General features: G+C 40.3%; 1 protein-coding gene and 1 pseudogene across 3 annotated transcripts; one reads left to right on the top strand and one right to left on the bottom strand.

Moving 5' to 3' along the window:
* Positions 1-24,530: 24,530 nt before the first annotated feature.
* Positions 24,531-25,595, top strand: LOC132822071 (glutathione peroxidase 2-like; annotated as a pseudogene).
* A 4,957-nt stretch (positions 25,596-30,552) lies between these two features.
* usp4 (ubiquitin specific peptidase 4 (proto-oncogene)) lies at positions 30,553-124,887 on the bottom strand. Of its 3 annotated transcripts, none has more exons than XR_009645428.1 (23): positions 124,701-124,887; positions 108,494-108,621; positions 101,716-101,846; positions 95,617-95,743; positions 91,002-91,147; positions 82,218-82,279; positions 71,799-71,960; positions 68,897-69,023; positions 68,591-68,764; positions 66,433-66,591; positions 63,848-64,069; positions 62,466-62,549; positions 60,070-60,164; positions 59,316-59,516; positions 54,572-54,675; positions 52,290-52,541; positions 51,369-51,439; positions 43,307-43,422; positions 39,682-39,831; positions 36,417-36,520; positions 36,244-36,332; positions 31,219-31,443; positions 30,553-30,744 (listed from the first exon to the last, which is right to left on the bottom strand). XR_009645428.1 is itself a non-coding variant. In XM_060835372.1 (23 exons), the coding sequence occupies exons 1-23, from the start codon at positions 124,787-124,789 to the stop codon at positions 30,701-30,703; spliced, it is 2,931 nt and encodes a 976-aa protein (XP_060691355.1). In that variant the 5' UTR covers positions 124,790-124,887; the 3' UTR covers positions 30,553-30,700. The 3 variants fall into 3 exon arrangements, 2 of the variants coding, with proteins under 2 accessions (XP_060691355.1, XP_060691356.1); XM_060835372.1 differs by having other exon boundaries at positions 31,350-31,443; XM_060835373.1 differs by lacking the exon at positions 71,799-71,960 and having other exon boundaries at positions 30,553-31,443; positions 124,701-124,886.
* Between the last annotated feature and the right edge of the window lie 3,603 nt (positions 124,888-128,490).

Here is a 128,490-nt window from a genome sequence, read left to right as displayed (position 1 = left end):
GACAGGATTTGTGAAGGGTAAGATGACCATAAGAAGGAATGAAATTAAGGTAGAAATTTCATCATTGGTTATAAGATGAAAGTGATAATAAGATAAAGAAACAGAATGATGTGAATTGGATACACTGAAGTAAATCTTGTTTCATATTCCTCTGCCTGAATGCTCTTGAAATTGTTCCAAGTTACTTGTTTTCTCTTATCCAGGAACCAGATGTCTTGGAACTATGTTAGTGAGGATACGATTGTTGGGCATGTGGAAGATAGATGAATGGTTGAGGATCTTATTTTGAATAATACCACCTTTCAAACTGTGAGACCCATTATTCTTGTGTACACTCCTGACAAAAAGATATTCAAATAATGTCAGTCTTTAAGAATATGTAATGACTGATAGTTGCAACTATTGACTCTACAGTTCTCATTTTTGGGAACATTGCAGAAGCTTACATTTTCGGGAAACAGTACAACTATTTGCAATATCTCCTCATTCTGGAAGTGGCCAAAAATTAGACAACAACTCTTCCTGTGCAGGAAAGAGAATAGATTGCACTTTCAAACTTTGAAATAATGGAGGCCAATATGATGGACAATGTTTCTCAGAACTTTATAGCTGTCGTATTGTAATAAAATATTGTAACATAATAAATTATGAGAAGACATCATTTTGTTTAAATGGGTGAGAATGTTTCCCTAATAAACTGAGTGAAAATGTTTCTTGCAGCTGCCACTGAGGAGCCCTCCGATTTACATTCCTCCAGAAGTACTATATCACACTGATCTGTGTTTTTAACATAGGCAGGGGCACTTTCCCAAGATTTTCAGTGCTTCGGCATTTTTGGATTGCAAGGTTGTGTAGGCCATAACCAGCTATGATTTGAAGCATAGTTCAATGGTCTTCCTTGAAAACTAACGCATGAAAAACATCTTAAGGACAAAGTGTCTTCTCAAAGATCATTCTGTCACTATATAGTGAACGCAGATACAGCGATTATGACTCTTCAAAAGACTTTATCAGTCAAGGCAGAATTATGCTTTGTCATTTGTAAATGTTCTTTCATTTTGCAATCTTCCTTGGAAAGCTTATGGAGTGTAGAATTCCTGCGGGTTAATGCATCATGATAACTACCAAGAAGAGAGCATTTACATGAAGGTTTCTATAAATCTGATCACACAGTTTGGGTATTCAGCAAATTATGCAGAACTAATTTGGTGAAGAAAAATGAAAGGGATAATGGTAGATTATATAGATGTCCTTTACTACACTGTGCACTACGGCTCATCAAATAAATGATAAAACTGAATGGTCCCATTATACTACTAGGAGAAGGTGAGGACTGCAGATACGGGAGCTCAGAGTCGAGAGGGTAGTGTTGGAAAAGCACAGCAGGTCAGGCAGCATCCGAGGAGTAGGAGAATCAAGGTTTTGGGCATAAGCCCTTCATCAGGAATAAGCCCTTCCTGATGAAGGGGTTATGCCTGAAATGTTGATTCTCCTGCTCCTCGGTTCCAGCACTACACTCTCGACCCATCATGAAAAGCAAGATAGTAGTATGATAGGTTGAGAATGTAGTGCTGGAAAAGCATAGCAGGTCTGACAGCATCCAAGCAGCAGGAGAATTGCTGCTCCTCGGATACTGTCTGACCTGCTATGCTTTTCCAGCACTACACTCTCCATCTATCATCCTACTATCTTGCTTTTCATTCATTCAAACTGAATGGATTTCCCAGCTCCTTTAAAAAGGGTGTCAGTTACCTGATTGCAGGCACCATGGGTGATATTGCATAGATGCCCTGTGGCTGCTTGAGATGAGCCTCTGGCAGTATCTTCCCCAGCAGGTCCATGGTCTGCTCCTTGTTGGGAATGCATTATGTGGGGATGTTCCCTCTTGTGTCCTGCCACTCATGAGCACCCTGCACAAGTTTCTCCTGCAACAAGGTTAAGTGAATTAGGTAAAAGCTAAAATGAGGATAATCCTCTAGATAACATCAGGCAGATACTATGAGATCTAGTTATATTACCAGGTTAATGTGAAAAATGATAAGGCTCTGCATGCAAGTAATTGCTGGTCAGAGAGGTGACAAATGTCGTGTGAAGCATTAGTTTTAGAAGATAAAGAGCATGCTGGCATCCAAGGAAGAAACAGAGAGTGACCAATATGCTGCCTTTCCAATGCTACCCACATAATTATATAACACAGAATGTCTATGGGCATATTGTTCCTATATGTGCTCTTTGAAAGAGCACATTCCCTAATAGATCCACTTTCCTGCTCTTTCCCCACATCTGAGAGTTATTTTCTTTTGAAACTATATAATCCAAGTCCTTTTGAAAGTTACTATTGTGACAGCTTCTCCTACCCTATCAAGCATTGCATACCAGATCAAGTAGATATGCTTTTAAAAAAAATCCTCCTAATCTCCCAAAGGTTCAATTGTTTTAAATTTATGTCCTCTTGTTGCTTCATTTCCTGCCCGCAAAAACTATTTTTTACCCAATTGTAACATTATTAATTTTGTTTGCATTAATCTGCAGTTATAGGGGCTGATACTAAAATACAGTTCTTCCCATGGAGATACAACAGTCTTTCTCTGCAAAATCTCTTCTCAAGAAGTGATTGAAAGTGACTGAATAAAATTGTTTGCTCCTCTTCCAGTATCCTTACTCCTTCTTTGATTGCTGGATCTTCCATTAGAAGGCATTCTTGAAAAAAATGAGAAATCACAGGTGTCATTGAGCACAGTGACCTAAAGTGGATTTAGTGGCTGAAATGTTTACCTATTCATTTAACCTCCACCCAATCTATTTACACCTCCTACTATCTTGAGCCAGATTTTGGATTTGAACGAAAGCAAAGTACTTCAGGTGCTGGAGATCTAGTAAAAACATTAAGTGCTGAAAATGGCCATCAGGTCTGGCAGGATCTAAGGAGAGAGAAACAAAGTCAATGTTTTCAAAAATGTTAACTTTGTTTCTCTCTTTATCGATGTTTCTCCAGCTCTTCCTGTTTTTGTTTGGCATTTAAATGGGTGCTGCTAGTTTCTAAACAATAATACAACCATCTTGCATTGAATATGGCAGAGTGCATATTTTTGGCGAATACATTGTAGAGGTGTTCTTCTTCCTCTCTTTGCAGTTCTGGTGTGCTGCAATGTGTTGTGGCCCTTTTGAACAGTGTCTTGATGCAACTTCTTTTGTGTGTGTTGGGGTGGTTGCTTTCGTAGTTTAGGACTTGGTCAGTGTGTGTGGTTTTCCTGTATACCTTTGTGGTGAATTCTCTGTTCGGTGTTCTCTGTACCATCACGTCTAGGAATGGGAGTTGGTTGTCCTTTTCTTCCTCTCTAGTGAATCTGATTCCTGTGAGTGTGGCATTGATGATCCGGTGTGTGTTTTCTATTTGTGTTTTTAATAATTACAAATATGTCATCTACATATCTGACCCAGAGTTTGGGTTGAATTTGCGGTAAGACTGTTTGTTCTAATCTTTGCATTACAGCTTCTGCTATGAGTCCAGAGATGGGTGAGCCCATGGGTGTGCTGTTGATTTGTTCATATATTTGGTTGTTGAATGTGAAGTGTGTGAGGAACAGGTCCAGTAGTTTGAGTATGCAGTCTTTGTTGATAGGTTCCCTGTCTTGTTGTCTGTTCTGTATGTCCAGCAGGTTGGCTATTGTTTCTTTGGCTAGGGTTTTGTTGATAGAGGTGAACAGTCCTGAACTACGAAAGCAACCACCCCAACACACACAAAAGAAGTTGCATCAAGACACTGTTCAAAAGGGCCACAACACACTACAGCACACCAGAACTGCAAAGAGGGGAAAAGAACACCTCTACAATGTCTTCACCAAAAATGGATACCCCCGCAATTTCACCAACAGATGCCTAAGGGACAGACAACGGAATGAGGACATGCCACAACCCAAAGGACTAGCCACGTTACCATACATTAAGAACATTTCTGAACTGACAGCCAGACTACTACGACCACTAGGACTCATAACAGCACACAAACCAACAGCCACTCTCAGACAACAACTCACCAGGACAAAGGACCTGATACCCAGCATGAGCAAAACCAATGTAGTGTACAAAATCCCATGTAAGGACTGCACAAAACACTACATAGGACAAACAGGAAGACAGCTAACGATCCGCATCCATGAACACCAACTAGCCACGAAACGACACGACCAGTTATCCTTAGTAGCCACACACGCGGATGACAAGCAACCTGAGTTCGACTGGGACAACATTACTATTATAAGACAAGCCAAACAGAGAACAGCCAGGGAATTCCTAGAGGCATGGCACTCATCCACAGATTCAATCAATAAGCACATTGACCTGGACCCAATATACTGACCACTGCAGCGGACAGCCGGAACTGACAATCGGCAGAGACAAACCACTATAAATGCCGGAGGAAACATCACAGAAGCGCTTTACGGGAGGTTCCCAAGCACTGAGGATGTCACCTAGACAGGGCACGAAATGTCTGTACCACAAATTCCCAGCTCGGCGAACAGAACCACAACAACGAGCACCCGAGCTACAAATCTTCTCATAAACTTTGAATTCATGAATATGAATTGTAATAGACAGTTGAACCACCAAACTGTCTTCAAAGTATTCACACAGAAGACTTCCAGTCTTAGAGGTGTAAGAGGATGGTTAAAACATTATGCGAGCACAATATTAGAAATGCTTGCACTTACATATTGAAGTCCTTTCAGTTCCTCAGGACCTCGCAGAACAGCTTTACAGCCAATGAGCTACTCCTGGCATACTGTCAGTACTGCAGTGTAGGAAAAGGAGCAACCAATTTGCGAACAGCAAGTTCCCAGAAATGCGATATACCCAGATCACCTACGAGCTATAAATGTAATCTAATGAGCTGACACTACAAGGTATGAAGGTTCGACTTTTCGAAGAGCAAAAGTGACTATTCTGGGTTGAAGTAAAATAACTATATTAAAAAGGAGGACGATTTAATACGGACGGTAGGGGTTGGTTGGTTGGTACTCTCTCGGGGAGGAGACCAGTTACTCGCCGGCCCCTTGCTGAGACGAATTCGCTCGAGCATTTGAAGCTACCGCGCGCTCACTCGCTCGCGGGGGAAGGGGTAAGGATAACGGCCACCAGCTCGCGCCACCCGCACCACGGCGTGGGGGGGTGGGGGAGAATAACGGTCACCAGCTCGCGCCCGCCCGCACCACGGGAGGGATAAGGATAACGGTCACCAGCTCGCGCCCGCCCGCACCACGCGGGGGAGGATAACGGTCACCGGCTCGAGCAGGCGGGAGACCCATCCGCATAATAGTCAGCCTCCACCTCATTGCCGCCCTACCCCTCGTCATCATCACCGATTTTAACGGTTCAACAGGTAAATCATTTTACTGGGGTGGCATCAGAGGAGTAATCGTAAGGGATGGGTGAGTGAGTGAGTGCATATAATCATCATTCTTCTGAAAATAACATAGTCGGAAGGTCAAAAACTCACATGCCGAGGAGAATAGATAACACAAGTCAATGGTTGTCCAGTTCTGTCATCACAGTTGCTGACTGAGTAATTTTCCAATATTTCATGTTCTGGTCATATCAACAAGGTTAAGGAGACGATCTTCCAAGTCAATGGTCACTGAATCTAAACACCAGTTCTCTCTCCACAGAGGCTGCTTGAAAATTTCGAACACTTTGGGGGCTTTACTTTTTCCAGCTTGTGCTTTGGAAGTTTATCATTTGTTGGAGGGAGGGGAGTTTGAAGGGTTTTAATGTCCTACGGAAGGATGAGTGAGATTAGGAGACTGCCACAGACTCCACTTCAACATCAATAGGGAGGCTGGGAGAAACAGAAGAGTATTAGGAGAGTGATGCAAGGAGAGTTTATTGTAGCACGGGTAAAAGAAAGAAGAAAACCAAGACTGGTATGATGAAACAAACTCCTGATAACCTGAAAAAGGTACTGCAGCTGCTGGGAATCTGAAACAACCTAAAAAGGTTGGACTGAGCAAGACATATGGGCAAAGTCCAAGGAAATCTTTGTTATGAGTTTTCTGTTCTTGTGAAAGAGAAAACTGGGTGAATAGAACTGGAAAAAATGAGCATCAGTTGGAGGAAAGTATTTTTCTATGTCTTGTCTGGAGTTTTAGAGAAATGTGAGAAGAAAATCTCACTTGTAATATTCAGTTTTTGCAATGGAAAAGATGTGAATGTTCAATTTGTTGACTCAGAAGCAACATGGGCAAGAAACTACCAGAGGTACTAACACTATGGTAAACAGCCAGGAATGAATGGCTTCCTTAACTGATTTTGCATTGCATGAAGTCATGTGGCAACAGGCCAAACAAAAGCAAAAGACCTGCCACTTATTGCCGCGTCTTGCTTTCCTTCAGGTGGTGAATCAGTACTCCTCCTGGTTGAACATCACTTCCAAGAGGCACTGAGGGATTTAAGTGTTTTTCACTAAGGGTGGCTATGTGGCATCAAAGCTGATCAGATCTTAAAGGGCATATGTACCATACTCTGCTTGTTTCAGGGAACCAACATGAGTGAAAACCTACATAGAGATCTACAGCATGGAAATAGACCCTAAGGTCCAACTTGTCCATGCCAACCGGATATTCTAAATTGGTCTAGTCCCATTTGCAAGCACTTGGCTCATATCCCTCTAAACCCTTTCTATTCATATACCCATTTAGATGTCTCTTAAATGTTTCGATTGTACCAGTCTCCACCACTTCCTCTGGCAACTCATTCCATATATGCACCTCACTCTGCGTGAAAAACTTGCCCCTTGGGTCCTTTTAAAATCATTATCCTCTCACCTTAAATCTGTGCCCTCTAGTTTTGGAATCCCTCACCCAAAGAAAAGACCTTGTCTATTTATCCTATCCATGCCCCTCAGGATTTAATAAACCTCTATAAGGTCACCCTTCAGCCTCTGAACACTCCAGGGACGACAGCCTCAGCCTATTCAGCCTCTCCCTGTAGCTCAAACCCTAGCAACATCGTTATAAATCACTTCTGAACCCTTTCAAGTTTCATAACATCTTTCCTAGAGCAGTGAGACCAGAATCGCACACAGTACTCAAAAAGTGGCCTAACCAGTGTCCTGTACAGCTGCAACATGACCTCCCAACTTGTACACTCAATGCATTGACCAATAAAAGAAAGCATACAAAATGCCTTTTTCACTATCCTATCTACCAGTGGCTCCACTTTCAAGGAACTATGAATCTGCACTCCAAGATCTCGTTGTTCAGCAGCACTACCCATTAAGTGTATAAGTCCTACCCTGATTAGCCTTTCCAAAATTAAATTCCATCTGCCACTCCTCAACCCACTGGCCCTTTGTACTCTGAGAGTCTGTTACAGTCTTTGCAGTCTAGCAGTCTTTGCAGTCTGCTACACCTCAAATTTTTGTATAATTTGCAAACTTATTAATCATACCTCCTATGTTCAAATCCAAATCATTAATATAAATGACGAAAAGCACTGGACCCAACTCCAAACCTTGTGGCACATCACTGGTCACAGGTCTCCAGCCTGAAAAGCAATCCTCACTACCTCTATCACATTCCTGATGAAGGACATATACTCGAACAGTCAACTCTCCTGCTGTTCAGATGCTGCCTGACCTGCTGTGTTTTTCCAGTGTCACACGTTTCACCTCTGACTCTCCAGCATTTGCAGTCCTCACTTTCTCCATCGCCACCCTCTGTCTTTTACCTTTGAGCCTGTTCTGTATCTAAGTGGCTAGTTGTCCCTGTATTCCATGTGATCCAACTTTGCTAACTGGTCTACCATGAGAAATCGGTCTACCATGAGGAACCTTCTCGAACGCCTTACTGAAATCCATATTGTTCACATCTACCACTCTGCCCTCATCAATCCTCCTTGTTATTTCTTCCAAAAAACTCAATCAAGTTAGTGTAGCACGATTTCACATGCACAAAGCCATGTTGATTATCTCTAATCAGTCCTTGCTTTTCCAAATACATGTAAATCCTGTCCCTCAGGATTCCCTCCAACAACATGCCCCCCACTGATGTTGGGCTTGCCGGTCTATAGTCCCCTGGCTTTTCAAAGAAAGATTACAGCGCAGGAACAGGGCCTTAGGCCTTCCAAACCTGCATTGAGCTAGATCCTCTATCTAAACCTGTCACCTATTTTCTAAGGATCTGTAACACTCTGTTCCCTGTCCATTCACGTGACTGTCTAGATCCATCTTAAATGACGTTATCATGCCCACCTCTACCATCTCCACTGGCAACACATTCTAGGCACCCACGCCCTCTGCGTAAAGAATGTTTCAAGCATATCTCCTTTAAACATTTCCCCTCTCACCTTGAACTCGTGATCCCCTAGTAATTGAGTCCCCCACCCTGGGAAAACGCTTCTTACTATCCACCCTGTCTATACCTTTCAGGATTTTGTAGACCTCAATCAGGTCCTCCTTCAACCTCCATCTTTCTAATAAAAATAATCCCAATCCACTCAACCAGTCTTCATAGCTAGCATCCTCCACACCAGACAACATCTTCATGAACCTCCTCTGCACCCTCTCTAAAGCATCCACATCCTTTTGGTAATGTGGCAACCAGAACTGTATTCCAAATGTGGCTGACCAAAATCCGATAGAACTGTCACATGATGTGCCAAATCTTGTATTCAATACCCCGTCCGATGAAGGAAAGCATGCTGTATGCCTTCTTGACCACTTTATTGACCTATGCTGCTATCTTCAGGGTACAATGGACCTGAACACTCAGATCTCTCTTTACATTTATTTTCCCAAGGCTTTTCCATTTACTGTTTAGTTCACTTTTGAATTGGATCTTTCAAAATGCATCACCTCGCATTTGACTGGTTTGAACTCCATCTGCCATTTCTCTGCTCAACTCTCCAATCTATCTATGTTCTGCTGCATTCCCTGATAAACCCCTTCACTATCTGCTACTCCAACAATTTTAGTGTCTCCTGCAAACTTGCTAATCAGACCACCTATACCTTCCTCCAGATCACAAACAAGAGTGGTCCCAACACAGATCCCTGTGGAACACCACTGGTCATAGTTCTCCATTTTGAGAAACTCTCTTCCACTATTTACTCTCTGTTTCCTGCTGCCCAGCTAGTTCTTTATCCATCTAGTTAGTACACCCTGGACTCCATGCGACTTCACTTTCTCCATCAGCCTACCATGGGGAATCTTATCAAATGACTTACTGAAATACATGTATGTGACATCTGCAGCCCTTCCCTCATCAATCAACTTTTAGGAAGTGATAAAGAATTCTATTAAGTTAGTAGGACATGACCTTCCCTGCAACATGCATTAAACCATGTTGCCTATCATTGATAAGCCCATCTTCTTCCAAATGTAAATAGATCCTATCCCTCAGTAGCTTCTCCAGCAGATTCCCTACCACTGACATCAGGCTCACCAGTCTATAATTACCTACATTATTCCTTCTACCCTTAAAGGGGACAACATTAGCAAATCACCAGTCCCCCGGGACCTCACCTGAGTTCAAGGATGCTGTAAAGATATCTGTTAAGGCCCCAGCTATTTCCTCTCTTACTTCCCTCAGTAACCTGGGATAGATTCCATCCGGACCTGGGGACTTGTCTCCCTTAATGTCTTTTAGAATACCCAACACTTTCTCCCTCCGTATGCCGACTTGACCTAGAGTATTCAAACATCTATCCCTAACCCCAACATCCATCATGTCCCTCATGCAAAGTACTCATTACAAACCTCACCCATTTTCTCTGACTCCACACATAACTTTCCTCCTTTCTTCTTGAGTGGGCCAACCCTTTCTCTAGTTATCCTCCTGTTAGGTTCTTTTTCTTGAGACTTTTACAAACTTGATGCAGCTGTAATATGCCAATTTCTATGAATATCCAAAATTTATTGAGCAAGTACAAGCTTTGGAGGATCACTTAACACTCTTTGCAATGCTTGCGAAGCCGTGTCAAGAGATCTTTCTGAACAAACGGACCAGTTCTTTCTTTTATACAAGATTTTACATCACGGTCAGCAATGCCCACAAGACAACCCCCAGCCACTCCTCCATAGTCACATGCTACTCAAGACACAATGTAGTGATTTGATTATTTCGAGAAACTGTGATGTAGATCATTCCTTAATGACAAAATCTGGTGTGAATTTTTTTTTAACTGTAAGGTGTGGTCAGAATTTTAACTGCAATGTTCTTATTGATTTTGAATAGCAGGAAATGATGAAGTAAATTTACTCTGAAAAGCAGGAGGTGGCAATGTAAATTTTTTTAGATTATACTTGCAACACCGAGAAACATACCAACCCCACCCCCAGGACATCCAATTTCTTGAAGGTCAGCAGAACAAATTAACCATTTAACATCTCATTCCCTCCTTTTATCATTCCATGATAACCAACTAAAAGGCACTACCAGTTTATTCATAAGAATCTGACAGCCAGTATTGACACACAATATACAATTATTATAACAACAAGAATTACTAGTCCATGTATAGATAGGATCCTCCCAGGTGGAAATAAAAGAGTTCACCAGTGAAGTTCTTAAATCCACAGTCCTTAGTGACCAGTCCACCCCCTCCAAGTTGAGTGAAAATGAGCCAGTTATCCAAAATCTCCTTCATTAAACTCCAACCTGAAAACAAAATCCAATCTGTACTTGCACACCATTCCATGGAGAAATCTGAGTTCTTGGATGAGGACAATTAAATACTTAACAAAACTGACGATACGTCTATTCTTGCGGAGATGTTTCAGATGGAGAATACCAGTGCATCTGAGCACGTAGTGTGGCAGGTGAACGTAGCATTCTTTGCTGCCTCTGCTCCTGCTCTGCTGTCACATATAACAAAGCCAACTGGCTGTTTTGGTGTTAGCTTGATCAGTGAACCTTCATATCCCTTAAATGATCGAAAGAGAAGGTAAAGCTCACGTAGTTTAATATCCATAGGGCGGCCACTGACAAAAAGAGTATCAACTTTTACCTCTTCACCATTGTTAGCTTCTTCACTTTTCATGCTCATGACTAGGCAGTTGATTGAATCCATTGGACCAGGTTGTGGAGAGGTGGGCAGTGGTCCGAAGGTGTGCTTTACCTGTGAATGGAGAAACTCTAGAAATGATATTAGCTGCTGAAAGTATCTTTGCATTTCCTCTCTCATTCCTTCCTTGCCAAGGTGGGTATGAAGAGTCACATATTTAAGTATACTAAATTGTCTTCCTATTTCAAAGTTCTTTGAATTCTTGAAGTCAGTTACTCTGTTCACTATTTATGACATTATCAAGTTTTATACAATGCATAAACTTTTAAACTGTACTGCCTTAACAATTCAGTCATTTATAAACAACAATCAATTGTCCTAAAATCAAACCCTCTGGGACCCCATTCAGGTTATTCAAAAAGTATTTTCCTTTAACAAATTAATACTTGGCTAATGTGAATATAATTTCTGATGAAAGGCTTTTGCCTGAAACATCGACTTTCCTACTCCTCGGATGCTGCCTGACCTATTGTGCTTTTCCAGCACCTCACCCTTGACGCTAATCTCCAGCATCTGCAGTACGCACTTTTGCCTAATGTGAAAGCTGTCAGGAAAAGTATTTCACAGTTCCTGATTTCTAACTACATTTTCAAACTTCTGTTACTTTTGACTTTATGCTTAGTTGTAATAAAATTTAATTTCAAATCTTCTACGTTCCTGATCACCTGAGCAAGGCTTTACCAGCAGTATTCACTTGTAGATTTTTCCTTGAAGTTTAATTTTTTTTTGCTGCTATATCTAGTCAATCTTTAAACAGTCCTGCCAGCTGAGAATCATTCAAAAGGAACTGATAGTCATTGCACTTGTCCCGTCTGAAATTACAGTAAGCTAATTACAGTATTTTTTTTTGTAGATATTTTTATTGAAATTTAACATTTTTGCAAATTTACAAAAATAAACAAAACTCTCAAATACAAACATTGATGTACAATTAAATCATATATACAATAGTCATAATTTAACAAAGAAAAGAGAAAGAAAGAAAACAAAAAAAAAACGAAAAAAGAAAGAAAAAAAAACTCAACTTTCTACTAATCTAACCTATAACTAACCAGAGTGTATACCTAAGTCTCTTACATGCTCGGAATGTATAAACATCAAATATAATAAAACCCGTATTCGCGCAGGATTCCTCTCCCAAGGGGCCCCGGAGCAGCCCGGTCTGAAATCTTCACTAAATAAAAGCCCTTGTTAGGATAGCCGAAATATCTGCATTTATATAATTCAAAAAGGGCTGCCATATTTTATAAAATAATTCAGTCTTTTGGTGCACCATATTTGTGAGGAAGTCAAGGGGGATATATTCCATAATTAATCTGTGCCAATTTGAAAGTCCAGGGGGGCCCTCAGCCACCCAGTTCACCAAAATATTTTTCCTTGCACAGAAAGAGAGAATAGAAAATAGTCTCTTCCCATGCATATCCAGAGATGAGAGGTTCGAAAAGCCCAAAAGGAGAGATACAGGGTCCACCCTAATTTCCATTCCTAAAATTTCTGTCAGGGTATTTGCCACTTTAGTCCAGTATCTGCGGATTTTCTGACAAGTCCACAGACAATGTACAAGAGTACCCACCTCTATTTTGCATTTAGGACACATTGGAGATGCTCCTGCCTTAAATTTTGCCAGTCGAGCCGGAGCTATATGGGCCCTATGAAGTATCTTTAGTTGGATAGCCTGAGTTCTGTTACAGATAGCAATTCTTCTAGCATTTTCCCAAATGTCATTCCACATATCCTCAGAGATTTCTAGCCCCAAGTCCTGCTCCCATGTTTTAAGCAGGTCATCCATGTCTCCTGAGACTCCATCATGTAGCAAATGGTATATAGTACTAACGGAGGATGCCCCTGCTGGTCGTAAGACATTACGTTCTCTGTCTGATTTATAAAGACTATCTATTAATGTAGTCTTCCTCTGTATATAATCTCGAACTTGGAAGTATCGAAAGAGATCCCCATTAGGTATTCCGAATTTCAGACGCAGCTGCTCAAAGGACATCAGGATCCCATCTTTAAATAGGTCCCCTAAGCATGAGATGCCCCTGGATCTCCAGAGTTTAAAGGTGGCATCTGTAATCCCCGGTTGGAATCCCCATGCGCCTACTATTGGTGCATGGGGGGATGTTTTATGTGAGTTACCCTCATTTTGCCGCATTGTATTCCAGGCCTTAATTGTGTTTAATATTATGGGATTTTTACAGTGGTCTGTAATGATTTTCCTCTTATCTGAAAATAAAAGGTTAATAAGTGGGTATTTTACTTGGGAGGCTTCGATATCCAGCCAAATTGATTGTGGATCAGATGAAACCCAATCAGCTATGTAACTTAGTAGGGAGCTTAACTGATATTTCCTAAAGTCTGGGAAGTCCAGTCCTCCCCTTGCCTGTGGAAGCTGTAGCTTCTTCAGCTTAATAAGGGGCCGTCTATGGTTCCAAATAAAGGAGCCCAACCAGCCATATAATTTACGTAGGGCTAGTCTTGGCAGCATCAGCGGGAGCATTCTCATAGGATATAAGAGACGGGGCAGAACATTCATTTTAATTAATGCTATTCTCCCTAGCCAGGAAATCGGAAGGTCTCTCCATCGCTGGAGGTCCTGCCTTATCCTTTCCATTAATTGTACAAAATTAGCCCTATACAGCTGATCAAATACTGGCATGATAAAAATACCTAAATATAAGAAGCCCTCCAGGGACCAACGGAAGGGAAAAGGGGATCCGTCCATTAAGTGGGGTATCATAGCCAGACCACCCATTGGCATGGCTTCCGATTTTGAAAAATTAATTTTATAGCCTGAGAATGCACTAAATGTATTAATAACTTGAATTAGACGAGGCACTGACATTAAAGGATTACTGAGGAATAAGAGAACGTCATCTGCATAGAGGGTAATTTTGTGTTTACCTGTACCAATCCTCGGGGCCGTTATATTAGGATCAGTCCGGATGGCTTCTGCTAATGGTTCGATTATCAGTGTAAACAACAATGGTGAGAGAGGACATCCTTGACGGCAGCCCCTACCCACACTGAAGCCATCCGATCTTAACCCATTAGTAATAACAGCTGCTTTGGGGTCATTATACAATGTTGAAACCCATTTGGTAAACACCTGTCCAACGCCAAACCTTTCCAATGTGTAAAATAAATATGACCATTCAACCCTATCAAATGCCTTTTCCGCATCCAATGAAATTACTACTCCTGGTATCTTTCCCTGATGACAGGCTTGGATCATATTCAAGACCCTTCTGATATTATTGGATGATCTGCGGCCCTTAATAAATCCCGTCTGGTCCTCCTTTATAATATATGGCAGTACCCTTTCTAGTCTTAGTGCTAACATTTTTGAGAGAATTTTAAAGTCTACATTTAGTAAGGATATTGGTCTGTAAGATGCACAATCTTCTGGGTCTTTTCCTTTTTTTGAGGATAAGAGAAATATTTGCTTCTTTCAGCGTGGGCGGGAGACAGACCTGACTATGCGCAAAATTATACATATCCATAAGTGGGTCAACCAATATTCCTGTAAATTCTTTATAGAATTCAGCTTGAAAACCATCCGGGCCCGGTGCTTTTCCGCTCTGAAGTTGCCTAATTGCCTCAAGTATTTCTTGGACTGTTAAAGGGGTATTTAGGGCCGACACCTGTTCCGGAGTCAGGCCCGGGAAGGTCAAATTTTTAAAAAATGACTGCATCCTCCTAATCCTATCTTCACAATCCTGCGATCTATATAGTTCAGAATAAAATTCTTTAAAGGTCGCATTGATCTTTTTATGATCATGAGTCAGGGTACCTGTACTTTCCTTGATGGTCGGAATAGTTTGAGGGGCTTTCTTTTTCTTTGCAAGAAATGCTAAGTATCTACCCGGTTTGTCGCCATATTCATATAATCTTTGTTTCGCAAATAATATTTCCCTTTTAGCCGTTTGAGTAAGCGCGGTGTTTAAAGCTGTCCTAAGAGCTGTAATCCTCTGCAATTTTGTGATAGAAGGTCTATCAGCGTATGCTGTTTCGGCTGCTTTTAGGCGAGCTTCGAGCAGACGCTGTTGCTCTCCCTTCATTTTCCTCTGGGTCGCTGAATAGGAGATGATCAAACCTCGTGCATAAGCTTTGAAGGTCTCCCACATCATTGACGGATTGCTAGCCGTACCAGTATTAATTTCTAAAAAAGTTTTAAGTTCTTGGGAGAAGTACTTTAAAAATTTGCTATCTTTTATCAGGAAGGGGTCCATACGCCAATGCCGAGCAGATGTCCCATTGTTCTTTACCTTAGTTTCCATGTATACAGCGACATGGTCAGAGATTGCTATAGTACCTATTTTACAGGTTGCTATAGAGTTTAGAAAAATCGATGGGGCAAAAAACATATCAATTCTTGTGTGACATTTATGTGGATTAGAGTAGAAAGAAAAATCTCTACCTTGTGGATGGAGACATCTCCATACATCTACCAATCCTAATTCTTTATTCAGGTCCGCCAGTTGTCTAGATCTGGGAGATACTCCAGCGGCACTCTTGGGAATCCTGTCTATTTCCGGATCCATAATACAATTAAAGTCTCCCCCTATAATTGTATGACGGGCACCAAAGGCCATCAGTTTTGAAAAAGCTTCCGTTATGAATTTAAAGGGGTGTGCCGGGGGGCAGTACACATTTAAGATCCCATATTCCTCTCCATTTATGAGGGCTTTAATCAAAATATATCGTCCAGATTCGTCTTTTATCTGATTTAGAATTTTCAAAGGGAAGTTCTTCCGGACAAGGATAACGACTCCCCTGCTTTTTGAATTAAAAGAGGAAAAAAAGGCCTGATCAAATCCGCCCTGTCGTAATTTTAAGTGTTCTTTATCCGACAGGTGTGTCTCCTGTAGGAGAGCTATATCAACTCTCTCCTTCTTAAGATTTGATAATATTTTCTTCCTTTTAACTGGCGAATTACTCCCCCTGACATTCCAGGTGCACCACTTAACCGACTGTTCAGCCATAATCATCTGGACAGATCCGAGACCCCTCGGGAGGGGAAACCCTATCTAGAACATCCCGAGCATGGAGCATACAAGATTTACAAAAGTAAAGACTCTCTGATACACTCAAAACAATATAACAAAAAACTCTTTCTAAGTATAAAAAATATAAAACATTCCGAATTGGAGATTTTCTCCCTTGTTCCCAGGGAGCGTCACTTCCTCTCCCACAGTCCATCTTACCCTCTTCCAACCAGTGCCCCACCCTTGACCCAGGTGTTCCTCAATAAAATGAGGAGAATTCAAATATAATATAAAGCTAGAGTTAACAGTGAACCCCCCACCCCCACCCACAACCACAACCACATCTAAATATATTTGGGAATATTAATACCATATATAACTATAATATTACAATCTCAACATGTAATACTTAAATATAATACCACAAAATAACAGGGGAAAGAAAAACAACCCCGCTCCTAAAAACAGAAGTAAAATAGAATAAGGTAACCACCTCTCCCCATCAACATTAACCAAACGCCCCAACATACATACATACATATATATATATATATATATATATACATACACACATAGGGGGAAAGATAAGAAAAGATGAAGGGATGTAAACCAAAATAATGGGAAAGGCAGACCAGCGTCCACAATCTCTTACAGTTTATTTAAGAGAGTCCAAGAATTCCTTAGCCTTCTCCGGTGATCCGAAGTCATATATGGATCCTTCGTGGCTAAGGCGTAGCGTCGCTGGATATCGTAAGGAGTACTGGATATTTAAGTCCCTTAAATGCTTCTTCGCCTCATCGAATGCCTTCCTCTTTCGGACCAAAGCTGGGGAGAAGTCCTGGAACAGCATGATCCTGGATCCTTTGTGGGTCATAGCTTGGGGATCTTTTCCCAGATTTCTTGAGGCTTCCAGGAGCATCTGCCTCTCCCTATAGCTCTGCAGCTGGAACAGGACCGGGCGTGGCCGCTGGGTTGAGCCGGGCCCACGTACTGCGACCCGGTAGGCCCATTCCACCCTTACCTGGCCTGATCCAGCCTGCAGATTTAACAGCTGTGGCAGCCAATGCTCTAAGAATGCTGTCAGCTGACCTCCCTCTTCCTGCTCGGGCAGGCCCAACAACCGAATATTTTTTCTACGACATCGATTTTCGAGGTCATCAATGTGGTTTTCTAGGTTCTGGACTCGATTCTCGAGAAAACGGATGTGGTCGGCTGTTGATTTTATCCCAGTCTCTGAGGCTGCGGCCTTCGACTCCACCTCTCTGACTCGGCACTCCAATTCCTGAATGTCTCTGCCCTGCTTCTGCAGCTCGGCTGATAGTGCTTCTCTGCTCTGCCGAGACTCATGGATAAAAGCATCAATCTTCGCCTCCCACCTGGCAAACATCTCCTCAAAACTCATCTTCATTGGTAAATCTCCTGAAGCAGCTGAAGACACCTTTGTTGCAGCTGAAGAGGGAGAGGGTGGGGGAGGGGTCACTGCTTTCTTAGAGCCGCCTGTTCCCTTCCCTTTACTCATTTTCCAGCTAGTATTAGACTATTTAAATGTACTAATAGGTAACTATTTAAGGTTAACAACTATTATAAATGGTTTAGTGAGTGTGGTGGGGGTGGATAGCCCACTTTCCCCAAGTTTTGGGTAGAGCACTGTGGACTCAGTCTTGCTGGGTCGCCGCCATCTTGGATCCCCCTTCCTAATTACAGTATATTAATTAAGTTCTTGTGTCATCTCACACACCAAGATCTCTAATTCTAAAATGTTGTAAATAATTGATAAAAATAATGTTTTACATTGAATATAACATCAATACACAAGTACTTCAATTTTTTTGTTAACAAGTACTAATTGCTAATAGTTTTGTGTAAACTTGTAGAAAATGGAAATGAGTAATCACTTAACAAAAAGCAACACATGGATATTTTCTAAATAGCTGCAATTTAAATTGACATTGATGAACTGAAACGTAAAATGACAGTAAAAATGGAATAAAATATTCCAGGTATTATTAGCATTGGTAACAAGCATTAAGTACACATACTTTTGACACAGTGCGATCACCCATGCGTCTTCCATATTTGTTTTTCTGGGTCAGGGGCATCTCCCTGTAAATGCTGCACAGTGACAATGTCTGGTATGCTTGTTGTTGTTGAGGTTGGTGATCTATTTAGTGCCTGCCAGTTCACAGAGGGCAGCAGATTTGATTATGGTCAATTGCTTGGGAAGGAGGATGACTTTGGACATATGGTGAGTTCTGAATAGGTGCCCCTGAAACATTATTGGCAGACCAAACATGTCAGGAGGTAGCTTCATTTTATTTCTATTTGATAGTCCAGCTTGGTGTTTTGACTCTAATTCCTTATTTTGTCTTTGCTTTCTCAATTTTTCCTGTTTTCCTTCACTCATATCATAATCCTTACACAGACTCTTCAGCACTTCCCAAGACTTCGGTTTTCCCTCATTATCACAAATTCTAATCCCTCTTTGACACACATAATTCTCCCAACTGGCCTGTTTAGATTTGTTTATTTCCTCAGCAGTCTTTCATCATGGATGTAGGTTTGCTCACTGAGCTGGAAGGTTTATTTCCAGACGTTGTGTTACCCTACTAGGTAACATCTTCAGTGGGCCTCAGGTGAAGTAATGCTGAAAATTCCTGCTTTTTTCCCTCATGTGGATATGAAAGTTTTCCATTTAGTCCCCATATTACGTTTCCAAATTGCCTCTTCTGCTTTTAAACATTTATCTATGTCCCAAGTTCATCCTATCAGCCAAATTTCATTTCCCAATTTTTAAAAATATAAAAACATCCTGACAGGCACCTGAACCATTCCTCATTTTGGGGTCATCCTAGCATAACCGAAGCAAAGGGGTTCTGACACCCGAGTTATCCAATGTCTGTACCATTTTTAAAGTCTCAACTTCCTAACTTATCTATATTCTAGTCCAGTGTCTTCAGTCTTCACACACAGTTCAGGTTCCTGACCTTCATGTGGGGGATTTTTCCCTCTTAACAACTGGTCTAAGGCAGGGTGATTGTGACAGACACATTAGTTATCCTTTATCTTATGTACTATGCTCCAGAGCCTCAAACCTCACTATTAGAGGACCCTAACCTCCGAATTCCAAGGGGACTCTAACTTCCCTTTCTAGTAACTTGTGGTTCCGAGCACTCAAACCTGTGAATTCAGGGACGGACTCTAACCTCCCTTCCAGTGAACTTATGGTTCTGAGGACTCAAATCTACAAATTCCAGGATTGTGAAAGCAAACTCGTTGGCTTACAAGTGCATAAGTTATCTCAGAGATTCCGTCACTACAGACTCCTAGGGGACGAGGGGTTGATTGAGTGATTGGTTAGTGAGAAAGACCAAAGTAATCTTACCAAGTGGACCCATCTGTCTCATGTTACTGTCATGCAGGTAATCACTCAGTCCATCTGGAAGCTGTTGGAATCCCACTACTGCCACCAAATGTTAGGTTCTTTTTCTTGAGATTCTTAGAAACTTGATGCAACTGCAATATGCGAACTTCTGTGAACAGCCAAAATTCATTAAGCAAATTCAAGGTTTAGAGTATCACTTGACACAACTTTGCAAGCATTGCGAAGAGTGTTAAGAGATCTCTCTGAACAAACAGAGCAATCTTTCCTTTATATAAAGACTTTACATCACAGTCAGTAATGCTCACAAGATAACCCCTACCCACTCCTAATTTCTTTTACATTCTACCTGCAAGACAGAGACAGAGACATACTACCCTACTTCCTGGGACATCCAATTTCTTCAAGGGCAGCAGAACAAATTAACCCTTTAACATCTCACTCTTGCTCTTTATATACAAATAAATGGCTTTGGGATTTTCCTTAACCCTGTTTGCTAAAGATATTTCATGACCTCTTTTAGCCCTCTTAATTCCTAGTTTCAGATTGGACCTACTTCCCTAATATTCTTCCAAAACTTCACCTGTTTTCAGTCACCTAGACCCTATGTACACTTCCTTTTTTTGCTTTGTTAGTATCACAATTTCACATGTCATCCATGGTTCCCCAATCTTGCATTTTTATCCCTCATTTTCATAGGGACATGTCTGTCCTGCACCCTAATCAACCTCTGTCTAAAAGCCTCCCACATATCAAATGTAGATTTACCTTAAAATAACTGCTCCCAATCCACATTTCCCAGCTCTTGCTGAATTTTGCTATTGTTGGCCTTCTCCCAAGTTAGTACTCTTCCTTTAGGACCACTCTTATCTTTGTCCATGAGTATTCTAAAACTTGTGGAATTGTGAGCACTATTCCCAAAGTAGTCCCCTACTGAAACATTAACCACCTGACCGGACTTATTCCCTAACACCAGGTCCAGTATGGACTCTTCCCAAGTTGGAATACTGACATACTGCTCTATAAAACCCTCCTGGATGCTGCTTACAAATTCTGCTCCATCTAGACCTCTAATACAAAGTGAATCCCAGTCAATATTAGGAAAATAAAAATCTATCACCACCACCCTGTTGTTCCTATATCTTTCCATAATCTGTTTACATATTTGTACCTCTATCTCATGCTCGCTGTTGGGAAGCCTGTAGTATATCCCCAACATTGTTTCCCTTCCTATTTGAGCTCTGTCCATAATGCCTCACTGCTCGAGTCCTCCAATAGTGCCCTCCTTCAGCACAGCTGTGATATCCTTTCTGACCAGAAATGCAACTTGCCATCTTTTTAAAATAGTGGCACATTAGCCAACCTTTAGTCGCTCGGCACCTCACCTGTGGCTATTGATGATACAATTATCTCAGAAATCCCAAGGGGCTCAGTAATCACTTCCCTAGTTTTCCAGAGTTCTATGGTATATCTGATCAGGTCCCAGGGTTTTATACAGTTTCATGCATTTTAAGCTAGGAGAGGAAATCCAAGCCGGCAAATTGTCTAAAGCTCAATTGTCTGTAGTGTCCTATTTGCAGTATGGCTTTCTGGATACAAATGATCTGTTATAATAACCTGCATACTCCACAAAGTTCTATCAAATTGGCTAGATGATTAACATGGCCATTTTTGCCTTGAAGGATGCACATGCAATAATAAAGAACTACATACATGTTAAGCAGTCAAGAGACATTTCTGCAGTCCTGCCAATATGGTTGTATAATTATACAACTAACCAAAGGAGAAGCCTAAATGATGGGGGAAGCTAGACATCAGTATAAAATGAAAACTGAGGCAATGAACTATAGTCTTCAGTCTAACTCATCTGCGCCTAACAAGAAGTCCCAAACTGATCTAGTCCCAGTTGCCAGCATTTGGCCCACATCTCTCTAAACCCTTACTACTCATGTACCCATCAGATGCCTTTTAAGTGTTGTAAATGTACCTGCCTCAACCACTTCCTTTAGCATACACCAAGTACCACTTTGCATGAAAATGTTGTTCCTCAGGTCCCTTGTAAATCTTTCCTCTCTCACCTTAAAACTATGCTTTCTAGTTTTGGACTCCCCAAACTGAAGAAAAAGACCTTGTTCACCCTTTCTGTGCCCCTCATGATTTTATATACCACTGTAAGGTCCCCCCTCAGCCTCCAATGCTCCAAGGAAACAAAAGCCCCAGCTTATTCAGCCTTTTCCTCTAGTTCAAACCCTCCAATCCAGGCAACATCCTTGTAAATCTTTTCTGAACCTTTTCAAGTTTAACATCCTGTAGCAGGGACATCAGAATTAACTTGCATGTGATAATGTTCTCATGCATGTGGTATAGTTGTAAATGGTTATGTTGTAGTTCAAAGTTTGTGAGATTTGTAGCTCGGGTACTCATTGTTGTGGTTCTGCTCACCGAGCTGGGAATTTGTGTTTCATCCCCTGTCGATGTTGTAGATTGGTAGTGCTGTTGAAACTTTTTTTAAAAAAGAATAAAATAGTTTGAATAGCAATATATCGTTTACCAGCACAGCTATATCCTGGAAAATTGCCCAGGTATATCCTGTGCACAAAAGCAGAACAAATCCAACCTGGCCAATTACCACACCATTAATCTACTCTTATTACTCAGAAAAGTGATGCAAGGTGTCATCAGTAGTGTATCAACCAGCACTTGCTTCATAATAACCTGCTCACTAATACTCAGTTTGGATTCCACCACAGCCACTCAACTCCTGACGTCATTGTAGCCTTGGTTCATAAATGAACTAAAGAGCTGAATTCCAGAGATGAGGTGAGAGTTACTAACATTTGACATCAAGGCAGCATTTGACTCAATCTAGCATCAAGAAAACTTAGCAAAACAACAGAAATCAGGGGACAAAGTCTCTGCTGGTTGGAATCATAACTGGGGAAAGGAATATGGTTGTTATTGCTGGAGGTCAGTCACCTCAGTTCAAAGATAAATGCAGAGTTTCCTCAGAGTATTGTCCTCGGCCTAACCATCTTTTGCTGCTTCATTAACAATCTTTGCTCCATCGAAAGATCAGAATTGGGATGTACGCTGATGATTGCACAATGTTCAGCACCAATTACAACTCCTGAGATACTAAAGCAGTGCATGTCTAAATGCAGCAAGACCTGGATATAATTCAGTTTGGGGTAGGCACTTGACAAGTAACATTTGCAACACCAATATCTAACAAGAAAGATATCTAACCATTGCTTCCTGACATTCAAAGGTATCACTATTACTGAATCCTTTATTATCTATATCCTGAGGGTTACTATGACTAGAAACTGAATTGGACAAGCCATATAAATACTGTAGCCTCCAAAGCAGATCAGAGGCCAGAAATCCTGCATGAACTCACCTCCTGACTCCCCAAAGTCTGCCGATGAAAACTACCACTTGCTTGGATGAGTGCAGCTCCAACAACATTCAAGAAACATGACAACGTCCAGGATAAGAAAACCTGTTTGATTTGCATATTAAAAACATTCAATCCTTCCATCAATGCTCAGTTGCAGCAGCATGTACCATCTACAAGGCACACTGCAGAAATTCACAGACACTTAGATGGTATCTTCCAAAGCTACATTACTACATTTGAGAAGGATAAGGACAGCAATACATAGAAACAGCAGTTCTTGCAAGTTCTCCTCCAAGTCACTTCTCATCTGGACTTGGAAATAGATTGCTGTTCCTTCAGTTATTTGTCAAAATCTTGGTACCTCTTCTCAACTAATATTGTGGGTCTACCTACATCAAATTGACCTGAATGTTCAACAGGAAGCTTTTGATACCTTCCCCACCTAGTCACACCCAAATTCCATGAATGAATTAGAAAAAAAAAACTGGGCTGATTTTATGATGCATAATCCAACGTTGTTAAACTTGGTTAGAGTAAATTAGTGTTATTCAGTTGGGAATGAAACCCATGGGTTTAAATGTCTGTCTATAATCTGCTCAATTTGATGTTGTTTTCAAAAGAACGTATTACAGAGTATAACCTGGATGTCAAAATTGAATCAACCTCATCACTACTGGGCAAGCTAGGTTTGAAAATCATGACTGAGCACAGTCTTGATGCTAATACAATTGAATTTTATGAATATTCTGTTTCAGTTCAACTTTGCTAGAAAAAACTTTTTGGTCCTAGTTCCATTTTATATGGGGACTTGACATCACATGCCGATCTTAGGTGAAGTGAGGTTAGACAGTATGACATAATAGACTAACATTCCAGGCAAAATTTAAAAGAATGAAGAAGACTGAATTGTTTACTGTTTATATTTATTTTTTATTGAAAACAGGCAGCATTGAAACTTCTGCACATACTTCCTTATTTAAGTCAACATTTTTAAGCAGACCTTGAAAGAAAGCCACAAAGGGACTGGATGCTTTTGAATATGTGAAGGGAGTCTTACACTTGTTGTAAGATTTCAGTTGAAAATTCCAAGAGGTCCATCTGTCTGACCGGAGAAAGTAGAAATTGAGTTGACTGGAGCAAAGGAATTTCTGCATAATCCAGATGGGCGAGCTTGGAACTGTAAAATTGAGAGTTGACAAGTGTAGCACTGGAAAAGTACAGCCCTTCAATCATGAATGTGAAGAGCTTATGCCCGAAATGTCCAGTCTGCTGCTCCTCAGATGCTGCCTGATCTGCTGTACTTTTCCAGCACCACACTTTTTGAATCTTGACTCTCCAGCATCTGGAGTCCCTCACTTTCTCTTAACTGCAAAATTGAGTTACGACAGCGTCACTTCTATAAAAAAAACATGTAAACTTGGTTGTTCTGTAATTACATATATATTTAAAATGGAATATGTCTATGATGGGAAAAAGTTGATATAAATATCATAGGTAGTTTTGCAGACAAGAGTGCATGCAGATGTAATTTACTTATTGTCTTTTTTTTCTTAGAGTGGTGATGCTCTTTCTTGGATCAAAGTATCAAAAATTTCAAAAGATTGTTACTGACTTGATATCTTGAGCACATTTCCAATTATTCAAAAGTACGAACACTTCTGTATCTAAGTGGGTTGCAGAAAAGTGCTAAACACTAGCAAGGAAGATGGCAGATAATGGAATGACATTTTATGAATTATCTATGGAACTACTCAATGGTGAGATCTTCAGTTTCTCCAACCTCATAGGAAAGGTGGTTTTGATCGAAAATGTTGCATCCTTATGAGGCACAACTATCAGGGATTACCAACAGATGAATGAGCTCCAGAGTTGCTATGGCAACCAGGGGTTTGTAATTCTGGGTTTTCCTTGCAACCAATTTGGCTACCAGGTAAACTGAACACTTTTCAGGATAAAGTACATTCCTTTCTTACAAAACATTTTACCACTTGTTTTAATTGACTTTTTTTTAGTGTAAATCTTATTCTAGATAGTGATTTATGTTATTGCAGACCCAGAATACATTTCTGATCAAAATTAAAATGTTATCAAAGCTTATATAGCTATTTAAATGCAAATTTGAAATTCAGACTTTACAGCAATAATTTTACTTTTAAGGAGTTTTTTTCAGTCTCCTCATTCACTTAAAGTTTGTGATGACAATTGTCAATCTTTGATTAATTCGGACTTTCATTTGGTTATTGTTTAAGTAAAAATGTGCTATGTAGGAACATAGAATCACTCATCATTTTAATCCCAGTAATACTATGCAAAATAGTTTCAACAATGTTTCCATAGTGGTCCCAAGACTTAACCTGAAAGAAAAAATCTGCAATTTAGAAATCCACAACTTTAATGTACTTTTACATTGATTTTCTAGGAAAATATCTACAATGAGGAGATCCTTAATTCCTTGAAATATGTCCGTCCGGGCAATGGCTTTGAACCAAATTTCTATTTGTCCAAAAAGATTGAAGTAAATGGAGAAGATGAGAATCCAGTCTTCACTTTTCTGAAGAAGAAGTTGCCTGAAGCTTATGATGATCCTGACATCTTAATGCGTGATCCAAAGTTTATAGATTGGAAGCCAGTCCGTCGCTCTGATATTGGCTGGAATTTTGAGAAATTCCTTATTGGGCCAAATGGTGAGCCATATAGACGATATAGCAAAAACTTTCTCACCATTGAGATTGAAGATGACATCAAATTTCTTCTTCCAAAGAATGAATGACTTGGTGATGATACAGATAAATAAGTTCAAATTTAGTGTATTACACGTTGAATCCTAAGTGTTATATTATATGTTGGCAGCTTTTCTTTTAAAGTGAAGTTTGCCATGAGTATGCAATGAGTTGTAAATTTTAAAAGATACAGCAACAGGTATGCAATTACATTTACTGCATTGGCTTTAGTGATTTTCTAATTTGTCTGTTCACTCTTTAGAATGTAACTTGTTGTAAATGAAAAATGCATACAATGTGCCCTTGCCCAAAAAGTTCTCCCAAAGAAAGGGGAAGGGCAGAGAGATTCTCATTTCTGTACTGAGTGAGTCAAACTAGTTTCTGATGTTAGGCATTTACTGTATGATGGTACTTTTCTTAAGGTCTACTGAGAAGTACTTAATGTAGCCTGTAAATGTCGAACTGGACATAGAAACTAATCTGTTACAATCTAATATAAAAGGAGGCTGTTCCAATAAATGTTTTTTCAGTCAAAATACTATTTCATTTCAGCTTCATTACAGAAACAAACTATGCAAACTTAGAGGTAGATTTTCATGAGATATTCCACCAAATATTCTCTCGCATTATATGTCCATTGCAACTGCATATATGAAATCATCCTACAAAATTTGTCTAATAAAAGGTATTAATTCTAAAACAACTTCACATAAATGCTCAAATATTGAACCAATTCAAATCTAAATGAAATTATTCAACATTCTCTATTTCCCAGCTTGTATTTGACCAATCTATATTACATTTTCAAATGAATCTTATGGTTGCAAAGTAAACAATACTCAATTTTTTGTTCTTGAAGCAGGAAAAATATGCTGTCATTACTTAAGTTGAAAACTACTCTTTTCACATCATGATCTGTCTTACATACAGAATTGATATTTCAGAATTTTGTTTAAAATATAGCTGAAGTAATTGAAATTTCCTTAAAATTTAGTTGGTACATTTCTGCCTATTGTATCTTGGACATAATTATCTACATTTATGGTAGCATGTGCTGTGCTGAACACAAATGTGATGTAGCACTGCTCTGGATCTGGTTTTTCAGCAGAAAAAGAAAGCTGTTCTGTGTTTTTAGTGGATCTGGATTTTCTTTTTGATATAGTTACTGAAATGTAAAGTAATAGTCCTAATAGCATGGAAGACATTGTTTACTAAATTCAAACTCCAACTATTAGCCCTCATGATCTTAACATGAATTATCCAATTATTGATACACAACTGATTGTGATAGCTTGATGTGTATAAATAAGCTGCTTCCCCAATAGCTACATGTCAAAAATTATTTCATAGGATGTTTCAAAGTTCTTACAGCCAATGGTCATTGAGACAGGATATAAATCAACTCTTTCTCACTGAATCCCTTTCAAATAGAGATGAATTGTCTCCTTTGGTGCTCTAGGTATGCTTGTTACCTGGGTGAACCTGCTTGAATATTTGAAGCTTGCCATTGTGTTTAAATGGATTCCAAAATTGGAACAGTAGTAATAAGTAGGTATAATGACCACAAGTTGAACTGTACAAGGGTGTAACATTTGCTCGGAACAGAGCATGCTACTTGCTTAAATGAGAGCCACTAAGAGGCATGAGCAGTCAGGGAAGCCAATCCTTTACTAAACATTTAACAGGTAAATAAGAAAGAGAGGTTAATCTTTCCTACAATGCTAGTGTATCAATGGTTACCTGTTGTATAGGGGAAGATAATGAAGGGATGGATGAGTTTATCATTCCTTTAAAAACTGTTCAAACAGAAAGCATTGCCCAATATGCTAGCAAGACTGAAAAGAATACTTCGCATCATTGTCAAGCTTTGGAAGCCTTTAGATTCACCATAGACTTGTGTAGACTGGCAGGAATCAAGGTACTGGATGCCTAATTTGATGGAGCCTAACCAACAGACCATACACAGCGCAGCAACACCAGTTAACCTCCTGCTGCTTACCCAGTTCAAGTTACAAATGTCAGGTACTATATTTCCTAATGCCTCAGAACTTTTCAGACTATGCATACTAGTATAAATCTGGATTGTCTTAACTTTGCAAAGCAATTTACCTGCATAACTTTTAGTTTAGTTTTAAGATTATGCTTTTTCTTGGTATATGCATCTTTTTAACATTGGATTACCTTTTATCCATGGTTGAAAAGCATTTTCCTCAATCCAGCAATATACATGCTATTCTAATCATACTACAGGTAGTCCTTGTAGAAAGCACATTTTGTCAACGCGAATTGGCTGTAATATGACTGACAAGTTCTGGATGATATTTGGGTAAGGCAAACTTTTTACCAAATTGGTATAGCAATTTTCTGTACAGATCTTCAACACTGCGATTTTCTATAGCAGTTTTCCATAACATGGGGTTGAAGAAGAACGCAACTGCTGCATTACAGCAGAACGACCTGTAACCCTTGTGCATTAATTTTTGGCCTGAGTTTTATTGGCCGTAGAGTACAATGCATTGCAAAAGATTAAATCTTTGACTCCATGACGCTGTAGTCCACTCAACACTAGACTCCCCTCCCATGTCATGTGATCTCAAAATGTTTGACATTCTTTGATCAGTTTTCATACACATCGTAACAATCTGTGTTTCACCTCTATTGCTCTTTACCTGTGCCATGTTTTAATGTTTTCTTTTGATTCAAAGCATAAGCTCGTGTATTTATTTCTGGTTACCTTAGGAGTTTTTCTGGGGAGGCAGAGAAAGTAAACAAGGTTTACTATCAGCCGAGGACTGTCTAATGCTAGTCTCAGCAGTCATGAATCAACTTTAAATATTCAACATAGTCTACTTAGTGTCAGGATGAGCTAGCACAAAGTTACTGACAGTTGCATTTCACTTCAAATTGTGAAATACGTGGTTCACTATCCAATTGAAATGTTGCATCAGTCAACCGTTAAAAATAGACTTTGATCAGTATTATTGAAGAATGCTGATGTGTGTAATATTGCAGGTGGAGAACTTAAATCCAGTCCCATGACCTCCATTTTCAACATGTACAAGAATGTACATTTCTGATTTTATAAATAATACCTTAAGACATAGGAGAAGAAATGAGGCTATTTGGCCCATTAAGTCTTCTCTGCTATTCAATCATGGCTGATAAGTTTCTCAACCCCATTCTCCCTCTTTCTCCTTGTAAACTTTGATTCCCCTCGACAATCAAGGACCTATCTACCTCTTCTTAAATATACTCAATGATCTGGCCTCCAAAGTCTTCTGTGACAATGAACTCCATAGATTCACTGCTCCTGCTAAAGTAGTTTCTTCAAGTGAGCTCTCTGGTAAGCACTGCATTTCACTTTGGAAAGCTAGTTTCAAAAAGCTCAATTTGCTTCCTCAAAGGGGTTTCAGTATTTTTACGGTCGCATTATGAGGAAATGAGTGACTTTTCAGAATTGACGTGATTGTACTAATATAGCTTGTCAGGAAAAACCTCGCACCAGAAGAATGCTTCTTAAATTCACCTCAAGCTGATGTACTTCATACCCCTCCCTCCGCTAGTTTTCTAATGTTCTCTCTTCAGGAGAACAATATAGAGTCTGATAAAATGATGGATTCTCCTACTGAATGATGATCAGCAAAGAATCAAAACATTCAGCCTCTAGGTTGATGGTGTTCCATATGTGTTGTTAATCCAAATTGTGATCTGCAGATTCCACCATATATATATATATATATATAGATATAGTGCCTGTTGAAAAAGGGGGAAAGTACTATTGTTGTGGCACGCTCGCTTGTTTTGGAGGGGACTCTTGATCCTTCACTAATCACTTTCACAATACCACAAATGGCCCAATGTACAAAAACAACTTTCACCAGGTATTAAGTCGGAAAGCCAATTCTGTTCACAAGAAGGTCAAGATTAAACACAGGCTGGAAAAAGGGCAAGGTTGAAGTAATGAATGAAATTACAAATGGCATGTAAAATATTGCTGTTATCTACATTCAACAGGGAAATATGAGAGCTTTACATTTTAAATTATTTTAGTAGTCAACATTTGTGGTTTTGCACATCAGAAAGAACTGTGTAGTAGGCAGGGTTAGAGATGAAGGGATAAGTAGTAAAAGGGATAGATTTGTGAGGAAGTACAGCAGGCCTTTGCTATTTAAATTCACTCATTGTTCTAGATAATTTCGGAAGGATTAGATGTTTAAGGATGAGGGGAAAGGATAGATTTGGACAGGTATAGGGAGGCAGAAATAAGCTGTCATATTCTAGGAACATTTCAGCTCCAAGGCAACAACAATGATGCAGTATGGCCTCAGAAAGGGGAATAAGTGAGGTCTGCAGATGCTGGAGATCAGAGCTGAAAATGTGTTGCTGGAAAAGCGCAGCAGGTCAGGCAGCATCTAAGGAACAGGAAATTCGACGTTTCGGGCATAAGCCCTTCATCAGGATGAAGGGCTTATGCCCGAAACATCGAATTTCCTGTTCCTTAGATGCTGCCTGACCTGCTGCGTTTTTCCAGCAACACATTTTCAGCTCAGAAAGGGGAATACCTTGTTACAAGTGACTTCAATAAATTAAAATACCGTGGCTCAGCCAGAATTCAGGAAAGAGTAGGGGAAGCCATAGACATTGGTGCAAAAAGTAATTACAGCACTACCTACAGGCAAATATTCATATTTATAACTGATTTTGCTGGAGATCATGGTTGCCAAGTGTTTTAAGCACATATAAATTTGGATCCACTCAGTACAAAATTAATATATTGAGATCCTGAGTATTTCTCTATTATAATAGTGGTCATACAAGACTGTAAAATCATTATTTTCTGTCGAGATTCTAGATTGAATTAAGATTTATTACTATTTCACAACTACTTGCCAATTTTTGTTCGAAACCAAGAGTCCATATAATAACAGCTAATTCATTGTCCTCAATACTTGGTGTTCAGATAACGACACTATTTCCACTCGTTAGTAAGCCCACATGACAGACAAGTCACAGCTCCAATCAGCAGTCTTTATTTATGTAGAGATATGTATTAAAACCAGCCACTTACAAAGTGCCAGTTTGAGCAAAAAGACTAGAAGAAACTGATGTGAAATTTACATTACAATACATACCAGCAAGGTTATGCTGGTTTGGATCAGTATCGCACCTGGGGTTTGGAAACCTCTGTTCCTGTGCCGCCTATAATACAATATAATATTACAAATTTTATTATTTGAGTCACAGTAGCCAAACCACAAATAAACCAGTGCTCTGCTACAAATTCATAATGCAACATTTCCAGGTTAAGATGTAAGGTGTCACTCATGCAAAGAAATACCATTTTACCAATAAGAGGAAACAATACAGGCAATGCAAGGTTTGTGACATAACTTAAAATTTCAAATTGGACAGAAAATTAATCTGGGAAGGAGAGAAACTGCAACCCTTTTCAAAAATAAACCGAACCAAAATCCTTATCTTAAATAGCTGATGAGAAAAAAACTCACTTAAAAATTTCCAAAGCAGTTTATTTTACAGTGACATCCATTAATTGCCATCAGAAATCAGTAGATTCTGAAACAGAGCATGTTATTTTTGCTCACCCATTCATTCAGATCTGATCAATTTTGTTTTTAAAAAGTTGCTGTTATCAAGAGGGTTCTTGTCCCCTACCCTGAAGGCAGCTGGTGCTGATGGTAGAGCAACACAATCCAAAAATAGTAGATCTAATTTCTTGTTGCCAAATCATGCAGTTTCATCTTAGTTGGTATCCATTCTATCTTCTTCATTTTTTCTATTCTCACCATTCTCTTCAGGAGAACTCAAAGAAGCAGGTGAACTGTTGTGATGGTTATTGGAGTCTCTACGCTGGTAGAAAAGAACATAAGCTGCTTTTGTCTAGAAAAAATAAAAAGTCCCAGTTAATGACCAAGTTTTGGTGGTGGGTGCAATGCAATTTACCATACGTAATGGAAAATCTTGCATTTGTTGCTGCTTCTTCAAAATCCTTTTATAATCCATTTCTTGTCCTGCGTCAGGTTACTCAAGATCAAAGTGAGTAGGCAACAAGGTGGCAGATGGAAGTTAAGAAATTTAAAAACAAATTTAAAAATTGTGAAATTTCTAAATGCTGATGTTCAAAGGAAACTTCAGCTTACTCACATATATACTCATTCATTCATATATAAGCAACAAGAGGGTAACTAGAGAAAGAGGAGACAGTGAGGTCTGTGGATGCTGGATATCAGAGTTGAGAGCGTGTTGCTGAAAAAGCACAGCAGGTCAGGCAGCATCCGAGCAGGAAAATCGACATTTCGAGCTGGAGCCCTTCAACAGCAGTCATTTCTGATGAAGGGCTCTGGCCTATAAGGTCAATTTTCCCGCTCTTCGGATGCTGCCTAACTAGAGAAAGAGTTGGTCCCCTGAAGGATAAGGAAGGCTGTGTCAAACCTGAGAAAATGGGTGAGATTGTCAATGATTACTTTGCATCAGCGTTCACTGATGAGAGGGATATGATGAATGTTGAGATTAGAGATCGAAGTTTGTTTACTCTGGATCATGTTGGCAATTAGGAGGGAAAATATGTTGGGTAGGCTAGAGGTTATTAAGGTGGACAAATCCCAGGACCGGATGGGATCTATCCCAGGTTGCTGAGGGAGGGGAGAGAGGAAATAGCTAGGGCCTTGACATATCTTTGTAACATCCTTAAACGCAGGTAAAGTGCCAGAGGACTGCCCCGTGTACAAGGAAGATAGTAAGCTAATTCCAGGTAACTGACAGCAGTGGTGGAAAAGTTGCTGGAGAATGTACTGAATGCTAAAATCAATTTATATTTGAAAAAGAATTGGCTTTTCAGTGATAGGCAACATGATTTTGTGCAGTGGGCGGGGGGAGAATTGTGCCGTACCAACTTAGAGCTCTTTGAGGAAATGACCAAGTTGACAGACGAAGGAAGGGCTGTAGATGTTATATACATGGACTTTCATCAGGCATTTGATAAGGGTCTCCATGGTAAACTAATGGAGAAAGTGAAGTAACATGCTGTGTAGGGTGTTCTACCTAGGTGGATAAAGAACTGACTGAGCAACTGGAGAGAGAGTAGTAATTGAAGGGAGTTCCTCTAAATGGAGAAAGTGATCAACAGTGTTCCAAAGGAATCAGTGCTGGGGCCACTGTTGTTTCTGATATACATAAATGATCGCAAGGTTTGTGAAGGTTTGTAGCTCAGGTTGAGGTTTAGGGGGTAGGTTTGCTCGCTGAGCTGTAGGTTTGATATCCAGACATTTCATTACCTGGCTAGGTAACATCATCAGTGGCGACCTCCAAGTGAAGCGAAGCGGTTGTCTCCTGCTTTCTATTTATATCGTTCTCCTGGATGGGGTTCCTGGGGTTTGTGGTGATGTCATTTCCTGCTCGTTTTCTGAGGGGCTGATAGATGGCATCTCGATCTATGTGCTTGTTTATGGCGTTGTGGTTGGAGTGCCAGACCTCGTGGAATTCTGTGGCATGTTTTTGCTTAGCCTGTCCCAGGATGGATGTGTTTTCCCAGTTGAAATGGCGGTTTTTTTCATCTGTGTGTAGGGCTATGAGGGAGAGGGGATTGTGTCTTTTCATGGCTAGCTGGTGTTCATATATCCTGATGGCTAACTTTCTTCCTGTTTGTCCTACGTAGTGTTTGTGGCAGTCTTTGCATGGAATTTTATAGATGACGTTGGTTTTGTCCATGGGTTGTACTGGGTCTTCTAAGTTTTTTAGTTTTTGTTTGAGAGTGTTGGTGGGTTTGTGTGCTACTAGGATTCCGAGGGGTCTCAGTAGTCTGGCACTCATTTCTGAAACTTCTTTGATGTATGGTAAGGTGGTTAGGGTTTCTGGTTGTGTTTTGTCTGCTTGTCGTGGTTTGCTCTAGAGGAATCTGCGCATTGGGACAACACATCTATCCTGGGACAGGCTAAGCAAAGACAAGCCAGAGAATTCCTAGAGGCCTGGCACTCCAACCACAACGCCATAAACAAGCACATAGATCGAGATGCCATCTATCAACCCCTCAGAAAACGAACAGGAAATGACATCACCACAAACCCCAGAAACCCCATCCAGGAGAACGATATAAATAGAAAGCAGGAGACAACAGCTTCGCTTCACTTGGAGGTCACCACTGATGATGTTACCTAGCCAGGTAATGAAACGTCTGGATATCAAACCTACAGCTCAGCGAGCAAACCTACATCCTGTACATAAATGATCAGGAAGAGGGCATCGTTGGCCTGATTAGTAAGTTTGCAGATGACACGAAGATTGATGGGATAGCAGAAAGCATAGGGGACTCTCGGATAATATAGATAGACTGGAGAACTGGGGGGAGAAGTGGCAGACGGAGTTCAATCCAGGCAAATGTGAGGTGATGCATTTTGGCAAGTCTAATTCTAGAGCAAATTATTCTGTAAATGGAAGAGCCTTGGGAAAAGTTGATGAGCAGAGAGACCCACAAGTTCCTGAAGGTGGCTGCTCAGGTGGACAGAGTGGTCAAGAAGGCATACAGTATGCTTGCCTTCACTGGACGGGGTTTTAAGGTTTATTTTATTTTAAGGTATGTCTGGACAGATGCGTAAGTAGAGGGATACAGATGCTTAGGAATTGGGTGATAGGTTTAGACAGTGGATTGAATCGGCTCAGGCTTGGAGGGCCAAAGGGCCTGTTCCTGGGCTGTAAATTTTCTTTGCACTCACACAGGGAACTCAAACAATACAGGAAGCAATCAAGGTAAAGAAAAGGTATACTACATTGGTTGATACAATGAGAAAGGGTTGTCCTATGATGAGAAGTAGACCTATGTTCACTGAAGTTTAGAAGAATAAGAGTCAATCTCATTGAAACATAGAAGATGAAGGGATCTTGATAAAATAGACAGTAAGTTTTTTTCTACTTGCTAGGAGAACAGCCTTAAGAGACTGATGATTTGAAACTGAGATAAAGAGATTTTTCTTTCCCCTACTGAAATTATCCACTTCAAATGATTGTGATATTCATGCTGATTTTATGGAAAGACAGACACATTTCTGGTTTCTTGATTCATGGGAGGGGACTAAGCAAGAAAAAATATGTGCAAGTGGCGCAGATGGTTAAGTAAGGGGTGGCATGGTGGCTCAGTGGTTAGCACTACAGCCTCACAGCACCAGGGACCCGGGTCCGATTCCAGCTTTGGGCGACTGTCTGTGTGGAGTTTGCACATTCTCCCCATGTCTGCGTGGGTTTCCCCCACAATCCAAAGAGATGTGCTTCAAGTGGATTGGCTGTGCTAAATTGCCCATAGTGTTAGGTGTATTAGTCAGAGGCAAATGGGTCTGGGGTGGGTTACTTTTCAGAGGGCCAGTGTGGACCTGTTGGGAATCTAATCATGATTATCCTAAATGGTAACGCATGCTTGAGGGCCAAATGGTGTACTCCTGATGTTTTAACATTCCATCTTCCGTCTGGAAACATGCCAAGATGAAACCAGTCTGTTGGCAACTTTGATATCACATTTTATCCTGAGATTCTCTTCTGATCTCAATTGTACGACTATTAAAACACTTAAAAATCAAAGGAATCTACGTTGGACTTGTTCGGGGAGTTAAAGGTCAATTCAAGTTAAACAAGGCTTGAACATAGGGCATCACTGAGAGGACACAAAGACATAGCAGAAATAGGCCGTTTAATCCATCAAGGCTGCTCCACCAAGGAGATCAGGGTTGATCTGATAATCCTCAACTCCATTTCAATCTTGACATTGTTTAATTCACGGTATTGATGTGGTGCACAACATATGATGAGATACAGTTGAAATATTGTCAACATAAACATGGCGAGTCTGGAATGCACTGCCAGGAGTGGAGGCAATGGCAGATATAATAAGGACATTTCGGGGACTTTTAGATAAAGACATGAATATGCAAGGAATGGAGGGATATGGACCAAGGGCAGGCAGAAGGGATCAGTTTAATTTGGTGTCATGTTCAGCACAACATGTTGGACTGTAGGGCTCATCCTTGTGCTGTACAGTTCTATGTAGACAAAGTTAGAAAATCGCAAATTTGCTACAGTAGCAATCACCAACATAGTGATTTCCACAAGAATGATTTAGGTTTTCAGTTTGAGACATAGAAATTGAAGCGTTGACGGGAAGCAAAAAGAGACTGATGGTAGAAATGCAAGATTAGAAAAAAAGATGCAGGACTATGACAAACAACTGATTGATTTCCGATTGCTGAAATTTAGGAATAAAATCCTTTACAGAGAAAAGGTCTCTTGATACTGACAGCTTTATATATGGAACTTTTCTATAGGAAACCTTAGCAGCAATGATGAGGTGAATTGTGTCTTAAACATATCAACTTGTGGAAAATAATAAGGAACACCCAGAGAATAATTTTTAAAAAAGCTAAACAATCTAAGGCATTTCACAGACGCCAATTAAGAGGCTGATGTGAACTAGGGCAAAGGTAATTTGAATATGGTTGAACATAAAGGGGTTAATGAAAAAAAAATCAGATATACGGTAATCTCAATTGCAAAAGTCAAACTCTTCACATTTATCAGATTAATCTGCCCCCTTATGGAGTCAGTTATAAAATTGTGTTCAAGCATGCAACTAATACTTTTCACTTACGATAAAATATTGTCGTATTTGGGAAGTTATGCGCTGTAGTTAGTGCAACTTACCACAATCTGATCTTCAGATGCCCCTGATACACTACTGTCATCAAAGTAATACCACTGTCCATCAATTTTATTTTTAGCATATGCAGTATCTGTTGGCAAGGCAAAGAAAATTATACTTCTACTTCAACAAGTAATGAATGTCAATTTTCCATGAAAAGAACTAGGTAACTTACAATGGCCTCCTCCCATTCCTCCATAGTGGTTAGTGACTGCAACCAGGTCATAGATGCAAGGACCAGCTTTGGGATTGTAGACAAACTCAGACATGTTCAAATCCCTAAGAATCCATTAGAAGAACAAACATTAACATTTCGCAGAATATAGAATATGTACTGACAAGGACTAACAATGCATTTAAGGAGTGGGCCAAGGCCACTGCTACAACTAGAGGGCCGTACTAAGGATAACTGAAGCAAGCCTATTGGTAACTTTATTCATACTTCAAATAACTTCATTTTACTTCAGTGACATAAAGGGTCTAGCAAAAACTAAACAGGCAGCAATGTTAGCAAACAGGATAGCAGAACAACAATGGTGGACTTTGAAACAACATCACATTGCAAATGAAGCCAAAACCTTGAAGTTTCATTTTTATGTTTAAAGTTCAAAAGAGTTGGCATAACCATAGAATAAAGATATTTTTCATGCTATCACTTAACTCAGTCAATTCAAAAATGAACTGTGGTTATGAATAAGGACCACAGACTGAAGACTTCTTCTGTGCCATGATGTTATCTTTTCTGACAGTTTACAAGTGGTATAGGATTGAACAGAATACAAAGATCTTAATTTTAGACTTTATCAAAGTCAACTATGCAGGAATAATAGTTTGAATAACATTGTACATTTAGTTACCATCTTTAACATTACAGGGCTAAATTAGACAAAAATGAATGCTAAGTTCAAGATTAGACAAAGCACAGACAAAACAATTTTTGCAGATAATCTTAAAAGGAGAAGCTTAGTGAAAGACTTCCAGAACCTTCCCTTAGATGGCTGAAGGTACAGGTGCCAACTGTGAAATGAAAGGAGTAGGGAGTATAGAAATACAGGTGGAAGAGTTTTTATTTTATTCATTTGTGGGACGTGAGCATTGCTGACTGGCCAGCATTTACTGCCTGACTCTAGGTGCCCGAGAGGTGTTGGTGAGCTGCTTTCTTGCACCACTGCAGTCTGTGTGCTGTGGGTTGGCCCACAATGTCTTTTGGAGGGAATTCCAAGATTTTGACTCAGCAACAGTGAAGGAACATCAATACATTTCCAAGTCAGTACAGTGGCATGGAGGGGAACTTGCAGTTGGTGGTTTCTCCATATATCTGGTGCCCTCATCCTTCTAGATGGAAGTGGCTGTGGGTTTGGAAGGTGCTGTCTGAGCATCATTGGTGAATTTCTGCAGTGCATCTTGTGGGTAGTACAGATGGACAACCTTTTGTCCGAAATCCCAAAATTCGAAAAGCTCCAAAATCTGAAGGGCTTCGCGATGTATTTTTCTCATTAACAAGGTTGCTTGGTGTGCAAACACTTAATCCAACTCCACACCTACTCGATGTGTGTCACTCAGATGCGATGAGGGTGGGCGTAGCCCAGCAATGGCAGGCCTCAATTCCGTCTCTGGGCTCGTAGTACTCGCAGTGAGTCTGTTTGGTAAGGTTTTTAAAAATTTCACTGTCAAATTGTCATTTATTCCGAAATTCGAAAAATTGTGAATTCTGAAAACCAGCTGGTTCGGAGTGTTTCAGATAAAGGATTGTGTACCTGTACACACTGCTGCTCAGTAATGTGCTGGTTTGTCCTCGATTATGGGAAGCTTGAATATTATTGGAGCTGCATTTATCTAGGGAGTATTCCATCACAATCCTGACTTTGTGCCTTGTAGATGGCTTTGGAGAGTCAGGAGGTGAGTTACTCACTGCAGTATTCCTAGCCTCTGACCTGCTCTTGTAGCTTCTGTTTATATGCAAGTCCAGTTGAGTTTCCAGTCAATGATAACAGCAGGATGTTGACAGTGGGGGAAATTTGATGATGGTAATACCATTGAATATCAAGGGGTAGCGATTAGGTTGTCTATTATTGGTGAAGGTCACAATCTGGCATCTGTGGGTCACAGATGTTACTTGCCACTTGGATACTGTCCAGACCTTGTTGCATTTGAACATGGACTGCTTCAGTATCTGAGTCGTCGCAAAAGGTGAACGTCGTGCAATCATTGGCAAACATCCTCACTTCTGACCTTACGATAAATCAAGGGTTGGTGAGGACAAGGGATTTTTCCTTCCAGTCAAATTCGACAATAACAGTGTATTCTAAAATATCGATCTGGGCTAGCTGGGATCGTCTGTTCTTTCAGTTGATAAAACGTAGAGCTGGAAAGAAACAGCAGATCAGACAACAGAGGAGCAGGAAAGTCTATGTTTTGTGTCCTTCATCAGGGCATGAAGGGGCTTGACCTGAAGCGTTGACTTTCCTGCTCCTGTTTTATCTGCTGTGCCTTTCCAGGTCCGCATTTTATCAACTGACTTCCAGCATCTGCAGTCCTTACTATTTCAAAGTCATCTGTTCTTTCACTTTGGTGTTCAAGTTTCATATTCCATCTTGGTTGCAAAACTACACCAAGAAATTTAAGTACAATGGAATCTTCTCTATTTCCAAAATACTTTCTTAAAATAAAGTATTTTATTTTAAAATAAATAAAACAAATTACTGCAAATGTTGGAAATCTGAAACAAAATGCTGGAGAAACTCAGGTCTGATGCCATCTTCTGAGTCATAGCGGACTTGAAACATTAACTGTTCTTCTGTCTCCATTAAGACCTGCTGAGTTTCTCTAGCATTTTGCTGAATTTTGTTTTTAAAATGCCCAATGGATGCACATATATGCCAGAAAACAGGGAACACTATTTGTGATCTGCACAATAGGCCAAAATGATGGCCATAAAAATATTTTGTTGGACGGAGCTCAGATAAATTTCATATCTTCTGGAATGCAGCAGCTCTAAAGAGATGGAGGTTTACACCATAGAGGCGATACCATCAAAGAGAAGGTTTGGCAAAATCAGTAACTTCCCCATGCCTATTTTTAAGTTCAATACCATTTTGTATTAACAGATGGGAAGTGGACAGTTTGCTGTTAAGGATTGTAAGTGTGAATCCGCAACCTTGCATTCATATGCATTGTTCTTTGGTGTGAACCACATTTTCACAGCAGCAAATTCAATTATAGAGGAACCTCAATTATCTGAAGGACATGGGCAGGGAGTATTTCATTTGGTTAATCGAATTCTGGATAATCGACTGCTGGAAAACAGTTGAGCCCAGCATCAAGGACATTGTGATCTTGCTTGATAACTCCATATTCGGATAAAAATGCTGGATAATCGAGATTCCTCTGCATTGTTCTGGTTAAATAAAATATTCCACACACGAAAATGAATCTCTCACCTTATAGGAAACTCTACTAGAGTGTCAAGTTTATCTCTCCAGTACCTATTATATGAGAAACGCTTCAGATGTACAACGAGAATCTTTGGTAGTGACCACAAATCAAACTTTTTAGTGGCCTGTTGGTGCTTTTTACAAGTGGGGCAGTACCTGTGGAGACAAATAGCAGCAAAATACTAAAAATCATTTCCCAAAAAATGTAATTTAAAGAGAAATGGATTGTTAAACTTTCATATTTAGTAGTCAATTATTTTTAAACTTCTCAACCCCATTTTGTTTCTCCTTCAGTCTTCCCCTCCTGATGACATATTATTCTTCCATTACAGTACAATATACTGATGCTGGTGTACAGCTGGCTGTCTACCTGACTGGCATCTATCTAATCCTTGGAAATACCGCCAATTCCTAACTTTTACTTACCAAAAATTCTTAAAAAATGTCCATCAACTGTTGCTGGGTACTGATCTAAAATGTCAGGGTAGATCAATATTTCCATAGCGTACCTAGGGATTTGCCAATTATTCCTTTTGACTACTGACATGACTGGAACAAGTTATCTCAGAGCTAACAGGATAATCATGAACCAACTAATCATTATCTGATGCTTGGACAAGTTGATCCATTATGATTTATGCTGAACATGTGTTGCTGGTTAAAGCACAGCAGGCCAGGCAGCATCCAAGGAATAGGAAATTCGACGTTTCGGGCATAAGCCCTTCATCAGGAATGAGGAGAGTGTGCCAAGCAGGCTAAGATAAAAGGTAGGGAGGAGGGACTTGGGGGAGGGGCGATGGAGATGTGATAGGTGGAAGGAGGTCAAGGTGAGGGTGATAGGCTGGAGTGGGGTGGGGGCAGAGAGGTCAGGAAGAAGATTGCAGGTTAGGAGGGCGGTGCTGAGTTGAGGGAACTGACTGAGACAAGGTGGGGGAAGGGAAATGAGGAAACTGGAGAAATCTGAGTTCATTCCTTGTGGTTGGAGGGTTCCCAGGCGGAAGATGAGGCGCTCCTCCTCCAGCCGTCGTGTTGTTATGTTCTGCCGGTGGAGGAGTCCAAGGACCTGCATGTCCTTGGTGGAGTGGGAGGGAGAGTTAAAGTGTTGAGCCACGGGGTGGTTGGGTTGGTTGGTCCGGGCGTTCCAGAGGTGTTCTCTGAAGCGTTCCGCAAGTAAGCGGCCTGTCTCCCCAATATAGAGGAGGCCACATCGGGTGCAGCGGATGCAATAGATGATGTGTGTGGAGGTACAGGTGAACTTGTGGCGGATATGGAATGATCCCTTGGGGCCTTGGAGGGAAGTGAGGGAGGAGGTGTGGGCGCAAGTTTTACATTTCCTGCGGTTGCAGGGGAAGGTGCCGGGAGTGGAGGTTGGGTTGGTGGGGGGTGTGGACCTGACGAGGGAGTCACGAAGGGAGTGGTCTTTGCGGAACGCTGATAGGGGAGGGAAATATATCCCTGGTGGTGGGGTCCGTTTGGAGGTGGCGGAAATGACGGCGGATGATACGTTGTATACGGAGGTTGGTAGGGTGGTAGGTGAGAACCAGTGGGGTTCTGTCTTGGTGGCAGTTGGAGGAGCGGGGCTCAAGGGTGGAGGAGCGGGAAGTGGAGGAGATGCGGTGGAGGGCATCGTCGATCACGTCTGGGGGGAATCTGCGGTCCTTGAAGGAGGAGGCCATCTGGGCTGTGCGGTGTTGGAACTGGTCCTCCTGGGAGCAGATGCGGCGGAGACGAAGGAGTTGGGAATATGGGATGGAGTTTTTACAGGGGGTAGGGTGGGAGGAGGTGTAGTCCAGGTAGCTGTGGGAGTCAGTCGGTTTATAGTATGATTTATGCTCTGATGAATGCACCCTAAAATTTTGGGCTTGTATTTCCTCTTGTGAGTAAGGTCTATTTTCATGTAATGGATTAGGAATTTTCTCTATGGGGACATAGAGCCACCAACTGATGTCAAGAATTGTAGTCGAGAGAGTAGCACGGTCTGATTTTTGACAGTTTCTGAAGTTGTGCGTGGAATGGAAAGTCGGACATTGCAGAACTCCTAATCTATGGAGAGTAGGAGTTCTGCAAAAAACTCCCAAAAAATTCAATAATTTGGATGATAATTAGTGAAACTCAACTAATACAGCAAGTCAACTTTCTGTAATTCTGCCACTAAACAACTGAAGAAATGGTAAATACTATCTCAAAGGAACAGTATAAATTCTTACATTGGTAGATGAAGAGAATCACCTTGTACAATGATGTCTAATAAACTGATCTAAATGACTGACTTTTGCTGCCAACAAATCCATCAAAAATTTAATTATTTTATTTGGTTAGGTCTAAAAATATCACAGCTCCCACTATCCTCAATTGTAAATTACTGCTTCCACAACAGATTTCATTGATTAAATTGATAAAATAATTGTTCTGATGAAGACTTCACAACAGGTTGCCAACAATCAATGCCTGCTTATAATAAACACTAGATCTACGCTGCTATTAGTATTTAGTACTTAAACTCTTTTATAGGAAAGCCACAGAAATAAACAGATTAAATTCCAACTGAAATTGTTTTAAACTTTCAATATCTCCATTTAGAAGACATTGCACATCTTCCATTTCAATACAGCACTTTATGAAAAGCTTTTTTCTGAACAAGTTTTGACTTTACAATGTCCTCTCATTATTTCGAACAAGATTCTGCTGCTTTTGAAAGCTTCTATTCCTACAATTTAGAAAGATTTCTGTTGCTTTAACCAAAAGACTTGTAACAAAAATATATTGGAATTTAAAGTCTGAGAAAACAGACTTTTAGAGTTAGCCACAGGAAAACTAATTCATGCACTGCATTTTCGTTTCTGGGTAAATGAGCTGAATTTAGCCAAGAATGTTGGTGAAGATTTTAAAAATTTATCGGTAGCAATAATGTCCTTATTATAGGAAGCGCGTTTCAGTATTCTTCAGCAAGCACCGAATTGTCAACTTTACTTGGGGGACAGGGAGACGGACACTGCCAGCTGGGTAGCAGATATGAAAATTAAACAAGAGAAAGCCACACTGCTGTAGTAGAGGTTGCTCTTAAGAGAGTAAGATGTGGTGGATCATTTTACAACAGGATATTTTCATAAGCAATTTGCCAAAGCTGATGTGCGACATGAAGTGGCAAAAATGGGAATACCATTTTTTTTGCACCAACATCCGTTGCCTTTATAAACAGAAGATGATCTCATAAGGTGGCTAATAAGATTAAATAATTGTAATTGTTAGGTTACGTCATTTGGTTACATTTTCACAACAAAAACAGTGACATTAAGATGCATAAATACATTAAAACTTGCAGTACATTGTAAACATGCATCACATAACATGATATAAAACTTTTATTTACTTATGATGATCATGTAGACCATCAGTGGACGATTAGTTGCAGTTACTTTATTGCAATTATTTAAGTTTGTCTTTTTGCCAAGCTACAAAATATTGTCCCCTTACCAGATTACAAAGCTGCACATGAACTTAAATTTGAAACACTCCACTCTGGTAGTGGAAAGATCACAAAGTATAGAAACACTGGGAAAGACTCAAAAGAGTTGGTGGTAGAATTCTTTTAAAACAAAAGAGGGACAAATCAGATGTGGTGTGTACTAACCAAAGATCATGCTCTCCCAAAGTCTCCATTGTTGTAAACAAGTCTATACACTCTCTTAATGCAACTGAACTTCTTTTCTTTTGAGGCTGTGACATGGATTCATGCTTTTCGTATGCCTGTAAAAGTGACAACAGGTGGCAAATTATTCTCATTTCATGACACACTTATCTAACTGTGCTCTCAAATTACTTTATAAGTTGTTCTAAGGGGTCCTCTTGTGGTACAGTGGTAGAATTCTTACCCTGGACCAAAAGGCCCAGTTCAAGTGTCACCTATTCCAGAGGTATGTAATAACATCGGAACAGGTTGATTAGAAAATAGGCTACAATTAAAAAAAAAGCTTTGTTTTAAACTTCCTTCCTTCATGGACACCAACATCAGAAAGAGCCTAGATCAGCATACTTAATTATGAAAATAAAATCTGAACAATTAAAAGCGATCTGATTTTTTTGGTAATGTTACCATATGTTTGCCAAATGTTATTTAGTTCCATTTATTTTTATGTTTCCCCAACTGGATCTCTTGACAAATTATTTCAGCCAATGCTGGAGATTCGCAGCAGGTCAGGCAGCATCCCAGGAGCAGGAGAATCGATGTTTCGGGCATGAGCCCTTCTTCAGGAATTCTGAAGAAGGGCTCATGCCCGAAACGTCGATTCTCCTGCTCCTTGGATGCTGCCTGACCTGCTGCGCTTTTCCAGCAACACATTTTCAGCTCTGATCTCCAGCATCTGCAGTCCTCACTTTCTCCTCAATGCTGGAGATTGCCAAACTGATTGTGTCATCAACTTGGGACTGAGGGATACTTGTCAGCAGTCAAGACTAATTCAAACAGTAATAAGAGGAGCTGGACCTTCATTAAGCAACTATTTTTTCAAACTTAAAATCCAGGAGGGCCCTTATAATAATGGTACTGCCACCATCTCTGGACAAGGATGTCCAGGTTCCAAATCCCACTTGCGTAACAACATCCCTGAAAGAGTTGATTAGAAAATCTCAAAATTAAAAGCCATGATGAAAGGCTGAGGCCGTATGGAGGTCACTGCAAATGTTGAATAACTTAAGAGAATGGACAATATAGCCAAAATATTCAGAATGCAAGAATGATAAATCTCAGCTTTTGATTACAGTTTAAGAAATTAAAATGATTAATTGGTCTAAACCTTCAAAACACAACTTGCTATGTATACATTAGTGGTCACATTTGCCAGAGTCTGCATTTAACCAATATTCAATGGGTGTCAATATACTTTGGGCATCCAATTATTTTTGATATCTTTAAATTCTGATAATACGGAGGGATATTTCACAACAATGTCATGTGATAGAACATAGAACATAGAAGGATACAGCGCAGTACAGGCCCTTCGGCCCTCGATGTTGCGCCGACCGAATCCTACCTAACCTATACTAGCCCAATAACTTCCAAATGCCTATCCAATGCCCGCTTAAATGACCATAAAGAAGGAGAGTTCACCACTGATACGGGCAGGGCATTCCATGAACTCACAACCCGCTGTGTGAAGAATCTACCCCTAACATCTGCCCTATACCTACCACCCCTTAATTTAAAGCTATGTCCCCTAGTAACACCTGACTCCATTAGCGGTAAAAGGTTCTTAGTATCTACCCTATCTAAACCCCTAATCATCTTATACACTTCTATCAGATCTCCCCTAAACCTTCTCTTCTCCAATGAGAACAGCCCCAAGTGCCTCAGCCTTTCCTCATAAGATTTTCCTACCATTCCAGGCAACATCCTGGTAAACCTCCTCTGCACTCGTTCTAAAGCTTCCACATCCTTCCTATAGTATGGCGACCAAAACTGCACACAATACTCCAGATGAGGCCGCACCAGAGTCTTATACAACTGCAACATGACCTCAGGACTCCGGAACTCAATTCCTCTGCCAATAAAGCCCAGTACACCATATGCCTTCCTCACAGCACTATTTACCTGGGTGGCAACTTTCAGAGATCTGTGTACATGGACACCAAGATCCCTCTGCTCATCCACACTACCAAGTAGCCTACCATTAGCCCAGTAATCCATCATCTTGTTATTCCTACCAAAGTGAACGACTTCGCACTTAGCTACATTGAATTCCATTTGCCACATTTCCGCCCAGCTCTGCAACTTATCTATATCCCGCTGTAACCTACCACTTCCTTCCTCACTATCCACAACTCCACCGACTTTCGTGTCATCCGCAAACTTGCTTACCCAGCTTTCAAGTCCTTCCTCTAGATCATTTATAAAGATAACAAAAAGCAATGGTCCCAAAACAGATCCTTGTGGTACACCGCTAGTAACTGCGCTCCAAGATGAACATAATCCATCAACTACTACCCTCTGTCTCCTTCCAGCCAGCCAATTCCTAATCCAAACCTCTAATGTATCCTCAATGCCATACCTCCGAAGTTTTAGCATTAGCCTACCATGGGGAACCTTATCGAACGCCTTACTAAAATCCATATACACAACATCTACTGCTTTACCCTCATCCACTTCCTTGGTCACCTTCTCAAAGAACTCAATAAGGTTTGTGAGGCACGACCTGCCCTTCACAAAACCATGCTGGCTATCCCTGATCACGTTATTCCTACCCAGATGTTCATAAATCTTATCCCTTACCATTCTCTCTAAGACTTTGCCCACCACTGAAGTCAGACTCACTGGCCTATAGTTGCTAGGGCTATCCCTACTCCCTTTCTTGAACAATGGGACCACATTCGCTATCCTCCAGTCCTCTGGTACTATTCCCGTTGACAACGACGACATAAAAATCCAGGCCAATGGCTCTGCTATCTCCTCCCTAGCTTCCCATAGGATCCTGGGGTAAATGCCATCAGGCCCAGGAGACTTATCTATATTCATCCTTTCCAATATTCCCAAAACCTCTTCCCTGCATATTTCCAGGGCATCCATTCTAATTATTTGTGATTCCATATTCACATCAGCAACAGTGTCCTGTTCCTGAGTGAATACTGAGGAAAAGTACTGATTTAATGTCTCTCCAATCTCCTCCGCCTCCACACACAACTTCCCACTACTATCCTTGACTGGACCGATACCTACCCTAGTCATCCTTTTATTCTTGACATACCTATAGAAAGCCTTTGGGTTTTCCCTAATCCTACCAGCTAAAGACTTTTCATGTCCCCTTCTCGCTTCTCTTAGCTCCCTCTTTAGCTCCTTCCTGGCTACCTTATAACACTCAATCGCCCCTACTGAACCTTCACGCCTCATCTTTACATATGCCGCCTTCTTCCCTTTCACAAGGGACTCCAATTCCTTACTAAACCACGGCTGCCTCACAAGGCCCTTTACACCATGCCTGACTGGTACATACCTATCGAGGACACGCAGTAGCTGCTCCTTGAACACTCCCCACATCTCATTAGTGTTCTTCTCTTGAAGCCTGTTTTTCCAATCCACACATCCTAAGTCATGCCTCACTGCATCATAATTTCCCTGCCCCCAGCTATAGCTCTTGCCCTGCGGCACACGATTATCCCTCTCCATCACTAAAGTAAAAGTCACCGAGTTGTGGTCACTGTCCCCGAAGTGCTCACCTACCTCCAAGTCTAACACCTGGCCTGGTTCATTACCTAGAACCAAATCCAATATAGCCTCCCCTCTTGTTGGCCTGTCGACATATTGTGTCAGGAAACCCTCCTGCACACATTGTACAAACACCGACCCATCTAATGAACTCGAGCTATAGCTCTCCCAGTCAATATCTGGGAAGTTAAAGTCCCCCATAACAACCACCCTGCTACCTTCACTCTTTTCCTGAATCATCCTCGCAATATTATCCTCTACTTCTCTAGGACTATTAGGAGGCCTGTAGAAAACACCTAACAGGGTGACCTCACCTTTCCTATTTCTAACCTCAGCCCAAACTACCTCAGATGGCAAGTCCTCTTCCATCGTCCATTCCACTGCTGTGATACTGTCTTTGACAAGTAATGCCACGCCTCCCCCTTTTTTACCCCCATGTCTGATCCTACTAAAACATTTGAACCCTGGAACGTGCAACAGCCATTCTTGTCCCTGTTCTACCCACGTCTCTGTAATGGCCACAACATCGAAGTCCCAGGTACCAACCCACGCTGCAAGTTCACCTACCTTATTCCTTATACTTCTGGCATTGAAGTATACACACTTCAATCCACCTTTCTGGTTACAGGCACCCTCCTTAGAGATCGCTGCATTATTCCTAACCTCCCTACACTCAAGGTCCTGTACCCTAAAGCTACAGTCCTGGTTCCCATGCCCCCGCGGAGTTAGTTTAAACCCTCCCAAAGAGCACTAGCAAACCTCCCCCCAAGGATACTGGTGCCCCTCAGGTTCAAGTGTAGACCATCCTTTTTATAGAGGTCCCACCTTCCCCAGAAAGGACCCCAGTTATCCAGAAACCGGAATCCCTCCCTCCTGCACCATCCCTGTAGCCACGCATTTAACTGCTCTCTCTCCCTGTTCCTCGACTCTCTATCACGTGGCACGGGTAACAAACCAGAGACTACAACTCTGTTTGTTCTAACTCTGAGCTTCCAACCTAGCTCCCTGAAAGCCTGCCTTACATCCTCACCCTTCTTCCTACCTATATCGTTGGTGCCAACGTGGACCACGATCTGGGGCTGCTCCCCCTCCCCCTTAAGGACCCGGAAAACACGATCAGCGACATCACGTACCCTTGCACCTGGGAGGCAACCTACCAAACGTGAGTCCCTGTCGCCCCCACAAAACCGTCTGTCTGTACCCCTCACTATCGAGTCCCCAAGAACAATTGCTCTACCTTTCTCCACCCTACCCTTCTGAGCAACGGGGCCAGGCTCCGTGCCAGAGGCCTGAACCTCGTTACTTACCCCTGGTAAGTCATCCCCCCCACAAGTATCCAAAACGGTATACTTGTTCTTGAGGGGAATGACCGCAGGGGGTCCCTGCACTGTCTTCCTCCTCCCACTCCCCCTCACTGTCACCCATCTATCTTGAACTTTCGGAGTAACTACTTGCCTATAGCTCCGATCTATGACCTCCTCTGCCTCCCGAATGATCCGCAGTTCATCCAACTCCAGCTCCAGTTCCCTAACACGGGTTTGGAGGAGCTGGAGATGGGTGCACTTCTTGCAAGTGTACTCAGCAGGGACGCTAATGGCTTCCCTCACCTCATACATGTTGCAAGAGGAACATTGCCCTCTCTGCACTGCCATCCCTCTAAAAGTAAGCTTTCCTTAAAAAAAAACAAAAACCAACTAAATCTAAAGAAACAAACAAGGAAAATGCAGCACTTACCCGCTAGTCACAATTGGTCTTATTATTTAGGTTAGAGGAGGTGGAAGGGTGGGAGGCACTACTCGTGTAGTGCCTCGGGTGACTCGCCTACGCGTTTAAATAAGGGGAGAGAAAAAAAACCTTACCCAGGTAACCTAGCGCGCCTTCCGGGTCTGCTACCGCTTTTTTAAAGGAAAACTTTAAATTTTTAACTATTAAATAAACGACCAAACTTACCCACCAGCCGTCGCGAAGTCTTCCGAGAGATGTGGAAGTAAGGGTGTTCTCCTCTCTTTCAAGAGGAGAAGCACAGGTTTCTCCAACCTTTCTTCATAATTTATTGTCAATAAGAATGAAACCTGCAACTCTTCTCAATACCAGCCTCTAAGTGCTTTGATTGTGACTAGAATCTGTTTGACTAAATTATCTTAGTTCAAAGCTTGTTTGAATCTTCGTTATCTGTTTAATCTTAATAGAAAATATGTTACTATTTATGTTTTTATATTTCACAAGTAATGGGCCCACTTGTTAAATGTGTGCAAAGGTTTGTGCTACTTCACTGCATTACTGTTGAGGTGCGAAAGTTTCTGAAGGTGAGTAGCTGAGATGCACAGTGTGCATTTTCTTTCCATTCCCTCCAATTTTATTGATTTATATTTGCAATGACAATCATGTTGTTTGCACCACTCACTCAAGATGCTCGAGTTATAATTTTCTATGATGTGTGGTAGCTTAAATACATTTGCAGTTGATAGACTACAGGATAGGGGCAAAGAAAATAACAGATTGAAGATGTGCAGGGAAGGAGAAAAACTGCTGTTCTTCTCACACTGCATAATGTACTTTAATAAGTAATAAGAACATTTTGTAGTTAGAGTCAGAGATGTACAGGACAGAAACAGACCGTTTGGACCAACTTGTCCATGCTGACCAGATATCCTAACCTAATCTAGTGCCATTTGCCAGCACTTGGCCCATATCCCTCTAAACCATTGCTATTCATATACCTATCTAGATGTCTCCGCCAGTTCATTCCATACACACACCAAGGTCTGCATGAAAAATTGCCTTTTGGGTCTCTTTTAAATCTTTCTTCTACTATGTTGCGATGTGTTCTTGTGCAATTCATTATAGAAAAATTGCGCTTTAGAAACAGCGCTTAAAGTGTTGGCATCGTAATCACGTTACAATCAACGTGCTTTAAAAGTTTGCTCTTTAGAAACAGTGTGCCAATTCTTCAATCACGTTACAGTGAATTCACGTGAATGAAACATACATCATTGCAGAGTGACCGGTATCGTTTAATTCTGTTAATCACATTTGTTCTCCCTCAGCCAGGTCTCTGCTAATACAGCTTATTCACCCACTGGTGTATAATCAGTACAATTCACTAGCTTGCAAAATCAATTTGCAGAATTAAGAAGAAAAATTAATTTCTTTTCCTGATCATTAAATGTTTTGCACTCAAGCCTATAAAATACCAGAAACAGCTTTGCCACTTTAAAGTTCACTGGATTTTCATCTGCAACTGAAATTTCTTAGTGCCAGTTGGATAACCATCCAGCAGATGCACTATAGGCTTTTGGTTCATATTTTTTCAGAATGTTTAAGAAAATAAATTAACAACAAACAGTGCTTTTGCAGTCAGGAGATGGTGATGTCAAGCTACTGAAGAAGAGTTCAGAAAATATTTACAAGGATATTGCCTGGTTTGGAGTGCTTGACTGAAAGGGAGAGGCTGAATAGGCTGGGGCTATTTTCTCTGGAGTGTCAGAGTCAGAGGGGTGACCTTATAGACGTTTATAAAATCATGAGGGACGTGGATAGGATGATTAGTCAAGATGTTTTGCCCAGAGTAGCTAATCCAAAACTAGAGAGCATAGGTTTAAGGCGAGAGGGGTAAAATTTACAAGGGATCCAAGGGACGACAACTCCACACAAATGGTGATGCATGTATAGGATGAACCGCCAGAAGAACTGATGGAGGATTGTGCAATTATGACATTTAAGAGACAACTGGATGGGTATATGAATTGGAAGGGTTTGGAGGGAGATGGGACAAACACAAGCAAATGGGACTAGATTAATATCTGGTAAGCATGGACAAGTTGAGCTATTTGAGCTCTTTTTCAAATGCACATACTATTAATTCTGTGGCTTTCATGTGACTACAGGCTCCACTTCATTGACTTTGCTTTGATCATTGTGGCTTAGCTTACTCTAATATTTATTGTAACACAATTGAAATAATTGTTCGAGTTTATACAATGAGTCTATTCCATATTCCCATCCTGGGAAATATTGCTTGAAAGTGAACTGTTTGGCCTGAAAAATGAAGGTCTTAAGTACAGATGTTCACTGATGCTATTCAGTTGAATCAAATCACAAATGTTGTTCAAGCAATGATTTAAATCTAAAACTAAGTAATACAAAATTTCATCCCATAGTATCTGAACTCCCATATCTGTGTGCTGTTTGAAACTAAAGTGGGGCAGAAGTAACACTAATATTGACCTAATACATGTTGATAATCCACTTGGAGATGTGTTACAGCACTACCTAACTGATCACTATGCCCTTGCACACTCTATTCCTAACCAGAAGTACTGCTTCACCCATTTTCTCTGCTCTAAAGTTTTAGTTAAAAAGACTAACATTTATTGTATCTCCAACATTCTGGCTCCACATATTATTTTCTCGTTTACCTCACTTCCTTATAGCAAGCAAGACTAAAATGTAATATACTGCAATGGTGGCTAAAATATTCCAAAGAAAATCCACCTACCTCAGCTTCTTGATCATCATAATACATCTTTTTGATTTCAGGATCCCAGTCTATAGCAATTGTGGAATGTGCTGGAGAAGAAGAAAATATTTCCACACTGAGTCACATCAAGGAAAAATCAGTAAAACAAATTCAAGTGCCAAGCTGCATGCTTACGGTCATATATAAAAATGTCAAAGATATCATATTAACGAGTTGCAGATTGCAATCAAAATCAGAGTTTCTAAATGAGGAACTTAGGCACTAAATTTTAATGTAATCACATGTAAACAAAGTGACCCTTAGATTTATAAAACAAGAAAGGTGACCCTAAAAAAATCTGACAACTTATTTCAAGTATGCCAAATTGACCTACAAGAAAATTGTGCACACTTGTAAGCTTTACATACTCAAAACTTGATGGCTAAATTTACATCCATGATTTTTTTTCTTGAAAATACCAGGAAGAAAGGTGATGATGAGAAAATAGGATGCTTTACTATGTACAATTTAGTACAATGGAGCAATTGCATTTTAACAAGGAAATGTGACATGAGATAATTGTAGCAACCAGCTTTCAGTGCGATTACATTTTTTAAGTTAAATAATTACAGCAATAAGAACAGGTCGTTTGGCAAAACTCTAGTGGATTTTTTTTGAAGGTAGCAATGCAATTATTAAACAATCTATTCATCAGATATCATTTGTTTAGATTTTCAAAAGTCCTTCGACGAAACATAATCCAAAGTCTTTCAGTAACTGTCTTAAATGGCATAAACTCCAGAGCCTCTTTCAGGGCATTAATGAGTTGGATGCGGATTGGATATGGGAAATTCTAAGTGCAATTATGTATAATCTTTGAAAAGAAAAAGTTCAAACAAACTTATTTTGTTCCGTGGATGCCATATTGTGTTCAGCACCATCTTTAACTTTGTAACTTACAGTTTAACTTGAGATATGTCCCATCTTCTGCAACGGAGCTGAAATCTGAGGTGCCATAGGCATTCACCATGCTGAAGTTGAATAGCTTCTTTTTACACTTCTGTTTATTTCCTTTGGTAGTGCGCTTGGTTGGCCCATTTTCCATCTTATCATTTTCATCAGCTGCAGAGCCATCAGACTGGCTGTTTTCAGGTTCAGAACTATTTTCCTCATTATCTCCCACTGCAGTTTGCAGATCCATCTCCTCCTCACCTAAAGAATGCAAGACATAAATCATAAAAAACAAACTCAAAATTAAGTTGCTAATTTGAAGTTTCATTACCGTGTTGTCTAAAAACATCTGTCCAAGTTTCTATAAAACTCTTGCAAACATATGTTTATTGAATAAGTGTTAGCTTTTAGTTTTATGGGAAGGCAAAATTGTCATGGAACTGCCTTTAAAAAGGAGTTGGCTCAAGTACAATGGAGGTACATTCCCATGAAGCGGGAACAATAGATTAAAGCAGAGCTAGTGTTTTCTGGCTGAAGGAAGAGATGGTGAGCAAGAAGAAAGAAAGAAAAGGTGCACATGACAGATGTCAAGTTGAAAGTGATAACCTTATTTCATCCAGAAAGTTCAGAGCAGAAGTGAAAAAAGTAAAAGAAATGACAAGCATGAAAAGAAACAAGCAGATAATATGAAAAGAGAATTCAAGAGTCTTCTACAGACACAAATAGTAAAAAGCTACTAATAAGAAAATAACAGCATATTTGAGATCAAAGGGGGGTTATTTCTGTCATAGGCATGATTGAGGTACAATGTTGCATCAGCCTTTATCAGTAAGGTGCTGGCCAAAGTCAGTGAGAGTCAAGGTTGTTAAGAGGATAGACAAGTTAAAAATTGATAAGGTGGTGGCTGGTTGTACTTAAAGCTGATTAACCTTTGTGACTGTATGAGATACACCAGAAGATATTGAGGAAGTAAAGATGAACCCGTAAAGTTACTGACCATAATCTTCCTTTGTTTCCAAAGGACCAGAGAATTGCAAACACAACAAAGATGTTCAAAAGAATGCATGAATAATCCATGCAATATATGTGAGTGTGTTTAGCCTTGATGGTGGGAATGCTTTTAGAAACAATAATTCCAAATTTAATGGTCAACTGGAAAAATATAGATAAATTAGGGACAGTGAATTCAAGCTAGCTAAAAGACAAACCATTATTGTAACTGTACCAATCATTAACTTCATCTCGATAAAGTTACAGAGGAGGTTGATGAGGGTTAGATCGTTGGAATGTATATAGATTATCAGAAGTGCATGACAAAATGCCATATAACAGATTTGTCAGCAAAGCTGAACCCAATGGAATAAAAGGAATAGTGGCAGGATAAACAACAGCTTGGTCAAACAATAGGAAACAGTAATAGTTTGCAGACAAGTAAGAGGTATGCAAGCAGAGCTCCACAGATGTTGGTAGGAGGACTAATCCTGTGACCTGTATTAACAACCTAGACTTGATTGCTTAAGACTTAATTTCAACATTTGCAACTGATAAAACCTGAAATCACTTGTTATTAAGATGTACGTGTGTACTGTACCTTTGAGAGACTGGGAAGCTGGCACACGGCATACTGAAAGAAGTTAAAATGTAACATTTGTCTGTGAAACGAATAGTGCAGCTGAGTTGCCATGATAGAAAAACAAATGCAAATTTGGCTATCTTTAAATTATGATCCATGATACCAAAATCCAATCAAATTTGAATTTAGTATTTTGACAACATCAAAAGATTGAGAAGCAGAGGACGCTAATTTAAAGGCACGTGACAAAAACTGAAGGTGATATGAGAATAAACGATTTCAGTCTGCATGTGGTCACAATCTGGAATGCATTCAAATTCAATCATAGCCTTCAAAAGGAAATTGGATAATGATCTGAATGGAAAACATCTGCAGGCTACAGGGAAAAGGCAGATTGTGAGGACAAGGCAAATTTATCTTGTAAAGAGATGGCAATGAAATTACAGCCTAAAAGACCTGCATCGGTGCTGTAACTTTAATTTTCTAAATAACAATTGCTCGGTGATTTACGACATGTTACACAAGAGGCAAAACAAGGTTTTGCAACAATCTTTATGGAATGATGACTGGCAATTAAATTGGCCCTTAAAACCATCTTTTTCTAAAAGCAACAGGCACAATTATTACAGGAAGACATTAATATGACACGTTCCAGATAAATCAGCTGCACTTTGAACTTATATTATCATAAGAGGTGTCTAGGTTAACATAGTCGTACCTTCATCATTAATACCATTTGGCTCACTAGACAGGCCATTGTCAATGCTCAGAGATCCAGAGCTGTAGTTTTCATAGGTTTCCTTGCACACTTTCACGTAACGGCTGAAAACAAAACATAGAATTATTAGGCCAGGCACATCAGGTTGACAGTAATTACTTTAATTGGAATTCTGTTAAAAATTAGCTGAATTATTGTTACTGAAAGCAAAAACTTAATCAAAAGCCAATGTCAAAAAAGGCTTGATTTTACTACAAATCCAAGGCAAGGAGCACCCATATGGAAATATAGTTTAGTAGTGTTAATCAGAATTAAATATTTGCAACTCAACTGCAGTGCTATAGTTGCATACTTTATTCATTTTTAATGAAATTTAGAAGCCAGCCTAAATTTGGTCTGATGATCGTCACAAAAGCTTAAGAAACAGCAGTAGACCATACAGGCAATTGAGCCTGTTTCACAATTCAATACATTGATCTCAACTCCAGAGATACATGCGCTACACGTATTCAGATTCCCAAAGATTGAAAAATCTGTTCATCTATCTCAGCCTTATAAATATGATCAGTATTGGAGCAGCAGAGAATTCTAAAGATTCCCAACCCTGAGGGAACAAACTCAAGTCAGTCTTTAATCAGTGTCCTCTTACCGGGTGACCAATTTTACCAACCACTGCCCTCCAACAGTATCAATCCTGTCAAACTCCTTCAGAAACTTGTACATTTCAATGATATTCACATGCAAATAGCAGCTTGTCAGCATTACTCTGGGTTAGCACAAGATTCGCACCAAAGGCAAAATACTTGGTTACACCTATTCCCAGACATTAAAAAAGCATGTGCCTGTCCAACTGAATGCCAACATAATCTTTCTTTGCATTTGCTTCAACAGGTAAAGTAGGGAATTGACTTTTCCTTAAAAGAAGTCTGCTTGCTTCTTAATATGTCACAGTTAATTGGCAATTTTAAAAATAGTTTGAAGAAAAAAATTTACACTCATATAGCTAAACTGCAGAAACTTGAAAAGATGAGAGCACCCAGTCTCTAGCGCCACAGTGAATCATTGCAGTGAACCAGTGAAGTAGCATTGTCACCAAACTATTGAAGTAAGCCCTATGGAAAAGCATTGGTCAATCTAATTGGTCTGAAGCTTTTCTGCCAACCTGTATTTTTCTGTCATCCAGTATTTTAAACCAAAATGCTTTCTGCAAACATTAAATTTTGGAGAACCCAACTGTGATGTCATGACACAAATGTCACTTTCTACTACAATGTCATTTACCTTGTAATCCAGGTTTCACTAGATCGGATAGTGAAGACATCATTTGGTATGCTTTCCTTTATTGGTCAAAGCACTAAGTATAGGAGTTGGGAGGTCATGTTGCAGCTGTACAGATATGGTGAGGTCACTTTTGGAATGTTATGTGCAATTCTAGTCTCCCTCCTATAGGATGTTATGAAACTTAGAGTCAGAGTCCTACAGCATGCAGATGGGCCTTTTGGCCTAAACTGGTCCATGCTGACCAAAATGTCCATCCACGCTAATCCCATTTCCCTGCACTTGGCCCATATCCTTCTAATGCTTTCATCTCCATCTATTTGTCCAAATGCCTTTAAAATGTTGTTAATGTATCTGCCCCAACTGCCTCCACCAGCAGCTCATTCCATATGCATACCACACTGTGAAAAAAGTTGCCCCTCAGGTTCCCTTTTATTTGTTTCCTCATTAACCTTAAACTGATGCCCTCCTGTCTTCGATTCACCCATCCTAGGAAACAGACTGCATGTTTTCACCTGATCCATGCCTCTGATGGTCTTATACACCTTCATAAAGGTCCCCTGTCAGTCTGCTACGCTCCAAAGAAAAATGTCCTAGCTTGTCCAACCTCTCCGTCTAACTCAGACCATCGAGTCCAGACAACATCTTTGTAAATTTCTTCTGCATTCTTTCCAGTTTAATAACATCCTTCCTATAACAAGGTGATCAAAACTGAACACAAGACTCCAAGAGCTTAGATCAGAATGGTGCTGGAAAAGCACAGCAGGTCAGGCAACATCTGAGGAGCAGGAAAATCTACGTTTCGGGCAAAAACCCTTCATCAGGAATACAATACTCCAAAGTGCAGCCTCACAAACATCCTGAACAACAGCAACATAACTTCACAACTTCTGTACTCAATGCCCTGACTGAAGGCCTGTGTGCTAAAAGCCTTCTTCACTGCCCTGTTTACCTCACTCCACTTTCAGAGAACTGTGGATCTGAATTCCAAGATCCCTCTGTTCCACTACACTCCTAATAAGGATCTCTTAACTTGATTTGACTTTCCAAATTTCAAGACCTCACACACTTATCAATATTAAACTCCTTTTGCCATTTCTTGGCGCACTTCCCCAGCTGATTAAGGTTCTGCTTGAAAGGGTTCAGAAAAGATTTACACGATGTTGCCAGGGTTGGAGGGTTTGAGCTATAGGGAGGGGCTCAATAGGCTGGGGCTGTTTTCCCTGGAGCATTGGAGGCTGAAGGATGACCTTATAAGAGGTTTATAAAATCACGAGGGCATGGATAGGATAAATAGACAAAGTCTTTTCCCTAGGGTGGGGGAGTCCAGAACTAGAGGGCATTGGTTTAGGGTGAGGGGGGAAAGATTTATAAGGGACCAAAGGGACAACTCTTTCACACAGAGGGTGGTGCATGTATGGAATGAGCTGCCAGAGAAAGTGATGGAGGCTGGGACAAATACAACATTTAAAAGGCATCTGGATGGGTACATAATAGGAAGGATTAGGAGGGATCTCGGCCAAATGGGACGAGATTAATTTCGGAAATCTGGTTGCATGGGCGAGTTGGATGGAAGGGTCTACTTCTATGCTGTATATCTCTATGACTCTAAATAGAAGGAACTTTGCTACAAACATCTCAGAAATCCACTAAAAGGTTAGAAATCTCTCATTTTTGAGAGCAAGTTCTTTATAACTTGCATTGGAAGCACTAGAGCAGAAGTTTACACTGGTCCATAGAATGAGAACGAGAAAATGAGGACTGCAGATGCTGGAGATCAAGTCAAAGAGTGTGCTGCTGAAAAAGCACAGCCGGTCTGGCAGCATCAACGTACATAATATTCCCCAGAATTTAGAAGGAGATGGCCTAACTAGATAGACAAGACTCCATATGTTTGACAGAATGGATAGTGAAGACTAGTTTCCCTAGGCTGGGGAATCTCAGTGAATTCTTAAACATATTGGGCCAATCATTTCAGGACCAAGACAAAAGGGAAATTACCTCACTGGGAGGGTTGTGTATCTTTAAAATTCTGTCTCAAAGGGTTGTGGATTCTTTGTTGTTGAATATGTTTATAGCTGAGATAGACAATTTTTGTTTCCCAGTGAGTTAAGGATTTAGGCACAGTCAGGAAAATGAAGTTGAAGCAAAGATCAGCCATGATCGTACTGACTGGAGGAACTGGTTTTCTTGATGGATTGCACAGACTACTCATGTTCTTAACTTTTGTCTGTGAATACTAAGTGGATTGGGAGAGGGTAGTCATGCTACAGACCATCACATGCTGAACCCAAATCTGTCATGGTTTGATTCCCTTAAGCTCAAGTGCAAAGCACATATTTCCAGTTATGATTGTCTCTGAACTTGTGCCGCCCATACTTCATTCTGGTCATGTTCAATCTAGTCTGAAATAGCAAATGCCACTTTGGATGAGAAAATAAATCACAATGCAGTCTACATGCTTCACCAGCTCAAATCATTATTAAAGATCTCAAGATGGATGCAGAATAGATTTTTTCTAATTACATTGACTGTCACCATTAATGGAAACAAAGCATCTATGGGTTATGGGACCATGCATATCAGTAGCTGCAGGTTAAAGTGACTGACTGCATGTGTAGTGAATTCTAGACTTGTTAATTTGAACATTTTCTTTTCTTTTGAAATAGTCAAAGTATACACAGTTCTCTATTATTCAGAGCTGTCCAGTATGCTTTCTGAAAGAAGTATCTCTGTGGTCCTCAAGAGAATAAATAATTTTGATTCTTGAAGTATTTGATCAGCTAGCTATACAGAGAGTATATTTTCATACAAGATTTGGAAGCCCAATGGCAAAGTAACACACACAATGTCTACTTGAATTTCTGAAGAGTAGGATGTGCCCAAGGTACAAGAGAAGGTGATTAAAAACACTAGTGTTAATCATCTCAACCTTTTTGTTAAAAATAAAAAAATTTGAAAGTATGATAACTGTACATGTCGACATGACTTTTGTTTTCAGCAACTGAATTTGTCAACTGACTTTAATAATGACTTTAAGGCACAGACCACTGGCAAAAGGCAATACCCTCCAATCAAGTCCTTATTTTAGCTAGATATTTGGTCACAGTGGTGTAGTGGAGCATGCAGCACCGAGATCATATGTTCATAGCAATTTGTGAAAATGAATTTTAAAAAATGACAAATTTGATTGTTAAAAAATAATAAGCAGTTCATTTCAGAGAAACAAGCTTGCCACCTCAACTTGATTGGCTCTAAAAACTCCTGTGGGTTGACCTGTGCAAGACATAAAATTGAAAAGCACAAAATAGCATGGTCCACATACCAAATCTGAAGTTTAACATTATAAACAGGACAGTGCAGACCAGGAAAGGTGATCTGGAAGCCAGTTTGGAAATGCAAAGTGAAACAAGCAAGCCATTTGAACTATTTCTCTCCTTCAATTAAGTTACATAAGTAAACTTACGAAATTCGTGCAAGGACTAGTTCATACAGGTTGTCCACTGTAACATTATCTCTGGGAACAGAGACTAAGAGAGGTTGACCAAAGAGAACTGTGCCAACAGGTGCACTTGAGGATCGCATCCTTCTCTCACGGAAATAAATTGGGAGGCTGATGCATTTTGAATTTTCAGAGTCTTCCTCTCTCACACCTAGAACCTCATAACTGTAAAATACAAAGAATAATCAGCAGCTCCAAGAAAATACTCTTCAGTTCGAAATCAAAACCAAACAGGTGTCAACAAGTACAGAACATCACTACGTAGTAAAACTGACTGGAAAGATGAAGGCATAATTCCCCTAACTTAGGATGTCAACATGTTGTTTCGAGGCCAAATTCAACTAATTAAAAAAAAACTGTCCTCAAAGGACACATTTCAATTAAAGGCATTAGATAGCAATCAGAAGCAGAAATTTTGTGATTATTTTGATCCTTGCTGACATACACAGCATTGATCTTTGCTTGAAATGAGTGTTTCCAGTTTTGTAAGACACGCTGAATGAAGCATTAACCACTGAAGTCACAAGTCCTTCCTAATTAAGGCCAATAAACATTTCTTTAGACAGTAAGTTCAAAACCATTTTCCACAACGCAAACATAAGACTTGCAAAGCTCCAGACCAATTTATAAGGGAAGATGAAGCAACAAGAACTACAGCTACTTCTGTCACCATTAAAATGGAAAATTGAGAATGGAAACAGGTGTCTCTTAAACTTACACAAAAATATCATCCCTGTCCATAATGTGGTTTAAAGCTTCATCTTGTCGATATGTTTTGTGGAACCGGTGATTATAAACATCAGCGACCACCATCTGTGCCAGAAATATTCAAGAGTTACACATCATGAGAAAAAAATAGAATTACAGTAATATAATTCCAATGTTCATGTTAATTTGATACTGAGCTTACCTATTATAGTCAAGTGATAAGGTTTTTAGTTTTGAAGAATATCAATGATTAAGTTGTGAAGATATTTGGATAAAAATTAGCGTGGACGAGTGAACAACAAATTTAGATTTCATTCTCTTTAACAGCCACCTGAGAACATTCTAACACTATAAGCAACTTTAAATCTGCCATAAAGGCAGTTAAGACAATTTTTATTTTTTAAAATGTCAAACCTGCTTAGGCACACTATGATACACTCCACGTCAGGGATACTTGAATCTAGATCTTCTGGCCTAGAGGTAGGGATATACCACTTTGCCATGAGAGCCCCTAACTATTGTTGGTGTATTGCAATACCACAACTTCCCTGATTAGCACTTCTTCATGCATGTCACTAGACCAGTCAGAGGCCATCGCAATGCACTCGATTCAATATTCATCCCAAAGATTCCACAAGCAATTTTGCTTTAACCAGAATAATTGCTTGTAGCCCTGGCAATATCCACCATTGTAAAAATTCTTGGCAAAATCAATTACTTTTGTATTGCTGATAGAGTCATACAGCACAAAAAAGGACCCTTCTGTCCAATCTTGGAGAAATCTAAGGATTCTGTTTTTTCTAGCATTGGAGCAGCCAATCCCTTTTCCAAGGAAGGCATCTTGTCTATCGAGACAGATTGCAGGAAGACTGACCATTACTAAAAGTGGGTAAAATTAGTTAATACAGAACAATGTATCAATTGCACCGGTTTCCTTCATACGATCTGTTTAGTCACCAGATCATTTAGAAGAGGATCATTAATCTTGGGAATTCTAGGTCCCTGATTATATTCAAGACTGAGTTAGGTAGATTTCTTAGAGATCAAATGTTATGGGAGGAAAGCAACAAAGTGGAGTGCAGGCGATGATCTTGTTGAATGGTGGACCCAGCTCGGACTGAATACCTCATTCTTGTTTCTTTACCCTACTTCTGCTCTTGTTGCTTATGTGCCAAGTTAAATTGAACATTTCGCCCAAAAATTGGATTACTATGAGAACATTTGTTGAGTGCAACATTTTTCCCCACTTGCATAAAGACGTGCAGCCTATTCCCTCATGATAGGAAATGCGCCATGGACTTGCTTCCTGAATATATCATAGCAGATGTTTAAGATTCATAAAGATCTGTATATTGCAACTGCTTAAATTGAATAATAAGCTATACTTACAGATCTAAAAAAACTGTACATTTTTAAAATTAAACTTAGAATGTGAAACAAGCTGTTTTATTGTTAAGTTTTGGTCAACTTGATGCAAGATGCACATGAATACATTTACGTTGAATTAGACATTTTTACATCGTGGATTCTGCTTTTCTATTACTGTTGAAACAGTTTTTCGGAAGTAACAGACATAACCAGAGTTTAAGACAAAATAACAATTGAAAAGCTTTGTTTATTGTATACAGCTTTCAATCATTTTCTTTAGAAGTTTGCAATCCCTTTCCTATTATAATTTGTAAAGATTCATGATATTGTATTTTCTTTTGTCAACCTCACTCTGCCAGAATTCAAAAGCAATTATTTGTAATGAGTTTATGTGAACTCTTCATCACGGCCACAAATGTTATTTTTTGAATTAAGAATACTGATAGAAAAAGATAACTATGCTTTAGTTGTATAAACATGATCTGTTTCAGACCATGAAATTTATTAAGACATTAGTCCAACTCAACAAGTCCAACGAGCAATGGATGATGGTGCTAAGAGAATGCTCCCTGTGCAAAACTTCAGATCAAGGACTTTTCTTCATGTAACTGCTTTGCTCCATTCATGGTGCAATAACTGTCAAATATTTCAAACATCTGCAGTATTTTGACTTTATTGTTTTGTTTATTTCTGCAATTTCTCATCTAGGTCATCATTAATTCTGCAGGCACCCAGACACTGGGAGTTAACATGCAATTTAACTATAATGAATGTCTTTACAAAGTTCAATTATTTGATGCTCAGGTATTCAGAGCAAAAGGACACAACATTGCAATATTACTGTAGAAACACCACTATTATGAACAGGAAATATTCCCAAATGCTCATATTTTGAATCAAGCCCCAGGTCAGATTACTAGACATTTTGTGAATTCATTGACAGAATGCATCAACATGCATGCAGTGTAGGCAAATAGCTGCTGAGTAAGAAATTCTAATGTTGAATGCAACACTTCAGCCATAACTTGAACAGCTTACCTTTTCTGCAGCAACGCCTGAGATTTGAGAGAGGGCTATACACAGGTCAGAAATTGCACCCATCTTTGGAACAATTATTCTGTACTGTGGAATTAACAAGCCAACATTAATAACTGCAAGAATTTTTTAAAAATGACACTTTTTACATTTTCTCTGCTTTTCAAGACAGAATCACCAGAACAGCAAATTTTAAAGGGCACAATAATTTATGCTGCAGGAGGAAAGGGTGCTGTTTGGTTGGCAAGTGGATTCTAGCAACAATGTTGCATGGAGACAAGGGAACAGTTATTCCTCAAGCTTTTGTTAAAATTTGAACCAGGTAAGTCAACAATGATTACGAGGGTTTGCAATTAGCAATCACAACTATTTTCTCATGCAGTATAAAATTGTTATTTTTTTTTAAATTTGGTATTCTTGGATCCTGTCCTGAACACGGCAAGACAAAAAGCTTGGATAGCATGGCTCTTCTTCATAATACTCAAATTGAAGTCTTAAGTGAGAGCTGGAAATGGCATGATTTGCTCAGAAATGTGCCTTGTTTATGGTATCTGTGGAGACGGATGGTACAGAAGTGAGCTGCAAACAACTGACTGCCCTACTTAAAATTTTAACAGAATAATTTCTCCATAAGTTATGCTCAAATTAATAATAGCTATAAATTTGCAACGAAGGCTCTTGGTACTATGAAGGAACTGAGAATCAGACATTTAGAACCAGGTGGTAATTCTGCCAATTATGCCATCCTGAATCTCTGCTCGAATAATACAATATTAACTCCACTGCCCTACACTTCCTCGATTTGTCTATTTCTTCTCCTGTATTTATCCAAATTTCCTCTGAATAATGATACAGCCTCTCCCGTAGAAATTTACAGTAGCAAATTATTCCATTTTCCAACAAATAGATTTTTTTCTAGTCTGTCACTTTCAGAAATTTAACTCATTGCCAAATCCTTAACTAGCAGGACCAAACAAAAACACAAATTGCTGGAGAAATTCAGGTCTGGAAGCATCTATGAAGGGGAAAATAAAACAATGGTTTGAGTTCAGACAGCCTTCTGCAGACCCTTTCTTCAAGTTGTCATTGGATTCAGAACATGATCTATTTTCATTTCACAGATGCTGTCAGACCTATTGAATTTCTCCAGCAATTTATTTTAGTTTTATTTCCAGTATCTGCAGTTCTTTGTATTAGTTCAATTATAGGAAGGTGCCTTTCATCAGCAAAACCAATGTTTTAAAAACCTATAACAAATCTTGTCTTAGCCTTTTTTGCTTCAGTGGAAATAGATCCACTACCTCAAATCTTTCCCTATTACGTAGATTCCTACGCTACCGTGCTGATTACCCAACAATAGTTTATTGCAGAGAATCTGATCATACCTGCATTGGCCTAGATGAGTCTGCCCGCACAAGAAAGATTTCCATTGTGCGGTCCTTCTTCATAGGTAGAGGAAGAGTCAAGTAACAGAAAGGGTCAAACGTTACAGAAATTTTTGAACATTCAGGACAAACTAGAGTGGATTTAAAAAGCCCGTGGAAGATGTCCACAATGATGGAGTTGTTTCTTAACCTGTGATTTTCCCATGCTTCTTTAGCCACAACCTACAATCAAAAACAGGACAAGAATATTTGTTTGTGCTGTAGATAATAATAATACACATTCTATATTAGTTAAGCCACATTGTATTCCAAAACATCACACATTTATTAGATTACTTCTGAATGCGACATCAGCATAACAAGTATCCAATTTGAATGCAAGGTCCCATCAAGAGATCAAATCAATAAAAATCCATATAATGTGAAGATATGAGAGGAATTTCGACCTTAGGCTCCACAACGGTGAGAGAAAATGTTGCTCTAGCTAGTGTGCTCAAATGATCATTGGGGCTTTTAAATCAGAGGCAAGAATACTATTCGGACTAAGCTGATATTAAAGATGAAAGAGATAGTCAACATGGCTTTGTGCGTGGGAAATCATGTCACACAAATTTGATTGAGTTTTTTGAAGAAGTAACAAAGAGGATCGATGAGGGCAGAGCAGATGTGTTCCATGTGGACTTCAGTAAAGTGTTTGACAAGGTTCCCCATGGGAGGCTGGTTAACAAGGCTAGATCTCACTGAATACTGAGAGAACTAGTCATGTGGATACGGAACTGGCTCAAAAGTAGAAGACAGAGGGTGGTGGTGGATGGTTGTTTGTCAGACTGGTGGCCTGTGACCAGTGCAGTGCCACAAGGATCGGTGCTGGGTCCTCTATTTTTCATCATTTACATAAATGATTTGGACGTGAGCATAAGATGTATGGTTAGTAAGTTTGCAGATGACACCAAAATTGGAGGTATGGTCAACAGAGAAGAAGGTTACCTCAGATTACAACAGGATCTTGACCAGATGGGCCAATGCGCTGAAAAGTGGTAGATGGAGTTTAATTCAGATAAAAGCGAAGTGCTGCATTTTGGGAAAGCAAATCTTAGCAGGACTTATACACTTAAGGGCAAGATCCTAGGGAGTGTTGCTGAACAGAAAGATCTTGGAGTGCAGGTTAATAGATTCTTGAAAGTGGAGTCGCAGGTAGATAGGATAGTGAAGGAGACGTTTGGTATGCTTTCCTTAATTGGTCAGAGTATTGGATACAGGAGTTGGGAAGTTATGCTACTGCTGTACAGGACATTGGTTAGGCCACTGTTGGAATATTGCATGCAATTCTGGTCTCCTTCCTTCCGGAAAGATGTTGTGAAATTTGCAAGGGTTCAGAAAAGATTTACAAGGATGTTGCCAGGGTTGGAGATTTGAGCTATTGGGAGAGGCTGAACAGGTTAGGGCTGTTTTCCCTGAGTATTGGAGACTGAGGGATAGGGTAAATAGACAAAGTCTTTTCCTTGGTGTGGGGGAGTCCAGTACTAGAGGGCATAGGTTTAGGGTGAGAGTGGAAAGATATAAAAGAGACCTAAGGGGCAACTTTTTCACACAGAGAATGGTACATGTATGAAATGAGCTGCCAGAGGATGTGGTGGAGGCTGGTACAATTGCAACATTTAAAAGGAATTTGGATGGGTATATGAATAGGAAGGGTTTGGAGGGATATGGGCCAGGTATTGGCAGGTGGGACTAGATTGGGTTGGGATATCTGGTCGGCAAGGACAGATTGGACCAAAAGGTCTGCTTCTAAGCTGTACATCTCTATGACACTATGACTCTAAGTAGCAACTTTTTGCTACAACTCAGTTAACAGGGCTGACAACAGACCTTTCAGTAGCTTTTTGAAAGGAACTCATAAGCTCTATCTTATTACGATGAACTTTTAATGATATGTATATTAATGAATCAATCTGCAAACTGTCACACAGCATGTAAGAGTACACATCAATGTAACTAAACTGTTGATAAATGCATGCAAAGAAAGAGTTTAACAAAAGAGGTATAGACTAGTGGAATGGATGCCAACGAGGAAAGTTTCAATGAGATTTTTAATGGGTTAATTGATGTGAGGGGAATTTTCATAATCAAACACGTGCAAAAGAAAGCTTAGCTTGGATAGGTGGACACAAAGATGCTAGAGTTTAAAATTCTTTTACTAAAGAATCTGAACAACAGCAAGCGGACAAAGTGCCTGGACACGTTAATTTTTGCTATTTGGCAATAAAATGCTTCCTGCAATCAACTGATATCAAGATTTAATGACTTGAAAATATGACACCAGCGGGTAAAGGATAGAATAACTGTCCAGTTACTGCTGAGTCACACTCAAACAATTATTTGTAATAGATTTAGATGGGTCACATTTCCAAACTTTGATCTTAAGAGGAAATTTCAATATTTATCCTACAAAAGTAATTCAATACCTGTGAAATATTTTGGAAAAGACCAAGGCTATGAAATAAATAGCAAATTGTGTTTTAATCAATGTTCACAATGCAATAAGCAAATTTGCAATATTTTGAGGTTTATTCAGTCATTCTTACCTCATCTTCCCTCCCATTAGCATCTTTAAGTTCTAAGTAGGGTTTTTTCTTCACACGATTTAAATCTTCATGTAAGCCATCTAAAAGAAATGCAAGTAGCTCTTGAGAATCCTGTTGTTGGTATCCTGAAAACTGGGGAGCAAAACACCCAACCTGGGTCTGGAGAAAGAAAAAGTTTCATACTTAACAGGGTATTTATAGTTTTAAACCTATACTTAATTTGATCAGAAATACTTATTATGAAGAATTTAAAATGCAGTTTGAACTACTTCTGTAGTAACTTGAAATTTATTTCAAACACTCCACTAGCACAAATCTCTTCTTGGTAGGTTCTCGTATAAAGCTGTCCTATAAAAACCAACTTTACATTTAAAGATTTAATTATAACTTTCTGTAGTGTCTGTTTCCTTCCTTTCATGTTGAACAGGAGCATTGAAATATAATTAGATTGGGTTTGTTCATTTAAATGATTGATTTTCCACAAAGAACTGGCGTCTCACATTGTTAATCAAGATTTCACAATCTTGATTGTATAACTTACAAATTAGATCAAAGTGGACAGAATTAGCTCCAATGATATGATTCCTTGCATTGAAAAGTATTATTTAATTTTCTACGTCACCAAAGAGAAATTTGCACAAAATACTGGATCCTGATAACAGTGGAAATAGATAACCACATGCAGTTTAATACCCAGAATGCTAAAAATAGGGGCAGAGACACTTTTAAAAGATGGTAGGGTGCAATGGGATGCCTTTCTATGCATTTTTAAACCAATGTGTTTAGGCATGTTACAACATGAAAACAGAGATTGAAGAAACTCAATAGGACTGGCAGCACCTGTGAAAAGAAAACAGATCCAAGGGTCCCTGACTTGAAACAATTTCCTCTTCTCAAATGCTGCCACAAATGCTGAGTTTCTCCAGCAATTTGCTTTTGTTTGTTTCATATCTACATTTTTTACTTTTCTGTTATGACACACTCCTGGAGCAGTTGGCACTTGAATGCAGGGATATTATCAGTGTCAAAAGAACCCCTAGAAGACCTTTCTGGACATTTTCTAATCAATCAATCAATCTGTTCAGAGGTGTTGTTATACCCGAGACAGGTATAATTTGAACCTAGCTTCCTGGCTGAGGTAGGGGATGCTTTCACTGCATCACAAGAGCCCTTGAAATGCTTTTTTTTTGTTATACAGAAGCGCTTTTACCATATATGACAGTTTTTCTCCCAGCTAAGAAATCACCCTGGTATGTTGCATATATAATCCACAACCACTAAATGATCCACATTTCAAAATTAATTAGTTTATGTGCAAAGGCTGGCAAATGCAATTCAGTACCAAATGTGAGGTACAAGTTTGCCTCCTAGTAGAAACAAGTGGAAAGTCTAATGCAACTCAACAGCCTCTGTTTCATTAGATGGACAAATACACATACAAAACCAGAAATCATTCTTGTGTGGGGAATTATATGGCAATCATGAGCGTCACGGTAGCTCAGTTGTTAGCACTGCTGCCTCACGGCGCCAGGGACCCGGGTTTGATTCCCGCCTCGGGCAATTGTCTGTGTGGAGTTTGTATATTTTCAGTGTCTGCTTGGGTTTCCTTCAGGTGCTCCTGTTTCCTCCCACAATCCAGAGATGTGCAGGTCAGGTGAATTGGCCATGCAAAATTGCCCAGTGTTAGATGCATTCATCAGGCGTAAATATTGGATAGGGGAATGGGTCTGGCTGGTTCACTCTTCGGAAGGGTGGTGAGGACTTGTTAGGCCGAAGGTCTTGTTTCCATACTGTAGGGAATCTACTCTAATTACTTTGTTTGTTAAATGGAAATTAAATTCGTACTATGTATTGTAAAAATATGAACTAATTTGTCACTATCTTCACTTAGAAGTTCTCACATATAGTCTGATGAAAATGGTTACAGCATAATGCAGATATTCAGTCGAATAAGAAAGTGTGACAACCTGCTTTAAAATAGGTGAAAGGGCACAAGATGTGGATACAAAACTTTGATATAAAACAGAAACTGAAATTCCAGATCTTAAACTCATTTCATCTTTACAAGGTGATGAGTTTTCTTAAAATCTAATTTGTCTTAAAATCTAACCTTCAACAATCACTATCAATTTATACGAAAGAATCCAACAGAACCTACTTTAAACATCCGAGGTGCCACATAAGAGCTTCTCCCTGACCACATCTGTTTGATCAATTCGGCATAGGCTTCAGCAATTTCTCCCCTCATTCCTAAAGGATTTTCCCGATTTAGTTCTTCTTCGTACTTTCCTTGTAGGAAATAATCAGTCAATGGACCAGTATTACTCAAACACTAAAAGAGATCAAAATGGAAAATATTTTAAATGTATTCAAAATTGTTCCTATGAAAAAATAGTATTCCTAAGGAGTACGAACACAGTACAACAATTCAAACTATTTTCGCAGGAAATGTGTTGAATCTTACCTGCAACGCTGAATTCATGAAGCAGGTATTACCAAGATTACTTAGGCCACAAAGTCCTGCTTGGCTTGGTGCATGAGATTCCCTATAATAATAAGAACTGTTGTGCGAAGATCCATAACCGCTTGACCTGAAAAAACCAAATATAAGCTAAACTGTTGCAAATTGGAAAATAAGTTTACATATTTTAGAATCATAGAGATTTATAGCATGGAAACAGACCCTTCGGTCCAACCCATCCATGCCAACCAGAAACCCCAAACCAATTTAGTCCCACCTGCCAGCACCTGGCCCATATCTCTCCAAACCCTTCCTATTCCTATACCCATCCAAATGCCTTTTAAATGTTGCAATTGTACTCGCCTCCACCACTTCCTCTGGCAGCTCATCCCATACATGTATCACCATCTGCATGAAAACGTTGCCCCTTAGGTCTCTTTTATATCTTTCCCCTCTCACCCTAAACCTATGCCCTCTCGTTCTGGACTCCCCTACCCCAGGGAAAAACCTTTGCCTATTTACCCTATCCTTGCCCCTCAATTTTATAAGCCTCTATAAGGTCACCCCTCAGCCTCCAACGCTCCAAGGAAAACAGCCCCAGCCTATTCAGCCTCTCCCTATAGCTCCAAGCCTGGGAACATCCTTGTCAATCTTTTGTGAACCCTTTCAAGTTTCACAACATCCCTCCTATAGGAAAGAGACCAGAATTGCATGCAATATTCCAAAAATGGCCGAACCAATGTCTTTGTACAGCCGCAACATGACCTCCCAACTCCTGTACCCAATACTCTGACCAATAAAGGAAAGCATACCAAACACCTTCCTCACTATCCTATCTACCTGGGACTCCACTTTCAAGGAGCTATGAACCTGCACTCCAAGGTGTCTCTATTCAGCAACACTCCCTAAGATCCTCCCGTTAACTGTCTAAGTCCTGCTAAGGTTGGCTTTCGGAAAACGCAGCACCTCGCATTTATGTGAATTAAATTCCATCTGCCACTTCTCAGTCCACTGGCCCATCTGATCAAGATCCCGTTGTAATCTGATGTAACCTTCACTGTCCATTTACACCTCCAATTTTGGTGTTATCTGCAAACTTACTAACTACACCTCACATCCAAATCATTTATATGAATGATGGAAAGTAGTGGAACAAGCACCAATTCTTGTGGCATGCCACTGGTCACAGGCCTCCAGTCTGAAAAACAACCCTCCACCACCACTCTCCGTCTTCTACCTTTGAGCCAGTTCTGTATCTACATGGCTAATTCTCCCTGTATTCCATGAGATCTAATCTTGCTAACCAGTGTCCCATGGGGAAACCTTGTTGAATGCTTTACTGAATTCCATATAGATCACGGCCACTGCTCTGCCCTCATCAATCCTCATTGTTACTTCTTCAAAAACCTCAATCACGTTTGAGAGACATGATTACTCACACACAAAGCCATGCTGACTATCCCTAATCTGTCCTTGCCTTTCCAAATATATGTATACCCTGTCCCTCATGATTCCATCCAACAACTTGCCCACCACAGACGTCAGGCACACTGGTCTATAGTTCCCTGACTTGTCCTTACCACCTTTCTTAAATAGTGGCACCACGTTAGCCAACCTCCAGTCTTCCAACACCTCATCTGTGACAATCAATGATACAACTGTCTCAACAAGCGGTTGAGCGATCTCTTCCCTATCTTCTCACAGAGTTCTAGGGTTTTACCTCTGAGATTGTATGAAATCCGTACATTTAAAGGAATAGCCTGGGCCAGCCAATGATGGAAGCTTGCGTTGGTTAAGACCAATGTGTGTGACAGTTTTACTGCACTGATGATGTCCTGCTGTAACAGTAATCTTACTCAGTACGAGGGGAATTGTAAGTTCAGACATTTGGTTTGAGAGCTTTGTTCAGGAGTCAATGGTGCAAAGCTACTATCTGTTGGATTATGATTGAATACCACTAAGTCAGAATACTACCTAAACATAAGAAATCAAACTTTATGTGAAATATCAGTAAAATTTCATAATTGGACAACCATATATGACAGTATCATTCGACATAAAAATTACACTGCATTACAAAAGAAGCATGAAGGTAAGATGGAGCAGCAACTCAAAATACGAAACAAATCAACCAGAGCATCTTTATCTGAAAATGGTTCGGACTTTCCCTCCATAAACAAAACATTGAAATAATTAGCTCAGCATAACTTTAATTCAAAGGAAATCAGACCAAACAGTAAGGCCATGCAATGGAGTTTACAATGCCACTTTTGGCTAGTTCAGAATGAATGACTCACCAAATAGTCACCTGAAAATATTACAAAGAATACACTATAGCTGAGGCTTGTTGAGACAGTGGGCAGAAGCTAAAGGTTCACCAGTAATGCACACAACTTCTGTTTCAAAAATGTCTGAAATGTATAGCCAAATTCATTTTCGTTTTCACGACACTAGGGTGGAGTAAGAAACAATAGCTTTACAAAATCATTAAACTCCCAGACAACAGATAATGGAACAATCTCTGCCTCTCTCAGGATTTTTACACCAAGATATTAATTTTCTAAATACTTCAGTAATTGTTTTGGATGGGAAGGGAGAAAAGCCTTATAATAATAAATAAGAAGTTCTATTTGTTCTTTACGATTCAACTTGAATCACTCAACTGAGCAAACAACAGGGAATCTCAGTTCTGTGGTAAAACAGGAGCCTTATTAGAGCTAAGATCCTAATGTGAAATTGTGCATGGCAGCTGAATAGGATAACTGAACAGAAAAGACAAAAAAAAAGATTTAGATGAGTGAAGATAGATTTTGAAATTAAAAGCCACCAGGTCACTTTTTAGTTTGAAATAAAAACTGACTGAGGCATTTAAGGCAATGTCTTTCCACCATGCAGGCACACTCACCCCCTGGTGGAGCTGGAGCTGTTTAATATGTAGCTGGAGTTGCTGGAGTTGTTGCTCTCACCATTAGAGACTGTAGAAGGGGAGGACAAGGACGAGTAGGAGTTGCAGCTAGTCGAGGATTTTGGAGAGGTAGATAAATTTCTGCTGGTGGCAGTGCTGGATCTGTCATAAAAAACAAAGGCACGAACATGGATTTACAAATCATATTGCCAGATGCAAGGCAACATGAGCGGTCTTGCATGCCTAGCAATACAATTACTCAAAAAAACTAAGCAAGGGGGATAATAAATCTTATTCTGTCAGAAGTTAATAGATCACTACAGAACATTAACTGGAACAGAGGTTGCATGTATATCTTTTACAAGGATCTCTTATTGTTTCCGGTGATTTCAGAAAAGCAAAGTAGAAGTAACAATAATGGAGGGAAGGAGAGGGTAAAAAAGGGGCAGAATTTAAGGTCTGGTCACGGTGTTGTATGGTATCGGGTTAATGCTAGAAATCTCAGTAAGTTTCCTGCAGTTCTACTTAGTAGAAAAGAAAATGACCCATGTTCCTCTATAGATACAAACATGCAGTTGCAATTCGTTCAACTTGCAGCTCAGTCCTCGCTGGAAACAAAAATGAATTAAGTACAATGTATACTCTTGCAAATTACAAAGTAGTATTTTAGTTGAATGGTCCAAACAGTTAATTAAAATTGATCATTAGACTTTTTTTCTTTAAAATCCAGCTTTCTTAAAAAAAATCTGCGACTGAATACTTATTACTGGTTTAGAGTTTCAAAACCTTAATATGAATCAAAAAAAGATATTGACAATTGCTCTGCATGGTCAAATGTAATCAAGTGCATGATATTGTAAAACAGCATAAAATGATCTCATATTTATCAATCCTGAGATAATAGGACAGTCAATGGTGAAATTAAGGTATGTTTAACATCTACATCTGAACCATTAGTTTTAGACCAACTAAATGTTGTCTATTTAAGTTTGCTTTAAACTTTTAATTGGAAGTTACAATTACTGTTGCATTTGATGGAGACAACACACAAGTGCAGAAAAGTGTATTCTCAAAATTTTCACAATTAGTGATTTGCTTCAGACATCTTGGCAAGCAGAGTCAAAAACAGAGTTCCACAGTGATTGGTGCTAGGTCTATTTTTGTCATTTATATAAACAATTCGGACAAGAATTTAGGAGGCATAGTAAGTTTGCAGATGACACCAAAATTGGTGGTATAATCAACAGCGAAGGTTACCTAAGATTACAAATTGACCTTCATCAATTGGGCCAATGGGCTAAGGAGTTGAATTTAGCTAAATGCAGAGTATTGCATTTTGGAAAGCAAACAAGGAAGTGCCACAAGGAGTGGTGCTGGGTCATCTACTTTGTGTCATTTACATAAATGATTTGGATGCGAGCATAAGAGGCACAGTTCGTAAGTTTGCAGATGACACCAAAATTGGAGGTGCAGTGGACAGCAAAGAGGGTTACCTCAGATTACACCAGGATCTGGACCAGATGGACCAATGGGCTGAGGAGTGGCAGATGGGGTTTAATTCAGACAAATAGAAGGTGCTACATTTTGGGAAAGCAAATCTTAGCAGGACTTATAAACTTAATGGCAAGGTCCTAGGGAGTGTTGCTGAACAAAGAGACCTTGGAGTGCAGGTTCATAGTTCCTTAAAAGTGGAGTTGCAGGTAGATAGGATAGTGAAGGAGGCGTTTGGTATGCTTTCCTTTATTGGTCAGAGTATGGAGTACAGGAGTTGGGAGGTCATGTTGCGGCTGTACAAGACATTGGTTAGGCCACTTTTGAAATATTGCGTGCAATTCTGGTCTCATTTCTATAGAAAGGATGTTCTGAAACTTGAAAGGGTATAGAAGACGAGGTTGAATATTCATCTTAACTAGGGCTACTCTGCCTAACCAGGATATTAGGAGATCTCCCCAGCGTTGAAGGTCCTGTCTTATTTTCTTTAATATGTGCACGAAATTAGCTGACCAAATACTGATGTGATAAAAATACCTAAATACAGAAAAACTTCTAGTGACCACCGAAAGGGAAAGCAAGATCCATCCAGTAAATTGGATACACTGGCAAGACCTCCCAACGGCATGGCCTCAGATTTCACAAAATTAATTTTATAGCCTGAAAATATCCCAAATAAATTGATCACTTAGATTAGATGGGGCACAGATATCAACGGATCACTCAAGAAGAGGAGGACATCATCCAGATATAGAGTGATTTTATGTTTGCCCAATCCAACCCTCGGAGTCGTTATGTTAGGGACAGTTCGTACAGCTTCTGTCAGTGGTTCAATCACATCCCTACCAACAATCCCTGCCAACACTAAAGCTATTTGAACTTAAAACTATTGGTGATCATCGCTGCTTTGGGATCATTATGTAACACTGAAACCCATTTAGTAAATACCTCTTCGATACCAAACCTTTCAGTGTATAAAAAAAGATATGGCCATTCTACCCGATCAAATGCCTTCTCTGCGTTCAAGGTGACAGCTAAACCCGGTATTGTTCCCTGTTGACAGGTTTGTATTATATTTAAGACCCTTCTAATATTATCAGTTGACCAGTGGCCCTTTATAAACCCCGTCTGGTCCTCTTTTATGATGCATGATGTATGGTGAGACCTTCTCCAATCTTAATGCTAACATTTTAGAAAGAATTTTGAAATCCACATGTAGTAAGAAAATGGGTCTATATGATGAGCAATCTTCTGGGGCCTTTCCCTTTTTAAGAATAAGAGAGATGGTGCTTCTCTCAAAGAAGGCGGGAGGTAGCCCTGACTATGTGAATAATTATACATATTTGGGAGTGGCCTGGCCAGTTCCCCAATAAATTCTTTATAGACCTCAACCTGGAAACCATCTGCTCCAGGTGCTTTGCCACTCTGAAGCTGTCTAACCGCGTTGAGTACTTCCTGGGTTGTCAGGGGAGCGTTCAAGATCGGCACCTGCTCAGAGGTTAAGCTGGAAGGGCCAAATTTTTAAAGAAGGATTCCATCTTCTCAGTCCTATCCTCACAGTCCTGCGATTTATACAGTTCAAAATAGAATTATCTAAAGGCTATATTGATCTTTTTACGATCACTCGTAGGGGTACCAGCATCTTTTTCTATTGGACGTAATGGCTTGAGAAGCCTTTTTCTTTCTCATAATATGTACTAGGCATCTGCCAGGCTTGTCGCCATATTCAAATAATCTCTGCTTTGCAAATAATATTTCCCTCTTTGCTGTTTGGGTATTTGCAGTATTCAAGACTGCCCTAAGGGCTGTGATCCTTTGTAACTTAGTAATGGAAGGCCTGTTAAGGTACGCTGTCTCAGCTGCTTTCAAGCGAGCCTCGAGCAGACACTGTTGCTCTCCCTCTAATCTTTTCTGGGATCACAGAATATGAGATGACCAAGCCTCGCACATATGCCTTCATGCTTAAGTATCTTAAGTACATTTAAGTCGTCATTGGACAAGCATATGGACATAAATGGAAAAGTGTAGGTTAGACGGGCTTCAGATTAGTATGACAGGTCGGCGCAACATCGAAGGCTGAAGGGCCTGTACTGCGCTGTCATGTTTTATGGGTCTCCCAATCATCGACAGGTTACTGGCCGTATCTGAATTAATTTTCCAGAAGGTGTTGAATTCCTGCAAAAAATACTTTATAAATTTGCTATCCCTCAATAAGAAGTTAAAAATCACAACACCAGGTTATAGTCCAACAAGTTTAATTGGAAGCACACTAGCTTTCGGAGCGTTGCTCTTTCATCAGGTGGTTGTGGAGGGCTCAATAAGAAGGGATCCATATGCCAATGTCGGGGGCCTATCCCATCATCCCTAATCTTGACTTCCATATATACGGCGGCATGATCAGAAATAGCTATATTACCTATTTTAAAAGACTGTATGGAATGCAAAAGGGTCGAGAGGGCAAAAAACATATCAATTCTGGTATGGCACTTGTGTGGGTTAAAGCAAAAAGTAAAGTCTCTACCCTGGGGATGAAGGCATCTCCATACAAGTACTAGCCCTAGGTCCTTATTCTGATCTGCCAGTTGTCTAGATCTCGGAGATATACCCGCAGTACTCTTAGGTATCCTCTGTGTCTCTGGATCCATAATACAGCTAAAATCTCCTTCAATAATTGTATGGCGGACTCCAAAAGTCATCAACTTAAGAGAAGGTTTCCATTACAAATTTAAAGGGATGCGCCGGGAGGGCAATAAAGATTCAAAATTCCATATTCCTCTTCACGTGGATGTAGGTTTGCTCGGTGAGCTGAAAGGTTCATTTTCAGAAGATTTGTTACCTAGTAAGGTAACATCTTCAGTGGACCTCATGTGAAGCAATGCTGAAAATTCCTGCTTTCTATTTATATGATTGGGCTTCTTTGGGTTGGTGATGTAATTTCCTGTGATGTTATTTTCTGGTGGTGAAGTCACTTCCAGTTCCTTTTTTCAGTGAGTGGTAAATGGGATCTAACTCGATATGTTTGTTGGTAAGAGTTCCGGTTGGAATGCCATGCTTCTAGGAATTCTCTTGAGTGTCTTTGTTTGGCTTGTCCTAGGATGGATGTATTGTCCCAGTCGAAGTGGTGTCCTTCCTCATCCATATTTGAGGATACTAGTGAGAGAGGGTCATGTCTTTTTGTGGCTAGTTGGTGTTCATGTATCCTGGTGGCTAGTTTTCTGTCTGTTTGTCCAATGTAATCCAATATAAATAGAAAGCAGGATGTTTCAGCATTGCTTTGCATGAGGTCCACTGAAGATGTTACCAATAAGGTAAAGAAACGTCTGGAAATGAACCTTTTAGCTCAGTGAGAAAACCTACATCCAAAACTTCAACCTGAGCTACACATCTTCTCAAAACTCCTCTCTATGTATTAGGGCTTTGATCAATACATATCGTCCAGACTCATCTTTTACCTGGCTTAACATTTGGAAAGGAAGATTCTTCCAAATAAGAATGGCTACTCCCCTACTTTTTGAACTGAAAGATGAGAAAAAAGCCTGATCAAATCCACCCTGTTGTAGCTTTAAATGTTCTTTATCAAGTAGTGTCTCCCGTGAGAGAGCTACATCGACCCTTTTTTGAAACTTGATAAAATCTTTTTCCTTTTGATTGGTGAACTACTCTCCTTGACATTCCAGGTGCACCACCTCAGCGAATGGTTAGCCACAAGCATCCAGGCAAGGCCGAGACCCCTTAGGTGGAAGAACCCCACTCAGAAAACCTTGAATAAAGTCCATAGTAAATTCACAAATAAAAAAAACTTCTTTAAAACATTTAAACCAACACAATGAAAAGCTATTCCTAAGTAAAAAAAATGCAAAACATACTTGAAAGGAGACCTTCCCCCTTGCTTCCAGAGGGCATAACTACCTATCGATAACCCCACCATAACCTCTCCTAGCCAGGGCCCAGGCATTATAAAATGGAGTAGACAAATTCAAGTGTTTCATAAAACCAAAGTTAAGAGTAACCCACCCCACCACGAAAAAAAAGAAAAAAGGGGTAAACAAGGGGGGGGCGGGGGGAGACAAAATAAAGTCCATTATCTGTACAGTTCGAATCCCGCAATCTATTTAAGAGAGTCCAAGAATTCTTTTGCTTTTCTCCGGCGACCCAAAGTTGTAAACAGATCCTCCATGGCTGAAGAGCAGCGTTGCTGGATAACGCATGGAATATTCGATATTTAGATCTCAGACACTTGTTCGCCTCATCGAATACCCTCCTCTTGCAGACGACGGCTGGAGAGAAGTCCTGGAATAACATTATTCTGGAACCCTTGTGTATCATGGCCTGTGAATCCTTCCCCAGGACTCTGGAGGCTTCCAGGAGCATTTGTTTTTCTTTGTAGCATTGGAGTCGGACTAGAACCGGGCAGGGGCATTGGTCCGACCTGGGTCTGCGTATAGCAACCCAGTGGACCCACTTCACCCGCACCCGGCCTGGTCCCGACTCCAACTTTAATAGTTGTGGGAGCCATCGCTCCAAAAAGTCTACAAGCTGGCCTTCCTCTTCCAGTTTGGGAAGGCCCAGCAACCGAATATTTTTCCGTCAGCCCCGATTATAGAGCTCAGCGATGCGCTCTTCCAGGGTCCGGATTTGCTGCTCGAGAGCCCGGACCTGACCTACTGATGACTTGGCAGCAGTCTCCGAGACCGCGGCCTATTGCTTCGCCCCTCTGACATGCTGTCCAGATTGACTCCCACCTGGACCGGGACTCCTCAATAAAAACGTCGATCTTCTCTTGAAGTTTGGTGATCCTGGAGAGCAGGCTCGCCTCCGCAGGTTATGACCCCCGAGGCGACCGCAGACATCTCTGCTGCGGGGAGGTGGGGGGAAAGGGTCTCTGCCTGTTGCGAGCTACAGGAGCTTTTGTCCTTAGTCATTTTAGAAACAACACCAAACTATCCAAGTTTGATGTAAAATGACTGACTACGCTGGGCAAAGCTATCTCAAATAATTTAAAGGGTGAGGTGAAGGCGGGTGCCCGACTTTGCCCAAATCGTAGGCAGAGCACTACAGACTCAGACTTGCTGGGTTGCTGCCATCTTGAATCTCTCCATTCTCATGCCTTTAACTATAAATGCTAATGTAAACGGTCAAAATGACCTGCTCCTGATGGGCTGCAATTTTGCTGGTTCCTATAAGGTGCCACAAAGATTCACTAATTGAACTCCTGCATGCTACTTGGAAACTGGTGGCAGGCAGAAAAAGTAAATTGTCGGAGAGAAGAACTACAACCTGAAGCGTAAACTATGACAATTCTCTACCCAACATTCTCTACAGCCCGACATTTAAGTCAAATCAACTATTTTCAGGCAGTCAACAACAGTAGCAATTCTAACGGTAGAGCATGAGATAGCTTGGATCATCTCTACAACTGAACTGAAAATGCGCAGCAGGTCAGGCAGCATCCAAAGAGCAGGAGAATCGACGTTTCGGGCATGAGCCATTCTTCAGGAAGGGCTCGTGCCTGAAACGTCGATTGTCCTGCTCTTTGGATGCTGCCTGACCTGCTGCACTTTTCCAGCAACACATTTTCAGCTCTGATCTCCAGCATCTACAGTCCTCACTTTCTCCTCATCTCTACAATTGGCTGGCTGACAACATTCAGCAAGTTCAAATCAAATTGCAAGTCAACTTCATGGATCCACACTTAAGTATAAAATAAAAATAACCCTTGGCATTTGTATTGTGTTTCATATCTCAAAGTACCCAAAATAATTATGGGTTTAATAAATTAGGTGGAAAATAGTTGTATATTGTTTTAAGTATGACAAAATATATCAGAGAAGCAAATTTAATCAGGCAAACAAAAGCTTGACTGAACCATGGCGATATTAAACCAAAATACCAAACATTTAACCACAGGAATAGATTCTAAATAGCATCTGAATGATGAGAGATTGAATATTTTAAGTAGGGAATTTCAGACCTCAAGACCTAGAGAGTTGGCAGCATGACTGCCAGTGGTGAAGCTATGAGCACTGGAGATGCACAGAAAGCTACAACTGAAAGACCTCAGTTTGAGAGCTGGAGGAAATTACTTAAATAACAGAGTGATTCCACAGGAAATGAATGGAAACATAAATATTCAAAACAACACCGAGACAACACTGGACCAAGAGCCAATATATATAAGCAAATTTATCCTCAAGACTTTTGTAATATTTGATATACAAGTTTGTTGGCACAGATGAGTTGGGCCAAAGGGTCTGTTTCCTCAATGTATAACTATGACTCTAAGATCACAAAGGATTATGCTGTGTTGTTAATATTTTTGGTGTTACTAGTTGAAAGTAATAGCAGCCAAGATAACATAGAACACCCTGGTCTCTGAATAATGTATAGAATTTAATGTAGATATAAATCACCCAAATATAAGATAAGACTTGTACAAAATTTAATTCAATAGCTGGCCCCTTAGTACAGCATAGACTTATTGGTACCATTCTGAACTAAGTTCAAACTGAACTCAAATAATTGAGATTATATGTTCATTTCCAGAAATGGGATTTCGATTTGAGAGCAAAAGGTAATGCCAACTAAAGACAAACTTACTGTATTAACAAAATACTTTAGAAAATCCAGTGGCTGTAGAGCTTCTATAAAAATGAAAATCCTTTCTTTCGAATTGAATCTATAGTGAAACTACTATTTTTTTCTTCACTCATTCATTCATTCACAAGTTGACAGCGTCGCAGACTACGCAGCATTTGTTGCCCATCGATAATTGCTCAGAGGGCAGTTAAAAGTCAACCAGATTGCGGTGGGTCTGGAGTCATATGTAGACCAGACCAGCTCAGGATTGCAGTTTCCTTTCCTGAAGGAATTAGCAAACGAGATGGGTTTTCCAACAGTCGACAATTAGACTTTTAATTCCAGATATTTACTGAATTCATATTCCACCATCTGCCGCAGCAGGATTTGAACCCGGTTCCCCAGAACATTATCTGGTTCTCTGGTTTAACAGTCCAGCGGTAATATCACGAGGTCTTTGTCTCCCCTTAATACTGAATACCCATTTTAAGATAGGGTCACAAACTGTACTAAAAATCTTTACACTCCATTTACAGATTTCACACAAAATTAAATTGAAATTTTGCTAGCTAACTCAACGTAACTGTAGCAATTTTCTCCATTTTGATTGTTTGAATACCATTAATGATTCCTCATATATGGTGAAGGTCATGCTGGTACATAGGCGAATTAAATTGGTCAGCAGCAGCTCAAGTCTTTAAACTTCAAAATGAGCTGATACAATGAGCATGCAAAACGTACGACTGTGCACAATTGATAAAAAAAATTGAGTCAGTCAATTAATGGCAATATCATTTTTGATTAGGACTTCTCTAAAATGGGAAAGAGAAGAAAGGATGCAGCTAGAATAAAGAAAAATGCTAAATACTTACAGTATATTTTGAAGTGTTAAATAGTTTGAGTTTAAAAAAGACAAGGCAATTTAAAATATAGTGGAGCCATACACGACACAGGGAATGCAATGGAAGAAACAGGCAAGATAGCAATTTGCTAGCTGGCTGAAGCTATTACAATAAATGAACAGTATCATTCTTGTAATAAGGGTTATTTCAGAGACAATGCTTTATTCTTCCTGCACTTTAATTTTCTCCTTTCCCCTTCTGAAGTTACTGACTTACATAGATAGGAGTGATTCCCACAATACCACAGAGCAGTATCACTCAAATGTAAGCTTTAACAAAGATTGCAGGCAGTAGTTTGATCACCAGGGACATGCACCAAATGCAATTCTGTTTTGAACTGGCAGCTTCACAGATCCTTCACACAATGGAAACAGGCAGATAGAAACCGGTTTGGCCTATTCTCTCTCTCCTAATCAATAACATTGACATTTTCTGAAGAGATCACAGCAAGACTGAAAAAAATGGATATATCGTTACTAGGTGGCCCATCATTTTAACCAGTAGGGTACAGTGTTCTTAGATCATCTTTAAAGACAATGCTGACAATTACAATATGCCATGAAATTGGAGTCTGATTAATAAATGTGCTCAAGTCAGAGCTGTACAGCATGGAAACAGATCCTTCAGATCAACTCATCCATGTCAACCAGATATTCTAAGTTAATCTAGTCCCATTTGCCACTGTTTGGCCTATATCTCTCTAAACCCTTCCTCTTTATAAACCCATCCACATGTCTTTTAAATATTGTAATTGTACCTACCTCCACCACTTCCTCTGGCAGCTCATTTCACACATGCACCAATCCTTGCGTGAAAAAGTTGTCCCTTACGTCCCTTCATATCTTTCTCACTTAAATCGATGCCCTCTAGTTCTGAACTCCTCCACTCTAGGAAAAACGACCTTGTCTATTACCCTATCCATGCCCCTCATGATTTTGTAAACTTCTATAACATCACCCCCTCCTCCTCAACATTCCATGTAAACAGCTCAGTCTGCTCAGCCTCTCCAGATAACTCAAACCCTCCAGCCCTAGCAACACCCTTGTAAATCTTTTCTGAACCCTTTCAAATTTCACAACATCCCATACCAAGATCAGAATTGCACGCAAAATTCCAATACTGACCTAACCAATGTCCTATACAGTCAAAACATGACCTCCCAATTCCTATACTCAATAAAGACAAGCAAACCACTTTCTTCACTATCCTCTTTACCTGGATGTCCACTTTCAAGGAACTATGAATCTGCATCTCAAGGCCTCTTTGTTCAACAACACTCCCCAGGACCTTGCCATTCAGTCATGGCTGAATAATTTAAACAATAATCTCAAGATCATACACACAAGAATACAGGATACAAAAAAAAGCTCATGTTCCCTCCAGAGATTTAATGTTAATCACAAAGTTTCATTGTCTCAAGAAATTGTTATACCACATGATCATAACTTACTTTGCTTGAGATGTCTGCCTTGGCCAAGTTCCATCAGCATTCTTCTGTTCTATTACTAAAACCTGGAGAAAAAAGGTAATCATGCTCAGTTAATACAAGATCAGTGTTTCACAGCACATCCAGGTTGTCTAGACTGGAATATACCTTTCAAAAAAAAAATGGTATCCCTTTTTGTTCTCTTTTACAACTTAATTAATCACCCATCCAAGGCAGCAGGTATGTAGTTGCTCTCATTTCTGTGGTAATACCAACAAATAATCAATGTGAGCCCCTGGAGAATGTGCTTAGCCACTGCTATCAATCCAAATGCTTTAAATGGGAAAGTTGTATATATACATTGGCAATGAAATACTAAAATTAGTGTTATTACAATAAGATGGATCATTACATACAAGAAACGTCCACTTGCCTTTCAAGTCTTTGCACAATTCAATGAAGTCATGGTTAATCTAACTGTGACCTTCATTCCCTGCCCGTCTCCACAAACCCATGAATTTTCTTACAGATTGAAAGTTTAGAAAACAAAGTTTGAACATCACATTATAGAAAACAGATTAGGGCTTTGAAAATTGAAGTGAAGATTAACTGGCCTAGTGCAGAAATGAAAAATTGCAAAATGAATGACTGAAAAAAAAGTACTTTTTTTTGAAACGGAGATATTCCCATATGAGAGATTGTTTTTAAATTAGACAGCAAATTCATCATAAAAAGACAATAATGGCAGAAATCCTCCAATAAGCATTGTTAGAACCAAGAACACGATACTATAACGAGCTAATGAAACAGAGACCATTTTTTAATAGGATATTGGTTTAGTAATAGAAGCACATGGATTCAGAAGAATATGGGCAGAGTTGTTAAAGTTCAAAATAGATTTTTTGTCTGACTATAAACACAAACTTGTTTCACTAGCAAACTTGGAACTAACTTCACTTCTCACTAGAACTTAAATTGTAATGCACTAGCTGTCATTCATTTGAAATTGAGAATCTTCCTTACTGCCAACAGCAGACCATCAGCTCCGCCCAATCTGCCATAACTGACAACTTACTGCAGTTGCAAACCCAAATTTTGATGCACAACTGTCAGCTTTAACATCAGCACATTCTAGTGGACTATGTCACAAAATTAAAACCTCATGACTCACTAAAAACCAAGTAAAAGCAATCACAGCTTCGCCAGTTTTCAGTTAACTTTGATTTCATTGACTCACAAGAAATCTAACCCCAAAATACCTGCTTTTGTCATCTACTATCAATGATAATTTTAACTTTCTTGCTAAAATGAACAAAGAACACAATCGCATACAGCCAAATAGATCTACTAAAATCACTTGCTTTGGGGATTTGATAGAGACATAGATGATGATCAGAGGATTAGATAGGATAGATAATGAAGTTTTTTTCCTAGGATGATGAGGTCAGCTTGCATGAGGGGGACACAACTACAAATTGAGGGGGTAATAGATTTAAGACAGATATCAGAGGCAGGTTCTTTATTCAGAGTGGTAAAGGCGTAGAATGCCCTGCTTGCCAATGTAGTTAACTCAGCCACATTAGGGAGATTTAAACAAACCTTGGATAAACACATGGATGATGATGGGATAGTGTAGGGGGATGAACTTAGAATCATTCACAGGTCGGCGCAACACTGAGGGCCTGTTTTGAGCTGTACTGTTCTACATTCTACGCTCCTTACCAAACCTTGAAGAGATCTCTGCAGTCAAATGTACAAGCAGTTTCTACTCAAGCTTCATGATATAACATTTAGCATGTTACACAGCAAAATTAATTGCTGGAACAAAAGCACTGCACCTGAATTATAAACAGTACTCTTATTAACTGACTGGGGGTGGAATGTGGGGTGGAAGAGAGCACACGAGACAGAACAAGAATGATCGAGAGAGAGCACCACAGAATGATGCAAAATTGTGTGGCGGTAACAGAATTTCCCACGTACTCCTAAACATTTTAAAGGTATGAATGAAAAAGGCAGCACTTGACAGCGTACCTGACCATTAACCAGCAATGAGAGAGAACATTTAGGGGAAATAAAGATTGGTATCACATGTCCTTTATAATGTAGCAGCTTGATGACCGTCTTAGCTTTGGCTCAATGATGATGAAGAGTAACCATTTAGAGTCATAGAGATGTACAGCACGGAAATAGACCCTTTTGGTTTTAAAAGTTGCAAACAAAAGGTTTTGTGATTTACACATGAAAGGTGAAACTATCATGGTATTCGAACAGATGAATGACTCAACAGACAATCGAGGTATTTTTCAATGCATAATTTCAGTTACATCACACTGTAAATTTTTGCTATAAATTCTGTGCCTTAGGATTGTGTCCTCCACTATCACCTGATGAAGGAGCGGCGCTCCGCAAGCAAGTGTGCTTCCAATTAAACCTGATGGACTATAACCTGGTGTTGTGAGATTTTTAACTTTGTACACTCTAGTCCAACACCGGCATCTCCAAATCATGATTACTTAGGTTTACCACAGACTGGATTTCAAAATCCAAATGTTAGGACTCACCAGTGGTTAGGGCAGCACGGTGGCACAGTGGTTAGCACTGCTGCCTCACAGCACCTGAGACCCGGGTTCAATTCCCGAATCAGGCGACTGACTGTGTGGAGTTTGCACGTTCTCCCTGTGTCTGCGTGGGTTTCCTCCGGGTGCTCTGGTTTCCTCCCACAGTCCAAAGATGTGCAGGTCAGGTGAATTGGCCATGCTAAAATTGCTCGTAGTGTTAGGTAAGGGGTAAATGTAGGGGTATGGGTGGGTTGCGCTTCGGCGGGTCGGTGTTGACTTGTTGGGCCGAAGGGCCTGTTTCCACACTGTAAGTCTAATCTAATCTATATGGTCAGCATGGTATCAACCATTGGGATGAAATTGGCACAATACACGATTACTATTTGGAAATGAAAATCAATACTTTTGGTTAAGAGGTTTTGCAATAGGTTACCTCAGGAGGGTACTATAACAATTAATGTTCAATTGCATGAAGCTATCTGAAGTTGTCAGTGTATCAGAAAACAAATGCTACATTTAGCGGTTCAAGTCTGCAATTTTGAATTTTTGTATTGAGCCCTTTCCTCGGTTGAGCATAAAATGATTCAACTTTGTGGATCTAATGCCACATTTTCAGTTATGATTCAAAACATAACAGTCATGCCAATTTAAAAGTGGAACAAAAAATAATTGATTTCTTATGAACATTTTGGATTGCTCTTAAATAGAAAATGGTTAGGTAATCACCCTGTTTTGTTGGGAAAGTTTGTCGCCTTGGTCATGAGCTCTGTTTATTGTCATTCACAGGGTGTCAAATAGACTCTAAATAGATTTTGCTTGCATTGCTGTTTGCTAAATAAATAGGTGTTGCTGAAAAATACTGTTTGCTGTCAGTCCCAGTCCAATTCCATCCAATGGTTGTCAGTGGTAACATAACAAAGACTCTGCCTGATCTCACAAATGTCTTCAGGGCAGTGTTGTGAAATGAAGGCTCTGTGTAACTTGCCAAACAAATACATGCTACTCCATTGCTACAGTGATGAATAATGAAGTTCCTGGTCTAGTATATGTAAGCCACTTCTCACTTCTATGCGTAGCTAACTGAGTCCAAGGCTTCATTTGGATTTCACAATCTGCATGATGCAAGTTTTACAAGTCACCAAAAGCAAATATTATATTCTCAGTTTGATGAATCAGTGGCTGCCATATCTACATTTTGTTATATTCTGATGAAAATTCACTCCATTGCAGCTAGGATAACAGAAATGTTTTCAAAACAGTCTCCATGTTTGAATGTTCTTGGCTACTTATATCAAGATTACAGAAAAACATTTTAAAAAGTTGACTGTTATGCAGTACAATTAACAAATTAAAGAGGCAAATGGAAGATTTAATGTGGGTTGAACACTATTTTGTTTAAATGCATATATTTGTTATAGAGTCAATCACACAACGCAGAAACAGACCCTTCAAGTCTAACTCATCCAGGCGACCAGGTTTCCCAAACTAAATTAAACCAGCCCCATTTGCCTGCATTTGGCCCATATCTTTCCAAAGCTTTCCCAATGATATTCCTGTTCAAATGTCTTTTAAATGTTGTAACTGTACCTAACTCAACAATTTCCTCTGCAGTTCATTCCATATACACACTACCTTTTGTGTGGAGAAGGTTGCCCCTCAGGTCTCTTTCAAATCTTTCTCCTCTTACCTTAAACCACTAGTTTTGAATTTCCCTACCCAAAAGACCCTTACTACTCACCTTATCTATGCCCCTCAAGATTTTATAAACCTCTATAAAGGGTATCCCTCAACCTCGTAAGCTCCAGTTCTCCTTACCACCCAAACCCTCCAGACCTGGTAACATACTTTTACCATTTCAATATAATAGCATCGTTCTTATAGCAGGGTGACCAGAATTGTATATAGTATTCGAAAAGGGCCCTGTACAGCCACAACATGACTTCTCAACTCTTATACTCAGTGCTTTGAAAAATGAAGGCAAGCGTACGAAATGCTACCTCTACCTCCCAGTCTTTCTGACACCACTTTCAAGGATGTACCTGAACTTGTAGATCTCTGTTTGACAATATCCCCCAAGGCCCTACCATTCTAAGTCCCACTATTTTCTCTCTCCAAATTGCAACACCGCTCACTTAACTAAATTATACTCCTCCTGCTACTCCTCAGCCCACTGGCTCAGCTGATCAATATCCTATTGTACTCTTAGATAACCATCTTCACTGTCTGCTATACCATCAATTTTGGTGCCATCCGCCAATGTACTAATGATGCCTTTATTCTTATACAAACCATTTATAATTGACAAACAGTGGACTCAGCAAAACATCTGCAGTACACCATGGTCCACAGGCCTCCAGTCCAAACAAACCCTCCACAACCACCCTGCCACTGACCATCAAGCCAATTTTGTATCCAACTGACTAGTTGTCCCTGGATCCTATGTAATTAACTTTATTAACCAGTCTACTGTGCAGAACCCTGTCGAAGGTCTTACTAAAGTCCATGCTGTCAACGTCAACCACTCTGTCCTCATCTATCCTTTTGATTACGTCCTCTAAAAGCTCAGTAGTTTACAAGATGTAATTTCCCATGTAGAAAACCATGCTCACTATCCCCAATCATTCCTTGGCCTTTCCAAATTCACTTCAATCCTGACTAGCATCCCCTCCAAAGACTTACCCATCACTAAAGTCAGACTCACTGGTCTAGTTCCCTGGCTTTTCCTTTCAGCCTTTATTTAAAGTAATGGCACAACACTAACCACCTTCCACTCTTCCAGCACCTCACTCATGGCTGTAGATGATACTAATTGCTGCTGGGGCTCTGCAATTTCTTCCATAGCTTCCCACAATATCCTAATTATTGTCATGTTTACAATGAAAACTGACGAATAACAGTAGATCAAAAGATAGGATTTTACACCTTGAGAATATAAAGGCATAGAAGAAGTATGCCAGTCTCCCTCAAATGCTGGTCTTTAAAACATCTACAGTATTCTCTCATTTCCTTTGGCAGAAAGTTCCATGTTCTCAACTTCTGGCAAATAATTTTGTTTTGAATTCCCTTGTTGTTTTCCTGGTGACTAGTAAGAGGCTCTAGTCATAATCTTCCCCACAACAGGGAAGATTTGCCTGTGTCCACACTACCAAAATGTCTCATGATTTTAAACATTTGTTAGGTGACTCAACTTTTCCTCTCCAAAACAGACATGTCAATCCTTTCTGATATGTATATGCATGCATTTCAAGTATCGAAATTTTAAAAATGACTTCTGCACTGTCTAATATCTCTGTATCAGTTTTGTAACATGGCGAGCAAATATTCATACAGTACTTTGTGGTCTCACCAGGGTTTGTTGCATTCTTAGCATTACTTACCTCGTCTTTAATTCTATTCACCTACAATAAAGGTGACCGATTTATTTGCTTTCTTCTTTAAAAAAAGAACTTGCACAAACTCATGGCATAACTTTCAGTGGTTGTTGTATTTGGACATAGACCCCTTTATTCCTCTACCTAACCTATACTTTCCTCTTTGAAGCAATATGACCTACCTAAATTTTCCTACCAAAATGTCCATCCTTATATTACTGTGTTGAAGGTGGTTATGAATTAGTTGCTCTGACTGCAAATTCATTTCTCTCTCCAATTTGTTGCAATCCACTTCATTAACGCAAATTACTACAACAATGGTTCCAAGTCTGATTGAATAATGGCAATTAACCCCTTTGTCCACTTTCTGACTTGGGACACAACTAGCAAGACATTCCGCCCCTTATTCCTCCTTTCTACATTCTCTCATTTTATTAATTAATCTATTATCAGGTAGCTTTTCTATGGCATACTGAGAAACCAAATATCCATATTTGCTGCAATGGAATTAATCCATCCCAACCAGATATCTTATAGCTGGTTGGGTTGAATTAATCCCATTGCAGAAATATGTCCTGTTTAATCCCAAGAGCAGTGTAATTTATGTTCCTAGTAACAATGATAACACAAAGCAGCACAAATCAGGATTTCTCCCATTTACTGGGGACTTGCTATTAAAAGTTTGAAAGAAATCTCTATTTTGTCATACTGGCAAACTTCCTTTTAGGGAAAGGTGGTAGAATGGAACATATTGGACGTAATTTCTTATACAATTTTAAACTGTTCTAATTATTAATATTAATTACTTGAATGAAGTGAATACATGATAGTCAAGTTTGCCAATGACATAGAGGTAGGAAGGCAAGTGGTGCAAATTTCTCTCTGTAAAAATATGAGTTATGCATTTTGGCATGCATAGAAGACCTGAATATTATGTAAATGGAGGAAGACTGCAGAAAGCTATTGCACAGATGATTTTGGGAGTCCTAGTGCAGAAATCTCAAAAATGCTAGAATGCAAGTTCATCAGGTAACAAGGAAGGCAGATACGAGTATTAAAATAGGAATGCTTTGCTAAAACAGGCCAACCTAGAATACCATGAAGTGTTGGTCTCCTTATCCAAGAGAGGATATACTGGCATTGGAGGCAGTCTCGAGAAAGTTCATGAGGTTGATTGCGGGTATGGAGTAACCTTCTTTGAATAAAATAGCCTTTATTGTCATGTGCACTTGAACATGCGTGAAAAACCTTGTAATGACGCTGTTTTGTGGCCATCTTAGGTACTGGGTACCGAGGTACAGATATTTTGAGTAGAAGTTGAGTTGGTTGGACTTGTACTCATGGGAGTTTAGAAGGGACCCAAGTGAAACATACAAGATTCTGAGGGGGCTTGTCAGGGTAGATGCAGAGAGGTCATTTCCTCTTGTGGAAAACAAAATTGAAGTTAGCCCTTCTGAAAAAAACAGCAAAGGCGAAGTGCAGAATAACCTTTCCACAGCTTTTTGAGGTGGTGAAGACCAAGTGGTATTATTGTTACACGAGTAACTTAAGAGACCCAGGCAATGCTGTGTGGATGCAGTTTTGAATCCTGCTATGACAGATGGTGGAACTTGAATTGAATAAAAAACATCTGGAGTTAAGATTAATGATGACCATGAAACCATTGCTGATTATCAGAAAAATCCATCTGGTTCATCAATGTCTTTTAGTACATGAAACTGCTGCCTTTACCTGGTCTGACCTATGTGACTGCAGACCCACAGCAATGTGGTTAACTCTTGACTTCTCTTGGAACAAAGCGGGAGCACAATAAATACTGGCCTAGCCAGCGATATCCACATCCATGAATAAATAAAAAACACACTAAATAGGGGATGAAATGCACTGCCTGAACAAGCTGGACATGGCACTGTTAAGCCATGGGCTGAATCCCGCCAGCTGAAACTCGTAGGCTGGGACAAGGGATGAACAGCAGATCAGCAGCAACACGGATGGAGAATAGCAGGCTTCGCTCAGCCATGTCTGGCAGTCTTCTTGGGCGGAGACTTCCGATCTGACATGGCAATCTTGCCCCGGCTGCAACTTCAGCGTATTCCATTGTTCCTTAAATCAGCTTTCCCTGAGCCCAGGAGCTGTCAACTGAACTGTGATGAATATTTTCTAAATTTTACTTTTTTATTATGTATGATAGGTCACTAATACAGGTGCAGTGGTGTAGCGACTTATAATACTTTTCACTGAATTTTTGATGTAAAAGTACACATGACAATAAATTTTTTATACCATGTGGTGGAGGTAGGCTGAATTGAGGCATTGAAGAGTGATTATTTGGTTAAAAATAATATGCAAAGGTATTGGGAAAAAAGCAGGAGATTGTCACTCGGCAATTATGCTGATTTAATGAGCTGGTGCTGAGACAATGAATGAAATGTCTCCTTTGGTGTTGTAACATTTCTGCGATTCTGAGTGATTAGGGACCAAAGAACATATCTTAGAGTAAAAGTCACCTATTTAAAACAGATGGAGAAATTTCTCCTCTCTGAGTAGTAAACCTGTGGAATTTATTTACAGCAGATGTGTGTCAAGATTGAGTTGCTAACAACACTCAAAGTTGTAACAGATAAGATTTTTAACCAGTAAAAAGAGGAATCAAGGGTTATGGAGAAAAGGGCAGGAAAGAGAGGATAAGAATCTCAGATCAGCCATGGTCTTATTGAATGGTGGTACATATCTAATAGACCAAATGGCCAACTCTGCTCCTAAATTTTATGGTTTTTTTAAGTGACTCAATATAACATCTTTTATTCTTAAATTTTGTAGTGCTCTCACTTCAAGCACCACTGTCTCAATGCATAATTGGAGAATTTTGTACTCACCTGTCCTTGATACAAACCAGCATCTTGTACAGTGCTATCTGGTTTGTTAAGCTGCTCATAAGTATTTGTCATGTATCTATTCCACAACCTTGTCTCCTTTTCTGCTGAAATATTGAACAGTTTTCGCATCTCCTTTTCTATTGTATCTGTTTTTAAAAAATAAGGGGCAATTAAACACATGAATCAATTAGAAACAGTGATTTTTTTGAGATTTGTAGCTCAGGTTGAGATGCAGCTAGTAGGTTTCTTTTCAGACATTTTGTCATGATGCTCAGTAACATCAGTAAGCCTCGGGTCAGGCGCTGCCGTTCAGTCCCGCTTTCGTATGTGTGTCTTGGTCTGTTAAGGTGAGTGATACCATTTCCAGTTCTTTTTCTCAGAGATTGGTAAATGGGGTCCAAATCAATGTGTTTATTGATGTTGTTCCAGTTTGAATGCCTGGCCTCTAGGAATTCCGTGCATGTTTCTGTTTAGCTTGACCTGGGATGGATGTGTTGTCCCTTGTCTGCATGCAAGGATAGTGGGTCACGTCTTTTGGTGGTTAGTTTCTGCCTGTCTGTCCAATGTACTGTTTGCTACAGTTTTTGCATGGTATTTTGTAAATGACATTTGATTTGATGGTTATTGGTACAGGATCAGTAGCTGTTTCAGTAAGTTGGTAGAGTTGTGGGCTACCATGATGCCAAGGGGTCAGAATAGTCTGGTCATCATCTCGGATATCTTTGTGTGTGGCATGTTGTTCTGGGCACATGCCCAGAAACTCTAGCTGCACTACCATACATCAAAGACATCTCGGAGGTGACTACCAGACTACTCCAACCCCTTGGAGAAGGTGAGGACTGCAAATGCTGGAGATCAGAGCTGAAAATAGGTTGCTGGAAAAGCGCAGGTCAGGCAGCATCCAAGGAGCAGGAGAATCGACGTTTCGGGCATGAGCCCTTCTTCTCATGCCCGAAACGTCGATTCTCCTGCTCCTTGGATGCTACCTGACCTGCTGCGCTTTTCCACATTTTCAGCTCTGATCTCCAGCATCTGCAGTCCTCACTTTCTCCTAGAAGATTTTAACCTACTGTGAATCCTCTTGCAAGGATGCCTTCCTTGAAGAAGCTCTCTTCCTCCCTCTACAAGGATTCCTGAAGAAGGGCTCATGCCCAAAATGTAGATTCTCCTGCTCCTTGGATGCTGCCTGACCTGCTGCGCTTTTCCAGCAACATATTTTCTACTCCAACCCCATGGCATCATGGTAGCCCACAAACCTACCAACACAAAGTTTCTGATGAACCTAAAGGACCATATGCCAACAACCAGCAAATCAAATGCCCTTTACAAAATACCATGCAAGGACTGTAACAAACTACACTGGACAGACAGGCAGAAGACTAGCCACCAGGATACACGAACACCGACTAGCCACCAAAAGACATTACTCACTATCGCTAGTATCCTTACAAAGAGATGAAGGAGAACACCAGTTCGACTGGGACAACACATCCATCTTGGGTCAGCCTAAACAGAGACACGCACAGCAATTCCTAGAGTTTTGGCATTCAAACTTGAACTCCATTAATGTACAATTCGGAACCCATTTACCAACCTCTAAGAAGCAGGACAGAACACCAGCGCTTGACCGGAGACACTCTGATGTTACCAGCATGGTGATGAAATGGTCTAAAAACAAACCTTCTAGCTCAGCGCTAACTTATCGACCTGAGCTACAAACCTACTCAAACATCGCTAATAAACAATGTTTTTAAATTAAAAGTTAAAGGGTCATTTGGAAATTATTTTAACTTGGATATCAAAGAGACTTTACATGCATTTAGAAACTCAATTTATGCCATGTGACTGACATGGTTGCCTCCCAAAGAATGGTGCCCGACTTGACTGATGGACGATGGAGATGGGTAAAACAAAGACAAATATCATGATTTTCAAGATATTAAGGGGAGCAAATATGAAAAGCAAACTCTTTCTGGAGCGTTCATACAACTAGGGACTTTATCTTCAATTAAACCTTCTCTCAGGGTTTTAACCAAACACTTATGGTCTGGATCCTTTAAACTAAATTTTTTTACATAGAGGTAACCTCTTTTACAATCTTAAGCTACCTTCCTTTCTCAGGAGCAACCAGTTTACACATCCAGCTTCAACCAAGACTGTCCAAACTGAAAATAAAGCTTTTTGCCACCCCCTCTCCCCAAGCTATTCATTTCCCCTAATCAAAAGAGAAAGTAAAATATCAGTCTCTGATTTCCTAAACTGAAGACTTAATGGGCAAGAGTTTACTTCATTTGCTCACACAAGCCTTCCAAAGCAAATTGCAAAGAAAACCTCCCAAAGTTCTCATTCACCTCCCCAAGCATTCACTCGATGTTTAAAAAGAAAACGACTGCTACAGAAATAGTTATGTTAATCATTAAAACTCCTTCAGTCATAGAAAACACTTGTTACTAGTTCAAAATTCCAATATAAATGACATTGGAACATGTAGAAGTGATTCGGGTTTCACACATTTTTGTTTCTACACATATACTTGATGAATAAACCGATTACTGCGTTATTTTAACATCACTTTTACTTGTAATAAATACGGTCAATTGCTCACTTTGTGTTGAATATGGATAATTTCAAAGTTAGACAGCTAAATTTGCTATCTTTTAACGATAAATCCAAACTCTCATAATGCTGAACTGTAGATGGCAGTGTATGACTGATGCTTTCCATGTGGGAATCTGATAGAGTATGAATATACTGTTCAAAGCAAAATTTTACCTTAAACCTCCCTTATCCATTGGCTACTAGTGTTATGCCACTGACCAAAATCGACACTTGCCTTGAACCTGTGGACCAGGAACTGCCACAGAAATAATACAAGGGATTTATTTAGAAGGGAGAAATAACCCATAACCTGCAAGCCTAAAAAGCTACTGTTGCAGCAGTTCAAAGTCTAAATTAGTTACTTTCTTAGCAACAATGTAATGCTGTCATGTACAGTATGACCTCTTGCATACTCTCAAGGCTCCTAAGGCACTCAGTTATCCACAAGCAAATATCCCCTGTCACAGTTGTAACAACAATGTTGCAACAATTCAAAAATTGGACAGGCTGCAAGAGGTGCAACAATCAGGAATCCAAGACATACAAAAAAGAGTCAGCATTTATAACACTTTTTGCCAATGGCCATACCAGTCTGAAAACATCTGATCTCAGAAGCTAAGCAGACTCACATTTGGTTAGTACTTGAATGGGAGATCATTGGGGAATAGTAGGTTTTTAGGGGTTTGGAAAGATCAGGCAGTACAGTATCAGACTTTTAAGGACGCAGTGTCCCTATCTTTGAGCCAAGAGGCCTGGATTAAAGTCCCACCTGTGCTCAAGGTGTGTAATAACTTCTCTGTACAGAAGGTTAAAATATTTATCAAAGTGTCACTGCGATTTGATGTTTGCCTAGAAATTTACTGTAAAAAGCTGAGTATATCTTGACCTTTTTTTTTCTTCTGAAAGCTATCCTTATGTTGCCTTAATTTTTTCAAATGATGCCACTTCTCTTGTATCCACATGTTGGAAGCTGAACCCTTCCATTTTTCTACTGGATGGGAAAAGTGGTGCCGGCTATCTATTCTAGGTCTCCATTTCCTGTACTGGTGCTGGTTTGGTAGTATTGCTCATCATGGCATTTGCCTTTCTTGTTCTTTTTATGATTCTTAGCTACTCTAATTTGTAGTTATAATGCATGTTTTAAGTGTGTTTAAAAAGTAAAAATGTTGATTCACAAGAGAAACATCCACACTACCTGGTAATCTGCAATATGCCTAAATCATCTTGCCACAGGTTTATTAGATCAGTTCTAAATTTCTGGCAATGCTGCTTTTAACAGCTTGTACTTAAACTTACATGAACTTGTAATAATTAGAATCACACTTATATTTATTAAGATTGTGGTTTAAGCATTGTCCTTTAAATGGAATGTGTTAATCTGTACAGTCATGCTACCAATTTTAGAACCGAGATGTTTGTACTTCAATTGCTGATTCACTGAGAGGTATGCTTTCAAAATTACTTGTCAAAGGCAGCCATTCGTTTGGATGATGAGATAAATTTTCCCTGTATAAACTTGGTAAAGCCCCACTGGTCAGAGTCCACCTTGTTCTAGCTACCTCACTTACAGTTTCAAAAGAATAGTAAAAACAAAAGTCAGAAAGCTTGAATGTATACCCTTTAGAATTAGTCTAAATCAGAATTGTGAATGCCAGAGACCTGAGATAAATAAAAATAGAAGTTTGGAGAAACTCAGCTAGTCTGGTAACACCTGTGCAAAGAAATCAGAGTAAGCATTTCTGTTTTGAACTTATTTTCTCTCCACAGATCTGCAGAGTTTGCCAAACCTACTGAGTTACTCCAGAAACTTTTGTCTGTCTCTTACCCTTTAGAACTGTTCAGTGGACACATTCAGTGTTTATTTTTAACTGAATTTACATCTATTCATGATGGAAAGGTGCATCGCACTTCCAAACCTTTAAGTTTAAACACTTAGGTGAACAGGATTTACTTTGAGATGCAACCTTATTTTACACTAGGATGATGTCCGAGAAATAACACAAAGAAATGGATTTACCTATGGTATCTGCTTTGCTGAAATGGCGTGTCACCACATTGTCCATGTTGCTGTTCTCACACAATTTCAATTCTAAGAGGTAAACCTCTACTTTACAGTGTTTTACAAACATCCCATGCTCAACCACCTGTGAAAAGAATGGATTACTACATTAGAAAACACAGCAAAAGGAGGTAATCATGGCACAGTAACAAAGATTAAATGCAAAAAAACTTTCATTGACCTATGCCTTTCAAATCTTCAGGCTTTTCCAAATCAAGATCCTTCAAGCTATGCTCCCAGATCTGTGTGAACTGGCCTCAAATTGGTGGAAAATTCGCTCAAGTGGTCAACCATCTAGACTTATCTACCCAATTTGTAATCAATTGAAAAGGTTCACAACAGTATTTTGTAGATTATTCAACCTAGTAAATTCAAAAGTGTTACTGCACCAATTATAAATCAACTTCAGGACAGTTGCAGCTTAGGGTCTTAAGCTATTAGCTTGGACATAGAAAAAAAACACTGTCCCCGACTATCAAGAACCATGACAAGCCAGTGTACAACATGGATTGATTTGCATATCTTGACAGCTTCTTTCCAGTAAGGACAGACGCTGACGAAAATTCAATAATACCTTTAGTGTATCAGCACAGCTTTTGGCAACTGAGGGACAGTGTTTCCTGTCAGCATCAAATTCTGGCACCAAAATCATGGGTTTACAGGGCAACAGTACTATCTACACTTCTATATACATCAAAGACATGGTCAATGCAGAGCAGATATCTCAACTCAAGAGAATTATCACCAGTAATGTCTCTGCAAAATCCTGCATATCCAATAGCAGGACATGGAGGTGTCAGTGTTAGACTGGGTGGACAAAAGATAAAAATCACAAAACACCAGGCTATAGTCCAATAGGTTCATGTGGAAGTACAAACTTTTGGAGCACTATGCCTTATTCCAATGTGAGTGTTCTCTCTCAGACTGAAAGCATTGAGCACTGGTTATGGTCAATCAGCTATGTTGGGCAGGCCTCACTGTCCCCACACCTGAGAAGAGACTTCCAAAACAAAGCACCTATTCCTAGCACCACCATAACAAGTGGTTATCAAGAGGACAGAAACAAACTCTGACAAGTCTCTGGAAAAACACTCAACAGCCCCTTTGACTCATAGGACTCTCTTACTCATGGCACCCAAACTAGATCAGAAGCATCCACCAAGATTTAACCACCTCAGGCATCCAAGCAGCCCAGATGGAGGCCAAACACTAACAACAGATGAAAGCCAGAGCTTCCTCAAAACCTACCTCTCCAAACATCAATAGCCCCATCTGCAGCAGGGTATGCAAATCAAGCTTTGGGCTGTTTAGTCACCTCAGGACCCACTACTCCAGAATAGAAGAAATTCTTCCTGGTCTTGGGGGATTGGCTAATGTATATAACACATCAAATACTTCAAAAACTATGATAGGCAAGTAATCATTAAATTATGAAACAGATTTGCGTAGTCATTGCAAGAATAATCTGTAAACACCACATTGATAGAAAGCACACAATTCAAGAACCAAGTTCTGATAATATTCAGATATGTGCTCTTTGAAAAGAAAGAAATTTTAAATTAATTTTGATTATTCCACTCACAAGGTTTGATTAAATTATGAGATCGTTTCAATAAACTGGCAGCTTTAGCTTTTTGGTGTCACACTCAACTAGTCTGTTAAATATAGATGAAATAGAGGTTGACAGCTATTGTATCAAAATGGAACATAATGTGGTTAGGTACCGATACCGATAACATGGGAACTCTGCTCAACTAAAACACTGGCTTGGATCCTTTCGTAAATATTATGGAATATTATATTATCAGAATGATATAGATAGATAAATAGATAGAAGATAGAATAGTATAGCCCACTATGTTGAGTCGAGACTTAATCCTAATGTAAAATATAGTAACCTATGCGCCCCTCAACTCACTGGTATCCATGTTCATACCCAGCAGTCACTTAAATGTCCCCAGTGACTTTGGCTCCACCACCTCAGCTGGCAACACATTCCATGCATTCACAACTCTTTGTAAAGAACCTACCTCTAACGTCTCCTTTATACTTCCTCCTAATATCTTTAAACAATGACTTCTCGTACCAGTCAATCCTGCCCTGGGGAAAAGTCTCTGGCTATTGACTATCCATTCCTTTCATTATTTTGTACACCTCGATCAGGTCTCCTCATTTCCTCCTCCGCTCCAGAGGAAAAAGTCTGAGCTTACTCAACTTTTCTTGGTAAGCAAGCCCTATAGTAGGGTGACCAGAACTGGACACAATATTTCAAGTGCGGTCTCACCAGGGACTTGTACAGCTGCAGCAAAACCTTGCGGCTCTTAAACTCGATCCCCGTTAATGAAAGCCAAAACACCATATGCTTTCTTAACAACCCTATCCACTTGGGTGGTAACTTTGAGGGATCTATGTATTTGCACGGCCAGGTCCCTCTGTTTCTCCATACTGCCAAGAATCCTGTCTTTAATCCTATATTCAGCATTGGAGTTTGACCTTTCAAAATGCATCACTTTGCATTTATCCAGGTTGAACTCCATTTGCCGTTTCTCAATCCAGCTCTGCATCCTGTCTATGTCGCGCTAAAGCCTGCAGTAGCCCTCTATACTATCGACGACACCTCCAACCTTTGTGTCATCTGCAAATTTACTTACAGTGTGGAAACAGGCCCGTCAGCCCAACAAATCCACGCCGAATCTCCGAAGAGCAACCCATTCCCCTGCATTTACCCCTTCACCTAACACTACAGGCAATTTAGTATGGCCAATTCACCTAATGCACATTTTTGGACTGTGCGAGGAAACTGGAGCACATAGAGGAAACCCACGCAGACATGGGGAGAATGTGCAAAATCCACACGGACAGTTGCCTGAGCCTGAACTTGGGTCTCTAGCACTGTGAGGCAGCAGTGCTAACCACTGTGCCGTCCATCTGCCCAGACTACATGCAAAAGTTCCCTCCTGATCAGCCCAACCTTTTCCCTATCATTCTCTTATTCCTCACGTATGAGTAAAGTGCCTTTGGATTCTCCCTAATCCTTCTTGCCAAGCCTTTTTTGAGCCCCCTCCTGGCTCTTCTCAGTCCATTTCTGAGCTCCTATGAAGCTATTAAGTCCATGATAAAATTCCTGATTTCACAATGCTCCTTGGAACATAGTGATCTGGGGATCATCAAAAATGCATTAGTTTACAAAGACTAGATTGCACACTTGGGTTTTCTAAATTTTGTGGACTCATCTTGACTGAATGCAAATAGAGTCTCTACAGTATAAACTCCATGCTGTACAACATGGGCTCATAGCATAAAGCCACACCCAATTAAACACCAATCTCTGTACATAAGTGAATATATCTAATCTCTGTATGATACTGACACTGAATCAACAGAAAAGGTAAAATGCTTTACTCAGACTGTAAACACAAGGAAAAAATACGGCAAGAAGTGTTAGACCATTTGAACCATTAGATCTGCGCCATTTTTTGATCATGGCTAATTTCTCAATTCCATTCTCCTTCCTTCTCCCTGTAATCCTTGATCCCCTTACTAACCAAGAAGCTACTAAAGAATTTCCAATGCTCTGTCATTACCATCCGTAGATCAAAACTACAACACACACATCAAAGTGCATGCTGGCTCAGCAAGTGGACTGCAACACACCACCACATAAATGACTCCCAATTTAGCAAATTTGAAATTACAAATGCTCATTGACCAAGTTTCACCATTCTACTTAAAGCTGCATAAAATGGCAGAACTTCAATAATCACTTCAGACATGTTATCCTCAAGCTAACATTTATTCTTTCAAATTACAATAAACAAGTAAAATTTGGGGTTAAGAATTTAGACAACATTTACGTAAATGCTAACAAAAAAAAACACTTTGGGCATGCGTAGTCATGTCTGACACATACTTATACATTACGATGCCAAAGAATGTAAAGATGAAGTTTTGAAATTCAGATGCTTGGATTTTTCACACTTACAAAAACAAGAAATAGAATAGCATAAAGCCACTAAAACCTATGCCTTGTACCTGAGCAAATGCACAATTCTAAAATACAATAAAAACAAAGCTTAAATGAATTAACCTGTGCAATATCTATGCATACTTTGCTCATCTCAATTTATCTATCAGCAGTTAATTTCCATATTAAAATATCCTCAAATGTTACATCATTGATACAGAATATGGAGTGGATATTTGCCTATTTGTAAGCCGTGTTTCTACGAAAAAGAATTATTACACCATAAAAATCCATTATGGAGAATAAATTATCCGTATAAACTAACTTTCTCAAACTTACCTGTATTAGCATGGCTGCTTAGAACTGAAATATACATGTTGCAGAAAATTCTGTCCAACAATTAATTTTTATTCTTGCCATTAACACTGTGCATGAACCCAGTGAGGTCAATGAATGGTGGATTAATAGATTTCGTTTAGTCCCACTTTTATTTGTAAGGCACAAGTTAAAGTTGACAAGCAGTTACATTTTTGGTTTAAACAGGCAAAGGTTAATTTATTACAAGTCATTGCTGAATGTTTCTTCTGAATAAAAGGATAACATTAGAAACAGGAAAATACAGGTATCAAGTTTAAAATTAGAACAGACGACACAAAAGAATACTTTCAGAAGAAAGCCCAATAAGTCTCTGTGATATATCACGCAGACCCTGTTGCTCGAGGGTTTTGTTGTTGAAACAAAAATCAATGCTATGATGGCATTTCTCATACATGTAGATGCTGCAGGACAGCACATTTTAATAGTGAGAAGGCAGTGAGAGGTTCTGTAGGTGTGACAATACGAGCTGCCAAGTTACTTCATAGCTTTGACATTGATCTTTAAATCGTCATTGTCTCCAGGAATAGTGCCAGAAGACTGGAGGATAGCAAATGCGGTTCCCCTGCATCTCACCTGTCTTTCGTCATTCACTCTTTACCTGGAAATCTGGTCATTCTGATTGGTTCAAGATAAAAGGAAAGCTGCCTTGGCAGAGTTTCTAAAACTATTTTTAGCTGGCAAGCTAAGTTAGCTGCTGATAGTGGGTGATACATACAATAAAAATACATAATAAGACACTAAGATTCCAGGGGGTTCTTTCCTCACCTGTGGTTCTTAACCTTCCTTCTGGCCAAAGTCTAAATTACATGGTCATATGAATTGTTAATAAATATGGTTAAAAATCACACAACACCAGGTTTTCTTGGAAGCACACAAGCTTTTGGAGCAACGCTCCGGAAGCTAGTGTGCTTCCAATTAAACCTGTTGGATGAAAACCTTGAGTTGTGTGATTTTTAATTTTGTACTCCCCAGGCCAACACCGGCATCTCCAAATCATAATAAATATGGTAATGGTTGGGACAAAGGTGTTTAGATGTCTGGATATGATTCTTTGTAAATCACATACAACTAAGTTCTAACATCAAATGACTTGTAGCAACCATGTTTTCTAGCTTGTATACATGTCAATTTATAATCAAGTTAACTTTTCTTTAAAACAAAACCAGTAACCTTGAATATTTTTGCCTAAAATTACTAGACCATAACTGACAGTGGGAGCAATCTTTTGTTTTTTTTTAGTATATCTGGCTTGGGGAAGGAATATATTACAGCTAACCCCTGATTTGCTGTGTACATTGAGAGGTTTACACTGTTCATGCTCAAATTATGCAGACAGTTCAGCAGTTATCTTAAAATAAACACTTCGTTGCAGATTTATTAAGTTCAATTAACTTGGTAATTTGAGCATTGGCACCCATGGAAGCTACAGCAGTATTTTACTATACGTGATCCAACTCAAATACTCAAGCTTGTGCCCACTAAGGTTGTCTAGCAGCCTACTCAAAACACTTAGGAACGGGCAATAAATGTGATTTTACCAGCATTGCTCCTATCTTTAAAAAAAAAACTGATTAAGAACAGTGTCTCTCAAAATATTATTCAGCAGAAATTATACTTCACTACAATTAAATTCATCGTCAAAACAAATTTTAACAATATTAAATTGAAAGTCAGAAATAGGTCCAAGGAACTAATATGGGTTTAAACAGGCTTACCTTTCGTACAATGGGTTCCTGACCTACAACGCAACCATACCAACTGACCAACTTGTTCCAAGCTTCAGTGGGAACCAAGACATAATCCAACTCATCAATCAAGTGTTCTTTCAGGGCCTGTGTTTCTATATCTATGAAAACCATAGGTAACAAATTACAAGTTAAGATGCTGCAATATTAAGTTCTCATTCTTCCATGTTCCTAAACATCTTTACCTGTGTTTGAAATGGACGGGTGGCTAAATTCACAATAAAAATAATTAAACTGATTATATGACAAACACTTAGGTGAGACTTAGATATAACTGCGAATGGTTCAACTAGATTTTTTCTCAAAATAATTCACATCTTTGAGACCATTCAGATGAAGCGATGCTTCCAAAGCTCAGCGAATAATATGCTCTTTTAAACACATGTAACTTACCTGCAACATGTTCAGCAACTGGATAAAGTATACAACTTTTGGCTCAAATTATTCAGGTTTGTGTAAAATCCTTAATCCGCTATCCTTGACTTGTCTTTAAAATATTAGTTCATCCCACTTTGCTTTCCTTTTTAACAGCTTAGTGTACTGCTAGTGTTAGTCAAGAAAATGGCCCAATATGCAAAGAATAGAGAAAAAAAAATCCAAAGAAAGTGGGGTAGGGAGCAGCAATAAGGCCATGTAGAAGAGTTGCAAGAGATGCCACCATTAATTTAAATTCTGTACATGAGCCAAATCATGTACTATGCAGTCTTTAGAATCCAGGTTTGTTGGTCTCTAATCTTTAAAAAAAATACCGTTTGGAATTGGTTGAACTGAATTGAATCTATTGTCATGTGTACGAAACAGTGAAAATCTTTGTCTTGCAAGCAATACAGGCAGATCACAACATTAAGTAACACATAGGTAAATAATAGGTAAACAGCGACAAAAACAAAAACACAGGTACAGGCAAATGTTAAGAGTTTGTGCATCCATTTCGTATTCTCACAACAGTAGGATAGAAACTGTTTCAAAACCCACTGGTGTGCACGTCCAGGCTTCAGTACCTTCTCCCCATGGTAGATTGTAGAAAAACATTGCCAGGGTGGGATGGATCTTTGAGAATGCTGGTGACCATTTCTTGACAGCCGGCCTGGTAAATGGATTCCATGGAGGTTGGCCTTTGTGATTATCTGGGCTGAGTTCACCACTCTCTGTAACCGTCTCCGATCTTGAATGGTACAGTTGCCATACCAGGTAGTGATACATCCAGATAGAATGCTTTGGATGGTGAATCTATAAAAGTTGCCAAATTTCCTTACCTGCCAGAGGAAGAGGAGATGTTATTAGGCCTTTGTAACCAGTGCGTCCACAGAAAGAGTCCAAGAAAGCTTGTTGTGGATGACCACTCCCAGGAACTTGACACTCTCCAGTCGTCTCTGTGCTGTTAATGTGTCAGGGGGCATGAGTAACATCCTGCCAAAAGTCAAGAATAAGTTCCTTGGTTTTGCCAGCATTGGGAGCTAGGTTGTTCTCAATGCACCATTTTTCCAGGTCCTCCACCTCCCGTTTGTAGTCTGCTTCATCACCATCTGAGATTCAACTGACTATGGTGGTGTCATCAGCGAACTTATAAATGGCATTAGTCTGGTATTTGGCGACACAGTCATGGGAGAATAGTGAGAAAAGTAGGGGGCTGAGTACGCATCCCTGGGGGGGCTCCAGTGTTGAGAGCTGGTGAAGATAAAATATTGTCCCCAATCTTCACAGATTGTGGCCCATGGGTCAAAAAACTGAGGATCCAGTTGCAGACTGTGTTGAAGGATTCTTAAGTAGCTGCTCTTGGTGTCAAGGTGTTCAGGGAGGAGTGAAGGGCAAGTGATATGGTATCCGACATGGATCTGTAGGTCCGATAGGCAAATTGGTATGGGTCAAGAGGAGTGGGGAGACTGGACTTTAATTAATGTCATGGCCAGCCTTTCAAAGCACTTCATGACCACCGAAGTTAGGGCCACTGAGTGGTAGTCATTGAGACATTCTGAGACGCAGGGATGATGTTGGCCTTCTTGAAACAGGCAGGGACAGTGGCCTGCTGCAGGGAGAGGTTGAAGATGTCTGAGAAGATCTCCGCCAGTTGATCTGCGCATGCTCCGAGTGCACAGTACTCCATCTGGTCCCATTATTTCCCTTGGATTCACACAAAGGAAAACTGATCTGACCTCTGATGCAGTGACTGTTGGGAAAGGTTCGATCAGGAGTTGTTGGATTGGTGTTATCTCTCCGCCAAAATTCTGCTCAAAGTGAGCATAGAAACGTTGAGACGATCTGGGAGGGATGTGTCATTGTCTGCTATCTTGCACTGTCTCTTTTTAGAGCCTGTGATGCGATAGATGCTGGGTGTCCGTCTGGGTCTCTAGTTTGGATCGGTATTGGTCCTTGGCTATCTTAGTGGCTCTGCACAGGTCATACTTGGAGTCCTTATATTTGAGTGGATGTGCAGATCTGAAGGCACCATGCCTGGTTTTTTACCAGGTTGTGTGTGTCCGGATTCATCCAGGGTTTCCCCTTGGGGAATACCCGGACTGACTTCCTCGGTATGCAGTCCTCCACACACTTGCTGGTAAAGTCTGTGATGGTGAAGGTGTACTCGTTCAAAGTACTTGCAAACTGTTTGAACAGGGCCCAATCAGCTGATTCCAGACAGCACTGGATCTGTATCCACGAGGGGGAGGTCTCTTGCTTGAGCTTTTGCCTGTAAGCCGGGAGAAGCAGCATGGCATTATTGTCGGAGTTCCCAAAGTGAGGGTAGGGGATGGAGTGGTAGGCATCTTTTGCAGTGGTGTAGCAGTGGTCTAAAAGTTCAGCCCCCTGGTGGGGCAGGTCATGTTCTGGTGGTACCTGGGCAACATCTTCCTTAAATTGGCTTGATTGAAGTTACCAGTTACACTTAACAGGGCCTCAGGGTATTCCATCTCCACGGATGGTTTCTTTCTAAGATACCACAGAGGTTTATAAGTACCTGTGATTACGTGATGACAGTCACTGGTTGGCAGCTAACTCATAATACAGGCAGGATTTTATGGGTAGCAACTGAACTATTCTGAACCACTCAGACAGTTGTCAACAGGAGCCAAGGATGTCACACAGTCACCGCTCTTCAATCCGACCTCGATGTTCGTACAGCATTTCAGCCAAGCAGCCTGTTTCAGCAGTTCTATTTTAGAAAGGACACCCAACATGAACTGACAGAAACTAAGTTTTTAGACTGCAAGGAGGTAAAGCTATATCGTATCAAAACATTAGACCTGATCATAGTTCACACAAAAAGTGTGAGAATCTGGAAAAGAATCTTCCTCTATTTGAAACATTATAAAGTCCACAGCAATGTAAATACCAATACTTTTAAACTCCTAAAATGTATTTTTATTTTAATAAATTACAATTGACATGGGGGGAAACACTAACAGACTACTACATGCAACATTTAGCAAAAATATTTAGCATAAATATTTCTTGAATTATAAAACAATTAATTCTACTCCTAACAAGTTTAGATGCAAAAGATGAAAATTTATGAAAAATGTGTCTTGTTGGGAGGGCCTTTTACAACATGCATTTAAAATACTGACCTACTTCCATGTTTCTGCTTATGCTGCCATGATACACTTGATAGAAAACATCCAAGAACAACTTGGAAGCAACTCAGTGTCCTCTAAAGATCGAAAGGCACCCAAATTTAATCTGGTGCATTCCCACAGCAGCAAAGACTCGTTTAGGAACTGTAAGCTGGAGATCAAACTTGCACTTCAAAGAACAGGATGACTTTCTAAACTAAAAGTCTTCTGCTTCGACATGGTCTATATCCCTATATTCCTTGCCTATCATGTGTCCGTCAAGATGCCTCTTAAGTGTTGCTACTGTATCTACTTCTACTGCATCTTCTGGCTGCGCACTCCAGGCACTTACCATCCTCTGTGCAAAATCAAACTCACTTCTCATATCTCCTTCAAACTCCCTCCACCCCCCCTCCCCCCCACCCCACCCTTTACCTTAAAATTATGGCCCTCCAGTAAATGATATCATCCTGGGAAGAGTTCTGACTATCCATGCTGCTCAATTTTGTAAACCATTAGCAGGTTGCCCCTCAGCTTCTAACTTTCAAAAGAAAACAAACTAATTTTATCCAATTTCCCCTCATAGTTCATACCTTCCAAACCAGGCAAAACTCTGGCAAACAATTTCTGTACCCTCTCCAAAGTCTGCACATCCTTCTGGTAGTGTGACATCCAGAATTTTACACAATATTCCAAATGGGGCCTAACTAAAGTTCTATATGGCTGCAACCTGACTTACCAATTTTTATACTCTATGGCCCGACTGATGAAGGCAAGCATGGGCATATGCCTTCTTGACCACCTTACCCACTTGTGTCACCACTTTCTGAAAACGATCCAACTGTACATCTAGTTCTCTTTGTACATTTATAAGGGTTTGCCATTTACTGTGTACTTACCTGCATTAGATCTTCCAAATGAAATTGTATTTAAAGTTCCTCGAACATGGCAATATTATTTAAACCCGTTTAAATAGCTTTACAGAATCACCCTTAGAAAAGATCTGGAGTCGAGCTATATTTTTAAGAAAATGGTGCAAATAACATTGCAAATTTCTTCTCTGCAAACTAGCAAGAGACATTGAGTTAACTGCATTTAAAGTTGTGAAAAACATTTCTGCTTTCAAAATAAATGGCTCTTTCACACATGCTTATCAAAATAGAACCACACATTCAAAGCCACATTCGTTTAAAAAAACAAATAATCAGATTTCAACTAGATATTGGTGTAGAGCTCAAGTCAGAATCCTTTAAGGATAAGGTTAATGCATTTGTTTGGGTTACAAACACTCAATTCCACAAGCATATTCTGCCATTGTGTGTTATAGACAATTGACACTGCAACACCAATTGCCCATTTAATTCTCATATTTTGATATCCTTACTTTGCAAGAATTAGTTGATTTCAATTTTGAAAATGCCCAGATTAGATCACCCACAAACTTATAAAATCAAAAGAATTATAAACCAAGTTAATGCAAACTGACATCACAATGTCATCACTGTAATCATCGTTTCAATGTGGTGTATCATATTGCCACCTGATTAAAATAAGGCCATTATTTCCATTCGGCTTTTTGATTATTTTTCGTATATCTGCACCAACTTATTACTTCTGCATCTGAACACAAATCCTATTCCTCATTCATTGTTCCTAGTTTCGTAGCATTAAAAAAAGTTTGACTTATCACTCAAATTCAAAATGGGTAACTTTGGATCTCCCAGACTTGAACTGCTTGTCTTCCAAACAGTTTACATACATATTTGTTCTGCAGTGTCTTATTACAATTTTCTGCTATCACTACAAAATATAGTGTGCCTCCTGACTTAGTCCCATTTGGAGCTTGGTGTACCAATCTATTTCTTCATACTTAATTGTTAGTACTGCCATACATAGAAATATGATGGGCTAGATGGCTTTCTTCTTTACTAGAAACTTTGATTTATGGTATTAGAAAAAAATTGAAGCCAGGCAACATAGACAATGAATTATATATACAAATATTAAAGCCATTTGCTTTTCAGGCTATAAACCTGACAGGATTACAATAATTTTATGTTTCAAATAACTCCCAACAAAAATGCACTAATTGAAACAAAGATATTTTATGCTCAATGAAATATACACTGCCTAAATTACAAGTGCACAGTAGTCAAAAGGTGAACATACTTCCATTGATAGTGAGTTTGGAAAAGATTTGTAGCTCAAGTTGAGGTCCTGTATGTGCGTTTATTCGCTGAGCTGCAAAGTTTGTTTTCAGAAGTTTTGTCACCATACTAGGTATCATTATGTGAGCCTTCGATGAAGCACTGGCAGCATGGCCCACCTTTTATTTAGGTGCTTAGGTTTCCTTGGGTTAGTGATGTCATTTCCTGTTTATCTCAGGGGGTGGGAAATGAGATCCAATTCAGTGTGTCTGTCAATAGAGTTCAGGTTGGAGTGCCTTGCTTCGAGGAATTGTTGCATATGTATCTCTGTTTGGCTTGTCATAGAATGGATGTGTTGTCCCAGTTGGAGTGGTGTCCTTCCTCATCTGTTTGTAAAGATAGTAGTGAGTGCGTCATGTCTTTTTGTGGCTGGTTGATGTTCAGGTATCCTGGTGGCTAGTTTTCTGCTTGTTTGTCTAATGCAGTATTTGTTACAAAATACAAGGATTGTAAACGTTAGTTTTGCTTGTTGACTCTATAGGGTTTTTCAAGCTCATTAGCTGCTGTTTTAGTGCATTGGTGGACTGCCAGGATGCCAAAAGGTCTGATTAGTCTGGCAGTTGTTTCCGAGATGTTTTGATGCAGGGGAGAGTAGCTAGGGTTTTTGGACATGTTTTGCCTGCTTGTTTGGGTTTGTTGCTGAGAAATCGACAGATTGTATTCATTGTGTTCATCTTCGAACAGTATAGATATGGTTTCTTTAGCCAGGCTGATGTTGATGGACACCACTTCGACAGCAACAACACATCCATCATACATCACCACAGAAAATGACATCACCATCCACAGGAAATCTAAACACAAGTAAAAAGTGGGCCATAGCACCAGTGCTTCACCAGAGGCTCACCGATATGTTACCTAGTATGGTGACGAAACATCTGAAAACAAACCTCCAACTCAGCGAGCAAACTTTTATCTATACGCTCACTGAAACCACAACAAATCTAACATCTGCATTTAAAACCATGTTCAACAGTGTTCAACTTTAATTACCTGCAAAGAGCCCAGAATTATCAATGGGGCCTGGAAACATTCCATGTTCTCCCACGTTGTACATGTCCCAGCTGTCGAAACCCACATATTTTTTCCATTGTTTAAACCACCTACTGTCTATTAGGAACCTGAAAATCAAAACAAGTTATTTTGAGTGTATGAGATTATTATTTCCCCCACTAATTGAAACAATTTCAATTATTTGCAATAATAATAATTCCTTTAAAGTAGGGTTGCAGATAGATAGGGTAGTGGTTGGAGTATTGAAGAGACCGAGGATGGGTAAGAGGCCAGCACGGGGTGTCCTGATGGATGGGGTGTGTTGGAGGCAGGAGAAGGAGTCGTCAGAGGGTGGGAGGGAGTCCTGGTTGGAGAAGTAGACGCGGAGGTGAAGGCGGCGAAAGAATTGAATGAACGAATTCAACATACGGCGAGACATCGAACAATTCTTTCGCCGCCTTCGCCTCTGCGCCTACTTCTCCGAGGACTCCGCCCACCCTCTGACGACCCCATCTCCTACCTCCAACACACCCCATCCACCTGGACACCCCGTGTTGGCCTCAATCTCTTCATAGCCAACTGCCGCTGTGACATTGACCGCCTCAACCTCTCCATCCCTCTTACCCACTCCAACCTCTCACCCTCAGAACGTGCAACCTTCCACTCCCTCCGCTCCAAACCCAACCTCACCATCAAACCGACAGACAAGGGAGATACGGTGGTAGTTTGGCGCACCGATCTTTATATTGCTGAGGCTAAATGCCAGCTCGTGGACACCTCCTCCTCCTGCCCCCTTGACCATGACCCCACCTCCCATCACCAAACCATCATCTCCCAGACCATCTATAACCTCATCACCTCAGGGGATCTCCCATCCACTGCCTCCAACCTCATAGTCCCATAACCCCGTACCGCCCATTTCTACCTCCTGCTCAAAATCCACAAACCTGACTGCCCCGGCCGACCCATTGTCTCAGCCTGCTCCTGCCCCACCGAGCTCATTTCTGTATACCTTGACACGGTCCTGTCCCCACCTACGTTCGGGACGCCACCCACACCCTCCACCTCCTCCATGATTTTCGCTTCCCCGGCACCCAACGCCTTATCTTCACCATGGACATCCAGTCCCTATACACCTCCATTCCCCCATCACGAAGGCCTCAAAGCCCTCCGCTTCTTCCTTTCCCACCAAACCAACCAGTAACCTTCCACTGACTCTCCTTCGACTAACTGAACTGGTCCTCACTCTTAACAACTTCTCCTTCCAATCCTCCCACTTCCTCCAAACCAAAGGAGTAGCCACGGGCACCCGCATGGGCCCTAGCTATGACTGCCTCTTTGTTGGATATGTGGAACAGTCCATCTTCCACAGCGACACTGGCACCAATCCCCACCTTTTCCTCCGCTACATTGATGACTGTATTGGCGTTACCTCGTGCTCCCACGAGGAGGTTGAACAGTTCATCCACTTTACTCACACCTTCCACTCTGACCTCAAATTTATCTGGACAGTCTCAGACTCCTCCCTCCCCTTCCTAGACCTCTCCATCTCTAGCTCAGACGACTGACTCAACACGGACATGTACTATAAACCGACTGACTCCCACAGCTACCTAGATAACACCTCTTCCTACCCTGCCCCCTTTAAAAATGCCATCCCATATTCCCAATTCCTTCGCCTTCGCTGCATCTGCTCCCAGGAGGTCCAATTCCAATACCGAACCACCCAGATGGTCTCCTTCTTCAAAGACCGCAATTTCCCCTCAGACGTGGTTGACAATGCTCTCCACCGCATCTCCTCCACTTCCCGCTCCTCTGCCCTTGAACCCCGCCCCTCCAATCGCCACCAGGACAGAACCCCACTAGTCCTCCCCTACTACCCCACTAACCTCCAGATACATCGGATCATCCTTTGTCATTTCCGCCACCTCCAAACAGACCCCCACCACCAAGGATATATTCCCCTCCCCAACCCTGTCAGCGTTCCGGAAAGACCACTCCCTTCGCGACTCCCTTGTCAGATCCACACCCCCCACCAACCCAACCTCCACTCCTGGCACCTTCCCCTGCAACCGCAAAAAATGCAAAACTTGCGCCCACACCTCCCCCCTCACTTCACTCTAAGGCCCCAAGGAATCCTTCAATATCCATCAGAAATTCACCTGCACCTCCACACACATCATTTACTGCATCCACTGCACCCGATGCGGCCTCCTATACAATGGGAAGACAGGCCGCCTACTTGCGGAACGTTTCAGGGAACACCTCTGGGACACCTGCACCAACCAACCCAACCGCCCTGTAGCTGAACACTTTAATTCCCCCTCCCAGTCCGCCAAGGACATGCAGGCCCTTGGCCTCCTCCATCGCCAGACCATGGCAACACGACACCTGGAGGAAGAGCGACTCATCTTCCGCCTAGGAACCCTCCAACCACAAGGGATGAATACAGATTTCTCCAGCTTCATTTCCCCTCCCCCTACCTTTTCTCAGTCCCAACCCTCAGACTCAGCACCGCCGTCTTGATCTGCAATCTTCTTCCCGACCTCTTCGCCCCCCCCCCGACTATCATCCTCACCTTAACCTGCTTCCACCTGTCGCATTCCCAACGCCCCTCCCCCAAGTCCCTCCTCCCTACCTTTAATCTTAGCCTGCTTGGCACACCCTCCTCATTCCTGAAGAAGGGCTTATGCCTGAAACATCGATTCTCCTTCTCCTTTGATACTGCCTGACCTACTGCGCTTTCTCAGCAACACATTTTTAAGCTCTGATCCCCAGCATCTGCAGTCTTCACTTTCTCCTAACATCCTTGTAAATCTTTTCTGAACCCTTTCAAGTTTCACATCATCTTTTGGAAGGATGTTGTGAAACTTGAAAGGGTTCAGAAAAGATTTACAAGGATGTTGCCAGGGTTGGAAGGTTTTAGCTGGAGGGAGAGGCTACATAGGCTGAGGTTATTTTCCTAGGAGCGTCGGAGGTTGAGGGGTGACCTTATAGAGGTTTAGAAAAACCATGAGGGGAATGAGAGACAAGGTCTCTTCCCTGGGTTGGGGCAGTCTAGAACTAGAGGGCATAGGTTTAAAATGAGGGGGGAGAAGTTTAAAAGGTACGTAATGGGCAACTTTTTCACAGAGGGTGGTGTGTGTATGGAATGAGTTGTCAGAGGAAGTGATGGAAGTTAGTACAATTAAAAACATTTAAAAGTCAGCTGGATGGATATTGGAATAGAAAGGTTTTGGAGGGATATGGGTCAAGTGCTGGCAAATGGGACTGATTAGGTTAGCATATCTGGACGGCATGAACGAGTTGGACCTAAGGGTCTGTTTCCATACTGTATATCTCTATGATACAATGTTTTTGGATCCTTCAGTGCAAGTGTCACTAGCAAGGCTACCATTTGTTGCTCTTAAAGCAAATCATTTCAGAAGGCAGTTAATTGTCAACTGCATTGCTGTCGGTCTGGAATCACACAGGGCAAAATGGAGTGGAGTAGCTGATATCTGCCCTTCTCACTCTGAAGGGATTCTCGGAATCAAATGGACTTTTATAAAGATCTGGCAGTTTCAGGATCATTATTAATACAGATTTGTCTTCTAAAATTATAGATTTAATTAGTTAACTGAATGTAAGATTCCCCCAGATAACATGGTGAAATTTGAATTGTAACTCTGAAGCATTAGTGCATGCCTCTGGATTACTAGTTGTATAACATTACCACGATGCTACTCTCCTTGAATGCCACAAAAATTAAACTGAAGTTAAAATGATACAAGACATTACTTGCATGCAACACTTTTTTCCTATCAAGGTGCTGCCTTTTTGTCTGTTATTTTGGCTATGAATGTTTAAAATTCCTGTAATTGCCATTATCTCGGTGAAAAGTTAAACCATAAATGCCAAAATTATCTCAAACTCAACATTGCTCACACTTTAATGGTAGGTTTTTCCATTTATGTAGCTTAATGACAGAGATCAATGTAGCACCCACATGGTAATCACCTTAACCTGGAACCTCCTCAACATATCCTTATCAGTACCACACTGTCATATGTTTACTCGTGGATTGTTGACTTAAACATTAGTGCTTTGAAAAGAGATTGGAAAATGTTACCATATTAGAACTTCTTGCATTCTGAGGCAAAAGTACTAACAAAAGTCTTTGCTATTCTTTGACAGCACATAGAAAATAGAACAGTACCATTCATCCTTCAAACTGACTTACATATCCTTCATTGGGTAGACACATGGAAGGTAGTACAAGAGTTGCTTAAATGTCCCTAATGTTTCTGACTCTATTACCACTGCTGGCAGTGCATTCCACACACCCACCACTCTAAAGAACCTACCTCTGACATCGCTCCTAAACCTCCCTCCAATCACCTTAAAATTAAGCCCCACTTGACAGCCACTTACACTCTGTTAAAAAGTATCTGGCTATCCACTCTATGCCTCTCATCATCTTGTACATCTCTATCAAGTCACCGCTCATCGTTCTTCGCTCCAATGAGAAAAGCCCTAGCTCCCTCAACCTTTCTTCATAATGCATGCCTTTTAGTCCAGGTAGCATCCAAGTAAATCTCCTCTTCCACATCCTTTCTATAATGAGGCATCCAGAACTGAACACAATATTCCAAGTGTGGTCTAACCAGGGCTTTATCGAACTAGCATAACCTCACAACTCAAACTCAAGCCCCACTGTTAATGAAAGCGGACATATCATACGCCACCTCACAATCCCATCCACATGGCTGGCAACTTTGAGGGATCTGTGGATATGGACCCCAAGATCTCTGTGTTCCTCCACACTGCCAAGAACACTGCCTTTCACCCTGTATTCTGCATTCAAATTCGACCTTCCAAAATGAATCATTCCACACTTTTCCAGGTTGAATTCCATCTACCTCTTATCAGCCTAGCTCTGCATCTTATCAAAGTCCCTTTGCAGTCTACAACAGCCCTTCACATTATCCACCACACTGCCAGTCTTTGTGTCAGCGGCAAACTTAGTCACCCACCATCCACTTCCTTAGCCAAGTCATTTATAAAAGTCACAAAGAGCAGAGATCCCAGAACTGATCTCTGTGGAACATCACTGGTCACCATGCTTCAAGCTGAATACTATCACCATCTGTCTTCTGTGGGCCAACCAATTCTGTATGCAGACAGCCAGATTTCCTTGTATCCCATGCTTCCTTATTTCTGAATTAGCCTACCATGGAGAACCTTACCAAATACCTCGCTAAAATGCATAAACTAACTTCAATGTATTTTGTGACATCCTCAAAGAATTCAATAAGGTTTGTGAGACATGACCTGCCCCTCAAAGCCATGTTGACTACCTCCAATCAAACTATGGTTTTCCAAGTAATCATAAATCCTGTCTTTCAGAATCGTCTGTGATAACTTGCCCACCACAGACATAAGACTGACTGTTCTGTAATTCCTAGGAAAATCCTTATTCCCTTCCTTGAACAAAGGAAAAATATTTGGCACCTTCCAATCATCTGGTATTATTCCAGTGGACAATGAGGATGCAAAAATTGTTGTCAAGGGCGCAGTAATCTCTTCTCTTGATTCCTGTAAGTAACCTTGGGTATGTCTCATCTGGCCAAGGGGACTTATTGTCCGGACTTGTCCCGCTCCTTTTCCACCTATCCACTCCACCTTCTCCTCCCTGACCTATCACCTTCATCTCCTCCCCCACTCACCCATTGTACTCTATGCTACTCTCTCCCCACCCCCACCTTCCTCTAGCTTATCTCTCCATGCTTCCAGCTCACTGCCTTTATTCCTGATGAAGGGCTTTTGCCCGAAACGTCAATTTCGCTGCTCGTTGGATGCTGCCTGAACTGCTGCGCTCTTGCAGCACCACTGATCCAGAATCTGGTTTCCAGCATCTGCAGCCAATGTTTTTACCTAAGGGGACTTATTTATCATTCTGTTTTTCAAAATTTTCAGTATACCCTCCTTCTTAACAACAACCTGTTCAAGCATATCAGCCTGTTTCACGCTGTCCTCACAAACGTCAAGGTCCCTCTCAGTAGTGAATACTGAAGCAAAGTATTAATTCTGGACCTCCGACTCCAGGCACAAGTTCCCTCCCCTATCCCTGATCAGTCCTACCCTCACTCTGGCCAGTCTCTTTTTCCTCACCTAAGTGTAGAATGTGTTAGGATTTTCCTAAATCCTACCTCCTCAAGCTTTTCCATGCCCTTTTTTTTAGCTCTAAGTCCATTCTGTTCTCACCACACAAACACAACAGGCACAAGAGCAGGTCAGAGGCAAAGAATACTGCTGCAAGCAACCAACCCTCTGATTCCCCAAAGCTCGTCCATCATCCAAGGCACAAATCAGAAGCGTGATGGAAGATTTCCCAACCATCCAGATAGGTGCAGCCCCAACACAGTCAAGCAGCTCAACACCATCCAAGACAAAGCAGCCCACATCAACAAACATCCACTCCCACCACCACTGATAGTACATGCTGCTGCTACTGAGTATCTATAAGATGCAACACAGAAAATCAAATGATTAGGTAGTATCTTCCAAAACCAAATCCATCTTGAAGGACAAAGGCAGCAGACACATGGAACACCATCTGTAAGTGCCCCTCCAAGCCAGTCACCACCCAACTTGGAAATGCATTGCTGTTCCCCCAAAATCACATAAGCATCATTGGTTCAGACAGCATTTGCTGCTCGCCCTTATTTAGCATTGGGAAGGTGATGGCGAGCTATCTTCTTGAACCAGTAAAGTTCACACAGTGTAGACATATCCACAGTGCTGCTCGAGATGGAGCTCCAAGATTTTAACCTAACGACAATGAGGGAGCAGATGATATAGTCCCAAGTCAGGAAACATGCAGCTTAGGGGGGAACTTGCAAACTATAATGGCCCCATGCATCTGCACCTTTTTCCTTCAAGGTGGCACTGGTTGTGGGCTTGGAATGTGCTGTCCAAGGAGCCTGGGTGAGTTACTGCAACACATTTTGCAGATGGCACATGCTGTTGTCAACGTGCATTGGTGGAGGAGAGTGTAAAATGTTTATAGTGGAGGATACAATACCAGTCATGTAGGTTGTTTGGTCCTAGATGGGATTAAAATGTGTATGTTGGAGCTGTACTCATGCAGGCAAATGCAGAGTGTTCCTTTATAATCCTGAATTGTGCCTTGCGAGGACAAGCTTCGGACAGTCAACAGGTGAGTTAGTCACTGCAGAAGTCGTAACCTCTGACCTGCTCTTGAAACCACACTATTAATATGGTTACCAATTCAGTTTCAGGGCAATGGCAACCGCCTAGAAGATGTGCATCTCCGTTTAAAAGGTTTTGAATCGAAGCTCCACACCAGGACATTTCAAGACACAGGCAGAAACTGAAGGAGTTGTGCATTGTCAGAGATGCTGAATTTCAGATAAGAATTTAACAGAAGTCCAATTTGTCTCTGATGATGGGAAATGTTCTTCCACTGTCCTGATTAAAACTCCTCCTTCATTCAAAACATAAATGGTCTTTGTATTATGTAAAGATTGGAGGTACTGGGTAAAGTTAAAATAAAAGGATGATCATAGAACTGAAATTTTATAACTATCAGGAAAGACTTTGCAGATTCTTCCTTGCTCCACAAAATAGAAGATGTCTGAACAGAAGCTGGGTTATAAAGGAGATATTGGGTAGATCTAGGTATGCTTTCACATCGGTAGTTGCTCAAAATTAGGAGTAATAAATCAAATAAGCAACTCAAGAAACTTTTTTTTAAAATGCAGAGATCAGTTAAGATTATGGGGTGTGCTATTACATGGAGAAAATAGATGTATTTAAAAGAATGCTAGATATTATGATGTGTTGAGTAGAAGGATACATTGGCAGAATTAGATGAAAATGGAAGAAAGAAAGGCTTCTGTGGTGCATAAACAATGACTGTAGAATGTAAATTCTACATAAGAATGGTTTGCACAACCATGCTGCATGCAAAATTAACTGTAGTTTTAGTTTTACAGTTGTAGCTACATTTTGTTAACACAAGCCATTGGTTATGAAGTACGTTGAAATGCCCCCAGGAATTTAAAGACATAATGAATGTTTTACTTTATCAAAGAAAGTATCTAATCTGTGAGGTGATCATTATTGCAGCTCCCTGTCACAGGTTCAGGACTAAATCATTTTGCTCAAAGTACACAAATTGATTTTTGTAAACTTCCAAAGCATTACTCTCTGAGCTTGCAGCTAAAATCCTAGACATCAGTACCTGATCAATTTCTGCCTGCCAACATTGCGTTCCAAGGACACAATATCACATCTATTACATTAATGAAACCAATCTTTTCACTTTCTAATTCCACACAAGCTTATGGAATCAAAAATCTTTTAAACAGCAAACTGCTCAGTGAATACAACCATTCTTCACTAGTTTAATGCTTAAAGACATATATAAGATCAAGCCATAAACAAAATTGGGTTAACTGCAGAGATTACATGACCTAAAAGAAAAGGAGGCAGCAGGTACAGGCTCAAAATGAGATTTTAATGGCTAACTGGGAGTGCTACACCAAAGGTTTAATGATTGGGGGTTCCAGTAATTCTATCATTGGATTCTGCTTGCCCTGTGATGTATTTTATGATAAATAAAGCAGTTATCAACAATATTTATTCACTTCTTCCTTGGCTGGTCACCTCAGAACTGCAGATGAGATCTTCTCTTTCACAATGCTTCTAAGACATTTCTTGTTTTGAATCAGGCAGATGTTTTAGATTTACAAGGATGATAGCAGAAATGCATGGATATGCATATCAAGAAAGAACGAACAAACAGGTTGGGTCCTTTCTCTTGAAAAAAAGCCTGAGGGGTGACCTCGTAAGTCAAAAACGAACTTGCAAAATATGCAAGCTTTTAATAGAGTGGAGACAGCAAGAGTGTTTCCATGTGTAGACAACGCAAAAGAAGAAATCTAATATCAAATTCAGAAGAAATTTAATTCAAGGGATGTTAACAATGTGGAACACGCTATCGCAAGCAATAATTGAACAGTGTAAATGCATTTAAGAGGAAGCCAAACAAACATTTGGGGAAAGGAGAAATAGATCAAAACAGTCAATTTAGATCACAAACGATAGGAAAAGACCTGAGTGGAATATAAACATAAGCATGGCCTGATTTGGTGGAACTGCAATGTTCTCTGCCATATGACCTATTCAAATCTTTGCAAATTGGCATCTTTGATCTACAGAAGAATCGCGATTATTCAAATTTTGGATTATCCCAAGAAGATTTCAGGATCCGCAAAAACATTATATCAAAAGGCAAGTGTATTCGATTTACCTGTAGTGAAGAACATGTGAAAACACTGCCAAAAACAAAGAAACAAAAGCAGCTCAAGCAACAGTGACTGGATATTTTTTACGTAACGGTTGTTACACGGCCCTTTGCAAAAGTAAGTGTTTAACAGCATTCCTGTCACTTTACCCGGCCATTCATGAGAAAAATGGCAAGAATGTAAAACGCATGCGCGAGGAGGTGCTTCGGTCTTTCTATCGTGACACTGAATTCCCGGAAACTGACAAATGCTCTTGCGATTGTAGAAGCTATTCGGGACCTTGTTTACAGGAAATGCAGTCTTCAGCACTCCTTGCCAAATGCTAATTTCTGCTGCATTTTTAAAAAGTTATCTTGTGTTATCATTGCTTTATTCTGTTCATGTGAGATTTGTGTCTTCTTGCGCTCAATATATTACACAGAACATAGAACGTTACAGCGTAGTACAGGCCCTTCAGCCCTTGATGGTGCGCAGACCTGTGAAATTAATCTGATGCCCCTCTAACATACATATGAATAATAATGGATCAATGTATGTCCAATGCCCATTTAAATGCCTTTAAAGTCAGCGAGTCTACTACTGTTGCAGGCAGTGCATTCCACACCCCTACTATTCTGAGTAAAGAAACTACCTCTGACATCTGTCTTATATCTATCAACCCTCAATTTAAAGTTACGTCCCTTCATGTTAGCCTTCACCATGCGAGGAAAAAGGCTCCTACTGTTCATCCTATCTAACCCTGATTATCTTACACGTCTCGATTAAATCACCTCTCAAACTTCTCTCCAACGAAAACAGCCTCAGTTTCCTCAGCCTTTCCTCATAAGGCCTTCCATCCATACCAGGCAATATCCTAGTAAATCTCCTCTGAACCCTTTCCAAAGCTTCCACATATTTCCTAGAGTGCAGTGACCAGAACTGTACGCAATACTCCAGATGCAGCCGTACCAGTGTCTTGCACAACTGAAGCGTGAACTTGCGGCTCCAATACTTGATCCCCCATCAATAAACGCCAACATACCATATGCCTTCTTAACAACCTGATCAACCTGGGTGGCAACTTTCAGGGATTTATGCACCTGGACACAGATTGCTGTTTATCGACACTGCCAAGAATGTTACCATTAGCCCAGTGCCCTGCATTCCTGTTATTTCTTCTGAAGTGAACAACCTCTCACTTTTCCGCATTAAACTAGATTTGCCACTTCTCTGCTCAGCTCTGCATCTTATTTATGTCCCTCTGTAACCCACAACATCCTTCGCCACTATCCAAAACTCTGCTTACCTTAGTGTCATCTGTAAATTTACTACACATCCTTCTACACACACATCCAGATCATTTATAAAAATGACAAACAGCAGAGGTCCCAAAGCAGATCCTTGTGGCATTCCACTGGTAAATGAGCTCCAGGATGAACATTTCCCATCAACCAGTACCCTCTGTCCTCTTTTAACCTGCCAACTTCTGATCCAATTCTATAAATCACCGTCAATCCTGAAACTCTGTAATTTGGGCAATAGCCTACCATGTGGAACCTTATAAAACGTCTTATTGAAGTCCATTTCAACATCAACTGCTTTACCTTTATCCACCTGTTTTGTCACCTTCTTGAAGAACTCAAAGTGGTTAGTTAGGCACGATCAACCCTTCACAAAACCATGTTGACTCTCTCTAATCAACTTATTCCTTTCCAGATGATTATAAATCCTATCTCTTGTAAGCTTTTCCAAGACATGACACACAACCAAAGTAAGGCTCACTGGCCTATAACTACCAGGATTATCTCGACTCCCCTTCTTAAACAAGGGAACAACATTTGCTACCCTCCAGTCTTCTGGCAGCACTTTTGTCGACAATGTTGACAAAGGTCAAAGCCAAAGGCTCTGCAATCTCCTCCCTGGCTTCCCAGAGAAGAGGATAAATCCCATCTGGCCAAGGGGTCTTATCTATTTTCTGATCTGCAAAAATTGCTAAAACTTTCTCATTGTCAACCGAAATGCCATCTAATCTAGTGGCCTGTATCTCTGTATTCTCACAAACATTGCCCTTTTCCAATGTGAATACTGAGGAAAAATACTCATTAAGCACTTCCCTACGTCCTCATTAAAATTATAGATTTAAACAAATTCTCCGGTAGAACATAGCATTAGATCAACATGGCTTTCCTCGTTTAAGGTAAAATTGATGATCTGACTAATCAATTATCCGAACAAAATAGTACCCGGCCATCTTGTTTGGATAATCAAGGTTCCTCTGTACTGAGTTTCTGTGGAAATGTAACATCAAACATAAGTGTTTGAACAAAAGGGCACAGCATTCAGTCTTCAATTTACATCTTATTAAATGCTGTCAATTCAATTGCAGAACAGTCAACAGTATTTAAGGGGAAGGTAAAAAAGTACAAGTAGTAGTGAATGTGGGGTTACAATAATAGGTTTAGAGTCAGAGAAATGTACAGCATGGACACAGACTCAAGTCCAACACGCCCATGCCGCATAGATATCCTAACCTAATCTAGTCACATTTTCCAGCACTTGGCCCATATCCCTCTGAGCCCTTCATATTCAAATACCCATCTAGATGCCCTTTAAATGCTGTAATTGTCTCCACCACTTCTTCTGACAGCGTCATTCCATACATGCACCACATTCTGTGTGAAAATGTTGCCCCTTAGGTCCCTTTCATATCTTTCCCCCCTTACCTGGAATTTATGCCCTCTAGAGATAAAGAAAGATAAGAGGAGACTCAAGTGGAGCAGCAACAGCAAATGGCTGACTTCAGAACAGTTTATCCGAGAAAACCTATACAACTGAATCAACTCAAACTCATATTCCTAAAAGAGATGTGATAGATTCACAACTTTTTAAATCCAAAAGTTGAAAAGATACAGGTAACAAGAATCAAGTTAACAAACCTCTTTCTTGAAGTAGGGCAATATGTGCATGGAAGAACCTATCATTTCTATCTAGCACACGATCCTGATTTGTTGTCCTATCACTATTTCTTCATGTTCCTGGATCATAATCCTGAAATTCTGTACTCAACAGTATTGTGAAATGACCTGCACATACATGAGCAATTTGAGGCAACACACCATCTCCTGAAGGGCAATTATGGTATGGTCTTGCCAATGGCATCCACATCCCAACAGCAAAACTTTAGTGCAGTGCAACAGTCAGCAGGTGCCCATAATAAGCTCCATTAAACTGTATTCATTGCCAGCCTTGCAAATCCCCTTTTGGGAATAACCACAACACAATAAACCACAAGCACTGTTTCTGATACCTATGAACACATTTGAATCCTAATAAAGATTTAACAGTTCACAAAAAAATTCTATGATGAGAATTTCTCTTCCTGTTCCCCAATGTGACTGATCCACTGACCACTGGCAGAGGTAATTTTCTTATAGCTGCCTGCATTCTAATTGCTCCCTCTAACTTTTCTTAGATCTTCTTTCACTTCATTTTTTTTTAAATGCAATGAGGTGTAGTAAGAATTGCTTCATACCTTTCTCGGTTTCTTCTTTCATTTTATGTATTTATACACGAAACTGAAAGAAATAGTATGCTGATGATTTCTACTACTACTACTGATCCAAGGCAGGCATTTCAAACCAGTAGAAGTTTTGACATCAGTCTACAGAAATGGACTGGAAGAGTTTAGTTGATGCTTAGTCTGTCGTTGACAGTGCATCAAGACTTTTTTTCTTCTTCAGTATTCATTGCGTAAATATGCTCAGTTTCACATTCATAGCTTTATTCTAATATTTTGCATTTGCCCTGACAAGTTTAGTTATATACAATGCCAAATATCACCATTTAGAATTTTCAAAATACGCTGCATCTAAAGCATGAAGACAAGTAGTTGCTGACGTCACTCAATATGTAATTGAACTCAGTACCAACATTGTGCAACAAAAATGAGAGCCTTAAAGTTTTTGGCCCATCAAAAAAGACCATAAAAGTTCAGAATGTGCAAGCACAGGGTTGAACTGAACAGTCAAGGATTTTGAGAAATTTTTATTTAGGGAAAAAAGGCATTTTAGAAACATTCTACAGAAGGCATAATTATTGAAGCATTCAAATGGCATGGAGACTGAGTTAAACAGTCAAGGGACAACAGTGAAACGGTCAGGTGCTTTCAAACTTTTGCTCCCAATAATAGAGCAGAAGGATGAGAATACACAGTTGCAGACAAAAATGAGAGCAAAATTCCACCAAGTTATAAAGTAAAGCGCCACATTATCTGTTTTAACTATGGAGGATGAATGTTGTCTAAGACTATTGGAGGACTCACCTGCTCTTTCTGGGATAGTGTGAAGGGACATTTTATATCCACCTCAATCTACTATCTACCATCAACAGACTATCTACTGTACTATCTTCTAGATGAGACCTCTGATAATGAAGCAAATGTCGCATTCCCCCAGAGTATGACACTCAAGTAGATTCAGTGCCAAATCTGATTAAAAGATTTGGATACACAACTTTCTGATTCAAATACTACCAGAACCAAGGTTGAAATGCACAGATGAACAGCTCAAATTATTAAAAATGAAATTTTCATAATGAAAATATTTTCTTTTATTTACTCTACATGAAAATAAATTACATGGGAAATGTTACCTCTTTCTATTCATTTACTGAATGGAGTGTCAATGACAAGACCAGGAGCATTCATTTGTTCATCCTTAATTATTCTTGACTGAAAAGTTTGTTTGTTCTTTTAAGAGGGTATTTAAAGGTTAACTACACTTTTGTAGGTCTCTTGATTTCACCTCCGGTTCTTTTGAGGTTGGTAAATGGGGTCCAAATCAATATATTTGTTAATGGAGTGTCGGTTTGAACGCCAGGCCTCTAGGAATTTCCCTACATGTCTTTGTTTAGCCTGTCCCAGGTTGGATGTATTGTCCCAGTTGAAGTGGTGTCCTCCTTCGACTACGTGTATGGACACTAGCGATAGTTGGTCATGTCTTTTGGCGCTCATGCATCCTGGTGGTTAGCTTCCTGCCAGTTTGTCGAATGTAATGTCTGTCGCAGTCCTTGCAGGGTGTTTTGTATTGGTATGGGGTCCTTTAAATTCATCATAAGCTGTTTGTGTGTTGGCAGTTTTGTGGACTACCATGATGCGTAGGGGCCATGGTAGTCTGGTCGTAATCTCTGAGATGTCCTAAATGTGTGGTAGGGTCGCTAGAGTCTCTGGGTATGTTGTGAATTCTTGTTGAAGTTTGTTGCGTAGGAATCTGCAGATTGCGCTTATCGGGTACCCGATGCTCCTGAATACATTGTACAGGTGTTTTTTCTCGGCTGCTCTTAGTTCTTGGGAGCTGCAGTGCATTGTGGCTTGTTCTTTATTCTTTAATGTAGCTCTGTTTGTGGGTGTTGGGATGATTGCTCCTATAGTTCAGTATCTGGTCAGTGTGTGTGGCTTTCCTGTAAACGCTGGTCTGCAGCTCTCCATTAGCTTTTCATTCTACTATGATGTCTAGGAAGGGGAGTCTGTTGTTGTTCTCTTCCTCTTTTGTGAGCTTTATACTAGTAAGGATGTGTCTCATAAAATTTGTTTTGTTTTATTACGACAAAAAGGTGTCATTTACATCACGGACTCAAAGGTTGAGCTGGATTGTGGGGACAGCTGTTCATTCTAACCTCTGCATAACTGTTTCTGCTAAGAGTCCTGATAATGGTGATCTCATAGGTGGCCTGTTGATTTGTTTGTCGGTCTTGTCATTGAACGTAAAGCAGGTTGAAGAATGACAGCTGTCAACACTGAAAGGTGAGCCTAGAGCAACACCCTCTTTCTTCCTTTCTCCATGGGCAAGTACCTACTTTCTGTTTGCAACAGTAAAATGAGCTTGCTAATTAAAGGTACATGGCATAGTAATGCATTAGTATGCTACTTTTAAAAAATTATTCTGGGAACATATGCACCCTTAATTCCATGCAAGTCATGCAACAACAAAATACTTCGATAAACAGTGAATTTAATTCCCACAATGGAACAGCTGGGCCATCAAAAGCGAGTTGTGCTTGAAGTGAAAATTCTTAAATGCATTAAGGATGTAAAACCAGCTAAGAGATGGCGCTCTCTCCTGTTCTAACGAACTTGAAATTCATACCCACAAGGATAAAATTCTTAAAATGATTGACTACCAAAAGTAAAACAAAGCCGTCACAAGATAGTTCCTTTGAAATAATAGATTGAAAGTATTAAGATATTCTTAGAAATTAAAAGGAGCTGGCAAAATGGGGCAAGGTACAGTATGATTTGGCAACCTCCCAACTGTCGGAAAAATTGCTGTGCGTATAACAAAGTTCACATAAAACTGCAGTGTCATTTACAGTAAAATGTTATTACAACTGTGCGTGCTGCGGGCCGCTGGCGAGCAGTCAAGTCTCAACATAAACAGAGTAGGATCACAGACCTTAATATTTCGAAATATCCGGTCTAAGGTTGGAAGGAACCTTTTAAAACAGCCTCCTTCGGGGTTTAGTGTTTTCTTGGCTGGAAATTGTTGTAAGGTACTGGCTTTGGAGGCCACGTTGTTGCACCGGAATGGGGAAAGAGAGATGCTGTTTGTGCGGAGGGTCGCCAGCTGGGCCGCACTGGGACCGGGGGGGTCGGTTCACTACCGGAATCCCGAGGCCTATACCCATCACATGGCAAACCGGCCTACTCCCTACCCCAGCTCTGCCAGAAATTTGACCCTCACGTCCCGACTCACCCTAAGCCCCATTTTATCCCAATCCCTCGCTTCAGCCCCAGCGACTGAGGAGGAAGAGAAGGGGGAAATGGGCCTTACCCACGGCCTTCACCCTGACCCTGAGGCGTTAAATCACCGCCGCGACGACCACCCACCCCCCTCAAAACTCCTGAAGCCTTCCCATACCACGAATCCCCTTTCTTGAGGGAGGTATTCAACAAGTTCCCGATCTCGTTCTTCTGGCTCTCCAGATCCGGGACGCCACCTTCCGCCATTACTCTCACCGACACCGAAAGAGTGAAGAGAAGGAGCGCGAGCGAACCGAATCCTGTGGGAGGCGGGGCTGGTGGAGTGAGGGGTGAACCCCATACAACGCGCACGCGCGCCGCCGCCACCACCCCCCCCTCGACCGGGCCTCCCAAATGCGCAACCGCGCTGCCCCGCCCCCCGGGTGGTAGGGGGAGGGGGAAGGGGAAGGGGACGAACGTCCACCACCCTCTACGTCATTGCGTCATCCAAGGCCGTGGGGGCGGGGCGGCCGCTGTACACACACAAAAAAAACAGTCGGTTGCTTAGCAACCACCGTCCCCTTTTCCCCACCACACCAAACCGGCGGTGTTCACACAAGTCCTGACTAAAATTCAAACATAAATCATTTATCTTCCCCCGCCCCTCGTCTTTGGGAATGAACAGAATTTACCTCCACGGACTAACAGGAGCGGAAATGACCTGGAAGGTAAACTTGGGTCATCCAGCTAGAATTTCACCCCCTGGGTGGTGGGGTCCACAACTAGAGGGCACAGGTTTAGGGTGAGAGAGGAAAGATATAAAAGGGACCTAAGGGGCAATTTTTTTCATGCAGGAGGATGATGCGCATATGGAATGAGCTGCAAGAGGGAGTAGTGGAGGAGGCTGGTACGGTTACAACATTTAAAAGGCATCTGGAAGGGTATATGAATAGGAAGGGCTTAGAGGGATATGGGCCAAATGCTGGCAAATGGGACTAGATTAGGTTAGGATATCTGGTCTGCATGGACGAGTTGGACCAAAGGCCTCTTGATGAAGGGGTCTTGCCCGAAACGTTGATTCTCCTTCTTCTTGGATGCTGCCTGACTTGCTGTGCTCTCCCAGCACCCCACTCTGGACTCTTGTCTCCAGCATTTGCAGCCCTCACTTTGTCCAAGTTGGACCAAAGGTCTGTTTCCATGCTGTATATCTCTATGACTGTAATGGGCTGGGACTAAGATGATCAGAAACTCCACTAAATTTGACTAGGTTCAATGATGTCTTTGTTGAACATCACATCCACTTTGTCCTGGACCTGTGCGATTTTGAGAGGATTAAGCCTGTTGGAGTGTTGTTTTATCAGAACAGGATTTCCTACTTCCACCTCATTCACAATAGTATTAGTTGTCCCCATTCTATTCCTGCGTATGCCTTCATACTCCTGCAACAAATCTTTTAACTCAGTTTTTTGCTCCTGAGACAGATGCCTCACCATCCTATCCCATTCTTCAAGGACTTCCTTGTTATTTAATGTATTTTGAAACACATCAAAATCCATGTCATCTGGATTTGACTCCTCACTCTGCAGGGCAGTAACTAACATCTGTTTCTCTGATGGCTTTCTTTTCCTTTGGCACATTTTACAGGTACAGCAAAATTCAACCACGTCCTTACTCAGTCCAGGCCAATAAAAGTGCTTTTGTACCTTAGCCTGAGTCTTTCTCCCACCTAGATGACATCCTACTGGTAATTCATGTGCTACCCGTAATACTTCCTGTCTGTATGTTACGGGCAACACAATCTAGTGCACCCCATCCATTTCTCCTCTGCACTAACTGGCCATGGTCTCCATTTCATCTTAGGATTCTATCCATAAGTTAATAACCCTTGGGAATACATTCTGATTCATTTTCTGAGTATGCATCATAATATATATCTTTTATTGTCTTATCTTTCTGCTGTAAGTCCATTAGTCTTTCAGGACTAAACACCTCTGCCTGATCTTCTACCTGTTCAGTTCTTTCCTATACCATTATTTCAAACAGGGTGTCAGCTAACTGAACCTCAACTCCTTTGTCTTTCTCTTTAGTCTTTCCTTCTTGCTGTAACTTATGACAGTGGGATCTTGTTACTACACAGTCTGGAAATAATCCAGGGTATTTTTCTTTTAATTCCTCAGTTCCCTGGTTTTCCTTCGGCTTCTTCACCACAAGGGGCGTTGCTCCCATTTTGGATCCTGCCAGATCGTTCCCAAGAATGAACTGTATTCCTGGAGCTGTCACTCTGTCAATCACTCCCACTGTTACTTCCCCAGTCTTGATTTGGCTCTCCAACCTGATCTAACACAGGGGAACGCTAAATTTCTGTCCATCTATTCCACAAATTATAATCCTCTCAGGTAACATGTCAGAAAGAGTGCAAATACTTTCATTTCTTATTGACCAGATCCTGTATCTCTTAAAATTATAACTTATTTCCCTTCTCTGTCTGAGTGTTACTCACGGAGGCAATGTCTTTCTAGAGATCGGGCACTAACTCAATACTCAGCCTCTGCTTCGACTTTGCAGTTTCCTGCAGCTCCTTGACTTTTCTTGGGGTTTCCTTTAGTTCTTTTACTAATCCCACTGGCTTAGCCTCATTTACCACTTTTTTTTCCCCAATGCCTCTCTTCAACGAATAGCACTGGTACTTTATGTGTCCCAACTTACCACAGTGGAAACACCTGAGGCCTTTCACCTACTTTTTCACCCCTCCTGGGTTTCTTTTTTCACCTGTGGTAATCTATTTCCAGGGTAATGTTCTTTTTGTTTTCTAGTCCCCTTATCCCAATTTGTATCCCTCACAGGATGAAATTCCTGTCGGAAACTAAATTTCACCTTATGCACCAATGCTTAGTCTTCCGCCATCTATGCCACTCTTCTCACTTCTTGAACTTTCTGTTCATCCACATAAATTCTTACCATCTTTGGAAGTGAGTTTTTAAACTCCTCCAGCAGAATGATCTCTCTTAGAGCCTCACATGTCTTATCTATTTTTAAGGCCTGCACCCACCTGTCAAAATTGCTATGTTTAATTCTTTCAAACTCAACGTAAGTTCTTTGGTCACTCCATCTGCCTAGCCACATTTTCAAATGAAATAAAAAAGGCTTTGACATGTTTCTCATCAAAATGTGGCAATGTTTAATATATTTGTGTACATCCTTATCTTCTCCCTTCATCTTCATCCTGTTAACTTGACTTGCCTGACTAATTCACAACTTCGGTCAAATTCTCTTCCCTTTCGCTTTCTTCTCTCTATTTTTGCTCAGCTAAGAACTTTCTCTCCCTTTCTTCTAACATAGCCCTTCTTTCTCTTTCTTTATCTTCTAATTCCAATTGTCTCATTTACAATTTAAGTTTTTCTAACTCTCTGCACTTGTCTGTTTATCTGATATACTTAAGTGCTTGACCAACTCCATGACAATTTCAGATTTCCTTTTGTCCATGGTTAAACCCAATTCTAACCTGTTTGCTAATTCTAAAAGCTAATTCCTTCCTATCTTTCTAAACTTTCTTGGCAAATTCGGGAAGCATCATCAAATCCTAGAACCTCTTGAGCAATTTAATAGCCATTTCCCTCACTTTTAATCTAAGCAACAAATAACCAAATTAAACTGATTTTTCTCATCTAAGTTTTATTTAAAGATCTAGGACACTAATCTCTAAGTCTGTTCAATCTACTGGGACCTTTTGTCCCCCAAATCTGTTCAAATCTGTCCAAATCCGTCCAGATCCTGGACCTAATCCATCCAGATTCATCTAAACTTGTCCAAATCCCAGACTGGATCTGTCCAAACCTGTACAAATCTCAGATGACGAGCCCACAAACTGTTATGATGCGGAGGTCAAACCCCTCTGTTAATTAAAACCAAATACCTAGAAAAGCTCACCTCGCCTCGTCATGTTAAAATGTAGTGAGTGACAGAAATCT

Source organism: Hemiscyllium ocellatum, chromosome 14 (genome assembly GCF_020745735.1).
Source record: "Hemiscyllium ocellatum isolate sHemOce1 chromosome 14, sHemOce1.pat.X.cur, whole genome shotgun sequence".
Lineage (NCBI taxonomy): Eukaryota > Metazoa > Chordata > Chondrichthyes > Orectolobiformes > Hemiscylliidae > Hemiscyllium > Hemiscyllium ocellatum.
The sequence above is the reverse complement of the archived record's forward strand: the minus strand, read 5'-3'. Positions and strand labels throughout refer to the sequence as shown.

Bases quoted from the DNA above. Each gene is read 5' to 3' on its own strand.
- usp4 (XM_060835372.1), bottom strand. From the start codon at position 124,789: ATGGCGGAAGGTGGCGTCCCGGATCTGGAGAGCCAGAAGAACGAGATC. The intron at 108,622-124,700 runs GTATGGGAAGGC...TTTGATTTTCAG, and splicing joins CTCAAGAAAGGGGATTCGTG to GTTCCTAATAGACAGTAGGT. The intron at 82,280-91,001 runs GTGAGTACAAAA...TTTTTTCTCCAG, and splicing joins CTGGTTTGTATCAAGGACAG to GTTTTAGTAATAGAACAGAA.